Here is a 144179-nt window from a genome sequence, read left to right as displayed (position 1 = left end):
CTCTTTGTGTGTGTCTCATGTCACTCTGGTAAATGTTTTCTGGTAAAATGTCTGGCTTTTAAATGTTGGTTAAGGATCACACTGAGTGTCTGTGTGAAATAAGAAATTATATTTTCACATTTTTCAATAATGTCACCTGTGTCTGCTGACAGTTTGCCTCTCTTAGCTTAAAGGGTACTCTGTGCCTGTGTCTTATGTCACTTTGCACCTGCCCAATCTCTCTCTTTCTGTGTGTCATTTCTCTGTGTGTGTGTGTCTCATGTCACTCTGGTAAATGTTTTCTGGTAAAATGTCTGGCTTTTAAAGTTTGGTCAAGGATCACACTGAGTGTCTGTGTGAAATACGGAATTATATTTTCACATTTTTCAATAATGTCACCTGTGTCTGCTGACAGTCTGCCTCTCTTAGCTTAAAGGGTACTCTGTGCCTGTGTATCATGTCACTTTGTACCTGCCCAATCTCTCTCTTTATGTGTGTCATTTCTCTCTTTGTGTGTGTCTCATGTCACACTGCTAAATGTTTTCTGGTAAAATGTCTGGCTTTTAAAGTTTGGTCAAGGATCACACTGAGTGTCTGTGTGAAATACGGAATTATATGTTCACATTTTTCAATAATGTCACCTGTGTCTGCTGACAGTTTGCCTCTCTTAGCTTAAAGGGTACTCTGTGCCTGTGTATCATGTCACTTTGTACCTGCCCAATCTCTCTCTTTCTGTGTGTCATTTCTCTCTTTGTGTGTGTCTCATGTCACACTGCTAAATGTTTTCTGGTAAAATGTCTGGCTTTTAAATTTTGCTCAAGGATCACACTGAGTGTCTCTGTGCAATAAGGACATTTTCACAGTTTTTCAATAATGTCACCTGTGTCTGCTGACAGTCTGCCTCTCTTAGCTTAAAGGGTACTCTGTGCCTGTGTATCATGTCACTTTGTACCTGCCCAATCTCTCTCTTTCTGTGTGTCATTTCTCTCTTTGTGTGTGTCTCATGTTACTCTGGTAAATGTTGTCTGGTAAAATGTCTGGCTTTTAAATGTTGGTCAAGGATCACACTGAGTGTCCGTGTGAAGTAAGGAATAATATTTTCACATTTTTCAATAATGTCACCTGTGTCTGCTGACAGTTTGCCTCTCTTAGCTTAAAGGGTACTCTGTGCCTGTGTCTCATGACACTTTTTACCTGCCCAATCGCTCTCTTTCTGTGTGTCATTTCTCTCTTTGTGTGTGTCTCATGTCACTCTGGTAAATGATTTATGTTAAAAAGTATGTCTTAAAACTTTTGGTCAAGGATCACTCTGAGTGTCTGTGTGAAATAAGGACATTTTCACATTTTTTAATAATGTCACCTCTGTCTGCTGACAGTTGCCTCTCTTAGCTTAAAGGGTACTCTGTGCCTTTGTCTTATGTCACTTTGCACCTGCCCAATCTCTCTCTTTCTGTGTGTCATTTCTCTGTGTGTGTGTGTCTCATGTCACTCTGGTAAATGTTTTCTGGTTAAATGTCTGGCTTTTAAATTTTGGTCAAGGATCACACTGAGTGTCTGTGTGAAATAAGGAATTATATTTTCACATTTTTCAATAATGTCACCTATGTCTGCTGACAGTTTGCCTCTCTTAGCTTAAAGGGTACTCTGTGCCTGTGCCTCATGTCACTTGTACCTGCCCAATCTCTCTCTTTCAGTGTGTCATTTCTCTCTTTGTGTGTGTCTCATGTCACTCTGGTAAATGTTTTCTGGTAAAATGTCTGGCTTTTAAATTTTGGTCAAGGAGCACACTGAGTGTCTGTGTGAAATAAAGAATTATATTTTCACATTTTTCAATAATGTCACCTGTGTCTGCTGACAGTTGCCTCTCTTAGCTTAAAGGGTACTCTGTGCCTGTGTCTTATGTCACTTTGCACCTGCCCAATCTCTCTCTTTCTGTGTGTCATTTCTCTCTTTGTGTGTGTCTCATGTCACTCTGGTAAATGTTTTCTGGTAAAATGTCTGGCTTTTAAATTTTGGTCAAGGATCACACTGAGTGTCCGTGTGAAGTAAGGAATTATATTTTCACATTTTTCAATAATGTCACCTGTGTCTGCTGACAGTTTGCCTCTCTTAGCTTAAAGGGTACTCTGTGCCTGTGTCTTATATCACTTTGCATCTGCCCATTCTCTCTCTGTCTGTGTGTCATTTCTCTCTTTGTGTGTGTCTCATGTCACTCTGGTAAATGTTTTCTGGTAAAATGTCTGGCTTTTAAATGTTGGTTAAGGATCACACTGAGTGTCTGTGTGAAATAAGGAATTATATTTTCACATTTTTCAATAATGTCACCTGTGTCTGCTGACAGTTTGCCTCTCTTGGCTTAAAGGGTACTCTGTGCCTGTGTCTCATGTCACTTTTTACCTACCCAATTTCTCTCTTTCTGTGTGTCATTTCTCTCTTTGTGTGTGACTCATGTTACTCTGGTAAATGTTTTCTGGTAAAATGTCTGGATTATACATTTTGGTCACGGATCACACTGAGTGTCTGTGTGAAATAAGGAAATGTTCACATTTTTAAATAATGTCACCTGTGTCTGCTGACAGTTGCCTCTCTTAGATTAAAGGGTACTCTGTGCCTTTGTCTTATGTCACTTTGCACCTGCCCAATCTCTCTCTTTCTGTGTGTCATTTCTCTGTGTGTGTGTGTCTCATGTCACTCTGGTAAATGTTTTCTGGTTAAATGTCTGGCTTTTAAATTTTGGTCAAGGATCACACTGAGTGTCTGTGTGAAATAAGGAATTATATTTTCACATTTTTCAATAATGTCACCTATGTCTGCTGACAGTTTGCCTCTCTTAGCTTAAAGGGTACTCTGTGCCTGTGCCTCATGTCACTTGTACCTGCCCAATCTCTCTCTTTCGGTGTGTCATTTCTCTCTTTGTGTGTGTCTCATGTCACTCTGGTAAATGTTTTCTGGTAAAATGTCTGGCTTTTAAATTTTGGTCAAGGAGCACACTGAGTGTCTGTGTGAAATAAAGAATTATATTTTCACATTTTTCAATAATGTCACCTGTGTCTGCTGACAGTTGCCTCTCTTAGCTTAAAGGGTACTCTGTGCCTGTGTCTTATGTCACTTTGCACCTGCCCAATCTCTCTCTTTCTGTGTGTCATTTCTCTCTTTGTGTGTGTCTCATGTCACTCTGGTAAATGTTTTCTGGTAAAATGTCTGGCTTTTAAATTTTGGTCAAGGATCACACTGAGTGTCCGTGTGAAGTAAGGAATTATATTTTCACATTTTTCAATAATGTCACCTGTGTCTGCTGACAGTTTGCCTCTCTTAGCTTAAAGGGTACTCTGTGCCTGTGTCTTATATCACTTTGCATCTGCCCAATCTCTCTCTGACTGTGTTTCATTTCTCTCTTTGTGTGTGTCTCATGTCACTCTGGTAAATGTTTTCTGGTAAAATGTCTGGCTTTTAAATGTTGGTTAAGGATCACACTGAGTGTCTGTGTGAAATAAGAAATTATATTTTCACATATTTCAATACGTCACCTGTGTCTGCTGACAGTTTGCCTCTCTTAGCTTAAAGGGTACTCTGTGCCTGTGTCTTATGTCACTTTGCACCTGCCCAATCTCTCTCTTTCTGTGTGTCATTTCTCTGTGTGTGTGTGTCTCATGTCACTCTGGTAAATGTTTTCTGGTAAAATGTCTGGCTTTTAAAGTTTGGTCAAGGATCACACTGAGTGTCTGTGTGAAATACGGAATTATATTTTCACATTTTTCAATAATGTCACCTGTGTCTGCTGACAGTCTGCCTCTCTTAGCTTAAAGGGTACTCTGTGCCTGTGTATCATGTCACTTTGTACCTGCCCAATCTCTCTCTTTCTGTGTGTCATTTCTCTCTTTGTGTGTGTCTCATGTCACTCTGGTAAATGTTTTCTGGTAAAATGTCTGGCTTTTAAAGTTTGATCAAGGATCACACTGAGTGTCTGTGTGAAATAAGGAATTATATTCTCACAATTTTCAATAATGTCACCTATGTCTGCTGACAGTTTGCCTCTCTTAGCTTAAAGGGTACTCTGTGCCTGTGTCTTATGTCACTTTACACCTGCCCAATCTCTCTCTTTCTGTGTGTCATTTCTCTCTTTGTGTGTGTCTCATGTTACTCTGGTAAATGTTGTCTGGTAAAATGTCTGGCTTTTAAATTTTGGTCAAGGATCACACTGAGTGTCCGTGTGAAATAAGGAATTATATTTTCACATTTTTCAATAATGTCACCTGTGTCTGCTGACAGTTTGCCTCTCTTAGCTTAAAGGGTACTCTGTGCCTGTGTCTCATGACACTTTTTACCTGCCCAATCGCTCTCTTTCTGTGTGTCATTTCTCTCTTTGTGTGTGTCTCATGTCACTCTGGTAAATGATTTATGTTAAAAAGTATGTCTTAAAACTTTTGGTCAAGGATCACTCTGAGTGTCTGTGTGAAATAAGGACATTTTCACATTTTTCAATAATGTCACCTCTGTCTGCTGACAGTTTGCCTCTCTTAGCTTAAAGGGTACTCTGTGCCTGTGTCTCATTTCACTTTGTACCTGCCCAATCTCTCCCTTTCTGTTTGTCATTTCTCTCTTTGTGTGTGTCTCATGTCACTCTTGTAAATGTTTTCTGGTAAAATGTCTGGCTTTTAAATTTTGATCAAGGATCACACAGAGTGTCCGTGTGAAATAAGGAATTATATTTTCACATTTTTCAATAATGTCACCTGTGTCTGCTGACAGTTTGCCTCTCTTGGCTTAAAGGGTACTCTGTGCCTGTGTCTCATGTCACTGTTTACCTACCCAATTTCTCTCTTTCTGTGTGTCATTTCTCTCTTTGTGTGTGTCTCATGTTACTCTGGTAAATGTTTTCTGGTAAAATGTCTGGATTTTACATTTTGGTCACGGATCACACTGAGTGTCTGTGTGAAATAAGGAAATGTTCACATTTTTCAATAATGTCACCTGTGTCTGCTGACAGTTGCCTCTCTTAGCTTAAAGGGTACCCTGTGCCTGTGTCTTATGTCACTTTGCACCTGCCCAATCTCTCTCTTTCTGTGTGTCATTTCTCTCTTTGTGTGTGTCTCATGTCACTCTGGTAAATGTTTTCTGGTAAAATGTCTGGCTTTTAAATTTTGGTCAAGGATCACACTGACTGTCTGTGTGAAATAAGGAATCATATTTTCACATTTTTCAATAATGTCACCTGTGTCTGCTGACAGTTGCCTCTCTTAGCTTAAAGGGTACTCTGTGCCTTTGTCTTATGTCACTTTGCACCTGCCCAATCTCTCTCTTTCTGTGTGTCATTTCTCTGTGTGTGTGTGTGTCTCATGTCACTCTAGTAAATGTTTTCTGGGTAAATGTCTGGCTTTTAAATTGTGGTCAAGGATCACACTGAGTGTCTGTGTGAAATAAGGAATTATATTTTCACATTTTTCAATAATGTCACCTCTGTCTGCTGACAGTTTGCCTCTCTTAGCTTAAAGGGTACTCTGTGCCTGTGCCTCATGTCACTTGTACCTGCCCAATCTCTCTCTTTCTGTGTGTCATTTCTCTCTTTGTGTGTGTCTCATGTCACTCTGGTAAATGTTTTCTGGTAAAATGTCTGGCTTTTAAATTTTGGACAAGGAGCACACTGAGTGTCTGTGTGAAATAAAGAATTATATTTTCACATTTTTCAATAATGTCACCTGTGTCTGCTGACAGTTGCCTCTCTTAGCTTAAAGGGTACTCTGTGCCTGTGTCTTATGTCACTTTGCACCTGCCCAATCTCTCTCTTTCTGTGTGTCATTTCTCTCTTTGTGTGTGTCTCATGTCACTCTGGTAAATGTTTTCTGGTAAAATGTCTGGCTTTTAAATTTTGGTCAAGGATCACACTGAGTGTCCGTGTGAAGTAAGGAATTATATTTTCAAATTTTTCAATAATGTCACCTGTGTCTGCTGACAGTTTGCCTCTCTTAGCTTAAAGGGTACTCTGTGCCTGTGTCTTATATCACTTTGCATCTGCCCAATCTCTCTCTGTCTGTGTGTCATTTCTCTCTTTGTGTGTGTCTCATGTCACTCTGGTAAATGTTTTCTGGTAAAATGTCTGGCTTTTAAATGTTGGTTAAGGATCACACTGAGTGTCTGTGTGAAATAAGAAATTATATTTTCACATTTTTCAATAATGTCACCTGTGTCTGCTGACAGTTTGCCTCTCTTAGCTTAAAGGGTACTCTGTGCCTGTGTCTTATGTCACTTTGCACCTGCCCAATCTCTCTCTTTCTGTGTGTCATTTCTCTGTGTGTGTGTGTCTCATGTCACTCTGGTAAATGTTTTCTGGTAAAATGTCTGGCTTTTAAAGTTTGGTCAAGGATCACACTGAGTGTCTGTGTGAAATACGGAATTATATTTTCACATTTTTCAATAATGTCACCTGTGTCTGCTGACAGTCTGCCTCTCTTAGCTTAAAGGGTACTCTGTGCCTGTGTATCATGTCACTTTGTACCTGCCCAATCTCTCTCTTTCTGTGTGTCATTTCTCTCTTTGTGTGTGTCTCATGTCACACTGCTAAATGTTTTCTGGTAAAATGTCTGGCTTTTAAAGTTTGGTCAAGGATCACACTGAGTGTCTGTGTGAAATACGGAATTATATTTTCACATTTTTCAATAATGTCACCTGTGTCTGCTGACAGTTTGCCTCTCTTAGCTTAAAGGGTACTCTGTGCCTGTGTATCATGTCACTTTGTACCTGCCCAATCTCTCTCTTTCTGTGTGTCATTTCTCTCTTTGTGTGTGTCTCATGTCACACTGCTAAATGTTTTCTGGTAAAATGTCTGGCTTTTAAATTTTGCTCATGGATCACACTGAGTGTCTCTGTGCAATAAGGACATTTTCACAGTTTTTCAATAATGTCACCTGTGTCTGCTGACAGTCTGCCTCTCTTAGCTTAAAGGGTACTCTGTGCCTGTGTATCATGTCACTTTGTACCTGCCCAATCTCTCTCTTTCTGTGTGTCATTTCTCTCTTTGTGTGTGTCTCATGTTACTCTGGTAAATGTTGTCTGGTAAAATGTCTGGCTTTTAAATGTTGGTCAAGGATCACACTGAGTGTCCGTGTGAAGTAAGGAATTATATTTTCACATTTTTCAATAATGTCACCTGTGTCTGCTGACAGTTTGCCTCTCTTAGCTTAAAGGGTACTCTGTGCCTGTGTCTCATGACACTTTTTACCTGCCCAATCGCTCTCTTTCTGTGTGTCATTTCTCTCTTTGTGTGTGTCTCATGTCACTCTGGTAAATGATTTATGTTAAAAAGTATGTCTTAAAACTTTTGGTCAAGGATCACTCTGAGTGTCTGTGTGAAATAAGGACATTTTCACATTTTTTAATAATGTCACCTCTGTCTGCTGACAGTTGCCTCTCTTAGCTTAAAGGGTACTCTGTGCCTTTGTCTTATGTCACTTTGCACCTGCCCAATCTCTCTCTTTCTGTGTGTCATTTCTCTGTGTGTGTGTGTCTCATGTCACTCTGGTAAATGTTTTCTGGTTAAATGTCTGGCTTTTAAATTTTGGTCAAGGATCACACTGAGTGTCTGTGTGAAATAAGGAATTATATTTTCACATTTTTCAATAATGTCACCTATGTCTGCTGACAGTTTGCCTCTCTTAGCTTAAAGGGTACTCTGTGCCTGTGCCTCATGTCACTTGTACCTGCCCAATCTCTCTCTTTCAGTGTGTCATTTCTCTCTTTGTGTGTGTCTCATGTCACTCTGGTAAATGTTTTCTGGTAAAATGTCTGGCTTTTAAATTTTGGTCAAGGAGCACACTGAGTGTCTGTGTGAAATAAAGAATTATATTTTCACATTTTTCAATAATGTCACCTGTGTCTGCTGACAGTTGCCTCTCTTAGCTTAAAGGGTACTCTGTGCCTGTGTCTTATGTCACTTTGCACCTGCCCAATCTCTCTCTTTCTGTGTGTCATTTCTCTCTTTGTGTGTGTCTCATGTCACTCTGGTAAATGTTTTCTGGTAAAATGTCTGGCTTTTAAATTTTGGTCAAGGATCACACTGAGTGTCCGTGTGAAGTAAGGAATTATATTTTCACATTTTTCAATAATGTCACCTGTGTCTGCTGACAGTTTGCCTCTCTTAGCTTAAAGGGTACTCTGTGCCTGTGTCTTATATCACTTTGCATCTGCCCATTCTCTCTCTGTCTGTGTGTCATTTCTCTCTTTGTGTGTGTCTCATGTCACTCTGGTAAATGTTTTCTGGTAAAATGTCTGGCTTTTAAATGTTGGTTAAGGATCACACTGAGTGTCTGTGTGAAATAAGAAATTATATTTTCACATATTTTAATAAGTCACCTGTGTCTGCTGACAGTTTGCCTCTCTTAGCTTAAAGGGTACTCTGTGCCTGTGTCTTATGTCACTTTGCACCTGCCCAATCTCTCTCTTTCTGTGTGTCATTTCTCTGTGTGTGTGTGTCTCATGTCACTCTAGTAAATGTTTTCTGGTTAAATGTCTGGCTTTTAAATTTTGGTCAAGGATCACACTGAGTGTCTGTGTGAAATAAGGAATTATATTTTCACATTTTTCAATAATGTCACCTATGTCTGCTGACAGTTTGCCTCTCTTAGCTTAAAGGGTACTCTGTGCCTGTTCCTCATGTCACTTGTACCTGCCCAATCTCTCTCTTTGTGTGTGTCATTTCTCTCTTTGTGTGTGTCTCATGTCACTCTGGTAAATGTTTTCTGGTAAAATGTCTGGCTTTTAAATTTTGGTCAAGGAGCACACTGAGTGTCTGTGTGAAATAAAGAATTATATTTTCACATTTTTCAATAATGTCACCTGTGTCTGCTGACAGTTGCCTCTCTTAGCTTAAAGGGTACTCTGTGCCTGTGTCTTATGTCACTTTGCACCTGCCCAATCTCTCTCTTTCTGTGTGTCATTTCTCTCTTTGTGTGTGTCTCATGTCACTCTGGTAAATGTTTTCTGGTAAAATGTCTGGCTTTTAAATTTTGGTCAAGGATCACACTGAGTGTCCGTGTGAAGTAAGGAATTATATTTTCACATTTTTCAATAATGTCACCTGTGTCTGCTGACAGTTTGCCTCTCTTAGCTTAAAGGGTACTCTGTGCCTGTGTCTTATGTCACTTTGCACCTGCCCAATCTCTCTCTTTCTGTGTGTCATTTCTCTGTGTGTGTGTGTCTCATGTCACTCTGGTAAATGTTTTCTGGTAAAATGTCTGGCTTTTAAAGTTTGGTCAAGGATCACACTGAGTGTCTGTGTGAAATACGGAATTATATTTTCACATTTTCCAATAATGTCACCTGTGTCTGCTGACAGTCTGCCTCTCTTAGCTTAAAGGGTACTCTGTGCCTGTGTATCATGTCACTTTGTACCTGCCCAATCTCTCTCTTTATGTGTGTCATTTCTCTCTTTGTGTGTGTCTCATGTCACTCTGGTAAATGTTTTCTGGTAAAATGTCTGGCTTTTAAATTTTGCTCAAGGATCACACTGAGTGTCTCTGTGCAATAAGGAATTATATTTTCACATTTTTCAATAATGTCACCTATGTCTGCTGACAGTTTGCCTCTCTTAGCTTAAAGGGTACTCTGTGCCTGTTCCTCATGTCACTTGTACCTGCCCAATCTCTCTCTTTGTGTGTGTCATTTCTCTCTTTGTGTGTGTCTCATGTCACTCTGGTAAATGTTTTCTGGTAAAATGTCTGGCTTTTAAATTTTGGTCAAGGAGCACACTGAGTGTCTGTGTGAAATAAAGAATTATATTTTCACATTTTTCAATAATGTCACCTTTGTCTGCTGACAGTTTGCCTCTCTCAGCTTAAAGGGTACTCTGTGCCTGTGTCTAATGTCACTTTGCACCTGTCCAATCTCTCTCTTTCTGTGTGTCATTTCTCTCTTTGTGTGTGTCTCATGTCACTCAGGTAAATGTTTTCTGGTAAAATGTCTGGCTTTTAAATTTTGGTCAAGGATCACACTGAGTGTCTGTGTGAAATAAGGAATTATATTTTCACATTTTTCAATAATGTCACCTGTGTCTGCTGACAGTTTGCCTCTCTTAGCTTAAAGGGTACTCTGTGCCTGTGTCTTATGTCACTTTGCACCTGCCCAATCTCTCTCTTTCTGTGTGTCATTTCTCTGTGTGTGTGTGTCTCATGTCACTCTGGTAAATGTTTTCTGGTAAAATGTCTGGCTTTTAAAGTTTGGTCAAGGATCACACTGAGTGTCTGTGTGAAATAAGGAATTATATTCTCACAATTTTCAATAATGTCACCTATGTCTGCTGACAGTTTGCCTCTCTTAGCTTAAAGGGTACTCTGTGCCTGTGTCTTATGTCACTTTACACCTGCCCAATTTCTCTCTTTCTGTTTGTCATTTCTCACTTTGTGTGTGTCTCATGTCACTCTGGTAAATGTTTTCTGGTAAAATATCAGGCTTTTAAATTTTGGTCAACGATCCCACTGAGTGTCTTTGTTAATAAGGAATTATATTTTCACATTTTTCAATAATGTCACCTGTGTCTGCTGACAGTTGCCTCTCTTAGCTTAAAGGGTACTCTGTGCCTTTGTCTTATGTCACTTTACACCTGCCCAATCTCTCTCTTTCTGTGTGTCATTTCTCTCTTTGTGTGTGTCTCATGTCACTCTGGTAAATGTTTTCTGGTAAAATGTCTGGCTTTTAAATTTTGGTCAAGGATCACACTGAGTGTCCGTGTGAAGTAAGGAATTATATTTTCACATTTTTCAATAATGTCACCTGTGTCTGCTGACAGTTTGCCTCTCTTAGCTTAAAGGGTACTCTGTGCCTGTGTCTTATATCACTTTGCATCTGCCCATTCTCTCTCTGTCTGTGTGTCATTTCTCTCTTTGTGTGTGTCTCATGTCACTCTGGTAAATGTTTTCTGGTAAAATGTCTGGCTTTTAAATGTTGGTTAAGGATCACACTGAGTGTCTGTGTGAAATAAGAAATTATATTTTCACATATTTTAATAAGTCACCTGTGTCTGCTGACAGTTTGCCTCTCTTAGCTTAAAGGGTACTCTGTGCCTGTGTCTTATGTCACTTTGCACCTGCCCAATCTCTCTCTTTCTGTGTGTCATTTCTCTGTGTGTGTGTGTCTCATGTCACTCTAGTAAATGTTTTCTGGTTAAATGTCTGGCTTTTAAATTTTGGTCAAGGATCACACTGAGTGTCTGTGTGAAATAAGGAATTATATTTTCACATTTTTCAATAATGTCACCTATGTCTGCTGACAGTTTGCCTCTCTTAGCTTAAAGGGTACTCTGTGCCTGTTCCTCATGTCACTTGTACCTGCCCAATCTCTCTCTTTCAGTGTGTCATTTCTCTCTTTGTGTGTGTCTCATGTCACTCTGGTAAATGTTTTCTGGTAAAATGTCTGGCTTTTAAATTTTGGTCAAGGAGCACACTGAGTGTCTGTGTGAAATAAAGAATTATATTTTCACATTTTTCAATAATGTCACCTGTGTCTGCTGACAGTTGCCTCTCTTAGCTTAAAGGGTACTCTGTGCCTGTGTCTTATGTCACTTTGCACCTGCCCAATCTCTCTCTTTCTGTGTGTCATTTCTCTCTTTGTGTGTGTCTCATGTCACTCTGGTAAATGTTTTCTGGTAAAATGTCTGGCTTTTAAATTTTGGTCAAGGATCACACTGAGTGTCCGTGTGAAGTAAGGAATTATATTTTCACATTTTTCAATAATGTCACCTGTGTCTGCTGACAGTTTGCCTCTCTTAGCTTAAAGGGTACTCTGTGCCTGTGTCTTATATCACTTTGCATCTGCCCATTCTCTCTCTGTCTGTGTGTCATTTCTCTCTTTGTGTGTGTCTCATGTCACTCTGGTAAATGTTTTCTGGTAAAATGTCTGGCTTTTAAATGTTGGTTAAGGATCACACTGAGTGTCTGTGTGAAATAAGAAATTATATTTTCACATATTTTAATAAGTCACCTGTGTCTGCTGACAGTTTGCCTCTCTTAGCTTAAAGGGTACTCTGTGCCTGTGTCTTATGTCACTTTGCACCTGCCCAATCTCTCTCTTTCTGTGTGTCATTTCTCTGTGTGTGTGTGTCTCATGTCACTCTAGTAAATGTTTTCTGGTTAAATGTCTGGCTTTTAAATTTTGGTCAAGGATCACACTGAGTGTCTGTGTGAAATAAGGAATTATATTTTCACATTTTTCAATAATGTCACCTATGTCTGCTGACAGTTTGCCTCTCTTAGCTTAAAGGGTACTCTGTGCCTGTTCCTCATGTCACTTGTACCTGCCCAATCTCTCTCTTTGTGTGTGTCATTTCTCTCTTTGTGTGTGTCTCATGTCACTCTGGTAAATGTTTTCTGGTAAAATGTCTGGCTTTTAAATTTTGGTCAAGGAGCACACTGAGTGTCTGTGTGAAATAAAGAATTATATTTTCACATTTTTCAATAATGTCACCTGTGTCTGCTGACAGTTGCCTCTCTTAGCTTAAAGGGTACTCTGTGCCTGTGTCTTATGTCACTTTGCACCTGCCCAATCTCTCTCTTTCTGTGTGTCATTTCTCTCTTTGTGTGTGTCTCATGTCACTCTGGTAAATGTTTTCTGGTAAAATGTCTGGCTTTTAAATTTTGGTCAAGGATCACACTGAGTGTCCGTGTGAAGTAAGGAATTATATTTTCACATTTTTCAATAATGTCACCTGTGTCTGCTGACAGTTTGCCTCTCTTAGCTTAAAGGGTACTCTGTGCCTGTGTCTTATGTCACTTTGCACCTGCCCAATCTCTCTCTTTCTGTGTGTCATTTCTCTGTGTGTGTGTGTCTCATGTCACTCTGGTAAATGTTTTCTGGTAAAATGTCTGGCTTTTAAAGTTTGGTCAAGGATCACACTGAGTGTCTGTGTGAAATACGGAATTATATTTTCACATTTTCCAATAATGTCACCTGTGTCTGCTGACAGTCTGCCTCTCTTAGCTTAAAGGGTACTCTGTGCCTGTGTATCATGTCACTTTGTACCTGCCCAATCTCTCTCTTTATGTGTGTCATTTCTCTCTTTGTGTGTGTCTCATGTCACTCTGGTAAATGTTTTCTGGTAAAATGTCTGGCTTTTAAATTTTGCTCAAGGATCACACTGAGTGTCTCTGTGCAATAAGGACATTTTCACAGTTTTTCAATAATGTCACCTTTGTCTGCTGACAGTTTGCCTCTCTCAGCTTAAAGGGTACTCTGTGCCTGTGTCTAATGTCACTTTGCACCTGTCCAATCTCTCTCTTTCTGTGTGTCATTTCTCTCTTTGTGTGTGTCTCATGTCACTCAGGTAAATGTTTTCTGGTAAAATGTCTGGCTTTTAAATTTTGGTCAAGGATCACACTGAGTGTCTGTGTGAAATAAGGAATTATATTTTCACATTTTTCAATAATGTCACCTGTGTCTGCTGACAGTTTGCCTCTCTTAGCTTAAAGGGTACTCTGTGCCTGTGTCTTATGTCACTTTGCACCTGCCCAATCTCTCTCTTTCTGTGTGTCATTTCTCTGTGTGTGTGTGTCTCATGTCACTCTGGTAAATGTTTTCTGGTAAAATGTCTGGCTTTTAAAGTTTGGTCAAGGATCACACTGAGTGTCTGTGTGAAATAAGGAATTATATTCTCACAATTTTCAATAATGTCACCTATGTCTGCTGACAGTTTGCCTCTCTTAGCTTAAAGGGTACTCTGTGCCTGTGTCTTATGTCACTTTACACCTGCCCAATCTCTCTCTTTCTGTTTGTCATTTCTCACTTTGTGTGTGTCTCATGTCACTCTGGTAAATGTTTTCTGGTAAAATATCAGGCTTTTAAATTTTGGTCAACGATCCCACTGAGTGTCTTTGTTAATAAGGAATTATATTTTCACATTTTTCAATAATGTCACCTGTGTCTGCTGACAGTTGCCTCTCTTAGCTTAAAGGGTACTCTGTGCCTTTGTCTTATGTCACTTTACACCTGCCCAATCTCTCTCTTTCTGTGTGTCATTTCTCTCTTTGTGTGTGTCTCATGTCACTCTGGTAAATGTTTTCTGGTAAAATGTCTGGCTTTTAAATTTTGGTCAAGGATCACACTGAGTGTCCGTGTGAAGTAAGGAATTATATTTTCACATTTTTCAATAATGTCACCTGTGTCTGCTGACAGTTTGCCTCTCTTAGCTTAAAGGGTACTCTGTGCCTGTGTCTTATATCACTTTGCATCTGCCCATTCTCTCTCTGTCTGTGTGTCATTTCTCTCTTTGTGTGTGTCTCATGTCACTCTGGTAAATGTTTTCTGGTAAAATGTCTGGCTTTTAAATGTTGGTTAAGGATCACACTGAGTGTCTGTGTGAAATAAGAAATTATATTTTCACATATTTTAATAAGTCACCTGTGTCTGCTGACAGTTTGCCTCTCTTAGCTTAAAGGGTACTCTGTGCCTGTGTCTTATGTCACTTTGCACCTGCCCAATCTCTCTCTTTCTGTGTGTCATTTCTCTGTGTGTGTGTGTCTCATGTCACTCTAGTAAATGTTTTCTGGTTAAATGTCTGGCTTTTAAATTTTGGTCAAGGATCACACTGAGTGTCTGTGTGAAATAAGGAATTATATTTTCACATTTTTCAATAATGTCACCTATGTCTGCTGACAGTTTGCCTCTCTTAGCTTAAAGGGTACTCTGTGCCTGTTCCTCATGTCACTTGTACCTGCCCAATCTCTCTCTTTGTGTGTGTCATTTCTCTCTTTGTGTGTGTCTCATGTCACTCTGGTAAATGTTTTCTGGTAAAATGTCTGGCTTTTAAATTTTGGTCAAGGAGCACACTGAGTGTCTGTGTGAAATAAAGAATTATATTTTCACATTTTTCAATAACGTCACCTGTGTCTGCTGACAGTTGCCTCTCTTAGCTTAAAGGGTACTCTGTGCCTGTGTCTTATGTCACTTTGCACCTGCCCAATCTCTCTCTTTCTGTGTGTCATTTCTCTCTTTGTGTGTGTCTCATGTCACTCTGGTAAATGTTTTCTGGTAAAATGTCTGGCTTTTAAATTTTGGTCAAGGATCACACTGAGTGTCCGTGTGAAGTAAGGAATTATATTTTCACATTTTTCAATAATGTCACCTGTGTCTGCTGACAGTTTGCCTCTCTTAGCTTAAAGGGTACTCTGTGCCTGTGTCTTATGTCACTTTGCACCTGCCCAATCTCTCTCTTTCTGTGTGTCATTTCTCTGTGTGTGTGTGTCTCATGTCACTCTGGTAAATGTTTTCTGGTAAAATGTCTGGCTTTTAAAGTTTGGTCAAGGATCACACTGAGTGTCTGTGTGAAATACGGAATTATATTTTCACATTTTCCAATAATGTCACCTGTGTCTGCTGACAGTCTGCCTCTCTTAGCTTAAAGGGTACTCTGTGCCTGTGTATCATGTCACTTTGTACCTGCCCAATCTCTCTCTTTATGTGTGTCATTTCTCTCTTTGTGTGTGTCTCATGTCACTCTGGTAAATGTTTTCTGGTAAAATGTCTGGCTTTTAAATTTTGCTCAAGGATCACACTGAGTGTCTCTGTGCAATAAGGACATTTTCACAGTTTTTCAATAATGTCACCTTTGTCTGCTGACAGTTTGCCTCTCTCAGCTTAAAGGGTACTCTGTGCCTGTGTCTAATGTCACTTTGCACCTGTCCAATCTCTCTCTTTCTGTGTGTCATTTCTCTCTTTGTGTGTGTCTCATGTCACTCAGGTAAATGTTTTCTGGTAAAATGTCTGGCTTTTAAATTTTGGTCAAGGATCACACTGAGTGTCTGTGTGAAATAAGGAATTATATTTTCACATTTTTCAATAATGTCACCTGTGTCTGCTGACAGTTTGCCTCTCTTAGCTTAAAGGGTACTCTGTGCCTGTGTCTTATGTCACTTTACACCTGCCCAATCTCTCTCTTTCTGTTTGTCATTTCTCACTTTGTGTGTGTCTCATGTCACTCTGGTAAATGTTTTCTGGTAAAATATCAGGCTTTTAAATTTTGGTCAACGATCCCACTGAGTGTCTTTGTTAATAAGGAATTAAATTTTCACATTTTTCAATAATGTCACCTGTGTCTGCTGACAGTTGCCTCTCTTAGCTTAAAGGGTACTCTGTGCCTTTGTCTTATGTCACTTTACACCTGCCCAATCTCTCTCTTTCTGTGTGTCATTTCTCTCTTTGTGTGTGTCTCATGTTACTCTGGTAAATGTTGTCTGGTAAAATGTCTGGCTTTTAAATTTTGGTCAAGGATCACACTGAGTGTCCGTGTGAAGTAAGGAATTATATTTTCACATTTTTCAATAATGTCACCTGTGTCTGCTGACAGTTTGCCTCTCTTAGCTTAAAGGGTACTCTGTGCCTGTGTCTCATGACACTTTTTACCTGCCCAATCGCTCTCTTTCTGTGTGTCATTTCTCTCTTTGTGTGTGTCTCATGTCACTCTGGTAAATGATTTATGTTAAAAAGTATGTCTTAAAACTTTTTGTCAAGGATCACTCTGAGTGTCTGTGTGAAATAAGGACATTTTCACATTTTTCAATAATGTCACCTCTGTCTGCTGACAGTTGCCTCTCTTAGCTTAAAGGGTACTCTGTGCCTTTGTCTTATGTCACTTTGCACCTGCCCAATCTCTCTCTTTCTGTGTGTCATTTCTCTGTGTGTGTGTGTGTGTCTCATGTCACTCTGGTAAATGTTTTCTGGTTAAATGTCTGGCTTTTAAATTTTGGTCAAGGATCACACTGATTGTCTGTGTGAAATAAGGAATTATATTTTCACATTTTTCAATAATGTCACCTATGTCTGCTGACAGTTTGCCTCTCTTAGCTTAAAGGGTACTCTGTGCCTGTGCCTCATGTCACTTGTACCTGCCCAATCTCTCTCTTTCGGTGTGTCATTTCTCTCTTTGTGTGTGTCTCATGTCACTCTGGTAAATGTTTTCTGGTAAAATGTCTGGCTTTTAAATTTTGGTCAAGGATCACACTGAGTGTCCGTGTGAAGTAAGGAATTATATTTTCACATTTTTCAATAATGTCACCTGTGTCTGCTGACAGTTTGCCTCTCTTAGCTTAAAGGGTACTCTGTGCCTGTGTCTTATATCACTTTGCATCTGCCCAATCTCTCTCTGTCTGTGTGTCATTTCTCTCTTTGTGTGTGTCTCATGTCACTCTGGTAAATGTTTTCTGGTAAAATGTCTGGCTTTTAAATGTTGGTTAAGGATCACACTGAGTGTCTGTGTGAAATAAGAAATTATATTTTCACATATTTCAATAAGTCACCTGTGTCTGCTGACAGTTTGCCTCTCTTAGCTTAAAGGGTACTCTGTGCCTGTGTCTTATGTCACTTTGCACCTGCCCAATCTCTCTCTTTCTGTGTGTCATTTCTCTGTGTGTGTGTGTCTCATGTCACTCTGGTAAATGTTTTCTGGTAAAATGTCTGGCTTTTAAAGTTTGGTCAAGGATCATACTGAGTGTCTGTGTGAAATACAGAATTATATTTTCACATTTTTCAATAATGTCACCTGTGTCTGCTGACAGTCTGCCTCTCTTAGCTTAAAGGGTACTCTGTGCCTGTTTCTTATGTCACTTTACACCTGCCCAATCTCTCTCTTTCTGTGTGTCATTTCTCTCTTTGTGTGTGTCTCATGTTACTCTGGTAAATGTTGTCTGGTAAAATGTCTGGCTTTTAAATTTTGGTCAAGGATCACACTGAGTGTCCGTGTGAAGTAAGGAATTATATTTTCACATTTTTCAATAATGTCACCTGTGTCTGCTGACAGTTTGCCTCTCTTAGCTTAAAGGGTACTCTGTGCCTGTGTCTCATGACACTTTTTACCTGCCCAATCGCTCTCTTTCTGTGTGTCATTTCTCTCTTTGTGTGTGTCTCATGTCACTCTGGTAAATGATTTATGTTAAAAAGTATGTCTTAAAACTTTTGGTCAAGGATCACTCTGAGTGTCTGTGTGAAATAAGGACATTTTCACATTTTTCAATAATGTCACCTCTGTCTGCTGACAGTTTACCTCTCTTAGCTTAAAGGGTACTCTGTGCCTGTGTCTCATGTCACTTTGTACCTGCCCAATCTCTCTCTTTCTGTGTGACATTTCTCTCTTTGTGTGTGTCTCACGTCACTCTGGTAAATGTTTTCTGGTAAAATGTCTGGCTTTTAAATTTTGGTCAAGGATCACACTGAGTGTCTGTGTGAAATAAAGAATTATATTTTCACATTTTTCAATAATGTCACCTTTGTCTGCTGACAGTTTGCCTCTCTTAGCTTAAAGGGTACTCTGTGCCTGTGTCTCATTTCACTTTGTACCTGCCCAATCTCTCCCTTTCTGTTTGTCATTTCTCTCTTTGTGTGTGTCTCATGTCACTCTTGTAAATGTTTTCTGGTAAAATGTCTGGCTTTTAAATTTTGATCAAGGATCACACAGAGTGCCTGTGTGAAATAAGGAATTATATTTTCACATTTTTCAATAATGTCACCTGTGTCTGCTGACAGTTTGCCTCTCTTGGCTTAAAGGGTACTCTGTGCCTGTGTCTCATGTCACTTTTTACCTACCCAATTTCTCTCTTTCTGTGTGTCATTTCTCTCTTTGTGTGTGTCTCATGTTACTCTGGTAAATGGTTTCAGGTAAAATGTCTGGATTTTACATTTTGGTCAAGGATCACACTGAGTGTCTGTGTGAAATAAGAAATTATATTTTCACATTTTTCAATAATGTCACCTGTGTCTGCTGACAGTTTGCCTCTCTTAGCTTAAAGGGTACTCTGTGCCTGTGTCTTATATCACTTTGCATCTGCCCAATCTCTCTCTGTCTGTGTGTCATTTCTCTCTTTGTGTGTGTCTCATGTCACTCTGGTAAATGTTTTCTGGTAAAATGTCTGGCTTTTAAATGTTGGTTAAGGATCACACTGAGTGTCTGTGTGAAATAAGAAATTATATTTTCACATTTTTCAATAATGTCACCTGTGTCTGCTGACAGTTTGCCTCTCTTAGCTTAAAGGGTACTCTGTGCCTGTGTCTTATGTCACTTTGCACCTGCCCAATCTCTCTCTTTCTGTGTGTCATTTCTCTGTGTGTGTGTGTCTCATGTCACTCTGGTAAATGTTTTCTGGTAAAATGTCTGGCTTTTAAAGTTTGGTCAAGGATCACACTGAGTGTCTGTGTGAAATACGGAATTATATTTTCAAATTTTTCAATAATGTCACCTGTGTCTGCTGACAGTCTGCCTCTCTTAGCTTAAAGGGTACTCTGTGCCTGTGTATCATGTCACTTTGTACCTGCCCAATCTCTCTCTTTCTGTGTGTCATTTCTCTCTTTGTGTGTGTCTCATGTCACTCTGGTAAATGTTTTCTGGTAAAATGTCTGGCTTTTAAATTTTGCTCAAGGATCACACTGAGTGGCTGTGTGCAATAAGGACATTTTCACAGTTTTTCAATAATGTCACCTGTGTCTGCTGACAGTTTGCCTCTCTTAGCTTCAAGGGTACTCTGTGCCTGTGTCTAATGTCACTTTGCACCTGTCCAATCTCTCTCTTTCTGTGTGTCATTTCTCTCTTTTTGTGTGTCTCATGTCACTCTGGTAAATGTTTTCTGGTAAAATGTCTGGCTTTTAAAGTTTGGTCAAGGATCACACTGAGTGTCTGTGTGAAATAAGGAATTATATTCTCACAATTTTCAATAATGTCACCTATGTCTGCTGACAGTTTGCCTCTCTTAGCTTAAAGGGTACTCTGTGCCTGTGTCTTATGTCACTTTACACCTGCCCAATCTCTCTCTTTCTGTTTGTCTTTTCTCACTTTGTGTGTGTCTCATGTCACTCTGGTAAATGTTTTCTGGTAAAATGTCAGGCTTTTAAATTTTGGTCAACGATCACACTGAGTGTCTTTGTTAATAAGGAATTATATTTTCACATTTTTCAATAATGTCACCTGTGTCTGCTGACAGTTGCCTCTCTTAGCTTAAAGGGTACTCTGTGCCTTTGTCTTATGTCACTTTACACCTGCCCAATCTCTCTCTTTCTGTGTGTCATTTCTCTCTTTGTGTGTGTCTCATGTTACTCTGGTAAATGTTGTCTGGTAAAATGTCTGGCTTTTAAATTTTGGTCAAGGATCACACTGAGTGTCCGTGTGAAGTAAGGAATTATATTTTCACATTTTTCAATAATGTCACCTGTGTCTGCTGACAGTTTGCCTCTCTTAGCTTAAAGGGTACTCTGTGCCTGTGTCTCATGACACTTTTTACCTGCCCAATCGCTCTCTTTCTGTGTGTCATTTCTCTCTTTGTGTGTGTCTCATGTCACTCTGGTAAATGATTTATGTTAAAAAGTATGTCTTAAAACTTTTGGTCAAGGATCACTCTGAGTGTCTGTGTGAAATAAGGACATTTTCACATTTTTCAATAATGTCACCTCTGTCTGCTGACAGTTGCCTTTCTTAGCTTAAAGGGTACTCTCTGCCTTTGTCTTATGTCACTTTGCACCTGCCCAATCTCTCTCTTTCTGTGTGTCATTTCTCTGTGTGTGTGTGTCTCATGTCACTCTGGTAAATGTTTTCTGGTTAAATGTCTGGCTTTTAAATTTTGGTCAAGGATCACACTGAGTGTCTGTGTGAAATAAGGAATTATATTTTCACATTTTTCAATAATGTCACCTATGTCTGCTGACAGTTTGCCTCTCTTAGCTTAAAGGGTACTCTGTGCCTGTGCCTCATGTCACTTGTACCTGCCCAATCTTTCTTTTTCGGTGTGTCATTTCTCTCTTTGTGTGTGTCTCATGTCACACTGGTAAATGTTTTCTGGTAAAATGTCTGGCTTTTAAATTTTGGTCAAGGAGCACACTGAGTGTCTGTGTGAAATAAAGAATTATATTTTCACATTTTTCAATAATTTCACCTGTGTCTGCTGACAGTTGCCTCTCTTAGCTTAAAGGGTACTCTGTGCCTGTGTCTTATGTCACTTTGCACCTGCCCAATCTCTCTCTTTCTGTGTGTCATTTCTCTCTTTGTGTGTGTCTCATGTCACTCTGGTAAATGTTTTCTGGTAAAATGTCTGGCTTTTAAATTTTGGTCAAGGATCACACTGAGTGTCCGTGTGAAGTAAGGAATTATATTTTCACATTTTTCAATAATGTCACCTGTGTCTGCTGACAGTTTGCCTCTCTTAGCTTAATGGGTACTCTGTGCCTGTGTCTTATATCACTTTGCATCTGCCCAATCTCTCTCTGTCTGTGTGTCATTTCTCTCTTTGTGTGTGTCTCATGTCACTCTGGTAAATGTTTTCTGGTAAAATGTCTGGCTTTTAAATGTTGGTTAAGGATCACACTGAGTGTCTGTGTGAAATAAGAAATTATATTTTCACATATTTCAATAAGTCACCTGTGTCTGCTGACAGTTTGCCTCTCTTAGCTTAAAGGGTACTCTGTGCCTGTGCCTCATGTCACTTGTACCTGCCCAATCTTTCTTTTTCGGTGTGTCATTTCTCTCTTTGTGTGTGTCTCATGTCACACTGGTAAATGTTTTCTGGTAAAATGTCTGGCTTTTAAATTTTGGTCAAGGAGCACACTGAGTGTCTGTGTGAAATAAAGAATTATATTTTCACATTTTTCAATAATGTCACCTGTGTCTGCTGACAGTTGCCTCTCTTAGCTTAAAGGGTACTCTGTGCCTGTGTCTTATGTCACTTTGCACCTGCCCAATCTCTCTCTTTCTGTGTGTCATTTCTCTCTTTGTGTGTGTCTCATGTCACTCTGGTAAATGTTTTCTGGTAAAATGTCTGGCTTTTAAATTTTGGTCAAGGATCACACTGAGTGTCCGTGTGAAGTAAGGAATTATATTTTCACATTTTTCAATAATGTCACCTGTGTCTGCTGACAGTTTGCCTCTCTTAGCTTAATGGGTACTCTGTGCCTGTGTCTTATATCACTTTGCATCTGCCCAATCTCTCTCTGTCTGTGTGTCATTTCTCTCTTTGTGTGTGTCTCATGTCACTCTGGTAAATGTTTTCTGGTAAAATGTCTGGCTTTTAAATGTTGGTTAAGGATCACACTGAGTGTCTGTGTGAAATAAGAAATTATATTTTCACATATTTCAATAAGTCACCTGTGTCTGCTGACAGTTTGCCTCTCTTAGCTTAAAGGGTACTCTGTGCCTGTGTCTTATGTCACTTTGCACCTGCCCAATCTCTCTCTTTCTGTGTGTCATTTCTCTGTGTGTGTGTGTCTCATGTCACTCTAGTAAATGTTTTCTGGTTAAATGTCTGGCTTTTAAATTTTGGTCAAGGATCACACTGAGTGTCTGTGTGAAATAAGGAATTATATTTTCACATTTTTCAATAATGTCACCTATGTCTGCTGACAGTTTGCCTCTCTTAGCTTAAAGGGTACTCTGTGCCTGTGCCTCATGTCACTTGTACCTGCCCAATCTCTCTCTTTGTGTGTGTCATTTCTCTCTTTGTGTGTGTCTCATGTCACTCTGGTAAATGTTTTCTGGTAAAATATCTGGCTTTTAAATTTTGGTCAAGGAGCACACTGAGTGTCTGTGTGAAATAAAGAATTATATTTTCACATTTTTCAATAATGTCACCTGTGTCTGCTGACAGTTGCCTCTCTTAGCTTAAAGGGTACTCTGTGCCTGTGTCTTATGTCACTTTGCACCTGCCCAATCTCTCTCTTTCTGTGTGTCATTTCTCTCTTTGTGTGTGTCTCATGTCACTCTGGTAAATGTTTTCTGGTAAAATGTCTGGCTTTTAAATTTTGGTCAAGGATCACACTGAGTGTCCGTGTGAAGTAAGGAATTATATTTTCACATTTTTCAATAATGTCACCTGTGTCTGCTGACAGTTTGCCTCTCTTAGCTTAAAGGGTACTCTGTGCCTGTGTCTTATATCACTTTGCATCTGCCCAATCTCTCTCTGTCTGTGTGTCATTTCTCTCTTTGTGTGTGTCTCATGTCACTCTGGTAAATGTTTTCTGGTAAAATGTCTGGCTTTTAAATGTTGGTTAAGGATCACACTGAGTGTCTGTGTGAAATACGGAATTATATTTTCACATTTTTCAATAATGTCACCTGTGTCTGCTGACAGTCTGCCTCTCTTAGCTTAAAGGGTACTCTGTGCCTGTGTATCATGTCACTTTGTACCTGCCCAATCTCTCTCTTTCTGTGTGTCATTTCTCTCTTTGTGTGTGTCTCATCTCACTCTGGTAAATGTTTTCTGGTAAAATGTCTGGCTTTTAAATTTTGCTCAAGGATCACACTGAGTGTCTCTGTGCAATAAGGACATTTTCACAGTTTTTCAATAATGTCACCTGTGTCTGCTGACAGTTTGCCTCTCTTAGCTTCAAGGGTACTCTGTGCCTGTGTCTAATGTCACTTTGCACCTGTCCAATCTCTCTCTTTCTGTGTGTCATTTCTCTCTTTTTGTGTGTCTCATGTCACTCTGGTAAATGTTTTCTGGTAAAATGTCTGGCTTTTAAAGTTTGGTCAAGGATCACACTGAGTGTCTGTGTGAAATAAGGAATTATATTCTCACAATTTTCAATAATGTCACCTATGTCTGCTGACAGTTTGCCTCTCTTAGCTTAAAGGGTACTCTGTGCCTGTGTCTTATGTCACTTTACACCTGCCCAATCTCTCTCTTTCTGTTTGTCATTTCTCACTTTGTGTGTGTCTCATGTCACTCTGGTAAATGTTTTCTGGTAAAATATCAGGCTTTTAAATTTTGATCAAGGATCACACAGAGTGCCTGTGTGAAATAAGGAATTATATTTTCACATTTTTCAATAATGTCACCTGTGTCTGCTGACAGTTTGCCTCTCTTGGCTTAAAGGGTACTCTGTGCCTGTGTCTCATGTCACTTTTTACCTACCCAATTTCTCTCTTTCTGTGTGTCATTTCTCTCTTTGTGTGTGTCTCATGTCACTCTGGTAAATGTTTTCTGGTAAAATGTCTGGCTTTTAAATGTTGGTTAAGGATCACACTGAGTGTCTGTGTGAAATAAGAAAATATATTTTCACATATTTCAATAAGTCACCTGTGTCTGCTGACAGTTTGCCTCTCTTAGCTTAAAGGGTACTCTGTGCCTGTGTCTTATGTCACTTTGCACCTGCCCAATCTCTCTCTTTCTGTGTGTCATTTCTCTGTGTGTGTGTGTCTCATGTCACTCTGGTAAATGTTTTCTGGTAAAATGTCTGGCTTTTAAAGTTTGGTCAAGGATCACACTGAGTGTCTGTGTGAAATACGGAATTATATTTTCACATTTTTCAATAATGTCACCTGTGTCTGCTGACAGTCTGCCTCTCTTAGCTTAAAGGGTACTCTGTGCCTGTGTATCATGTCACTTTGTACCTGCCCAATCTCTCTCTTTCTGTGTGTCATTTCTCTCTTTGTGTGTGTCTCATGTCACTCTGGTAAATGTTTTCTGGTAAAATGTCTGGCTTTTAAAGTTTGATCAAGGATCACACTGAGTGTCTGTGTGAAATAAGGAATTATATTCTCACAATTTTCAATAATGTCACCTATGTCTGCTGACAGTTTGCCTCTCTTAGCTTAAAGGGTACTCTGTGCCTGTGTCTTATGTCACTTTACACCTGCCCAATCTCTCTCTTTCTGTGTGTCATTTCTCTCTTTGTGTGTGTCTCATGTTACTCTGGTAAATGTTGTCTGGTAAAATGTCTGGCTTTTAAAATTTGGTCAAGGATCACACTGAGTGTCCGTGTGAAATAAGGAATTATATTTTCACATTTTTCAATAATGTCACCTGTGTCTGCTGACAGTTTGCCTCTCTTAGCTTAAAGGGTACTCTGTGCCTGTGTCTCATGACACTTTTTACCTGCCCAATCGCTCTCTTTCTGTGTGTCATTTCTCTCTTTGTGTGTGTCTCATGTCACTCTGGTAAATGATTTATGTTAAAAAGTATGTCTTAAAACTTTTGGTCAAGGATCACTCTGAGTGTCTGTGTGAAATAAGGACATTTTCACATTTTTCAATAATGTCACCTCTGTCTGCTGACAGTTTGCCTCTCTTAGCTTAAAGGGTACTCTGAGCCTGTGTCTCATGTCACTTTGTACCTGCCCAATCTCTCTCTTTCTGTGTGTCATTTCTCTCTTTGTGTGTGTCTCACGTCACTCTGGTAAATGTTTTCTGGTAAAATGTCTGGCTTTTAAATTTTGGTCAAGGATCACACTGAGTGTCTGTGTGAAATAAAGAATTATATTTTCACATTTTTCAATAATGTCACCTTTGTCTGCTGACAGTTTGCCTGTCTTAGCTTAAAGGGTACTCTGTGCCTGTGTCTCATTTTACTTTGTACCTGCCCAATCTCTCCCTTTCTGTTTGTCATTTCTCTCTTTGTGTGTGTCTCATGTCACTCTTGTAAATGTTTTCTGGTAAAATGTCTGGCTTTTAAATTTTGATCAAGGATCACACAGAGTGCCTGTGTGAAATAAGGAATTATATTTTCACATTTTTCAATAATGTCACCTGTGTCTGCTGACAGTTTGCCTCTCTTGGCTTAAAGGGTACTCTGTGCCTGTGTCTCATGTCACTTTTTACCTACCCAATTTCTCTCTTTCTGTGTGTCATTTCTCTCTTTGTGTGTGTCTCATGTTACTCTGGTAAATGTTTTCTGGTAAAATGTCTGGATTTTACATTTTGGTCACGGATCACACTGAGTGTCTGTGTGAAATAAGGAAATGTTCACATTTTTCAATAATGTCACCTGTGTCTGCTGACAGTTGCCTCTCTTAGCTTAAAGGGTACCCTGTGCCTGTGTCTTATGTCACTTTGCACCTGCCCAATCTCTCTCTTTCTGTGTGTCATTTCTCTCTTTGTGTGTGTCTCATGTCACTCTGGTAAATGTTTTCTGGTAAAATGTCTGGCTTTTAAATTTTGGTCAAGGATCACACTGACTGTCTGTGTGAAATAAGGAATCATATTTTCACATTTTTCAATAATGTCACCTGTGTCTGCTGACAGTTGCCTCTCTTAGCTTAAAGGGTACTCTGTGCCTTTGTCTTATGTCACTTTGCACCTGCCCAATCTCTCTCTTTCTGTGTGTCATTTCTCTGTGTGTGTGTGTCTCATGTCACTCTAGTAAATGTTTTCTTGGTAAATGTCTGGCTTTTAAATTTTGGTCAAGGATCACACTGAGTGTCTGTGTGAAATAAGGAATTATATTTTCACATGTTTCAATAATGTCACCTATGTCTGCTGACAGTTTGCCTCTCTTAGCTTAAAGGGTACTCTGTGCCTGTGCCTCATGTCACTTGTACCTGCCCAATCTCTCTCTTTCTGTGTGTCATTTCTCTCTTTGTGTGTGTCTCATGTCACTCTGGTAAATGTTTTCTGGTAAAATGTCTGGCTTTTAAATTTTGGTCAAGGAGCACACTGAGTGTCTGTGTGAAATAAAGAATTATATTTTCACATTTTTCAATAATGTCACCTGTGTCTGCTGACAGTTGCCTCTCTTAGCTTAAAGGGTACTCTGTGCCTGTGTCTTATGTCACTTTGCACCTGCCCAATCTCTCTCTTTCTGTGTGTCATTTCTCTCTTTGTGTGTGTCTCATGTCACTCTGGTAAATGTTTTCTGGTAAAATGTCTGGCTTTTAAATTTTGGTCAAGGATCACACTGAGTGTCCGTGTGAAGTAAGGAATTATATTTTCACATTTTTCAATAATGTCACCTGTGTCTGCTGACAGTTTGCCTCTCTTAGCTTAAAGGGTACTCTGTGCCTGTGTCTTATATCACTTTGCATCTGCCCAATCTCTCTCTGTCTGTGTGTCATTTCTCTCTTTGTGTGTGTCTCATGTCACTCTGGTAAATGTTTTCTGGTAAAATGTCTGGCTTTTAAATGTTGGTTTAGGATCACACTGAGTGTCTGTGTGAAATAAGAAATTATATTTTCACATTTTTCAATAATGTCACCTGTGTCTGCTGACAGTATGCCTCTCTTAGCTTAAAGGGTACTCTGTGCCTGTGTCTTATGTCACTTTGCACCTGCCCAATCTCTCTCTTTCTGTGTGTCATTTCTCTCTTTGTGTGTGTCTCATCTCACTCTGGTAAATGTTTTCTGGTAAAATGTCTGGCTTTTAAATTTTGCTCAAGGATCACACTGAGTGTCTCTGTGCAATAAGGACATTTTCACAGTTTTTCAATAATGTCACCTGTGTCTGCTGACAGTTTGCCTCTCTTAGCTTCAAGGTACTCTGTGCCTGTGTCTAATGTCACTTTGCACCTGTCCAATCTCTCTCTTTCTGTGTGTCATTTCTCTCTTTTTGTGTGTCTCATGTCACTCTGGTAAATGTTTTCTGGTAAAATGTCTGGCTTTTAAAGTTTGGTCAAGGATCACACTGAGTGTCTGTGTGAAATAAGGAATTATATTCTCACAATTTTCAATAATGTCACCTATGTCTGCTGACAGTTTGCCTCTCTTAGCTTAAAGGGTACTCTGTGCCTGTGTCTTATGTCACTTTACACCTGCCCAATCTCTCTCTTTCTGTTTGTCATTTCTCACTTTGTGTGTGTCTCATGTCACTCTGGTAAATGTTTTCTGGTAAAATATCAGGCTTTTAAATTTTGATCAAGGATCACACAGAGTGCCTGTGTGAAATAAGGAATTATAGTTTCACATTTTTCAATAATGTCACCTGTGTCTGCTGACAGTTTGCCTCTCTTGGCTTAAAGGGTACTCTGTGCCTGTGTCTCATGTCACTTTTTACCTACCCAATTTCTCTCTTTCTGTGTGTCATTTCTCTCTTTGTGTGTGACTCATGTTACTCTGGTAAATGTTTTCTGGTAAAATGTCTGGATTTTACATTTTGGTCACGGATCACACTGAGTGTCTGTGTGAAATAAGGAAATGTTCACATTTTTCAATAATGTCACCTGTGTCTGCTGACAGTTGCCTCTCTTAGCTTAAAGGGTACCCTGTGCCTGTGTCTTATGTCACTTTGCACCTGCCCAATCTCTCTCTTTCTGTGTGTCATTTCTCTCTTTGTGTGTGTCTCATGTCACTCTGGTAAATGTTTTCTGGTAAAATGTCTGGCTTTTAAATTTTGGTCAAGGATCACACTGAGTGTCTGTGTGAAATAAGGAATCATATTTTCACATTTTTCAATAATGTCACCTGTGTCTGCTGACAGTTGCCTCTCTTAGCTTAAAGGGTACTCTGTGCCTTTGTCTTATGTCACTTTGCACCTGCCCAATCTCTCTCTTTCTGTGTGTCATTTCTCTGTGTGTGTGTGTCTCATGTCACTCTGGTAAATGTTTTCTGGTTAAATGTCTGGCTTTTAAATTTTGGTCAAGGATCACACTGAGTGTCTGTGTGAAATAAGGAATTATATTTTCACATTTTTCAATAATGTCACCTATGTCTGCTGACAGTTTGCCTCTCTTAGCTTAAAGGGTACTCTGTGCCTGTGCCTCATGTCACTTGTACCTGCCCAATCTCTCTCTTTCGGTGTGTCATTTCTCTCTTTGTGTGTGTCTCATGCCACTATGGTAAATGTTTTCTGGTAAAATGTCTGGCTTTTAAATTTTGGTCAAGGAGCACACTGAGTGTCTGTGTGAAATAAAGAATTATATTTTCACATTTTTCAATAATGTCACCTGTGTCTGCTGACAGTTGCCTCTCTTAGCTTAAAGGGTACTCTGTGCCTGTGTCTTATGTCACTTTGCACCTGCCCAATCTCTCTCTTTCTGTGTGTCATTTCTCTCTTTGTGTGTGTCTCATGTCACTCTGGTAAATGTTTTCTGGTAAAATGTCTGGCTTTTAAATTTTGGTCAAGGATCACACTGAGTGTCCGTGTGAAGTAAGGAATTATATTTTCACATTTTTCAATAATGTCACCTGTGTCTGCTGACAGTTTGCCTCTCTTAGCTTAAAGGGTACTCTGTGCCTGTGTCTTATATCACTTTGCATCTGCCCAATCTCTCTCTGTCTGTGTGTCATTTCTCTCTTTGTGTGTGTCTCATGTCACTCTGGTAAATGTTTTCTGGTAAAATGTCTGGCTTTTAAATGTTGGTTAAGGATCACACTGAGTGTCTGTGTGAAATAAGAAAATATATTTTCACATATTTCAATAAGTCACCTGTGTCTGCTGACAGTTTGCCTCTCTTAGCTTAAAGGGTACTCTGTGCCTGTGTCTTATGTCACTTTGCACCTGCCCAATCTCTCTCTTTCTGTGTGTCATTTCTCTGTGTGTGTGTGTCTCATGTCACTCTGGTAAATGTTTTCTGGTAAAATGTCTGGCTTTTAAAGTTTGGTCAAGGATCACACTGAGTGTCTGTGTGAAATACGGAATTATATTTTCACATTTTTCAATAATGTCACCTGTGTCTGCTGACAGTCTGCCTCTCTTAGCTTAAAGGGTACTCTGTGCCTGTGTATCATGTCACTTTGTACCTGCCCAATCTCTCTCTTTCTGTGTGTCATTTCTCTCTTTGTGTGTGTCTCATGTCACTCTGGTAAATGTTTTCTGGTAAAATGTCTGGCTTTTAAAGTTTGATCAAGGATCACACTGAGTGTCTGTGTGAAATAAGGAATTATATTCTCACAATTTTCAATAATGTCACCTATGTCTGCTGACAGTTTGCCTCTCTTAGCTTAAAGGGTACTCTGTGCCTGTGTCTTATGTCACTTTACACCTGCCCAATCTCTCTCTTTCTGTGTGTCATTTCTCTCTTTGTGTGTGTCTCATGTTACTCTGGTAAATGTTGTCTGGTAAAATGTCTGGCTTTTAAAATTTGGTCAAGGATCACACTGAGTGTCCGTGTGAAATAAGGAATTATATTTTCACATTTTTCAATAATGTCACCTGTGTCTGCTGACAGTTTGCCTCTCTTAGCTTAAAGGGTACTCTGTGCCTGTGTCTCATGACACTTTTTACCTGCCCAATCGCTCTCTTTCTGTGTGTCATTTCTCTCTTTGTGTGTGTCTCATGTCACTCTGGTAAATGATTTATGTTAAAAAGTATGTCTTAAAACTTTTGGTCAAGGATCACTCTGAGTGTCTGTGTGAAATAAGGACATTTTCACATTTTTCAATAATGTCACCTCTGTCTGCTGACAGTTTGCCTCTCTTAGCTTAAAGGGTACTCTGTGCCTGTGTCTCATGTCACTTTGTACCTGCCCAATCTCTCTCTTTCTGTGTGTCATTTCTCTCTTTGTGTGTGTCTCACGTCACTCTGGTAAATGTTTTCTGGTAAAATGTCTGGCTTTTAAATTTTGGTCAAGGATCACACTGAGTGTCTGTGTGAAATAAAGAATTATATTTTCACATTTTTCAATAATGTCACCTTTGTCTGCTGACAGTTTGCCTGTCTTAGCTTAAAGGGTACTCTGTGCCTGTGTCTCATTTCACTTTGTACCTGCCCAATCTCTCCCTTTCTGTTTGTCATTTCTCTCTTTGTGTGTGTCTCATGTCACTCTTGTAAATGTTTTCTGGTAAAATGTCTGGCTTTTAAATTTTGATCAAGGATCACACAGAGTGCCTGTGTGAAATAAGGAATTATATTTTCACATTTTTCAATAATGTCACCTGTGTCTGCTGACAGTTTGCCTCGCTTGGCTTAAAGGGTACTCTGTGCCTGTGTCTCATGTCACTTTTTACCTACCCAATTTCTCTCTTTCTGTGTGTCATTTCTCTCTTTGTGTGTGTCTCATGTTACTCTGGTAAATGTTTTCTGGTAAAATGTCTGGATTTTACATTTTGGTCACGGATCACACTGAGTGTCTGTGTGAAATAAGGAAATGTTCACATTTTTCAATAATGTCACCTGTGTCTGCTGACAGTTGCCTCTCTTAGCTTAAAGGGTACCCTGTGCCTGTGTCTTATGTCACTTTGCACCTGCCCAATCTCTCTCTTTCTGTGTGTCATTTCTCTCTTTGTGTGTGTCTCATGTCACTCTGGTAAATGTTTTCTGGTAAAATGTCTGGCTTTTAAATTTTGGTCAAGGATCACACTGACTGTCTGTGTGAAATAAGGAATCATATTTTCACATTTTTCAATAATGTCACCTGTGTCTGCTGACAGTTGCCTCTCTTAGCTTAAAGGGTACTCTGTGCCTTTGTCTTATGTCACTTTGCACCTGCCCAATCTCTCTCTTTCTGTGTGTCATTTCTCTGTGTATGTGTGTCTCATGTCACTCTAGTAAATGTTTTCTTGGTAAATGTCTGGCTTTTAAATTTTGGTCAAGGATCACACTGAGTGTCTGTGTGAAATAAGGAATTATATTTTCACATGTTTCAATAATGTCACCTATGTCTGCTGACAGTTTGCCTCTCTTGGCTTAAAGGGTACTCTGTGCCTGTGCCTCATGTCACTTGTACCTGCCCAATCTCTCTCTTTCTGTGTGTCATTTCTCTCTTTGTGTGTGTCTCATGTCACTCTGGTAAATGTTTTCTGGTAAAATGTCTGGCTTTTAAATTTTGGTCAAGGAGCACACTGAGTGTCTGTGTGAAATAAAGAATTATATTTTCACATTTTTCAATAATGTCACCTGTGTCTGCTGACAGTTGCCTCTCTTAGCTTAAAGGGTACTCTGTGCCTGTGTCTTATGTCACTTTGCACCTGCCCAATCTCTCTCTTTCTGTGTGTCATTTCTCTCTTTGTGTGTGTCTCATGTCACTCTGGTAAATGTTTTCTGGTAAAATGTCTGGCTTTTAAATTTTGGTCAAGGATCACACTGAGTGTCCGTGTGAAGTAAGGAATTATATTTTCACATTTTTCAATAATGTCACCTGTGTCTGCTGACAGTTTGCCTCTCTTAGCTTAAAGGGTACTCTGTGCCTGTGTCTTATATCACTTTGCATCTGCCCAATCTCTCTCTGTCTGTGTGTCATTTCTCTCTTTGTGTGTGTCTCATGTCACTCTGGTAAATGTTTTCTGGTAAAATGTCTGGCTTTTAAATGTTGGTTTAGGATCACACTGAGTGTCTGTGTGAAATAAGAAATTATATTTTCACATTTTTCAATAATGTCACCTGTGTCTGCTGACAGTATGCCTCTCTTAGCTTAAAGGGTACTCTGTGCCTGTGTCTTATGTCACTTTGCACCTGCCCAATCTCTCTCTTTCTGTGTGTCATTTCTCTGTGTGTGTGTGTCTCATGTCACTCTGGTAAATGTTTTCTGGTAAAATGTCTGGCTTTTAAAGTTTGGTCAAGGATCACACTGAGTGTCTGTGTGAAATACGGAATTATATTTTCACATTTTTCAATAATGTCACCTGTGTCTGCTGACAGTCTGCCTCTCTTAGCTTAAAGGGTACTCTGTGCCTGTGTATCATGTCACTTTGTACCTGCCCAATCTCTCTCTTCTGTGTGTCATTTCTCTCTTTGTGTGTGTCTCATGTCACACTGCTAAATGTTTTCTGGTAAAATGTCTGGCTTTTAAAGTTTGGTCAAGGATCACACTGAGTGTCTGTGTGAAATACGGAATTATATTTTCACATTTTTCAATAATGTCACCTGTGTCTGCTGACAGTTTGCCTCTCTTAGCTTAAAGGGTACTCTGTGCCTGTGTCTTATGTCACTTTGCACCTGCCCAATCTCTCTCTCTGTGTGTCATTTCTCTCTTTGTGTGTGTCTCTTGTTACTCTGGTAAATGTTTTCTGGTAAAATGTCTGGCTATTAAATTTTGCTCAAGGATCACACTGAGTGTCTCTGTGCAATAAGGACATTTTCACAGTTTTTCAATAATGTCACCTGTGTCTGCTGACAGTCTGCCTCTCTTAGCTTAAAGGGTACTCTGTGCCTGTGTATCATGTCACTTTGTACCTGCCCAATCTCTCTCTTTCTGTGTGTCATTTCTCTCTTTGTGTGTGTCTCATGTTACTCTGGTAAATGTTGTCTGGTAAAATGTCTGGATTTTAAATTTTGGTCAAGGATCACACTGAGTGTCCGTGTGAAGTAAGGAATTATATTTTCACATTTTTCAATAATGTCACCTGTGTCTGCTGACAGTTTGCCTCTCTTAGCTTAAAGGGTACTCTGTGCCTGTGTCTCATGACACTTTTTACCTGCCCAATCGCTCTCTTTCTGTGTGTCATTTCTCTCTTTGTGTGTGTCTCATGTCACTCTGGTAAATGATTTATGTTAAAAAGTATGTCTTAAAACTTTTGGTCAAGGATCACTCTGAGTGTCTGTGTGAAATAAGGACATTTTCACATTTTTCAATAATGTCACCTCTGTCTGCTGACAGTTGCCTCTCTTAGCTTAAAGGGTACTCTGTGCCTTTTGTCTTATGTCACTTTGCACCTGCCCAATCTCTCTCTTTCTGTGTGTCATTTCTCTGTGTGTGTGTGTCTCATGTCACTCTGGTAAATGTTTTCTGGTTAAATGTCTGGCTTTTAAATTTTGGTCAAGGATCACACTGAGTGTCTGTGTGAAATAAGGAATTATATTTTCACATTTTTCAATAATGTCACCTATGTCTGCTGACAGTTTGCCTCTCTTAGCTTAAAGGGTACTCTGTGCCTGTGCCTCATGTCACTTGTACCTGCCCAATCTCTCTCTTTCGGTGTGTCATTTCTCTCTTTGTGTGTGTCTCATGTCACTCTGGTAAATGTTTTCTGGTAAAATGTCTGGCTTTTAAATTTTGGTCAAGGAGCACACTGAGTGTCTGTGTGAAATAAAGAATTATATTTTCACATTTTTCAATAATGTCTCCTGTGTCTGCTGACAGTTGCCTCTCTTAGCTTAAAGGGTACTCTGTGCCTGTGTCTTATGTCACTTTGCACCTGCCCAATCTCTCTCTTTCTGTGTGTCATTTATCTCTTTGTGTGTGTCTCATGTCACTCTGGTAAATGTTTTCTGGTAAAATGTCTGGCTTTTAAATTTTGGTCAAGGATCACACTGAGTGTCCGTGTGAAGTAAGGAATTATATTTTCAAATTTTTCAATAATGTCACCTGTGTCTGCTGACAGTTTGCCTCTCTTAGCTTAAAGGGTACTCTGTGCCTGTGTCTTATATCACTTTGCATCTGCCCAATCTCTCTCTGTCTGTGTGTCATTTCTCTCTTTGTGTGTGTCTCATGTCACTCTGGTAAATGTTTTCTGGTAAAATGTCTGGCTTTTAAATGTTGGTTAAGGATCACACTGAGTGTCTGTGTGAAATAAGAAATTATATTTTCACATATTTCAATAAGTCACCTGTGTCTGCTGACAGTTTGCCTCTCTTAGCTTAAAGGGTACTCTGTGCCTGTGTCTTATGTCACTTTACACCTGCCCAATCTCTCTCTTTCTGTGTGTCATTTCTCTGTGTATGTGTGTCTCATGTCACTCTAGTAAATGTGTTCTGGTTAAATGTCTGGCTTTTAAATTTTGGTCAAGGATCACACTGAGTGTCTGTGTGAAATAAGGAATTATATTTTCACATTTTTCAATAATGTCACCTATGTCTGCTGACAGTTTGCCTCTCTTAGCTTAAAGGGTACTCTGTGCCTGTGCCTCATGTCACTTGTACCTGCCCAATCTCTCTCTTTGTGTGTGTCATTTCTCTCTTTGTGTGTGTCTCATGTCACTCTGGTAAAGGTTTTCTGGTAAAATGTCTGGCTTTTAAATTTTGGTCAAGGAGCACACTGAGTGTCTGTGTGAAATAAAGAATTATATTTTCACATTTTTCAATACTGTCACCTGTGTCTGCTGACAGTTGCCTCTCTTAGCTTAAAGGGTACTCTGTGCCTGTGTCTTATGTCACTTTGCACCTGCCCAATCTCTCTCTTTCTGTGTGTCATTTCTCTCTTTGTGTGTGTCTCATGTCACTCTGGTAAATGTTTTCTGGTAAAATGTCTGGCTTTTAAATTTTGGTCAAGGATCACACTGAGTGTCCGTGTGAAGTAAGGAATTATATTTTCACATTTTTCAATAATGTCACCTGTGTCTGCTGACAGTTTGCCTCTCTTAGCTTAAAGGGTACTCTGTGCCTGTGTCTTATGTCACTTTGCACCTGCCCAATCTCTCTCTTTCTGTGTGTCATTTCTCTGTGTGTGTGTGTCTCATGTCACTCTGGTAAATGTTTTCTGGTAAAATGTCTGGCTTTTAAAGTTTGGTCAAGGATCACACTGAGTGTCTGTGTGAAATACGGAATTATATTTTCACATTTTTCAATAATGTCACCTGTGTCTGCTGACAGTTGCCTCTCTTAGCTTAAAGGGTACTCTGTGCCTGTGTCTAATGTCACTTTGCACCTGTCCAATCTCTCTCTTTCTGTGTGTCATTTCTCTCTTTTTGTGTGTCTCATGTCACTCTGGTAAATGTTTTCTGGTAAAATGTCTGGCTTTTAAAGTTTGGTCAAGGATCACACTGAGTGTCTGTGTGAAATAAGGAATTATATTCTCACAATTTTCAATAATGTCACCTATGTCTGCTGACAGTTTGCCTCTCTTAGCTTAAAGGGTACTCTGTGCCTGTGTCTTATGTCACTTTACACCTGCCCAATCTCTCTCTTTCTGTTTGTCATTTCTCACTTTGTGTGTGTCTCATGTCACTCTGGTAAATGTTTTCTGGTAAAATATCAGGCTTTTAAATTTTGGTCAACGATCACACTGAGTGTCTTTGTTAATAAGGAATTATATTTTCACATTATTCAATAATGTCACCTGTGTCTGCTGACAGTTGCCTCTCTTAGCTTAAAGGGTACTCTGTTCCCTTGTCTTATGTCACTTTACACCTGCCCAATCTCTCTCTTTCTGTGTGTCATTTCTCTCTTTGTGTGTGTCTCATGTTACTCTGGTAAATGTTGTCTGGTAAAATGTCTGGCTTTTAAATTTTGGTCAAGGATCACACTGAGTGTCCGTGTGAAGTAAGGAATTATATTTTCACATTTTTCAATAATGTCACCTATGTCTGCTGACAGTTGCCTCTCTTAGCTTAAAGGGTACTCTGTGCCTGTGTCTAATGTCACTTTGCACCTGTCCAATCTCTCTCTTTCTGTGTGTCATTTCTCTCTTTTTGTGTGTCTCATGTCACTCTGGTAAATGTTTTCTGGTAAAATGTCTGGCTTTTAAAGTTTGGTCAAGGATCACACTGAGTGTCTGTGTGAAATAAGGAATTATATTTTCACATTATTCAATAATGTCACCTGTGTCTGCTGACAGTTGCCTCTCTTAGCTTAAAGGGTACTCTGTTCCCTTGTCTTATGTCACTTTACACCTGCCCAATCTCTCTCTTTCTGTGTGTCATTTCTCTCTTTGTGTGTGTCTCATGTTACTCTGGTAAATGTTGTCTGGTAAAATGTCTGGCTTTTAAATTTTGGTCAAGGATCACACTGAGTGTCCGTGTGAAGTAAGGAATTATATTTTCACATTTTTCAATAATGTCACCTGTGTCTGCTGACAGTTTGCCTCTCTTAGCTTAAAGGGTACTCTGTGCCTGTGTCTCATGACACTTTTTACCTGCCCAATCGCTCTCTTTCTGTGTGTCATTTCTCTCTTTGTGTGTGTCTCATGTCACTCTGGTAAATGATTTATGTTAAAAAGTATGTCTTAAAACTTTTGGTCAAGGATCACTCTGAGTGTCTGTGTGAAATAAGGACATTTTCACATTTTTCAATAATGTCACCTCTGTCTGCTGACAGTTGCCTCTCTTAGCTTAAAGGGTACTCTGTGCCTTTGTCTTATGTCACTTTGCACCTGCCCAATCTCTCTCTTTCTGTGTGTCATTTCTCTGTGTGTGTGTGTCTCATGTCACTCTGGTAAATGTTTTCTGGTTAAATGTCTGGCTTTTAAATTTTGGTCAAGGATCACACTGAGTGTCTGTGTGAAATAAGGAATTATATTTTCACATTTTTCAATAATGTCACCTATGTCTGCTGACAGTTTGCCTCTCTTAGCTTAAAGGGTACTATGTGCCTGTGCCTCATGTCACTTGTACCTGCCCAATCTCTCTCTTTCGGTGTGTCATTTCTCTCTTTGTGTGTGTCTCATGTCACTCTGGTAAATGTTTTCTGGTAAAATGTCTGGCTTTTAAATTTTGGTCAAGGAGCACACTGAGTGTCTGTGTGAAATAAAGAATTATATTTTCACATTTTTCAATAATGTCACCTGTGTCTGCTGACAGTTGCCTCTCTTAGCTTAAAGGGTACTCTGTGCCTGTGTCTTATGTCACTTTGCACCTGCCCAATCTCTCTCTTTCTGTGTGTCATTTCTCTCTTTGTGTGTGTCTCATGTCACTCTGGTAAATGTTTTCTGGTAAAATGTCTGGCTTTTAAATTTTGGTCAAGGATCACACTGAGTGTCCGTGTGAAGTAAGGAATTATATTTTCACATTTTTCAATAATGTCACCTGTGTCTGCTGACAGTTTGCCTCTCTTAGCTTAAAGGGTACTCTGTGCCTGTGTCTTATATCACTTTGCATCTGCCCAATCTCTCTCTGTCTGTGTGTCATTTCTCTCTTTGTGTGTGTCTCATGTCACTCTGGTAAATGTTTTCTGGTAAAATGTCTGGCTTTTAAATGTTGGTTAAGGATCACACTGAGTGTCTGTGTGAAATAAGAAATTATATTTTCACATATTTCAATAAGTCACCTGTGTCTGCTGACAGTTTGCCTCTCTTAGCTTAAAGGGTACTCTTTGCCTGTGTCTTATGTCACTTTGCACCTGCCCAATCTCTCTCTTTCTGTGTGTCATTTCTCTGTGTGTGTGTGTCTCATGTCACTCTGGTAAATGTTTTCTGGTAAAATGTCTGGCTTTTAAAGTTTGGTCAAGGATCATACTGAGTGTCTGTGTGAAATACGGAATTATATTTTCACATTTTTCAATAATGTCACCTGTGTCTGCTGACAGTCTGCCTCTCTTAGCTTAAAGGGTACTCTGTGCCTGTGTATCATGTCACTTTGTACCTGCCCAATCTCTCTCTTTCTGTGTGTCATTTCTCTCTTTGTGTGTGTCTCATGTCACTCTGGTAATTGTTTTCTGGTAAAATGTCTGGCTTTTAAAGTTTGGTCAAGGATCACACTGAGTGTCTGTGTGAAATAAGGAATTATATTCTCACAATTTTCAATAATGTCACCTATGTCTGCTGACAGTTTGCCTCTCTTAGCTTAAAGGGTACTCTGTGCCTGTGTCTTATGTCACTTTACACCTGCCCAATCTCTCTCTTTCTGTGTGTCATTTCTCTCTTTGTGTGTGTCTCATGTTACTCTGGTAAATGTTGTCTGGTAAAATGTCTGGCTTTTAAATTTTGGTCAAGGATCACACTGAGTGTCCGTGTGAAGTAAGGAATTATATTTTCACATTTTTCAATAATGTCACCTGTGTCTGCTGACAGTTTGCCTCTCTTAGCTTAAAGGGTACTCTGTGCCTGTGTCTCATGACACTTTTTACCTGCCCAATCGCTCTCTTTCTGTGTGTCATTTCTCTCTTTGTGTGTGTCTCATGTCACTCTGGTAAATGATTTATGTTAAAAAGTATGTCTTAAAACTTTTGGTCAAGGATCACTCTGAGTGTCTGTGTGAAATAAGGAAATGTTCACATTTTTCAATAATGTCACCTGTGTCTGCTGACAGTTGCCTCTCTTAGCTTAAAGGGTACCCTGTGCCTGTGTCTTATGTCACTTTGCACCTGCCCAATCTTTCTCTTTCTGTGTGTCATTTCTCTCTTTGTGTGTGTCTCATGTCACTCTGGTAAATGTTTTCTGGTAAAATGTCTGGCTTTTAAATTTTGGTCAAGGATCACACTGACTGTCTGTGTGAAATAAGGAATCATATTTTCACATTTTTCAATAATGTCACCTATGTCTGCTGACAGTTTGCCTCTCTTAGCTTAAAGGGTACTCTGTGCCTGTGCCTCATGTCACTTGTACCTGCCCAATCTCTCTCTTTCGGTGTGTCATTTCTCTCTTTATGTGTGTCTCATGTCACTCTGGTAAATGTTTTCTGGTAAAATGTCTGGCTTTTAAATTTTGCTCAAGGATCACACTGAGTGTCTGTGTGAAATAAGGAATCATATTTTCAAATTTTTCAATAATGTCACCTGTGTCTGCTGACAGTTGCCTCTCTTAGCTTAAAGGGTACTCTGTGCCTGTGTCTAATGTCACTTTGAACCTGTCCAATCTCTCTCTTTCTGTGTGTCATTTCTCTCTTTTTGTGTATCTCATGTCACTCTGGTAAATGTTTTCTGGTAAAATGTCTGGCTTTTAAAGTTTGGTCAAGGATCACACTGAGTGTCTGTGTGAAATAAGGAATTATATTCTCACAATTTTCAATAATGTCACCTATGTCTGCTGACAGTTTGCCTCTCTTAGCTTAAAGGGTACTCTGTGCCTGTGTCTTATGTCACTTTACACCTGCCCAATCTCTCTCTTTCTGTTTGTCATTTCTCACTTTGTGTGTGTCTCATGTCACTCTGGTAAATGTTTTCTGGTAAAATGTCAGGCTTTTAAATTTTGGTCAACGATCACACTGAGTGTCTTTGTTAATAAGGAATTATATTTTCACATTTTTCAATAATGTCACCTGTGTCTGCTGACAGTTGCCTCTCTTAGCTTAAAGGGTACTCTGTGCCTTTGTCTTATGTCACTTTACACCTGCCCAATCTCTCTCTTTCTGTGTGTCATTTCTCTCTTTGTGTGTGTCTCATGTTACTCTGGTAAATGTTGTCTGGTAAAATGTCTGGCTTTTAAATTTTGGTCAAGGATCACACTGAGTGTCCGTGTGAAGTAAGGAATTATATTTTCACATTTTTCAATAATGTCACCTGTGTCTGCTGACAGTTTGCCTCTCTTAGCTTTAAGGGTACTCTGTGCCTGTGTCTCATGACACTTTTTACCTGCCCAATCGCTCTCTTTCTGTGTGTCATTTCTCACTTTGTGTGTGTCTCATGTCACTCTGGTAAATGATTTATGTTAAAAAGTATGTCTTAAAACTTTTGGTCAAGGATCACTCTGAGTGTCTGTGTGAAATAAGGACATTTTCACATTTTTCAATAATGTCACCTCTGTCTGCTGACAGTTTGCCTCTCTTAGCTTAAAGGGTACTCTGTGCCTGTGTCTCATGTCACTTTGTACCTGCCCAATCTCTCTCTTTCTGTGTGTCATTTCTCTCTTTGTGTGTGTCTCACGTCACTCTGGTAAATGTTTTCTGGTAAAATGTCTGGCTTTTAAATTTTGGTCAAGGATCACACTGAGTGTCTGTGTGAAATAAAGAATTATATTTTCACATTTTTCAATAATGTCACCTTTGTCTGCTGACAGTTTGCCTCTCTTAGCTTAAAGGGTACTCTGTGCCTGTGTCTCATTTCACTTTGTACCTGCCCAATCTCTCCCTTTCTGTTTGTCATTTCTCTCTTTGTGTGTGTCTCATGTCACTCTTGTAAATGTTTTCTGGTAAAATGTCTGGCTTTTAAATGTTGATCAAGGATCACACAGAGTGCCTGTGTGAAATAAGGAATTATATTTTCACATTTTTCAATAATGTCACCTGTGTCTGCTGACAGTTTGCCTCTCTTGGCTTAAAGGGTACTCTGTGCCTGTGTCTCATGTCACTTTTTACCTACCCAATTTCTCTCTTTCTGTGTGTCATTTCTCTCTTTGTGTGTGTCTCATGTTACTCTGGTAAATGTTTTCTGGTAAAATGTCTGGATTTTACATTTTGGTCACGGATCACACTGAGTGTCTGTGTGAAATAAGGAAATGTTCACATTTTTCAATAATTTCACCTGTGTCTGCTGAAAGTTGCCTCTCTTAGCTTAAAGGGTACCCTGTGCCTGTGTCTTATGTCACTTTGCACCTGCCCAATCTCTCTCTTTCTGTGTGTCATTTCTCTCTTTGTGTGTGTCTCATGTCACTCTGGTAAATGTTTTCTGGTAAAATGTCTGGCTTTTAAATTTTGGTCAAGGATCACACTGAGGTTCTGTGTGAAATAAGGAATCATATTTTCACATTGTTCAATAATGTCACCTGTGTCTGCTGACAGTTGCCTCTCTTAGCTTAAAGGGTACTCTGTGCCTGTGTCTTATGTCACTTTGCACCTGCCCAATCTCTCTCTTTCTGTGTGTCATTTCTCTCTTTGTGTGTGTCTCATGTCACTCTGGTAAATGTTTTCTGGTAAAATGTCTGGCTTTTAAATTTTGGTCAAGGATCACACTGAGTGTCCGTGTGAAGTAAGGAATTATATTTTCACATTTTTCAATAATGTCACCTTTGTCTGCTGACAGTTTGCCTCTCTTAGCTTAAAGGGTACTCTGTGCCTGTGTCTCATTTCACTTTGTACCTGCCCAATCTCTCCCTTTCTGTTTGTCATTTCTCTCTTTGTGTGTGTCTCATGTCACTCTTGTAAATGTTTTCTGGTAAAATGTCTGGCTTTTAAATGTTGATCAAGGATCACACAGAGTGCCTGTGTGAAATAAGGAATTATATTTTCACATTTTTCAATAATGTCACCTGTGTCTGCTGACAGTTTGCCTCTCTTGGCTTAAAGGGTACTCTGTGCCTGTGTCTCATGTCACTTTTTACCTACCCAATTTCTCTCTTTCTGTGTGTCATTTCTCTCTTTGTGTGTGTCTCATGTTACTCTGGTAAATGTTTTCTGGTAAAATGTCTGGATTTTACATTTTGGTCACGGATCACACTGAGTGTCAGTGTGAAATAAGGAAATGTTCACATTTTTCAATAATTTCACCTGTGTCTGCTGAAAGTTGCCTCTCTTAGCTTAAAGGGTACCCTGTGCCTGTGTCTTATGTCACTTTGCACCTGCCCAATCTCTCTCTTTCTGTGTGTCATTTCTCTCTTTGTGTGTGTCTCATGTCACTCTGGTAAATGTTTTCTGGTAAAATGTCTGGCTTTTAAATTTTGGTCAAGGATCACACTGAGTGTCTGTGTGAAATAAGGAATCATATTTTCACATTGTTCAATAATGTCACCTGTGTCTGCTGACAGTTGCCTCTCTTAGCTTAAAGGGTACTCTGTGCCTGTGTCTTATGTCACTTTGCACCTGCCCAATCTCTCTCTTTCTGTGTGTCATTTCTCTCTTTGTGTGTGTCTCATGTCACTCTGGTAAATGTTTTCTGGTAAAATGTCTGGCTTTTAAATTTTGGTCAAGGATCACACTGAGTGTCCGTGTGAAGTAAGGAATTATATTTTCACATTTTTCAATAATGTCACCTGTGTCTGCTGACAGTTTGCCTCTCTTAGCTTAAAGGGTACTCTGTGCCTGTGTCTTATATCACTTTGCATCTGCCCAATCTCTCTCTGTCTGTGTGTCATTTCTCTCTTTGTGTGTGTCTCATGTCACTCTGGTAAATGTTTTCTGGTAAAATGTCTGGCTTTTAAATGTTGGTTAAGGATCACACTGAGTGTCTGTGTGAAATAAGAAATTATATTTTCACATTTTTCAATAATGTCACCTGTGTCTGCTGACAGTTTGCCTCTCTTAGCTTAAAGGGTACTCTGTGCCTGTGTATCATGTCACTTTGTACCTGCCCAATCTCTCTCTTTCTGTGTGTCATTTCTCTGTGTGTGTGTGTCTCATGTCACTCTGGTAAATGTTTTCTGGTAAAATGTCTGGCTTTTAAATGTTGGTTAAGGATCACACTGAGTGTCTGTGTGAAATAAGAAATTATATTTTCACATTTTTCAATAATGTCACCTATGTCTGCTGACAGTTTGCCTCTCTTAGCTTAAAGGGTACTCTGTGACTGTGTCTTATGTCACTTTGCACCTGCCCAATCTCTCTCTTTCTGTGTGTCATTTCTCTGTGTGTGTGTGTCTCATGTCACTCTGGTAAATGTTTTCTGGTAAAATGTCTGGCTTTTAAAGTTTGGTCAAGGATCACACTGAGTGTCTGTGTGAAATACGGAATTATATTTTCACATTTTTCAATAATGTCACCTGTGTCTGCTGACAGTCTGCCTCTCTTAGCTTAAAGGGTACTCTGTGCCTGTGTATTTTGTCACTTTGTACCTGCCCAATCTCTCTCTTTCTGTGTGTCATTTCTCTCTTTGTGTGTGTCTCATGTCACTCTGGTAAATGTTTTCTGGTAAAATGTCTGGCTTTTAAATTTTGCTCAAGGATCACACTGAGTGTCTCTGTGCAATAAGGACATTTTCACAGTTTTTCAATAATGTCACCTGTGTCTGCTGACAGTTTGCCTCTCTTAGCTTCAAGGGTACTCTGTGCCTGTGTCTAATGTCACTTTGCACCTGTCCAATCTCTCTCTTTCTGTGTGTCATTTCTCTCTTTTTGTGTGTCTCATGTCACTCTGGTAAATGTTTTCTGGTAAAATGTCTGGCTTTTAAAGTTTGGTCAAGGATCACACTGAGTGTCTGTGTGAAATAAGGAATTATATTCTCACAATTTTCAATAATGTCACCTATGTCTGCTGACAGTTTGCCTCTCTTAGCTTAAAGGGTACTCTGTGCCTGTGTCTTATGTCACTTTACACCTGCCCAATCTCTCTCTTTCTGTTTGTCATTTCTCACTTTGTGTGTGTCTCATGTCACTCTGGTAAATGTTTTCTGGTAAAATTTCAGGCTTTTAAATTTTGGTCAACGATCACACTGAGTGTCTTTGTTAATAAGGAATTATATTTTCACATTTTTCAATAATGTCACCTGTGTCTGCTGACAGTTGCCTCTCTTAGCTTAAAGGGTACTCTGTGCCTTTGTCTTATGTCACTTTACACCTGCCCAATCTCTCTCTTTCTGTGTGTCATTTCTCTCTTTGTGTGTGTCTCATGTTACTCTGGTAAATGTTGTCTGGTAAAATGTCTGGCTTTTAAATTTTGGTCAAGGATCACACTGAGTGTCCGTGTGAAGTAAGGAATTATATTTTCACATTTTTCAATAATGTCACCTGTGTCTGCTGACAGTTTGCCTCTCTTAGCTTAAAGGGTACTCTGTGCCTGTGTCTCATGACACTTTTTACCTGCCCAATCGCTCTCTTTCTGTGTGTCATTCCTCTCTTTGTGTGTGTCTCATGTCACTCTGGTAAATGATTTATGTTAAAAAGTATGTCTTAAAACTTTTGGTCAAGGATCACTCTGAGTGTCTGTGTGAAATAAGGACATTTTCACATTTTTCAATAATGTCACCTCTGTCTGCTGACAGTTTGCCTCTCTTAGCTTAAAGGGTACTCTGTGCCTGTGTCTCATGTCACTTTGTACCTGCCCAATCTCTCTCTTTCTGTGTGTCATTTCTCTCTTTGTGTGTGTCTCATGTCACTCTGGTAAATGTTTTCTGGTAAAATGTCTGGCTTTTAAATTTTGGTCAAGGATCACACTGAGGTTCTGTGTGAAATAAGGAATCATATTTTCACATTGTTCAATAATGTCACCTGTGTCTGCTGACAGTTGCCTCTCTTAGCTTAAAGGGTACTCTGTGCCTGTGTCTTATGTCACTTTGCACCTGCCCAATCTCTCTCTTTCTGTGTGTCATTTCTCTCTTTGTGTGTGTCTCATGTCACTCTGGTAAATGTTTTCTGGTAAAATGTCTGGCTTTTAAATTTTGGTCAAGGATCACACTGAGTGTCCGTGTGAAGTAAGGAATTATATTTTCACATTTTTCAATAATGTCACCTTTGTCTGCTGACAGTTTGCCTCTCTTAGCTTAAAGGGTACTCTGTGCCTGTGTCTCATTTCACTTTGTACCTGCCCAATCTCTCCCTTTCTGTTTGTCATTTCTCTCTTTGTGTGTGTCTCATGTCACTCTTGTAAATGTTTTCTGGTAAAATGTCTGGCTTTTAAATGTTGATCAAGGATCACACAGAGTGCCTGTGTGAAATAAGGAATTATATTTTCACATTTTTCAATAATGTCACCTGTGTCTGCTGACAGTTTGCCTCTCTTGGCTTAAAGGGTACTCTGTGCCTGTGTCTCATGTCACTTTTTACCTACCCAATTTCTCTCTTTCTGTGTGTCATTTCTCTCTTTGTGTGTGTCTCATGTTACTCTGGTAAATGTTTTCTGGTAAAATGTCTGGATTTTACATTTTGGTCACGGATCACACTGAGTGTCAGTGTGAAATAAGGAAATGTTCACATTTTTCAATAATTTCACCTGTGTCTGCTGAAAGTTGCCTCTCTTAGCTTAAAGGGTACCCTGTGCCTGTGTCTTATGTCACTTTGCACCTGCCCAATCTCTCTCTTTCTGTGTGTCATTTCTCTCTTTGTGTGTGTCTCATGTCACTCTGGTAAATGTTTTCTGGTAAAATGTCTGGCTTTTAAATTTTGGTCAAGGATCACACTGAGTGTCTGTGTGAAATAAGGAATCATATTTTCACATTGTTCAATAATGTCACTTGTGTCTGCTGACAGTTGCCTCTCTTAGCTTAAAGGGTACTCTGTGCCTGTGTCTTATGTCACTTTGCACCTGCCCAATCTCTCTCTTTCTGTGTGTCATTTCTCTCTTTGTGTGTGTCTCATGTCACTCTGGTAAATGTTTTCTGGTAAAATGTCTGGCTTTTAAATTTTGGTCAAGGATCACACTGAGTGTCCGTGTGAAGTAAGGAATTATATTTTCACATTTTTCAATAATGTCACCTGTGTCTGCTGACAGTTTGCCTCTCTTAGCTTAAAGGGTACTCTGTGCCTGTGTCTTATATCACTTTGCATCTGCCCAATCTCTCTCTGTCTGTGTGTCATTTCTCTCTTTGTGTGTGTCTCATGTCACTCTGGTAAATGTTTTCTGGTAAAATGTCTGGCTTTTAAATGTTGGTTAAGGATCACACTGAGTGTCTGTGTGAAATAAGGAATCATATTTTCACATTGTTCAATAATGTCACCTGTGTCTGCTGACAGTTGCCTCTCTTAGCTTAAAGGGTACTCTGTGCCTGTGTCTTATGTCACTTTGCACCTGCCCAATCTCTCTCTTTCTGTGTGTCATTTCTCTCTTTGTGTGTGTCTCATGTCACTCTGGTAAATGTTTTCTGGTAAAATGTCTGGCTTTTAAATTTTGGTCAAGGATCACACTGAGTGTCCGTGTGAAGTAAGGAATTATATTTTCACATTTTTCAATAATGTCACCTTTGTCTGCTGACAGTTTGCCTCTCTTAGCTTAAAGGGTACTCTGTGCCTGTGTCTCATTTCACTTTGTACCTGCCCAATCTCTCCCTTTCTGTTTGTCATTTCTCTCTTTGTGTGTGTCTCATGTCACTCTTGTAAATGTTTTCTGGTAAAATGTCTGGCTTTTAAATGTTGATCAAGGATCACACAGAGTGCCTGTGTGAAATAAGGAATTATATTTTCACATTTTTCAATAATGTCACCTGTGTCTGCTGACAGTTTGCCTCTCTTGGCTTAAAGGGTACTCTGTGCCTGTGTCTCATGTCACTTTTTACCTACCCAATTTCTCTCTTTCTGTGTGTCATTTCTCTCTTTGTGTGTGTCTCATGTTACTCTGGTAAATGTTTTCTGGTAAAATGTCTGGATTTTACATTTTGGTCACGGATCACACTGAGTGTCAGTGTGAAATAAGGAAATGTTCACATTTTTCAATAATTTCACCTGTGTCTGCTGAAAGTTGCCTCTCTTAGCTTAAAGGGTACCCTGTGCCTGTGTCTTATGTCACTTTGCACCTGCCCAATCTCTCTCTTTCTGTGTGTCATTTCTCTCTTTGTGTGTGTCTCATGTCACTCTGGTAAATGTTTTCTGGTAAAATGTCTGGCTTTTAAATTTTGGTCAAGGATCACACTGAGTGTCTGTGTGAAATAAGGAATCATATTTTCACATTGTTCAATAATGTCACTTGTGTCTGCTGACAGTTGCCTCTCTTAGCTTAAAGGGTACTCTGTGCCTGTGTCTTATGTCACTTTGCACCTGCCCAATCTCTCTCTTTCTGTGTGTCATTTCTCTCTTTGTGTGTGTCTCATGTCACTCTGGTAAATGTTTTCTGGTAAAATGTCTGGCTTTTAAATTTTGGTCAAGGATCACACTGAGTGTCCGTGTGAAGTAAGGAATTATATTTTCACATTTTTCAATAATGTCACCTGTGTCTGCTGACAGTTTGCCTCTCTTAGCTTAAAGGGTACTCTGTGCCTGTGTCTTATATCACTTTGCATCTGCCCAATCTCTCTCTGTCTGTGTGTCATTTCTCTCTTTGTGTGTGTCTCATGTCACTCTGGTAAATGTTTTCTGGTAAAATGTCTGGCTTTTAAATGTTGGTTAAGGATCACACTGAGTGTCTGTGTGAAATAAGAAATTATATTTTCACATTTTTCAATAATGTCACCTGTGTCTGCTGACAGTTTGCCTCTCTTAGCTTAAAGGGTACTCTGTGCCTGTGTATCATGTCACTTTGTACCTGCCCAATCTCTCTCTTTCTGTGTGTCATTTCTCTGTGTGTGTGTGTCTCATGTCACTCTGGTAAATGTTTTCTGGTAAAATGTCTGGCTTTTAAATGTTGGTTAAGGATCACACTGAGTGTCTGTGTGAAATAAGAAATTATATTTTCACATTTTTCAATAATGTCACCTATGTCTGCTGACAGTTTGCCTCTCTTAGCTTAAAGGGTACTCTGTGACTGTGTCTTATGTCACTTTGCACCTGCCCAATCTCTCTCTTTCTGTGTGTCATTTCTCTGTGTGTGTGTGTCTCATGTCACTCTGGTAAATGTTTTCTGGTAAAATGTCTGGCTTTTAAAGTTTGGTCAAGGATCACACTGAGTGTCTGTGTGAAATACGGAATTATATTTTCACATTTTTCAATAATGTCACCTGTGTATGCTGACAGTCTGCCTCTCTTAGCTTAAAGGGTACTCTGTGCCTGTGTATTTTGTCACTTTGTACCTGCCCAATCTCTCTCTTTCTGTGTGTCATTTCTCTCTTTGTGTGTGTCTCATGTCACTCTGGTAAATGTTTTCTGGTAAAATGTCTGGCTTTTAAATTTTGCTCAAGGATCACACTGAGTGTCTCTGTGCAATAAGGACATTTTCACAGTTTTTCAATAATGTCACCTGTGTCTGCTGACAGTTTGCCTCTCTTAGCTTCAAGGGTACTCTGTGCCTGTGTCTAATGTCACTTTGCACCTGTCCAATCTCTCTCTTTCTGTGTGTCATTTCTCTCTTTTTGTGTGTCTCATGTCACTCTGGTAAATGTTTTCTGGTAAAATGTCTGGCTTTTAAAGTTTGGTCAAGGATCACACTGAGTGTCTGTGTGAAATAAGGAATTATATTCTCACAATTTTCAATAATGTCACCTATGTCTGCTGACAGTTTGCCTCTCTTAGCTTAAAGGGTACTCTGTGCCTGTGTCTTATGTCACTTTACACCTGCCCAATCTCTCTCTTTCTGTTTGTCATTTCTCACTTTGTGTGTGTCTCATGTCACTCTGGTAAATGTTTTCTGGTAAAATTTCAGGCTTTTAAATTTTGGTCAACGATCACACTGAGTGTCTTTGTTAATAAGGAATTATATTTTCACATTTTTCAATAATGTCACCTGTGTCTGCTGACAGTTGCCTCTCTTAGCTTAAAGGGTACTCTGTGCCTTTGTCTTATGTCACTTTACACCTGCCCAATCTCTCTCTTTCTGTGTGTCATTTCTCTCTTTGTGTGTGTCTCATGTTACTCTGGTAAATGCTGTCTGGTAAAATGTCTGGCTTTTAAATTTTGGTCAAGGATCACTCTGAGTGTCTGTGTGAAATAAGGACATTTTCACATTTTTCAATAATGTCACCTCTGTCTGCTGACAGTTTGCCTCTCTTAGCTTAAAGGGTACTCTGTGCCTGTGTCTCATGTCACTTTGTACCTGCCCAATCTCTCTCTTTCTGTGTGTCATTTCTCTCTTTGTGTGTGTCTCACGTCACTCTGGTAAATGTTTTCTGGTAAAATGTCTGGGTTTTAAATTTTGGTCAAGGATCACACTGAGTGTCTGTGTGAAATAAAGAATTATATTTTCACATTTTTCAATAATGTCACCTTTGTCTGCTGACAGTTTGCCTCTCTTAGCTTAAAGGGTACTCTGTGCCTGTGTCTCATTTCTCTTTGTACCTGCCCAATCTCTCCCTTTCTGTTTGTCATTTCTCTCTTTGTGTGTGTCTCATGTCACTCTTGTAAATGTTTTCTGGTAAAATGTCTGGCTTTTAAATTTTGATCAAGGATCACACAGAGTGCCTGTGTGAAATAAGGAATTATATTTTTACATTTTTCAATAATGTCACCTGTGTCTGCTGACAGTTTGCCTCTCTTGGCTTAAAGGGTACTCTGTGCCTGTGTCTCATGTCACTTTTTACCTACCCAATTTCTCTCTTTCTGTGTGTCATTTCTCTCTTTGTGTGTCTCTCATGTTACTCTGGTAAATGTTTTCTGGTAAAATGTCTGGATTTTACATTTTGGTCACGGATCACACTGAGTGTCTGTGTGAAATAAGGAAATGTTCACATTTTTCAATAATGTCACCTGTGTCTGCTGACAGTTGCCTCTCTTAGCTTAAAGGGTACCCTGTGCCTGTGTCTTATGTCACTTTGCACCTGCCCAATCTCTCTCTTTCTGTGTGTCATTTCTCTCTTTGTGTGTGTCTCATGTCACTCTGGTAAATGTTTTCTGGTAAAATGTCTGGCTTTTAAATTTTGGTCAAGGATCACACTGAGTGTCTGTGTGAAATAAGGAATCATATTTTCACATTTTTCAATAATGTCACCTGTGTCTGCTGACAGTTGCCTCTCTTAGCTTAAAGGGTACTCTGTGCCTTTGTCTTATGTCACTTTGCACCTGCCCAATCTCTCTCTTTCTGTGTGTCATTTCTCTGTGTGTGTGTGTCTCATGTCACTCTGGTAAATGTTTTCTGGTTAAATGTCTGGCTTTTAAATTTTGGTCAAGGATCACACTGAGTGTCTGTGTGAAATAAGGAATTATATTTTCACATTTTTCAATAATGTCACCTATGTCTGCTGACAGTTTGCCTCTCTTAGCTTAAAGGGTACTCTGTGCCTGTGCCTCGTGTCACTTGTACCTGCCCAATCTCTCTCTTTCGGTGTGTCATTTCTCTCTTTGTGTGTGTCTCATGTCACTCTGGTAAATGTTTTCTGGTAAAATGTCTGGCTTTTAAATTTTGGTCAAGGAGCACACTGAGTGTCTGTGTGAAATAAAGAATTATATTTTCACATTTTTCAATAATGTCACCTGTGTCTGCTGACAGTTGCCTCTCTTAGCTTAAAGGGTACTCTGTGCCTGTGTCTTATGTCACTTTGCACCTGCCCAATCTCTCTCTTTCTGTGTGTCATTTCTCTCTTTGTGTGTGTCTCATGTCACTCTGGTAAATGTTTTCTGGTAAAATGTCTGGCTTTTAAATTTTGGTCAAGGATCACACTGAGTGTCCGTGTGAAGTAAGGAATTATATTTTCACATTTTTCAATAATGTCACCTGTGTTTGCTGACAGTTTGCCTCTCTTAGCTTAAAGGGTACTCTGTGCCTGTGTCTTATATCACTTTGCACCTGCCCAATCTCTCTCTTTCTGTGTGTCATTTCTCTGTGTGTGTGTGTCTCATGTCACTCTGGTAAATGTTTTCTGGTAAAATGTCTGGCTTTTAAAGTTTGGTCAAGGATCACACTGAGTGTCTGTGTGAAATACGGAATTATATTTTCACATTTTTCAATAATGTCACCTGTGTCTGCTGACAGTCTGCCTCTCTTAGCTTAAAGGGTACTCTGTGCCTGTGTATCATGTCACTTTGCACCTGTCCAATCTCTCTCTTTCTGTGTGTCATTTCTCTCTTTTTGTGTGTCTCATGTCACTCTGGTAAATGTTTTCTGGTAAAATGTCTGGCTTTTAAAGTTTGGTCAAGGATCACACTGAGTGTCTGTGTGAAATAAGGAATTATATTCTCACAATTTTCAATAATGTCACCTATTTCTGCTGACAGTTTGCCTCTCTTAGCTTAAAGGGTACTCTGTGCCTGTGTCTTATGTCACTTTACACCTGCCCAATCTCTCTCTTTCTGTTTGTCATTTCTCTCTTTGTGTGTGTCTCATGTTACTCTGGTAAATGTTGTCTGGTAAAATGTCTGGCTTTTAAATTTTGGTCAAGGATCACACTGAGTGTCCGTGTGAAGTAAGGAATTATATTTTCACATTTTTCAATAATGTCACCTGTGTCTGCTGACAGTTTGCCTCTCTTAGCTTGAAGGGTACTCTGTGCCTGTGTCTCATGACACTTTTTACCTGCCCAATCGCTCTCTTTCTGTGTGTCATTTCTCTCTTTGTGTGTGTCTCATGTCACTCTGGTAAATGATTTATGTTAAAAAGTATGTCTTAAAACTTTTGGTCAAGGATCACTCTGAGTGTCTGTGTGAAATAAGGACATTTTCACATTTTTCAATAATGTCACCTCTGTCTGCTGACAGTTTGCCTCTCTTAGCTTAAAGGGTACTCTGTGCCTGTGTCTCATGTCACTTTGTACCTGCCCAATCTCTCTCTTTCTGTGTGTCATTTCTCTCTTTGTGTGTGTCTCACGTCACTCTGGTAAATGTTTTCTGGTAAAATGTCTGGGTTTTAAATTTTGGTCAAGGATCACACTGAGTGTCTGTGTGAAATAAAGAATTATATTTTCACATTTTTCAATAATGTCACCTTTGTCTGCTGACAGTTTGCCTCTCTTAGCTTAAAGGGTACTCTGTGCCTGTGTCTCATTTCACTTTGTACCTGCCCAATCTCTCCCTTTCTGTTTGTCATTTCTCTCTTTGTGTGTGTCTCATGTCACTCTTGTAAATGTTTTCTGGTAAAATGTCTGGCTTTTAAATTTTGATCAAGGATCACACAGAGTGCCTGTGTGAAATAAGGAATTATATTTTCACATTTTTCAATAATGTCACCTGTGTCTGCTGACAGTTTGCCTCTCTTGGCTTAAAGGGTACTCTGTGCCTGTGTCTCATGTCACTTTTTACCTACCCAATTTCTCTCTTTCTGTGTGTCATTTCTCTCTTTGTGTGTGTCTCATGTTACTCTGGTAAATGTTTTCTGGTAAAATGTCTGGATTTTACATTTTGGTCACGGATCACACTGAGTGTCTGTGTGAAATAAGGAAATGTTCACATTTTTCAATAATGTCACCTGTGTCTGCTGACAGTTGCCTCTCTTAGCTTAAAGGGTACCCTGTGCCTGTGTCTTATGTCACTTTGCACCTGCCCAATCTCTCTCTTTCTGTGTGTCATTTCTCTCTTTGTGTGTGTCTCATGTCACTCTGGTAAATGTTTTCTGGTAAAATGTCTGGCTTTTAAATTTTGGTCAAGGATCACACTGAGTGTCTCTGTGAAATAAGGAATCATATTTTCACATTTTTCAATAATGTCACCTGTGTCTGCTGACAGTTGCCTCTCTTAGCTTAAAGGGTACTCTGTGCCTTTGTCTTATGTCACTTTGCACCTGCCCAATCTCTCTCTTTCTGTGTGTCATTTCTCTGTGTGTGTGTGTCTCATGTCACTCTGGTAAATGTTTTCTGGTTAAATGTCTGGCTTTTAAATTTTGGTCAAGGATCACACTGAGTGTCTGTGTGAAATAAGGAATTATATTTTCACATTTTTCAATAATGTCACCTATGTCTGCTGACAGTTTGCCTCTCTTAGCTTAAAGGGTACTCTGTGCCTGTGCCTCGTGTCACTTGTACCTGCCCAATCTCTCTCTTTCGGTGTGTCATTTCTCTCTTTGTGTGTGTCTCATGTCACTCTGGTAAATGTTTTCTGGTAAAATGTCTGGCTTTTAAATTTTGGTCAAGGATCACACTGAGTGTCCGTGTGAAGTAAGGAATTATATTTTCACATTTTTCAATAATGTCACCTGTGTCTGCTGACAGTTTGCCTCTCTTAGCTTAAAGGGTACTCTGTGCCTGTGTCTTATATCACTTTGCACCTGCCCAATCTCTCTCTTTCTGTGTGTCATTTCTCTGTGTGTGTGTGTCTCATGTCACTCTGGTAAATGTTTTCTGGTAAAATGTCTGGCTTTTAAAGTTTGGTCAAGGATCACACTGAGTGTCTGTGTGAAATACGGAATTATATTTTCACATTTTTCAATAATGTCACCTGTGTCTGCTGACAGTTGCCTCTCTTAGCTTAAAGGGTACTCTGTGCCTGTGTCTTATGTCACTTTGCACCTGCCCAATCTCTCTCTTTCTGTGTGTCATTTCTCTCTTTGTGTGTGTCTCATGTCACTCTGGTAAATGTTTTCTGGTAAAATGTCTGGCTTTTAAATTTTGGTCAAGGATCACACTGAGTGTCCGTGTGAAGTAAGGAATTATATTTTCACATTTTTCAATAATGTCACCTTTGTCTGCTGACAGTTTGCCTCTCTTAGCTTAAAGGGTACTCTGTGCCTGTGTCTCATTTCACTTTGTACCTGCCCAATCTCTCCCTTTCTGTTTGTCATTTCTCTCTTTGTGTGTGTCTCATGTCACTCTTGTAAATGTTTTCTGGTAAAATGTCTGGCTTTTAAATGTTGATCAAGGATCACACAGAGTGCCTGTGTGAAATAAGGAATTATATTTTCACATTTTTCAATAATGTCACCTGTGTCTGCTGACAGTTTGCCTCTCTTGGCTTAAAGGGTACTCTGTGCCTGTGTCTCATGTCACTTTTTACCTACCCAATTTCTCTCTTTCTGTGTGTCATTTCTCTCTTTGTGTGTGTCTCATGTTACTCTGGTAAATGTTTTCTGGTAAAATGTCTGGATTTTACATTTTGGTCACGGATCACACTGAGTGTCAGTGTGAAATAAGGAAATGTTCACATTTTTCAATAATTTCACCTGTGTCTGCTGAAAGTTGCCTCTCTTAGCTTAAAGGGTACCCTGTGCCTGTGTCTTATGTCACTTTGCACCTGCCCAATCTCTCTCTTTCTGTGTGTCATTTCTCTCTTTGTGTGTGTCTCATGTCACTCTGGTAAATGTTTTCTGGTAAAATGTCTGGCTTTTAAATTTTGGTCAAGGATCACACTGAGTGTCTGTGTGAAATAAGGAATCATATTTTCACATTGTTCAATAATGTCACCTGTGTCTGCTGACAGTTGCCTCTCTTAGCTTAAAGGGTACTCTGTGCCTGTGTCTTATGTCACTTTGCACCTACCCAATCTCTCTCTTTCTGTGTGTCATTTCTCTCTTTGTGTGTGTCTCATGTCACTCTGGTAAATGTTTTCTGGTAAAATGTCTGGCTTTTAAATTTTGGTCAAGGATCACACTGAGTGTCCGTGTGAAGTAAGGAATTATATTTTCACATTTTTCAATAATGTCACCTGTGTCTGCTGACAGTTTGCCTCTCTTAGCTTAAAGGGTACTCTGTGCCTGTGTCTTATATCACTTTGCATCTGCCCAATCTCTCTCTGTCTGTGTGTCATTTCTCTCTTTGTGTGTGTCTCATGTCACTCTGGTAAATGTTTTCTGGTAAAATGTCTGGCTTTTAAATGTTGGTTAAGGATCACACTGAGTGTCTGTGTGAAATAAGAAATTATATTTTCACATTTTTCAATAATGTCACCTGTGTCTGCTGACAGTTTGCCTCTCTTAGCTTAAAGGGTACTCTGTGCCTGTGTATCATGTCACTTTGTACCTGCCCAATCTCTCTCTTTCTGTGTGTCATTTCTCTGTGTGTGTGTGTCTCATGTCACTCTGGTAAATGTTTTCTGGTAAAATGTCTGGCTTTTAAATGTTGGTTAAGGATCACACTGAGTGTCTGTGTGAAATAAGAAATTATATTTTCACATTTTTCAATAATGTCACCTATGTCTGCTGACAGTTTGCCTCTCTTAGCTTAAAGGGTACTCTGTGACTGTGTCTTATGTCACTTTGCACCTGCCCAATCTCTCTCTTTCTGTGTGTCATTTCTCTGTGTGTGTGTGTCTCATGTCACTCTGGTAAATGTTTTCTGGTAAAATGTCTGGCTTTTAAAGTTTGGTCAAGGATCACACTGAGTGTCTGTGTGAAATACGGAATTATATTTTCACATTTTTCAATAATGTCACCTGTGTCTGCTGACAGTCTGCCTCTCTTAGCTTAAAGGGTACTCTGTGCCTGTGTATTTTGTCACTTTGTACCTGCCCAATCTCTCTCTTTCTGTGTGTCATTTCTCTCTTTGTGTGTGTCTCATGTCACTCTGGTAAATGTTTTCTGGTAAAATGTCTGGCTTTTAAATTTTGCTCAAGGATCACACTGAGTGTCTCTGTGCAATAAGGACATTTTCACAGTTTTTCAATAATGTCACCTGTGTCTGCTGACAGTTTGCCTCTCTTAGCTTCAAGGGTACTCTGTGCCTGTGTCTAATGTCACTTTGCACCTGTCCAATCTCTCTCTTTCTGTGTGTCATTTCTCTCTTTTTGTGTGTCTCATGTCACTCTGGTAAATGTTTTCTGGTAAAATGTCTGGCTTTTAAAGTTTGGTCAAGGATCACACTGAGTGTCTGTGTGAAATAAGGAATTATATTCTCACAATTTTCAATAATGTCACCTATGTCTGCTGACAGTTTGCCTCTCTTAGCTTAAAGGGTACTCTGTGCCTGTGTCTTATGTCACTTTACACCTGCCCAATCTCTCTCTTTCTGTTTGTCATTTCTCACTTTGTGTGTGTCTCATGTCACTCTGGTAAATGTTTTCTGGTAAAATTTCAGGCTTTTAAATTTTGGTCAACGATCACACTGAGTGTCTTTGTTAATAAGGAATTATATTTTCACATTTTTCAATAATGTCACCTGTGTCTGCTGACAGTTGCCTCTCTTAGCTTAAAGGGTACTCTATGCCTTTGTCTTATGTCACTTTACACCTGCCCAATCTCTCTCTTTCTGTGTGTCATTTCTCTCTTTGTGTGTGTCTCATGTTACTCTGGTAAATGTTGTCTGGTAAAATGTCTGGCTTTTAAATTTTGGTCAAGGATCACACTGAGTGTCCGTGTGAAGTAAGGAATTATATTTTCACATTTTTCAATAATGTCACCTGTGTCTGCTGACAGTTTGCCTCTCTTAGCTTAAAGGGTACTCTGTGCCTGTGTCTCATGACACTTTTTACCTGCCCAATCGCTCTCTTTCTGTGTGTCATTCCTCTCTTTGTGTGTGTCTCATGTCACTCTGGTAAATGATTTATGTTAAAAAGTATGTCTTAAAACTTTTGGTCAAGGATCACTCTGAGTGTCTGTGTGAAATAAGGACATTTTCACATTTTTCAATAATGTCACCTCTGTCTGCTGACAGTTTGCCTCTCTTAGCTTAAAGGGTACTCTGTGCCTGTGTCTCATGTCACTTTGTACCTGCCCAATCTCTCTCTTTCTGTGTGTCATTTCTCTCTTTGTGTGTGTCTCACGTCACTCTGGTAAATGTTTTCTGGTAAAATGTCTGGGTTTTAAATTTTGGTCAAGGATCACACTGAGTGTCTGTGTGAAATAAAGAATTATATTTTCACATTTTTCAATAATGTCACCTTTGTCTGCTGACAGTTTGCCTCTCTTAGCTTAAAGGGTACTCTGTGCCTGTGTCTCATTTCTCTTTGTACCTGCCCAATCTCTCCCTTTCTGTTTGTCATTTCTCTCTTTGTGTGTGTCTCATGTCACTCTTGTAAATGTTTTCTGGTAAAATGTCTGGCTTTTAAATTTTGATCAAGGATCACACAGAGTGCCTGTGTGAAATAAGGAATTATATCTTCACATTTTTCAATAATGTCACCTGTGTCTGCTGACAGTTTGCCTCTCTTGGCTTAAAGGGTACTCTGTGCCTGTGTCTCATGTCACTTTTTACCTACCCAATTTCTCTCTTTCTGTGTGTCATTTCTCTCTTTGTGTGTCTCTCATGTTACTCTGGTAAATGTTTTCTGGTAAAATGTCTGGATTTTACATTTTGGTCACGGATCACACTGAGTGTCTGTGTGAAATAAGGAAATGTTCACATTTTTCAATAATGTCACCTGTGTCTGCTGACAGTTGCCTCTCTTAGCTTAAAGGGTACCCTGTGCCTGTGTCTTATGTCACTTTGCACCTGCCCAATCTCTCTCTTTCTGTGTGTCATTTCTCTCTTTGTGTGTGTCTCATGTCACTCTGGTAAATGTTTTCTGGTAAAATGTCTGGCTTTTAAATTTTGGTCAAGGATCACACTGAGTGTCTGTGTGAAATAAGGAATCATATTTTCACATTTTTCAATAATGTCACCTGTGTCTGCTGACAGTTGCCTCTCTTAGCTTAAAGGGTACTCTGTGCCTTTGTCTTATGTCACTTTGCACCTGCCCAATCTCTCTCTTTCTGTGTGTCATTTCTCTGTGTGTGTGTGTCTCATGTCACTCTGGTAAATGTTTTCTGGTTAAATGTCTGGCTTTTAAATTTTGGTCAAGGATCACACTGAGTGTCTGTGTGAAATAAGGAATTATATTTTCACATTTTTCAATAATGTCACCTATGTCTGCTGACAGTTTGCCTCTCTTAGCTTAAAGGGTACTCTGTGCCTGTGCCTCGTGTCACTTGTACCTGCCCAATCTCTCTCTTTCGGTGTGTCATTTCTCTCTTTGTGTGTGTCTCATGTCACTCTGGTAAATGTTTTCTGGTAAAATGTCTGGCTTTTAAATTTTGGTCAAGGAGCACACTGAGTGTCTGTGTGAAATAAAGAATTATATTTTCACATTTTTCAATAATGTCACCTGTGTCTGCTGACAGTTGCCTCTCTTAGCTTAAAGGGTACTCTGTGCCTGTGTCTTATGTCACTTTGCACCTGCCCAATCTCTCTCTTTCTGTGTGTCATTTCTCTCTTTGTGTGTGTCTCATGTCACTCTGGTAAATGTTTTCTGGTAAAATGTCTGGCTTTTAAATTTTGGTCAAGGATCACACTGAGTGTCCGTGTGAAGTAAGGAATTATATTTTCACATTTTTCAATAATGTCACCTGTGTTTGCTGACAGTTTGCCTCTCTTAGCTTAAAGGGTACTCTGTGCCTGTGTCTTATATCACTTTGCACCTGCCCAATCTCTCTCTTTCTGTGTGTCATTTCTCTGTGTGTGTGTGTCTCATGTCACTCTGGTAAATGTTTTCTGGTAAAATGTCTGGCTTTTAAAGTTTGGTCAAGGATCACACTGAGTGTCTGTGTGAAATACGGAATTATATTTTCACATTTTTCAATAATGTCACCTGTGTCTGCTGACAGTCTGCCTCTCTTAGCTTAAAGGGTACTCTGTGCCTGTGTATCATGTCACTTTGCACCTGTCCAATCTCTCTCTTTCTGTGTGTCATTTCTCTCTTTTTGTGTGTCTCATGTCACTCTGGTAAATGTTTTCTGGTAAAATGTCTGGCTTTTAAAGTTTGGTCAAGGATCACACTGAGTGTCTGTGTGAAATAAGGAATTATATTCTCACAATTTTCAATAATGTCACCTATTTCTGCTGACAGTTTGCCTCTCTTAGCTTAAAGGGTACTCTGTGCCTGTGTCTTATGTCACTTTACACCTGCCCAATCTCTCTCTTTCTGTTTGTCATTTCTCTCTTTGTGTGTGTCTCATGTTACTCTGGTAAATGTTGTCTGGTAAAATGTCTGGCTTTTAAATTTTGGTCAAGGATCACACTGAGTGTCCGTGTGAAGTAATGAATTATATTTTCACATTTTTCAATAATGTCACCTGTGTCTGCTGACAGTTTGCCTCTCTTAGCTTAAAGGGTACTCTGTGCCTGTGTCTCATGACACTTTTTACCTGCCCAATCGCTCTCTTTCTGTGTGTCATTTCTCTCTTTGTGTGTGTCTCATGTCACTCTGGTAAATGATTTATGTTAAAAAGTATGTCTTAAAACTTTTGGTCAAGGATCACTCTGAGTGTCTGTGTGAAATAAGGACATTTTCACATTTTTCAATAATGTCACCTCTGTCTGCTGACAGTTTGCCTCTCTTAGCTTAAAGGGTACTCTGTGCCTGTGTCTCATGTCACTTTGTACCTGCCCAATCTCTCTCTTTCTGTGTGTCATTTCTCTCTTTGTGTGTGTCTCACGTCACTCTGGTAAATGTTTTCTGGTAAAATGTCTGGGTTTTAAATTTTGGTCAAGGATCACACTGAGTGTCTGTGTGAAATAAAGAATTATATTTTCACATTTTTCAATAATGTCACCTTTGTCTGCTGACAGTTTGCCTCTCTTAGCTTAAAGGGTACTCTGTGCCTGTGTCTCATTTCACTTTGTACCTGCCCAATCTCTCCCTTTCTGTTTGTCATTTCTCTCTTTGTGTGTGTCTCATGTCACTCTTGTAAATGTTTTCTGGTAAAATGTCTGGCTTTTAAATTTTGATCAAGGATCACACAGAGTGCCTGTGTGAAATAAGGAATTATATTTTCACATTTTTCAATAATGTCACCTGTGTCTGCTGACAGTTTGCCTCTCTTGGCTTAAAGGGTACTCTGTGCCTGTGTCTCATGTCACTTTTTACCTACCCAATTTCTCTCTTTCTGTGTGTCATTTCTCTCTTTGTGTGTGTCTCATGTTACTCTGGTAAATGTTTTCTGGTAAAATGTCTGGATTTTACATTTTGGTCACGGATCACACTGAGTGTCTGTGTGAAATAAGGAAATGTTCACATTTTTCAATAATGTCACCTGTGTCTGCTGACAGTTGCCTCTCTTAGCTTAAAGGGTACCCTGTGCCTGTGTCTTATGTCACTTTGCACCTGCCCAATCTCTCTCTTTCTGTGTGTCATTTCTCTCTTTGTGTGTGTCTCATGTCACTCTGGTAAATGTTTTCTGGTAAAATGTCTGGCTTTTAAATTTTGGTCAAGGATCACACTGAGTGTCTCTGTGAAATAAGGAATCATATTTTCACATTTTTCAATAATGTCACCTGTGTCTGCTGACAGTTGCCTCTCTTAGCTTAAAGGGTACTCTGTGCCTTTGTCTTATGTCACTTTGCACCTGCCCAATCTCTCTCTTTCTGTGTGTCATTTCTCTGTGTGTGTGTGTCTCATGTCACTCTGGTAAATGTTTTCTGGTTAAATGTCTGGCTTTTAAATTTTGGTCAAGGATCACACTGAGTGTCTGTGTGAAATAAGGAATTATATTTTCACATTTTTCAATAATGTCACCTATGTCTGCTGACAGTTTGCCTCTCTTAGCTTAAAGGGTACTCTGTGCCTGTGCCTCGTGTCACTTGTACCTGCCCAATCTCTCTCTTTCGGTGTGTCATTTCTCTCTTTGTGTGTGTCTCATGTCACTCTGGTAAATGTTTTCTGGTAAAATGTCTGGCTTTTAAATTTTGGTCAAGGAGCACACTGAGTGTCTGTGTGAAATAAAGAATTATATTTTCACATTTTTCAATAATGTCACCTGTGTCTGCTGACAGTTGCCTCTCTTAGCTTAAAGGGTACTCTGTGCCTGTGTCTTATGTCACTTTGCACCTGCCCAATCTCTCTCTTTCTGTGTGTCATTTCTCTCTTTGTGTGTGTCTCATGTCACTCTGGTAAATGTTTTCTGGTAAAATGTCTGGCTTTTAAATTTTGGTCAAGGATCACACTGAGTGTCCGTGTGAAGTAAGGAATTATATTTTCACATTTTTCAATAATGTCACCTGTGTCTGCTGACAGTTTGCCTCTCTTAGCTTAAAGGGTACTCTGTGCCTGTGTCTTATATCACTTTGCACCTGCCCAATCTCTCTCTTTCTGTGTGTCATTTCTCTGTGTGTGTGTGTCTCATGTCACTCTGGTAAATGTTTTCTGGTAAAATGTCTGGCTTTTAAAGTTTGGTCAAGGATCACACTGAGTGTCTGTGTGAAATACGGAATTATATTTTCACATTTTTCAATAATGTCACCTGTGTCTGCTGACAGTCTGCCTCTCTTAGCTTAAAGGGTACTCTGTGCCTGTGTATCATGTCACTTTGTACCTGCCCAATCTCTCTATTTCTGTGTGTCATTTCTCTCTTTGTGTGTGTCTCAGGTCACTCTGGTAAATGTTTTCTGGTAAAATGTCTGGCTTTTAAATTTGGTCAACGATCACACTGAGTGTCTTTGTTAATAAGGAATTATATTTTCACATTTTTCAATAATGTCACCTGTGTCTGCTGACAGTTTGCCTCTTTTAGCTTCAAGGGTACTCTGTGCCTGTGTCTAATGTCACTTTGCACCTGTCCAATCTCTCTCTTTCTGTGTGTCATTTCTCTCTTTTTGTGTGTCTCATGTCACTCTGGTAAATGTTTTCTGGTAAAATGTCTGGCTTTTAAAGTTTGGTCAAGGATCACACTGAGTGTCTGTGTGAAATAAGGAATTATATTCTCACAATTTTCAATAATGTCACCTATGTCTGCTGACAGTTTGCCTCTCTTAGCTTAAAGGGTACTCTGTGCCTGTGTCTTATGTCACTTTACACCTGCCCAATCTCTCTCTTTCTGTTTGTCATTTCTCACTTTGTGTGTGTCTCATGTCACTCTGGTAAATGTTTTCTGGTAAAATGTCAGGCTTTTAAATTTTGGTCAACGATCACACTGAGTGTCTTTGTTAATAAGGAATTATATTTTCACATTTTTCAATAATGTCACCTGTGTCTGCTGACAGTTTGCCTCTCTTAGCTTAAAGGGTACTCTGTGCCTGTGTCTCATTTCACTTTGTACCTGCCCAATCTCTCTCTCTTTCTGTTTGTCATTTCTCTCTTTGTGTGTGTCTCATGTCACTCTGGTAAATGTTTTCTGGTAAAATGTCTGGCTTTTAAATTTTGCTCAAGGATCACACTGAGTGTCTGTGTGAAATAAGGACATTTTCACAGTTTTTCAATAATGTCACCTGTGTCTGCTGACAGTTTGCCTCTCTTAGCTTCAAGGGTACTCTGTGTCTGTGTCTAATGTCACTTTGCACCTGTCCAATCTCTCTCTTTCTGTGTGTCATTTCTCTCTTTTTGTGTGTCTCATGTCACTCTGGTAAATGTTTTCTGGTAAAATGTCTGGCTTTTAAAGTTTGGTCAAGGATCACACTGAGTGTCTGTGTGAAATAAGGAATTATATTCTCACAATTTTCAATAATGTCACCTATGTCTGCTGACAGATTGCCTCTCTTAGCTTAAAGGGTACTCTGTGCCTGTGTCTTATGTCACTTTACACCTGCCCAATCTCTCTCTTTCTGTTTGTCATTTCTCACTTTGTGTGTGTCTCATGTCACTTTGTACCTGCCCAATCTCTCTCTTTCTGTGTGTCATTTCTCTCTTTGTGTGTGTCTCATGTCACTCTGGTAAATGTTTTCTGGTAAAATGTCAGGCTTTTAAATTTTGTCAAGGATCACACTGAGTGTCCGAGTGAAGTAAGGAATTATATTTTCACATTTTTCAATAATGTCACCTGTGTCTGCTGACAGTTTGCCTCTCTTAGATTAAAGGGTACTCTGTGCCTGTGTCTCATGTCACTTTTTACCTGCCCAATTTCTCTCTTTCTGTGTGTCATTTCTCTCTTTGTGTGTGTCTCATGTCACTCTGGTAAATGTTTTCTGGTAAAATGTCTGGCTTTTAAATTTTGCTCAAGGATCACACTGAGTGTCTGTGTGAAATAAGGAATCATATTTTCAAATTTTTCAATAATGTCACCTGTGTCTGCTGACAGTTGCCTCTCTTAGCTTAAAGGGTACTCTGTGCCTGTGTCTAATGTCACTTTGAACCTGTCCAATCTCTCTTTCTGTGTGTCATTTCTCTCTTTTTGTGTATCTCATGTCACTCTGGTAAATGTGTTCTGGTAAAATGTCTGGCTTTTAAAGTTTGGTCAAGGATCACACTGAGTGTCTGTGTGAAATAAGGAATTATATTCTCACAATTTTCAATAATGTCACCTATGTCTGCTGACAGTTTGCCTCTCTTAGCTTAAAGGGTACTCTGTGCCTGTGTCTTATGTCACTTTACACCTGCCCAATCTCTCTCTTTCTGTTTGTCATTTCTCACTTTGTGTGTGTCTCATGTCACTCTGGTAAATGTTTTCTGGTAAAATGTCAGGCTTTTAAATTTTGGTCAACGATCACACTGAGTGTCTTTGTTAATAAGGAATTATATTTTCACATTTTTCAATAATGTCACCTGTGTCTGCTGACAGTTGCCTCTCTTAGCTTAAAGGGTACTCTGTGCCTTTGTCTTATGTCACTTTACACCTGCCCAATCTCTCTCTTTCTGTGTGTCATTTCTCTCTTTGTGTGTGTCTCATGTTACTCTGGTAAATGTTGTCTGGTAAAATGTCTGGCTTTTAAATTTTGGTCAAGGATCACACTGAGTGTCCGTGTGAAGTAAGGAATTATATTTTCACATTTTTCAATAATGTCACCTGTGTCTGCTGACAGTTTGCCTCTCTTAGCTTTAAGGGTACTCTGTGCCTGTGTCTCATGACACTTTTTACCTGCCCAATCGCTCTCTTTCTGTGTGTCATTTCTCACTTTGTGTGTGTCTCATGTCACTCTGGTAAATGATTTATGTTAAAAAGTATGTCTTAAAACTTTTGGTCAAGGATCACTCTGAGTGTCTGTGTGAAATAAGGACATTTTCACATTTTTCAATAATGTCACCTCTGTCTGCTGACAGTTTGCCTCTCTTAGCTTAAAGGGTACTCTGTGCCTGTGTCTCATGTCACTTTGTACCTGCCCAATCTCTCTCTTTCTGTGTGTCATTTCTCTCTTTGTGTGTGTCTCACGTCACTCTGGTAAATGTTTTCTGGTAAAATGTCTGGCTTTTAAATTTTGGTCAAGGATCACACTGAGTGTCTGTGTGAAATAAAGAATTATATTTTCACATTTTTCAATAATGTCACCTTTGTCTGCTGACAGTTTGCCTCTCTTAGCTTAAAGGGTACTCTGTGCCTGTGTCTCATTTCACTTTGTACCTGCCCAATCTCTCCCTTTCTGTTTGTCATTTCTCTCTTTGTGTGTGTCTCATGTCACTCTTGTAAATGTTTTCTGGTAAAATGTCTGGCTTTTAAATGTTGATCAAGGATCACACAGAGTGCCTGTGTGAAATAAGGAATTATATTTTCACATTTTTCAATAATGTCACCTGTGTCTGCTGACAGTTTGCCTCTCTTGGCTTAAAGGGTACTCTGTGCCTGTGTCTCATGTCACTTTTTACCTACCCAATTTCTCTCTTTCTGTGTGTCATTTCTCTCTTTGTGTGTGTCTCATGTTACTCTGGTAAATGTTTTCTGGTAAAATGTCTGGATTTTACATTTTGGTCACGGATCACACTGAGTGTCTGTGTGAAATAAGGAAATGTTCAAATTTTTCAATAATTTCACCTGTGTCTGCTGAAAGTTGCCTCTCTTAGCTTAAAGGGTACCCTGTGCCTGTGTCTTATGTCACTTTGCACCTGCCCAATCTCTCTCTTTCTGTGTGTCATTTCTCTCTTTGTGTGTGTCTCATGTCACTCTGGTAAATGTTTTCTGGTAAAATGTCTGGCTTTTAAATTTTGGTCAAGGATCACACTGAGTGTCTGTGTGAAATAAGGAATCATATTTTCACATTGTTCAATAATGTCACCTGTGTCTGCTGACAGTTGCCTCTCTTAGCTTAAAGGGTACTCTGTGCCTGTGTCTTATGTCACTTTGCACCTGCCCAATCTCTCTCTTTCTGTGTGTCATTTCTCTCTTTGTGTGTGTCTCATGTCACTCTGGTAAATGTTTTCTGGTAAAATGTCTGGCTTTTAAATTTTGGTCAAGGATCACACTGAGTGTCCGTGTGAAGTAAGGAATTATATTTTCACATTTTTCAATAATGTCACCTGTGTCTGCTGACAGTTTGCCTCTCTTAGCTTAAAGGGTACTCTGTGCCTGTGTCTTATATCACTTTGCATCTGCCCAATCTCTCTCTGTCTGTGTGTCATTTCTCTCTTTGTGTGTGTCTCATGTCACTCTGGTAAATGTTTTCTGGTAAAATGTCTGGCTTTTAAATGTTGGTTAAGGATCACACTGAGTGTCTGTGTGAAATAAGAAATTATATTTTCACATTTTTCAATAATGTCACCTGTGTCTGCTGACAGTTTGCCTCTCTTAGCTTAAAGGGTACTCTGTGCCTGTGTATCATGTCACTTTGTACCTGCCCAATCTCTCTCTTTCTGTGTGTCATTTCTCTGTGTGTGTGTGTCTCATGTCACTCTGGTAAATGTTTTCTGGTAAAATGTCTGGCTTTTAAATGTTGTTTAAGGATCACACTGAGTGTCTGTGTGAAATAAGAAATTATATTTTCACATTTTTCAATAATGTCACCTATGTCTGCTGACAGTTTGCCTCTCTTAGCTTAAAGGGTACTCTGTGACTGTGTCTTATGTCACTTTGCACCTGCCCAATCTCTCTCTTTCTGTGTGTCATTTCTCTGTGTGTGTGTGTCTCATGTCACTCTGGTAAATGTTTTCTGGTAAAATGTCTGGCTTTTAAAGTTTGGTCAAGGATCACACTGAGTGTCTGTGTGAAATACGGAATTATATTTTCACATTTTTCAATAATGTCACCTGTGTCTGCTGACAGTCTGCCTCTCTTAGCTTAAAGGGTACTCTGTGCCTGTGTATTTTGTCACTTTGTACCTGCCCAATCTCTCTCTTTCTGTGTGTCATTTCTCTCTTTGTGTGTGTCTCATGTCACTCTGGTAAATGTTTTCTGGTAAAATGTCTGGCTTTCAAATTTTGCTCAAGGATCACACTGAGTGTCTCTGTGCAATAAGGACATTTTCACAGTTTTTCAATAATGTCACCTGTGTCTGCTGACAGTTTGCCTCTCTTAGCTTCAAGGGTACTCTGTGCCTGTGTCTAATGTCACTTTGCACCTGTCCAATCTCTCTCTTTCTGTGTGTCATTTCTCTCTTTTTGTGTGTCTCATGTCACTCTGGTAAATGTTTTCTGGTAAAATGTCTGGCTTTTAAAGTTTGGTCAAGGATCACACTGAGTGTCTGTGTGAAATAAGGAATTATATTCTCACAATTTTCAATAATGTCACCTATGTCTGCTGACAGTTTGCCTCTCTTAGCTTAAAGGGTACTCTGTGCCTGTGTCTTATGTCACTTTACACCTGCCCAATCTCTCTCTTTCTGTTTGTCATTTCTCACTTTGTGTGTGTCTCATGTCACTCTGGTAAATGTTTTCTGGTAAAATTTCAGGCTTTTAAATTTTGGTCAACGATCACACTGAGTGTCTTTGTTAATAAGGAATTATATTTTCACATTTTTCAATAATGTCACCTGTGTCTGCTGACAGTTGCCTCTCTTAGCTTAAAGGGTACTCTGTGCCTTATGTCACTTTACACCTGCCCAATCTCTCTCTTTCTGTGTGTCATTTCTCTCTTTGTGTGTGTCTCATGTTACTCTGGTAAATGTTGTCTGGTAAAATGTCTGGCTTTTAAATTTTGGTCAAGGATCACACTGAGTGTCCGTGTGAAGTAAGGAATTATATTTTCACATTTTTCAATAATGTCACCTGTGTCTGCTGACAGTTTGCCTCTCTTAGCTTAAAGGGTACTCTGTGCCTGTGTCTCATGACACTTTTTACCTGCCCAATCGCTCTCTTTCTGTGTGTCATTTCTCTCTTTGTGTGTGTCTCATGTCACTCTGGTAAATGATTTATGTTAAAAAGTATGTCTTAAAACTTTTGGTCAAGGATCACTCTGAGTGTCTGTGTGAAATAAGGACATTTTCACATTTTTCAATAATGTCACCTCTGTCTGCTGACAGTTTGCCTCTCTTAGCTTAAAGGGTACTCTGTGCCTGTGTCTCATGTCACTTTGTACCTGCCCAATCTCTCTCTTTCTGTGTGTCATTTCTCTCTTTGTGTGTGTCTCACGTCACTCTGGTAAATGTTTTCTGGTAAAATGTCAGGGTTTTAAATTTTGGTCAAGGATCACACTGAGTGTCTGTGTGAAATAAAGAATTATATTTTCACATTTTTCAATAATGTCACCTTTGTCTGCTGACAGTTTGCCTCTCTTAGCTTAAAGGGTACTCTGTGCCTGTGTCTCATTTCACTTTGTACCTGCCCAATCTCTCCCTTTCTGTTTGTCATTTCTCTCTTTGTGTGTGTCTCATGTCACTCTTGTAAATGTTTTCTGGTAAAATGTCTGGCTTTTAAATTTTGATCAAGGATCACACAGAGTGCCTGTGTGAAATAAGGAATTATATTTTCACATTTTTCAATAATGTCACCTGTGTCTGCTGACAGTTTGCCTCTCTTGGCTTAAAGGGTACTCTGTGCCTGTGTCTCATGTCACTTTTTACCTACCCAATTTCTCTCTTTCTGTGTGTCATTTCTCTCTTTGTGTGTCTCTCATGTTACTCTGGTAAATGTTTTCTGGTAAAATGTCTGGATTTTACATTTTGGTCACGGATCACACTGAGTGTCTGTGTGAAATAAGGAAATGTTCACATTTTTCAATAATGTCACCTGTGTCTGCTGACAGTTGCCTCTCTTAGCTTAAAGGGTACCCTGTGCCTGTGTCTTATGTCACTTTGCACCTGCCCAATCTCTCTCTTTCTGTGTGTCATTTCTCTCTTTGTGTGTGTCTCATGTCACTCTGGTAAATGTTTTCTGGTAAAATGTCTGGCTTTTAAATTTTGGTCAAGGATCACACTGAGTGTCTGTGTGAAATAAGGAATCATATTTTCACATTTTTCAATAATGTCACCTGTGTCTGCTGACAGTTGCCTCTCTTAGCTTAAAGGGTACTCTGTGCCTTTGTCTTATGTCACTTTGCACCTGCCCAATCTCTCTCTTTCTGTGTGTCATTTCTCTGTGTGTGTGTGTCTCATGTCACTCTGGTAAATGTTTTCTGGTTAAATGTCTGGCTTTTAAATTTTGGTCAAGGATCACACTGAGTGTCTGTGTGAAATAAGGAATTATATTTTCACATTTTTCAATAATGTCACCTATGTCTGCTGACAGTTTGCCTCTCTTAGCTTAAAGGGTACTCTGTGCCTGTGCCTCGTGTCACTTGTACCTGCCCAATCTCTCTCTTTCGGTGTGTCATTTCTCTCTTTGTGTGTGTCTCATGTCACTCTGGTAAATGTTTTCTGGTAAAATGTCTGGCTTTTAAATTTTGGTCAAGGAGCACACTGAGTGTCTGTGTGAAATAAAGAATTATATTTTCACATTTTTCAATAATGTCACCTGTGTCTGCTGACAGTTGCCTCTCTTAGCTTAAAGGGTACTCTGTGCCTGTGTCTTATGTCACTTTGCACCTGCCCAATCTCTCTCTTTCTGTGTGTCATTTCTCTCTTTGTGTGTGTCTCATGTCACTCTGGTAAATGTTTTCTGGTAAAATGTCTGGCTTTTAAATTTTGGTCAAGGATCACACTGAGTGTCCGTGTGAAGTAAGGAATTATATTTTCACATTTTTCAATAATGTCACCTGTGTTTGCTGACAGTTTGCCTCTCTTAGCTTAAAGGGTACTCTGTGCCTGTGTCTTATATCACTTTGCACCTGCCCAATCTCTCTCTTTCTGTGTGTCATTTCTCTGTGTGTGTGTGTCTCATGTCACTCTGGTAAATGTTTTCTGGTAAAATGTCTGGCTTTTAAAGTTTGGTCAAGGATCACACTGAGTGTCTGTGTGAAATACGGAATTATATTTTCACATTTTTCAATAATGTCACCTGTGTCTGCTGACAGTCTGCCTCTCTTAGCTTAAAGGGTACTCTGTGCCTGTGTATCATGTCACTTTGCACCTGTCCAATCTCTCTCTTTCTGTGTGTCATTTCTCTCTTTTTGTGTGTCTCATGTCACTCTGGTAAATGTTTTCTGGTAAAATGTCTGGCTTTTAAAGTTTGGTCAAGGATCACACTGAGTGTCTGTGTGAAATAAGGAATTATATTCTCACAATTTTCAATAATGTCACCTATTTCTGCTGACAGTTTGCCTCTCTTAGCTTAAAGGGTACTCTGTGCCTGTGTCTTATGTCACTTTACACCTGCCCAATCTCTCTCTTTCTGTTTGTCATTTCTCTCTTTGTGTGTGTCTCATGTTACTCTGGTAAATGTTGTCTGGTAAAATGTCTGGCTTTTAAATTTTGGTCAAGGATCACACTGAGTGTCCGTGTGAAGTAAGGAATTATATTTTCACATTTTTCAATAATGTCACCTGTGTCTGCTGACAGTTTGCCTCTCTTAGCTTAAAGGGTACTCTGTGCCTGTGTCTCATGACACTTTTTACCTGCCCAATCGCTCTCTTTCTGTGTGTCATTTCTCTCTTTGTGTGTGTCTCATGTCACTCTGGTAAATGATTTATGTTAAAAAGTATGTCTTAAAACTTTTGGTCAAGGATCACTCTGAGTGTCTGTGTGAAATAAGGACATTTTCACATTTTTCAATAATGTCACCTCTGTCTGCTGACAGTTTGCCTCTCTCAGCTTAAAGGGTACTCTGTGCCTGTGTCTCATGTCACTTTGTACCTGCCCAATCTCTCTCTTTCTGTGTGTCATTTCTCTCTTTGTGTGTGTCTCACGTCACTCTGGTAAATGTTTTCTGGTAAAATGTCTGGGTTTTAAATTTTGGTCAAGGATCACACTGAGTGTCTGTGTGAAATAAAGAATTATATTTTCACATTTTTCAATAATGTCACCTTTGTCTGCTGACAGTTTGCCTCTCTTAGCTTAAAGGGTACTCTGTGCCTGTGTCTCATTTCACTTTGTACCTGCCCAATCTCTCCCTTTCTGTTTGTCATTTCTCTCTTTGTGTGTGTCTCATGTCGCTCTTGTAAATGTTTTCTGGTAAAATGTCTGGCTTTTAAATTTTGATCAAGGATCACACAGAGTGCCTGTGTGAAATAAGGAATTATATTTTCACATTTTTCAATAATGTCACCTGTGTCTGCTGACAGTTTGCCTCTCTTGGCTTAAAGGGTACCCTGTGCCTGTGTCTCATGTCACTTTTTACCTACCCAATTTCTCTCTTTCTGTGTGTCATTTCTCTCTTTGTGTGTGTCTCATGTTACTCTGGTAAATGTTTTCTGGTAAAATGTCTGGATTTTACATTTTGGTCACGGATCACACTGAGTGTCTGTGTGAAATAAGGAAATGTTCACATTTTTCAATAATGTCACCTGTGTCTGCTGACAGTTGCCTCTCTTAGCTTAAAGGGTACCCTGTGCCTGTGTCTTATGTCACTTTGCACCTGCCCAATCTCTCTCTTTCTGTGTGTCATTTCTCTCTTTGTGTGTGTCTCATGTCACTCTGGTAAATGTTTTCTGGTAAAATGTCTGGCTTTTAAATTTTGGTCAAGGATCACACTGAGTGTCTCTGTGAAATAAGGAATCATATTTTCACATTTTTCAATAATGTCACCTGTGTCTGCTGACAGTTGCCTCTCTTAGCTTAAAGGGTACTCTGTGCCTTTGTCTTATGTCACTTTGCACCTGCCCAATCTCTCTCTTTCTGTGTGTCATTTCTCTGTGTGTGTGTGTCTCATGTCACTCTGGTAAATGTTTTCTGGTTAAATGTCTGGCTTTTAAATTTTGGTCAAGGATCACACTGAGTGTCTGTGTGAAATAAGGAATTATATTTTCACATTTTTCAATAATGTCACCTATGTCTGCTGACAGTTTGCCTCTCTTAGCTTAAAGGGTACTCTGTGCCTGTGCCTCGTGTCACTTGTACCTGCCCAATCTCTCTCTTTCGGTGTGTCATTTCTCTCTATGTGTGTGTCTCATGTCACTCTGGTAAATGTTTTCTGGTAAAATGTCTGGCTTTTAAATTTTGGTCAAGGAGCACACTGAGTGTCTGTGTGAAATAAAGAATTATATTTTCACATTTTTCAATAATGTCACCTGTGTCTGCTGACAGTTGCCTCTCTTAGCTTAAAGGGTACTCTGTGCCTGTGTCTTATGTCACTTTGCACCTGCCCAATCTCTCTCTTTCTGTGTGTCATTTCTCTCTTTGTGTGTGTCTCATGTCACTCTGGTAAATGTTTTCTGGTAAAATGTCTGGCTTTTAAATTTTGGTCAAGGATCACACTGAGTGTCCGTGTGAAGTAAGGAATTATATTTTCACATTTTTCAATAATGTCACCTGTGTCTGCTGACAGTTTGCCTCTCTTAGCTTAAAGGGTACTCTGTGCCTGTGTCTTATATCACTTTGCACCTGCCCAATCTCTCTCTTTCTGTGTGTCATTTCTCTGTGTGTGTGTGTCTCATGTCACTCTGGTAAATGTTTTCTGGTAAAATGTCTGGCTTTTAAAGTTTGGTCAAGGATCACACTGAGTGTCTGTGTGAAATACGGAATTATATTTTCACATTTTTCAATAATGTCACCTGTGTCTGCTGACAGTCTGCCTCTCTTAGCTTAAAGGGTACTCTGTGCCTGTGTATCATGTCACTTTGTACCTGCCCAATCTCTCTATTTCTGTGTGTCATTTCTCTCTTTGTGTGTGTCTCATGTCACTCTGGTAAATGTTTTCTGGTAAAATGTCTGGCTTTTAAATTTTGGTCAACGATCACACTGAGTGTCTTTGTTAATAAGGAATTATATTTTCACATTTTTCAATAATGTCACCTGTGTCTGCTGACAGTTTGCCTCTTTTAGCTTCAAGGGTACTCTGTGCCTGTGTCTAATGTCACTTTGCACCTGTCCAATCTCTCTCTTTCTGTGTGTCATTTCTCTCTTTTTGTGTGTCTCATGTCACTCTGGTAAATGTTTTCTGGTAAAATGTCTGGCTTTTAAAGTTTGGTCAAGGATCACACTGAGTGTCTGTGTGAAATAAGGAATTATATTCTCACAATTTTCAATAATGTCACCTATGTCTGCTGACAGTTTGCCTCTCTTAGCTTAAAGGGTACTCTGTGCCTGTGTCTTATGTCACTTTACACCTGCCCAATCTCTCTCTTTCTGTTTGTCATTTCTCACTTTGTGTGTGTCTCATGTCACTCTGGTAAATGTTTTCTGGTAAAATGTCAGGCTTTTAAATTTTGGTCAACGATCACACTGAGTGTCTTTGTTAATAAGGAATTATATTTTCACATTTTTCAATAATGTCACCTGTGTCTGCTGACAGTTTGCCTCTCTTAGCTTAAAGGGTACTCTGTGCCTGTGTCTCATTTCACTTTGTACCTGCCCAATCTCTCTCTCTTTCTGTTTGTCATTTCTCTCTTTGTGTGTGTCTCATGTCACTCTGGTAAATGTTTTCTGGTAAAATGTCTGGCTTTTAAATTTTGCTCAAGGATCACACTGAGTGTCTGTGTGAAATAAGGACATTTTCACAGTTTTTCAATAATGTCACCTGTGTCTGCTGACAGTTTGCCTCTCTTAGCTTCAAGGGTACTCTGTGTCTGTGTCTAATGTCACTTTGCACCTGTCCAATCTCTCTCTTTCTGTGTGTCATTTCTCTCTTTTTGTGTGTCTCATGTCACTCTGGTAAATGTTTTCTGGTAAAATGTCTGGCTTTTAAAGTTTGGTCAAGGATCACACTGAGTGTCTGTGTGAAATAAGGAATTATATTCTCACAATTTTCAATAATGTCACCTATGTCTGCTGACAGTTTGCCTCTCTTAGCTTAAAGGGTACTCTGTGCCTGTGTCTTATGTCACTTTACACCTGCCCAATCTCTCTCTTTCTGTTTGTCATTTCTCACTTTGTGTGTGTCTCATGTCACTTTGTACCTGCCCAATCTCTCTCTTTCTGTGTGTCATTTCTCTCTTTGTGTGTGTCTCATGTCACTCTGGTAAATGTTTTCTGGTAAAATGTCAGGCTTTTAAATTTTGGTCAAGGATCACACTGAGTGTCCGTGTGAAGTAAGGAATTATATTTTCACATTTTTCAATAATGTCACCTGTGTCTGCTGACAGTTTGCCTCTCTTAGCTTAAAGGGTACTCTGTGCCTGTGTCTCATGTCACTTTTTACCTGCCCAATTTCTCTCTTTCTGTGTGTCATTTCTCTCTTTGTGTGTGTCTCATGTTACTCTGGTAAATGTTGTCTGGTAAAATGTCTGGCTTTTAAATTTTGGTCAAGGATCACACTGAGTGTCCGTGTGAAGTAAGGAATTATATTTTCACATTTTTCAATAATGTCACCTGTGTCTGCTGACAGTCTGCCTCTCTTAGCTTAAAGGGTACTCTGTGCCTGTGTCTCATGTCACTTTTTACCTGCCCAATCTCTCTCTTTCTGTGTCATTTCTCTCTTTGTGTGTGTCTCATGTTACTCTGGTAAATGTTTTCTGGTAAAATGTGTGGATTTTACATTTTGGTCACGGATCACACTGAGTGTCTGTGTGAAATAAGGAAATGTTCACATCTTTCAATAATGTCACCTGTGTCTGCTGACAGTTGCCTCTCTTGGCTTAAAGGGTACCCTGTGCCTGTGTCTTATGTCACTTTGCACCTGCCCAATCTCTCTCTTTCTGTGTGTCATTTCTCTCTTTGTGTGTGTCTCGTGTCACTCTGGTAAATGTTTTCTGGTAAAATGTCTGGCTTTTAAATTTTGGTCAAGGATCACACTGAGTGTCTGTGTGAAATAAGGAATTATATTTTCACATTTTTCAATAATGTCACCTGTGTCTGCTGACAGTTGCCTCTCTTAGCTTAAAGGGTACTCTGTGCCTTTGTCTTATGTCACTTTACACCTGCCCAATCTCTCTCTTTCTGTGTGTCATTTCTCTCTTTGTGTGTGTCTCATGTTACTCTGGTAAATGTTGTCTGGTAAAATGTCTGGCTTTTAAATTTTGGTCAAGGATCACACTGAGTGTCCGTGTGAAGTAAAGAATTATATTTTCACATTTTTCAATAATGTCACCTGTGTCTGCTGACAGTTTGCCTCTCTTAGCTTAAAGGGTACTCTGTGCCTGTGTCTCATGACACTTTTTACCTGCCCAATCGCTCTCTTTCTGTGTGTCATTTCTCTCTTTGTGTGTGTGTCATGTCACTCTGGTAAATGATTTATGTTAAAAAGTATGTCTTAAAACTTTTGGTCAAGGATCACTCTGAGTGTCTGTGTGAAATAAGGACATTTTCACATTTTTCAATAATGTCACCTCTGTCTGCTGACAGTTTGCCTCTCTTAGCTTAAAGGGTACTCTGTGCCTGTGTCTCATTTCACTTTGTACCTGCCCAATCTCTCCCTTTCTGTTTGTCATTTCTCTCTTTGTGTGTGTCTCATGTCACTCTTGTACATGTTTTCTGGTAAAATGTCTGGCTTTTAAATTTTGATCAAGGATCACACAGAGTGCCTGTGTGAAATAAGGAATTATATTTTCACATTTTTCAATAATGTCACCTGTGTCTGCTGACAGTTTGCCTCTCTTAGCTTAAAGGGTACTCTGTGCCTGTGTCTCATTTCACTTTGTACCTGCCCAATCTCTCCCTTTCTGTTTGTCATTTCTCTCTTTGTGTGTGTCTCATGTCACTCTTGTACATGTTTTCTGGTAAAATGTCTGGCTTTTAAATTTTGATCAAGGATCACACAGAGTGCCTGTGTGAAATAAGGAATTATATTTTCACATTTTTCAATAATGTCACCTGTGTCTGCTGACAGTTTGCCTCTCTTGGCTTAAAGGGTACTCTGTGCCTGTGTCTCATGTCACTTTTTACCTACCCAATCTCTCTCTTTCTGTGTGTCATTTCTCTCTTTGTGTGTGTCTCATGTTACTCTGGTAAATGTTTTCTGGTAAAATGTCTGGATTTTACATTTTGGTCACGGATCACACTGAGTGTCTGTGTGAAATAAGGAAATGTTCACATTTTTCAATAATGTCACCTGTGTCTGCTGACAGTTGCCTCTCTTAGCTTAAAGGGTACCCTGTGCCTGTGTCTTATGTCACTTTGCACCTGCCCAATCTCTCTCTTTCTGTGTGTCATTTCTCTCTTTGTGTGTGACTCATGTCACTCTGGTAAATGTTTTCTGGTAAAATGTCTTGGTTTTAAATTTTGGTCAAGGATCACACTGAGTGTCTGTGTGAAATAAGGAATCATATTTTCACATTTTTCAATAATGTCACCTGTGTCTGCTGACAGTTGCCTCTCTTAGCTTAAAGGGTACTCTGTGCCTTTGTCTTATGTCACTTTGCACCTGCCCAATCTCTCTCTTTCTGTGTGTCATTTCTCTCTGTGTGTGTGTCTCATGTCACTCTGGTAAATGTTTTCTGGTTAAATGTCTGGCTTTTAAATTTTGGTCAAGGATCACACTGAGTGTCTGTGTGAAATAAGGAATTATATTTTCACATTTTTCAATAATGTCACCTATGTCTGCTGACAGTTTGCCTCTCTTAGCTTAAAGGGTACTCTGTGCCTGTGCCTCATGTCACTTGTACCTGCCCAATCTCTCTCTTTCGGTGTGTCATTTCTCTCTTTGTGTGTGTCTCATGCCACTCTGGTAAATGTTTTCTGGTAAAATGTCTGGCTTTTAAATTTTGGTCAAGGATCACACTGAGTGTCTGTGTGAAATAAAGAATTATATTTTCACATTTTTCAATAATGTCACCTGTGTCTGGTGACAGTTGCCTCTCTTAGCTTAAAGGGTACTCTGTGCCTGTGTCTTATGTCACTTTGCATCTGCCCAATCTCTCTCTTTCTGTTTGTCATTTCTCTCTTTGTGTGTGTCTCATGTCACTCTTGTACATGTTTTCTGGTAAAATGTCTGGCTTTTAAATTTTGATCAAGGATCACACAGAGTGCCTGTGTGAAATAAGGAATTATATTTTCACATTTTTCAATAATGTCACCTGTGTCTGCTGACAGTTTGCCTCTCTTAGCTTAAAGGGTACTCTGTGCCTGTGTCTCATTTCACTTTGTACCTGCCCAATCTCTCCCTTTCTGTTTGTCATTTCTCTCTTTGTGTGTGTCTCATGTCACTCTTGTACATGTTTTCTGGTAAAATGTCTGGCTTTTAAATTTTGATCAAGGATCACACAGAGTGCCTGTGTGAAATAAGGAATTATATTTTCACATTTTTCAATAATGTCACCTGTGTCTGCTGACAGTTTGCCTCTCTTGGCTTAAAGGGTACTCTGTGCCTGTGTCTCATGTCACTTTTTACCTACCCAATCTCTCTCTTTCTGTGTGTCATTTCTCTCTTTGTGTGTGTCTCATGTTACTCTGGTAAATGTTTTCTGGTAAAATGTCTGGATTTTACATTTTGGTCACGGATCACACTGAGTGTCTGTGTGAAATAAGGAAATGTTCACATTTTTCAATAATGTCACCTGTGTCTGCTGACAGTTGCCTCTCTTAGCTTAAAGGGTACCCTGTGCCTGTGTCTTATGTCACTTTGCACCTGCCCAATCTCTCTCTTTCTGTGTGTCATTTCTCTCTTTGTGTGTGACTCATGTCACTCTGGTAAATGTTTTCTGGTAAAATGTCTTGGTTTTAAATTTTGGTCAAGGATCACACTGAGTGTCTGTGTGAAATAAGGAATCATATTTTCACATTTTTCAATAATGTCACCTGTGTCTGCTGACAGTTGCCTCTCTTAGCTTAAAGGGTACTCTGTGCCTTTGTCTTATGTCACTTTGCACCTGCCCAATCTCTCTCTTTCTGTGTGTCATTTCTCTCTGTGTGTGTGTCTCATGTCACTCTGGTAAATGTTTTCTGGTTAAATGTCTGGCTTTTAAATTTTGGTCAAGGATCACACTGAGTGTCTGTGTGAAATAAGGAATTATATTTTCACATTTTTCAATAATGTCACCTATGTCTGCTGACAGTTTGCCTCTCTTAGCTTAAAGGGTACTCTGTGCCTGTGCCTCATGTCACTTGTACCTGCCCAATCTCTCTCTTTCGGTGTGTCATTTCTCTCTTTGTGTGTGTCTCATGCCACTCTGGTAAATGTTTTCTGGTAAAATGTCTGGCTTTTAAATTTTGGTCAAGGATCACACTGAGTGTCTGTGTGAAATAAAGAATTATATTTTCACATTTTTCAATAATGTCACCTGTGTCTGCTGACAGTTGCCTCTCTTAGCTTAAAGGGTACTCTGTGCCTGTGTCTTATGTCACTTTGCATCTGCCCAATCTCTCTCTTTCTGTGTGTCATTTCTCTCTTTGTGTGTGTCTCATGTCACTCTGGTAAATGTTTTCTGGTAAAATGTCTGGCTTTTATATTTTTGTCAAGGATCACACTGAGTGTCCGTGTGAAGTAAGGAATTATATTTTCACATTTTTCAATAATGTCACCTGTGTCTGCTGACAGTTTGCCTCTCTTAGCTTAAAGGGTACTCTGTGCCTGTGTCTCATGACACTTTTTACCTGCCCAATCGCTCTCTTTCTGTGTGTCATTTCTCTCTTTGTGTGTGTCTCATGTCACTCTGGTAAATGATTTATGTTTAAAAGTATGTCTTAAAACTTTTGGTCAAGGATCACTCTGAGTGTCTGTGTGAAATAAGGACATTTTCACATTTTTCAATAATGTCACCTCTGTCTGCTGACAGTTTGCCTCTCTTAGCTGAAAGGGTACTCTGTGCCTGTGTCTCATGTCACTTTGTACCTGCCCAATCTCTCTCTTTCTGTGTGTCATTTCTCTCTTTGTGTGTGTCTCACGTCACTCTGGTAAATGTTTTCTGGTAAAATGTCTGGGTTTTAAATTTTGGTCAAGGATCACACTGAGTGTCTGTGTGAAATAAAGAATTATATTTTCACATTTTTCAATAATGTCACCTTTGTCTGCTTACAGTTTGCCTCTCTTAGCTTAAAGGGTACTCTGTGCCTGTGTCTCATTTCACTTTGTACCTGCCCAATCTCTCCCTTTCTGTTTGTCATTTCTCTCTTTGTGTGTGTCTCATGTCACTCTTGTAAATGTTTTCTGGTAAAATGTCTGGCTTTTAAATTTTGATCAAGGATCACACAGAGTGCCTGTGTGAAATAAGGAATTATATTTTCACATTTTTCAATAATGTCACCTGTGTCTGCTGACAGTTTGCCTCTCTTGGCTTAAAGGGTACTCTGTGCCTGTGTCTCATGTCACTTTTTATCTACCCAATTTCTCTCTTTCTGTGTGTCATTTCTCTCTTTGTGTGTGTCTCATGTTACTCTGGTAAATGTTTTCTGGTAAAATGTCTGGATTTTACATTTTGGTCACGGATCACACTGAGTGTCTGTGTGAAATAAGGAAATGTTCACATTTTTCAATAATGTCACCTGTGTCTGCTGACAGTTGCCTCTCTTAGCTTAAAGGGTACCCTGTGCCTGTGTCTTATGTCACTTTGAACCTGCCCAATCTCTCTCTTTCTGTGTGTCATTTCTCTCTTTGTGTGTGTCTCATGTCACTCTGGTAAATGTTTTCTGGTAAAATGTCTGGCTTTTAAATTTTGGTCAAGGATCACACTGAGTGTCTGTGTGAAATAAGGAATCATATTTTCACATTTTTCAATAATGTCACCTGTGTCTGCTGACAGTTGCCTCTCTTAGCTTAAAGGGTACTCTGTGCCTTTGTCTTATGTCACTTTGCACCTGCCCAATCTCTCTCTTTCTGTGTGTCATTTCTCTGTGTGTGTGTGTCTCATGTCACTCTGGTAAATGTTTTCTGGTTAAATGTCTGGCTTTTAAATTTTGGTCAAGGATCACACTGAGTGTCTGTGTGAAATAAGGAATTATATTTTCACATTTTTCAATAATGTCACCTATGTCTGCTGACAGTTTGCCTCTCTTAGCTTAAAGGGTACTCTGTGCCTGTGCCTCACGTCACTTGTACCTGCCCAATCTCTCTCTTTCGGTGTGTCATTTCTCTCTTTGTGTGTGTCTCATGTCACACTGGTAAATGTTTTCTGGTAAAATGTCTGGCTTTTAAATTTTGGTCAAGGAGCACACTGAGTGTCTGTGTGAAATAAAGAATTATATTTTCACATTTTTCAATAATGTCACCTGTGTCTGCTGACAGTTGCCTCTCTTAGCTTAAAGGGTACTCTGTGCCTGTGTCTTATGTCACTTTGCACCTGCCCAATCTCTCTCTTTCTGTGTGTCATTTCTCTCTTTGTGTGTGTCTCATGTCACTCTGGTAAATGTTTTCTGGTAAAATGTCTGGCTTTTAAATTTTGGTCAAGGATCACACTGAGTGTCCGTGTGAAGTAAGGAATTATATTTTCACATTTTTCAATAATGTCACCTGTGTCTGCTGACAGTTTGCCTCTCTTAGCTTAAAGGGTACTCTGTGCCTGTGTCTTATATCACTTTGCACCTGCCCAATCTCTCTCTTTCTGTGTGTCATTTCTCTGTGTGTGTATTTCATGTCACTCTGGTAAATGTTTTCTGGTAAAATGTCTGGCTTTTAAAGTTTGGTCAAGGATCACACTGAGTGTCTGTGTGAAATACGGAATTATATTTTCACATTTTTCAATAATGTCACCTGTGTCTGCTGACAGTCTGCCTCTCTTAGCTTAAAGGGTACTCTGTGCCTGTGTATCATGTCACTTTGTACCTGCCCAATCTCTCTCTTTCTGTGTGTCATTTCTCTCTCTGTGTGTGACTCATGTCACTCTGGTAAATGTTTTCTGGTAAAATGTCTGGCTTTTAAATTTTGCTCAAGGATCACACTGAGTGTCTCTGTGCAATAAGGACATTTTCACAGTTTTTCAATAATGTCACCTGTGTCTGCTGACAGTTTGCCTCTCTTAGCTTCAAGGGTACTCTGTGCCTGTGTCTAATGTCACTTTGCACCTGTCCAATCTCTCTCTTTCTGTGTGTCATTTCTCTCTTTTTGTGTGTCTCATGTCACTCTGGTAAATGTTTTCTGGTAAAATGTCTGGCTTTTAAAGTTTGGTCAAGGATCACACTGAGTGTCTGTGTGAAATAAGGAATTATATTCTCACAATTTTCAATAATGTCACCTATGTCTGCTGACAGTTTGCCTCTCTTAGCTTAAAGGGGACTCTGTGCCTGTGTCTTATGTCACTTTACACCTGCCCCATCTCTCTCTTTCTGTTTGTCATTTCTCACTTTGTGTGTGTCTCATGTCACTCTGGTAAATGTTTTCTGGTAAAATGTCTGGCTTTTAAAGTTTGGTCAAGGATCACACTGAGTGTCTGTGTGAAATAAGGAATTATATTCTCACAATTTTCAATAATGTCACCTGCGTCTGCTGACAGTTTGCCTCTCTTAGCTTAAAGGGTACTCTGTGCCTGTGTCTCATTTCACTTTGTATCTGCCCCATCTCTCTCTTTCTGTTTGTCATTTCTCACTTTGTGTGTGTCTCATGTCACTCTTGTAAATGTTTTCTGGTAAAATGTCAGGCTTTTAAATTTTGGTCAACGATCACACTGAGTGTCTTTGTTAATAAGGAATTATATTTTCACATTTTTCAATAATGTCACCTGTGTCTGCTGACAGTTTGCCTCTCTTAGCTTAAAGGGTACTCTGTGCCTGTGTCTCATTTCACTTTGTACCTGCCCAATCTCTCTCTCTTTCTGTTTGTCATTTCTCTCTTTGTGTGTGTCTCATGTCACTCTGGTAAATGTTTTCTGGTAAAATGTCTGGCTTTTAAAGTTTGGTCAAGGATCACACTGAGTGTCTGTGTGAAATAAGGAATTATATTCTCACAATTTTCAATAATGTCACCTATGTCTGCTGACAGTTTGCCTCTCTTAGCTTAAAGGGTACCCTGTGCCTGTGTCTTATGTCACTTTGAACCTGCCCAATCTCTCTCTTTCTGTGTGTCATTTCTCTCTTTGTGTGTGTCTCATGTCACTCTGGTAAATGTTTTCTGGTAAAATGTCTGGCTTTTAAATTTTGGTCAAGGATCACACTGAGTGTCTGTGTGAAATAAGGAATCATATTTTCACATTTTTCAATAATGTCACCTGTGTCTGCTGACAGTTGCCTCTCTTAGCTTAAAGGGTACTCTGTGCCTTTGTCTTATGTCACTTTGCACCTGCCCAATCTCTCTCTTTCTGTGTGTCATTTCTCTGTGTGTGTGTGTCTCATGTCACACTGGTAAATGTTTTCTGGTAAAATGTCTGGCTTTTAAATTTTGGTCAAGGAGCACACTGAGTGTCTGTGTGAAATAAAGAATTATATTTTCACATTTTTCAATAATGTCACCTGTGTCTGCTGACAGTTGCCTCTCTTAGCTTAAAGGGTACTCTGTGCCTGTGTCTTATGTCACTTTGCACCTGCCCAATCTCTCTCTTTCTGTGTGTCATTTCTCTCTTTGTGTGTGTCTCATGTCACTCTGGTAAATGTTTTCTGGTAAAATGTCTGGCTTTTAAATTTTGGTCAAGGATCACACTGAGTGTCCGTGTGAAGTAAGGAATTATATTTTCACATTTTTCAATAATGTCACCTGTGTCTGCTGACAGTTTGCCTCTCTTAGCTTAAAGGGTACTCTGTGCCTGTGTCTTATATCACTTTGCACCTGCCCAATCTCTCTCTTTCTGTGTGTCATTTCTCTGTGTGTGTATTTCATGTCACTCTGGTAAATGTTTTCTGGTAAAATGTCTGGCTTTTAAAGTTTGGTCAAGGATCACACTGAGTGTCTGTGTGAAATACGGAATTATATTTTCACATTTTTCAATAATGTCACCTGTGTCTGCTGACAGTCTGCCTCTCTTAGCTTAAAGGGTACTCTGTGCCTGTGTATCATGTCACTTTGTACCTGCCCAATCTCTCTCTTTCTGTGTGTCATTTCTCTCTCTGTGTGTGACTCATGTCACTCTGGTAAATGTTTTCTGGTAAAATGTCTGGCTTTTAAATTTTGCTCAAGGATCACACTGAGTGTCTCTGTGCAATAAGGACATTTTCACAGTTTTTCAATAATGTCACCTGTGTCTGCTGACAGTTTGCCTCTCTTAGCTTCAAGGGTACTCTGTGCCTGTGTCTAATGTCACTTTGCACCTGTCCAATCTCTCTCTTTCTGTGTGTCATTTCTCTCTTTTTGTGTGTCTCATGTCACTCTGGTAAATGTTTTCTGGTAAAATGTCTGGCTTTTAAAGTTTGGTCAAGGATCACACTGAGTGTCTGTGTGAAATAAGGAATTATATTCTCACAATTTTCAATAATGTCACCTATGTCTGCTGACAGTTTGCCTCTCTTAGCTTAAAGGGGACTCTGTGCCTGTGTCTTATGTCACTTTACACCTGCCCCATCTCTCTCTTTCTGTTTGTCATTTCTCACTTTGTGTGTGTCTCATGTCACTCTGGTAAATGTTTTCTGGTAAAATGTCTGGCTTTTAAAGTTTAGTCAAGGATCACACTGAGTGTCTGTGTGAAATAAGGAATTATATTCTCACAATTTTCAATAATGTCACCTATGTCTGCTGACAGTTTGCCTCTCTTAGCTTAAAGGGGACTCTGTGCCTGTGTCTTATGTCACTTTACACCTGCCCCATCTCTCTCTTTCTGTGTGTCATTTCTCACTTTGTGTGTGTCTCATGTCACTCTGGTAAATGTTTTCTGGTAAAATGTCTGGCTTTTAAAGTTTGGTCAAGGATCACACTGAGTGTCTGTGTGAAATAAGGAATTATATTCTCACAATTTTCAATAATGTCACCTGCGTCTGCTGACAGTTTGCCTCTCTTAGCTTAAAGGGTACTCTGTGCCTGTGTCTCATTTCACTTTGTATCTGCCCCATCTCTCTCTTTCTGTTTGTCATTTCTCACTTTGTGTGTGTCTCATGTCACTCTTGTAAATGTTTTCTGGTAAAATGTCAGGCTTTTAAATTTTGGTCAACGATCACACTGAGTGTCTTTGTTAATAAGGAATTATATTTTCACATTTTTCAATAATGTCACCTGTGTCTGCTGACAGTTTGCCTCTCTTAGCTTAAAGGGTACTCTGTGCCTGTGTCTCATTTCACTTTGTACCTGCCCAATCTCTCTCTCTTTCTGTTTGTCATTTCTCTCTTTGTGTGTGTCTCATGTCACTCTGGTAAATGTTTTCTGGTAAAATGTCTGGCTTTTAAAGTTTGGTCAAGGATCACACTGAGTGTCTGTGTGAAATAAGGAATTATATTCTCACAATTTTCAATAATGTCACCTATGTCTGCTGACAGTTTGCCTCTCTTAGCTTAAAGGGTACTCTGTGCCTGTGTCTTATGTCACTTTACACCTGCCCAATCTCTCTCTTTCTGTTTGTCATTTATCACTTTGTGTGTGTCTCATGTCACTCTGGTAAATGTTTTCTGGTAAAATGTCAGGCTTTTAAATTTTGGTCAACGATCACACTGAGTGTCTTTGTTAATAAGGAATTATATTTTCACATTTTTCAATAATGTCACCTGTGTCTGCTGACAGTTTGCCTCTCTTAGCTTAAAGGGTACTCTGTGCCTGTGTCTCATGTCACTTTTTACCTGCCCAATCTCTCTCTTTCTGTGTGTCATTTCTCTCTTTGTGTGTGTCTCATGTTACTCTGGTAAATGTTGTCTGGTAAAATGTCTGGCTTTTAAATTTTGGTCAAGGATCACACTGAGTGTCCGTGTGAAGTAAGGAATTATATTTTCACATTTTTCAATAATGTCACCTGTGTCTGCTGACAGTCTGCCTCTCTTAGCTTAAAGGGTACTCTGTGCCTGTGTCTCATGTCACTTTTTACCTGCCCAATCTCTCTCTTTCTGTGTCATTTCTCTCTTTGTGTGTGTCTCATGTTACTCTGGTAAATGTTTTCTGGTAAAATGTCTGGATTTTACATTTTGGTCACGGATCACACTGAGTGTCTGTGTGAAATAAGGAAATGTTCACATTTTTCAATAATGTCACCTGTGTCTGCTGACAGTTGCCTCTCTTGGCTTAAAGGGTACCCTGTGCCTGTGTCTTATGTCACTTTGCACCTGCCCAATCTCTCTCTTTCTGTGTCATTTCTCTCTTTGTGTGTGTCTCATGTTACTCTGGTAAATGTTTTCTGGTAAAATGTCTGGATTTTACATTTTGGTCACGGATCACACTGAGTGTCTGTGTGAAATAAGGAAATGTTCACATTTTTCAATAATGTCACCTGTGTCTGCTGACAGTTGCCTCTCTTAGCTTAAAGGGTACTCTGTGCCTTTGTCTTATGTCACTTTACACCTGCCCAATCTCTCTCTTTCTGTGTGTCATTTCTCTTTTTGTGTGTGTCTCATGTTACTCTGGTAAATGTTGTCTGGTAAAATGTCTGGCTTTTAAATTTTGGTCAAGGATCACACTGAGTGTCCGTGTGAAGTAAGGAATTATATTTTCACGTTTTTCAATAATGTCACCTGTGTCTGCTGACAGTTTGCCTCTCTTAGCTTAAAGGGTACTCTGTGCCTGTGTCCCATGACACTTTTTACCTGCCCAATCTCTCTCTTTCGGTGTGTCATTTCTCTCTTTGTGTGTGTCTCATGTCACTCTGGTAAATGATTTATGGTAAAATGTCTGGCTTTTAAATGTTGGTCAAGGATCACACTGAGTGTCTGTGTGAAATAAGGACATTTTCACATTTTTCAATAATGTCACCTCTGTCTGCTGACAGTTTGCCTCTCTTAGCTTAAAGGGTACTCTGTGCCTGTGTCTCATTTCACTTTGTACCTGCCCAATCTCTCCCTTTCTGTTTGTCATTTCTCTCTTTGTGTGTGTCTCATGTCACTCTTGTACATGTTTTCTGGTAAAATGTCTGGCTTTTAAATTTTGATCAAGGATCACACAGAGTGCCTGTGTAAATAAGGAATTATATTTTCACCTTTTTCAATAATGTCACCTGTGTCTGCTGACAGTTTGCCTCTCTTAGCTTAAAGGGTACTCTGTGCCTGTGTCTCATTTCACTTTGTACCTGCCCAATCTCTCCCTTTCTGTTTGTCATTTCTCTCTTTGTGTGTGTCTCATGTCACTCTGGTAAATGTTTTCTGGTAAAATGTCTGGCTTTTAAATTTTGGTCAACGATCACACTGAGTGTCTTTGTTAATAAGGAATTATATTTTCACATTTTTCAATAATGTCACCTGTGTCTGCTGACAGTTTGCCTCTTTTAGCTTCAAGGGTACTCTGTGCCTGTGTCTAATGTCACTTTGCACCTGTCCAATCTCTCTCTTTCTGTGTGTCATTTCTCTCTTTTTGTGTGTCTCATGTCACTCTGGTAAATGTTTTCTGGTAAAATGTCTGGCTTTTAAAGTTTGGTCAAGGATCACACTGAGTGTCTGTGTGAAATAAGGAATTATATTTTCACAATTTTCAATAATGTCACCTATGTCTGCTGACAGTTTGCCTCTCTTAGCTTAAAGGGTACTCTGTGCCTGTGTCTTATGTCACTTTACACCTGCCCAATCTCTCTCTTTCTGTTTGTCATTTCTCACTTTGTGTGTGTCTCATGTCACTCTGGTAAATGTTTTCTGGTAAAATGTCAGGCTTTTAAATTTTGGTCAACGATCACACTGAGTGTCTTTGTTAATAAGGAATTATATTTTCACATTTTTCAATAATGTCACCTGTGTCTGCTGACAGTTTGCCTCTCTTAGCTTAAAGGGTACTCTGTGCCTGTGTCTCATTTCACTTTGTACCTGCCCAATCTCTCTCTCTTTCTGTTTGTCATTTCTCTCTTTGTGTGTGTCTCATGTCACTCTGGTAAATGTGTTCTGGTAAAATGTCTGGCTTTTAAATTTTGCTCAAGGATCACACTGAGTGTCTGTGTGAAATAAGGACATTTTCACAGTTTTTCAATAATGTCACCTGTGTCTGCTGACAGTTTGCCTCTCTTAGCTTCAAGGGTACTCTGTGTCTGTGTCTAATGTCACTTTGCACCTGTCCAATCTCTCTCTTTCTGTGTGTCATTTCTCTCTTTTTGTGTGTCTCATGTCACTCTGGTAAATGTTTTCTGGTAAAATGTCTGGCTTTTAAAGTTTGGTCAAGGATCACACTGAGTGTCTGTGTGAAATAAGGAATTATATTCTCACAATTTTCAATAATGTCACCTATGTCTGCTGACAGTTTGCCTCTCTTAGCTTAAAGGGTACTCTGTGCCTGTGTCTTATGTCACTTTACACCTGCCCAATCTCTCTCTTTCTGTTTGTCATTTCTCACTTTGTGTGTGTCTCATGTCACTTTGTACCTGCCCAATCTCTCTCTTTCTGTGTGTCATTTCTCTCTTTGTGTGTGTCTCATGTCACTCTGGTAAATGTTTTCTGGTAAAATGTCTGGCTTTTAAATTTTGCTCAAGGATCACACTGAGTGTCTGTGTGAAATAAGGACATTTTCACAGTTTTTCAATAATGTCACCTGTGTCTGCTGACAGTTTGCCTCTCTTAGCTTCAAGGGTACTCTGTGTCTGTGTCTAATGTCACTTTGCACCTGTCCAATCTCTCTCTTTCTGTGTGTCATTTCTCTCTTTTTGTGTGTCTCATGTCACTCTGGTAAATGTTTTCTGGTAAAATGTCTGGCTTTTAAAGTTTGGTCAAGGATCACACTGAGTGTCTGTGTGAAATAAGGAATTATATTCTCACAATTTTCAATAATGTCACCTATGTCTGCTGACAGTTTGCCTCTCTTAGCTTAAAGGGTACTCTGTGCCTGTGTCTTATGTCACTTTACACCTGCCCAATCTCTCTCTTTCTGTTTGTCGTTTCTGACTTTGTGTGTGTCTCATGTCACTTTGTACCTGCCCAATCTCTCTCTTTCTGTGTGTCATTTCTCTCTTTGTGTGTGTCTCATGTCACTCTGGTAAATGTTTTCTGGTAAAATGTCAGGCTTTTAAATTTTGGTCAAGGATCACACTGAGTGTCCGTGTGAAGTAAGGAATTATATTTTCACATTTTTCAATAATGTCACCTGTGTCTGCTGACAGTTTGCCTCTCTTAGCTTAAAGGGTACTCTGTGCCTGTGTCTCATGTCACTTTTTACCTGCCCAATTTCTCTCTTTCTGTGTGTCATTTCTCTCTTTGTGTGTGTCTCATGTTACTCTGGTAAATGTTGTCTGGTAAAATGTCTGGCTTTTAAATTTTGGTCAAGGATCACACTGAGTGTCCGTGTGAAGTAAGGAATTATATTTTCACATTTTTCAATAATGTCACCTGTGTCTGCTGACAGTCTGCCTCTCTTAGCTTAAAGGGTACTCTGTGCCTGTGTCTCATGTCACTTTTTACCTGCCCAATCTCTCTCTTTCTGTGTCATTTCTCTCTTTGTGTGTGTCTCATGTTACTCTGGTAAATGTTTTCTGGTAAAATGTCTGGCTTTTAAATTTTGCTCAAGGATCACACTGAGTGTCTGTGTGAAATAAGGACATTTTCACAGTTTTTCAATAATGTCACCTGTGTCTGCTGACAGTTTGCCTCTCTTAGCTTCAAGGGTACTCTGTGTCTGTGTCTAATGTCACTTTGCACCTGTCCAATCTCTCTCTTTCTGTGTGTCATTTCTCTCTTTTTGTGTGTCTCATGTCACTCTGGTAAATGTTTTCTGGTAAAATGTCTGGCTTTAAAAGTTTGGTCAAGGATCACACTGAGTGTCTGTGTGAAATAAGGAATTATATTCTCACAATTTTCAATAATGTCACCTATGTCTGCTGACAGTTTGCCTCTCTTAGCTTAAAGGGTACTCTGTGCCTGTGTCTTATGTCACTTTACACCTGCCCAATCTCTCTCTTTCTGTTTGTCATTTCTCACTTTGTGTGTGTCTCATGTCACTTTGTACCTGCCCAATCTCTCTCTTTCTGTGTGTCATTTCTCTCTTTGTGTGTGTCTCATGTCACTCTGGTAAATGTTTTCTGGTAAAATGTCAGGCTTTTAAATTTTGGTCAAGGATCACACTGAGTGTCCGTGTGAAGTAAGGAATTATATTTTCACATTTTTCAATAATGTCACCTGTGTCTGCTGACAGTTTGCCTCTCTTAGCTTAAAGGGTACTCTGTGCCTGTGTCTCATGTCACTTTTTACCTGCCCAATTTCTCTCTTTCTGTGTGTCATTTCTCTCTTTGTGTGTGTCTCATGTTACTCTGGTAAATGTTTTCTGGTAAAATGTCTGGATTTTACATTTTGGTCACGGATCACACTGAGTGTCTGTGTGAAATAAGGAAATGTTCACATTTTTCAATAATGTCACCTGTGTCTGCTGACAGTTGCCTCTCTTAGCTTAAAGGGTACTCTGTGCCTTTGTCTTATGTCACTTTACACCTGCCCAATCTCTCTCTTTCTGTGTGTCATTTCTCTTTTTGTGTGTGTCTCATGTTACTCTGGTAAATGTTGTCTGGTAAAATGTCTGGCTTTTAAATTTTGGTCAAGGATCACACTGAGTGTCCGTGTGAAGTAAGGAATTATATTTTCACGTTTTTCAATAATGTCACCTGTGTCTGCTGACAGTTTGCCTCTCTTAGCTTAAAGGGTACTCTGTGCCTGTGTCCCATGACACTTTTTACCTGCCCAATCTCTCTCTTTCGGTGTGTCATTTCTCTCTTTGTGTGTGTCTCATGTCACTCTGGTAAATGATTTATGGTAAAATGTCTGGCTTTTAAATGTTGGTCAAGGATCACACTGAGTGTCTGTGTGAAATAAGGACATTTTCACATTTTTCAATAATGTCACCTCTGTCTGCTGACAGTTTGCCTCTCTTAGCTTAAAGGGTACTCTGTGCCTGTGTCTCATTTCACTTTGTACCTGCCCAATCTCTCCCTTTCTGTTTGTCATTTCTCTCTTTGTGTGTGTCTCATGTCACTCTTGTACATGTTTTCTGGTAAAATGTCTGGCTTTTAAATTTTGATCAAGGATCACACAGAGTGCCTGTGTAAATAAGGAATTATATTTTCACATTTTTCAATAATGTCACCTGTGTCTGCTGACAGTTTGCCTCTCTTAGCTTAAAGGGTACTCTGTGCCTGTGTCTCATTTCACTTTGTACCTGCCCAATCTCTCCCTTTCTGTTTGTCATTTCTCTCTTTGTGTGTGTCTCATGTCACTCTGGTAAATGTTTTCTGGTAAAATGTCTGGCTTTTAAATTTTGGTCAACGATCACACTGAGTGTCTTTGTTAATAAGGAATTATATTTTCACATTTTTCAATAATGTCACCTGTGTCTGCTGACAGTTTGCCTCTTTTAGCTTCAAGGGTACTCTGTGCCTGTGTCTAATGTCACTTTGCACCTGTCCAATCTCTCTCTTTCTGTGTGTCATTTCTCTCTTTTTGTGTGTCTCATGTCACTCTGGTAAATGTTTTCTGGTAAAATGTCTGGCTTTTAAAGTTTGGTCAAGGATCACACTGAGTGTCTGTGTGAAATAAGGAATTATATTCTCACAATTTTCAATAATGTCACCTATGTCTGCTGACAGTTTGCCTCTCTTAGCTTAAAGGGTACTCTGTGCCTGTGTCTTATGTCACTTTACACCTGCCCAATCTCTCTCTTTCTGTTTGTCATTTCTCACTTTGTGTGTGTCTCATGTCACTCTGGTAAATGTTTTCTGGTAAAATGTCAGGCTTTTAAATTTTGGTCAACGATCACACTGAGTGTCTTTGTTAATAAGGAATTATATTTTCACATTTTTCAATAATGTCACCTGTGTCTGCTGACAGTTTGCCTCTCTTAGCTTAAAGGGTACTCTGTGCCTGTGTCTCATTTCACTTTGTACCTGCCCAATCTCTCTCTCTTTCTGTTTGTCATTTCTCTCTTTGTGTGTGTCTCATGTCACTCTGGTAAATGTTTTCTGGTAAAATGTCTGGCTTTTAAATTTTGCTCAAGGATCACACTGAGTGTCTGTGTGAAATAAGGACATTTTCACAGTTTTTCAATAATGTCACCTGTGTCTGCTGACAGTTTGCCTCTCTTAGCTTCAAGGGTACTCTGTGTCTGTGTCTAATGTCACTTTGCACCTGTCCAATCTCTCTCTTTCTGTGTGTCATTTCTCTCTTTTTGTGTGTCTCATGTCACTCTGGTAAATGTTTTCTGGTAAAATGTCTGGCTTTTAAAGTTTGGTCAAGGATCACACTGAGTGTCTGTGTGAAATAAGGAATTATATTCTCACAATTTTCAATAATGTCACCTATGTCTGCTGACAGTTTGCCTCTCTTAGCTTAAAGGGTACTCTGTGCCTGTGTCTTATGTCACTTTACACCTGCCCAATCTCTCTCTTTCTGTTTGTCATTTCTCACTTTGTGTGTGTCTCATGTCACTTTGTACCTGCCCAATCTCTCTCTTTCTGTGTGTCATTTCTCTCTTTGTGTGTGTCTCATGTCACTCTGGTAAATGTTTTCTGGTAAAATGTCAGGCTTTTAAATTTTGGTCAAGGATCACACTGAGTGTCCGTGTGAAGTAAGGAATTATATTTTCACATTTTTCAATAATGTCACCTGTGTCTGCTGACAGTTTGCCTCTCTTAGCTTAAAGGGTACTCTGTGCCTGTGTCTCATGTCACTTTTTACCTGCCCAATTTCTCTCTTTCTGTGTGTCATTTCTCTCTTTGTGTGTGTCTCATGTTACTCTGGTAAATGTTGTCTGGTAAAATGTCTGGCTTTTAAATTTTGGTCAAGGATCACACTGAGTGTCCGTGTGAAGTAAGGAATTATATTTTCACATTTTTCAATAATGTCACCTGTGTCTGCTGACAGTCTGCCTCTCTTAGCTTAAAGGGTACTCTGTGCCTGTGTCTCATGTCACTTTTTACCTGCCCAATCTCTCTCTTTCTGTGTCATTTCTCTCTTTGTGTGTGTCTCATGTTACTCTGGTAAATGTTTTCTGGTAAAATGTCTGGCTTTTAAATTTTGCTCAAGGATCACACTGAGTGTCTGTGTGAAATAAGGACATTTTCACAGTTTTTCAATAATGTCACCTGTGTCTGCTGACAGTTTGCCTCTCTTAGCTTCAAGGGTACTCTGTGTCTGTGTCTAATGTCACTTTGCACCTGTCCAATCTCTCTCTTTCTGTGTGTCATTTCTCTCTTTTTGTGTGTCTCATGTCACTCTGGTAAATGTTTTCTGGTAAAATGTCTGGCTTTTAAAGTTTGGTCAAGGATCACACTGAGTGTCTGTGTGAAATAAGGAATTATATTCTCACAATTTTCAATAATGTCACCTATGTCTGCTGACAGTTTGCCTCTCTTAGCTTAAAGGGTACTCTGTGCCTGTGTCTTATGTCACTTTACACCTGCCCAATCTCTCTCTTTCTGTTTGTCATTTCTCACTTTGTGTGTGTCTCATGTCACTTTGTACCTGCCCAATCTCTCTCTTTCTGTGTGTCATTTCTCTCTTTGTGTGTGTCTCATGTCACTCTGGTAAATGTTTTCTGGTAAAATGTCAGGCTTTTAAATTTTGGTCAAGGATCACACTGAGTGTCCGTGTGAAGTAAGGAATTATATTTTCACATTTTTCAATAATGTCACCTGTGTCTGCTGACAGTTTGCCTCTCTTAGCTTAAAGGGTACTCTGTGCCTGTGTCTCATGTCACTTTTTACCTGCCCAATTTCTCTCTTTCTGTGTGTCATTTCTCTCTTTGTGTGTGTCTCATGTTACTCTGGTAAATGTTGTCTGGTAAAATGTCTGGCTTTTAAATTTTGGTCAAGGATCACACTGAGTGTCCGTGTGAAGTAAGGAATTATATTTTCACATTTTTCAATAATGTCACCTGTGTCTGCTGACAGTCTGCCTCTCTTAGCTTAAAGGGTACTCTGTGCCTGTGTCTCATGTCACTTTTTACCTGCCCAATCTCTCTCTTTCTGTGTCATTTCTCTCTTTGTGTGTGTCTCATGTTACTCTGGTAAATGTTTTCTGGTAAAATGTCTGGATTTTACATTTTGGTCACGGATCACACTGAGGGTCTGTGTGAAATAAGGAAATGTTCACATTTTTCAATAATGTCACCTGTGTCTGCTGACAATTGCCTCTCTTGGCTTAAAGGGTACCCTGTGCCTGTGTCTTATGTCACTTTGCACCTGCCCAATCTCTCTCTTTCTGTGTGTCATTTCTCTCTTTGTGTGTGTCTCATGTCACTCTGGTAAATGTTTTCTGGTAAAATGTCTGGCTTTTAAATTTTGGTCAAGGATCACACTGAGTGTCTGTGTGAAATAAGGAATTATATTTTCACATTTTTCAATAATGTCACCTGTGTCTGCTGACAGTTGCCTCTCTTAGCTTAAAGGGTACTCTGTGCCTTTGTCTTATGTCACTTTACACCTGCCCAATCTCTCTCTTTCTGTGTGTCATTTCTCTCTTTGTGTGTGTCTCATGTTACTCTGGTAAATGTTGTCTGGTAAAATGTCTGGCTTTTAAATTTTGGTCAAGGATCACACTGAGTGTCCGTGTGAAGTAAAGAATTATATTTTCACATTTTTCAATAATGTCACCTGTGTCTGCTGACAGTTTGCCTCTCTTAGCTTAAAGGGTACTCTGTGCCTGTGTCTCATGACACTTTTTACCTGCCCAATCGCTCTCTTTCTGTGTGTCATTTCTCTCTTTGTGTGTGTGTCATGTCACTCTGGTAAATGATTTATGTTAAAAAGTATGTCTTAAAACTTTTGGTCAAGGATCACTCTGAGTGTCTGTGTGAAATAAGGACATTTTCACATTTTTCAATAATGTCACCTCTGTCTGCTGACAGTTTGCCTCTCTTAGCTTAAAGGGTACTCTGTGCCTGTGTCTCATTTCACTTTGTACCTGCCCAATCTCTCCCTTTCTGTTTGTCATTTCTCTCTTTGTGTGTGTCTCATGTCACTCTTGTACATGTTTTCTGGTAAAATGTCTGGCTTTTAAATTTTGATCAAGGATCACACAGAGTGCCTGTGTGAAATAAGGAATTATATTTTCACATTTTTCAATAATGTCACCTGTGTCTGCTGACAGTTTGCCTCTCTTAGCTTAAAGGGTACTCTGTGCCTGTGTCTCATTTCACTTTGTACCTGCCCAATCTCTCCCTTTCTGTTTGTCATTTCTCTCTTTGTGTGTGTCTCATGTCACTCTTGTACATGTTTTCTGGTAAAATGTCTGGCTTTTAAATTTTGATCAAGGATCACACAGAGTGCCTGTGTGAAATAAGGAATTATATTTTCACATTTTTCAATAATGTCACCTGTGTCTGCTGACAGTTTGCCTCTCTTGGCTTAAAGGGTACTCTGTGCCTGTGTCTCATGTCACTTTTTACCTACCCAATCTCTCTCTTTCTGTGTGTCATTTCTCTCTTTGTGTGTGTCTCATGTTACTCTGGTAAATGTTTTCTGGTAAAATGTCTGGATTTTACATTTTGGTCACGGATCACACTGAGTGTCTGTGTGAAATAAGGAAATGTTCACATTTTTCAATAATGTCACCTGTGTCTGCTGACAGTTGCCTCTCTTAGCTTAAAGGGTACCCTGTGCCTGTGTCTTATGTCACTTTGCACCTGCCCAATCTCTCTCTTTCTGTGTGTCATTTCTCTCTTTGTGTGTGACTCATGTCACTCTGGTAAATGTTTTCTGGTAAAATGTCTTGGTTTTAAATTTTGGTCAAGGATCACACTGAGTGTCTGTGTGAAATAAGGAATCATATTTTCACATTTTTCAATAATGTCACCTGTGTCTGCTGACAGTTGCCTCTCTTAGCTTAAAGGGTACTCTGTGCCTTTGTCTTATGTCACTTTGCACCTGCCCAATCTCTCTCTTTCTGTGTGTCATTTCTCTCTGTGTGTGTGTCTCATGTCACTCTGGTAAATGTTTTCTGGTTAAATGTCTGGCTTTTAAATTTTGGTCAAGGATCACACTGAGTGTCTGTGTGAAATAAGGAATTATATTTTCACATTTTTCAATAATGTCACCTATGTCTGCTGACAGTTTGCCTCTCTTAGCTTAAAGGGTACTCTGTGCCTGTGCCTCATGTCACTTGTACCTGCCCAATCTCTCTCTTTCGGTGTGTCATTTCTCTCTTTGTGTGTGTCTCATGCCACTCTGGTAAATGTTTTCTGGTAAAATGTCTGGCTTTTAAATTTTGGTCAAGGATCACACTGAGTGTCTGTGTGAAATAAAGAATTATATTTTCACATTTTTCAATAATGTCACCTGTGTCTGGTGACAGTTGCCTCTCTTAGCTTAAAGGGTACTCTGTGCCTGTGTCTTATGTCACTTTGCATCTGCCCAATCTCTCTCTTTCTGTTTGTCATTTCTCTCTTTGTGTGTGTCTCATGTCACTCTTGTACATGTTTTCTGGTAAAATGTCTGGCTTTTAAATTTTGATCAAGGATCACACAGAGTGCCTGTGTGAAATAAGGAATTATATTTTCACATTTTTCAATAATGTCACCTGTGTCTGCTGACAGTTTGCCTCTCTTAGCTTAAAGGGTACTCTGTGCCTGTGTCTCATTTCACTTTGTACCTGCCCAATCTCTCCCTTTCTGTTTGTCATTTCTCTCTTTGTGTGTGTCTCATGTCACTCTTGTACATGTTTTCTGGTAAAATGTCTGGCTTTTAAATTTTGATCAAGGATCACACAGAGTGCCTGTGTGAAATAAGGAATTATATTTTCACATTTTTCAATAATGTCACCTGTGTCTGCTGACAGTTTGCCTCTCTTGGCTTAAAGGGTACTCTGTGCCTGTGTCTCATGTCACTTTTTACCTACCCAATCTCTCTCTTTCTGTGTGTCATTTCTCTCTTTGTGTGTGTCTCATGTTACTCTGGTAAATGTTTTCTGGTAAAATGTCTGGATTTTACATTTTGGTCACGGATCACACTGAGTGTCTGTGTGAAATAAGGAAATGTTCACATTTTTCAATAATGTCACCTGTGTCTGCTGACAGTTGCCTCTCTTAGCTTAAAGGGTACCCTGTGCCTGTGTCTTATGTCACTTTGCACCTGCCCAATCTCTCTCTTTCTGTGTGTCATTTCTCTCTTTGTGTGTGACTCATGTCACTCTGGTAAATGTTTTCTGGTAAAATGTCTTGGTTTTAAATTTTGGTCAAGGATCACACTGAGTGTCTGTGTGAAATAAGGAATCATATTTTCACATTTTTCAATAATGTCACCTGTGTCTGCTGACAGTTGCCTCTCTTAGCTTAAAGGGTACTCTGTGCCTTTGTCTTATGTCACTTTGCACCTGCCCAATCTCTCTCTTTCTGTGTGTCATTTCTCTCTGTGTGTGTGTCTCATGTCACTCTGGTAAATGTTTTCTGGTTAAATGTCTGGCTTTTAAATTTTGGTCAAGGATCACACTGAGTGTCTGTGTGAAATAAGGAATTATATTTTCACATTTTTCAATAATGTCACCTATGTCTGCTGACAGTTTGCCTCTCTTAGCTTAAAGGGTACTCTGTGCCTGTGCCTCATGTCACTTGTACCTACCCAATCTCTCTCTTTCGGTGTGTCATTTCTCTCTTTGTGTGTGTCTCATGCCACTCTGGTAAATGTTTTCTGGTAAAATGTCTGGCTTTTAAATTTTGGTCAAGGATCACACTGAGTGTCTGTGTGAAATAAAGAATTATATTTTCACATTTTTCAATAATGTCACCTGTGTCTGCTGACAGTTGCCTCTCTTAGCTTAAAGGGTACTCTGTGCCTGTGTCTTATGTCACTTTGCATCTGCCCAATCTCTCTCTTTCTGTGTGTCATTTCTCTCTTTGTGTGTGTCTCATGTCACTCTGGTAAATGTTTTCTGGTAAAATGTCTGGCTTTTATATTTTTGTCAAGGATCACACTGAGTGTCCGTGTGAAGTAAGGAATTATATTTTCACATTTTTCAATAATGTCACCTGTGTCTGCTGACAGTTTGCCTCTCTTAGCTTAAAGGGTACTCTGTGCCTGTGTCTCATGACACTTTTTACCTGCCCAATCGCTCTCTTTCTGTGTGTCATTTCTCTCTTTGTGTGTGTCTCATGTCACTCTGGTAAATGATTTATGTTTAAAAGTATGTCTTAAAACTTTTGGTCAAGGATCACTCTGAGTGTCTGTGTGAAATAAGGACATTTTCACATTTTTCAATAATGTCACCTCTGTCTGCTGACAGTTTGCCTCTCTTAGCTGAAAGGGTACTCTGTGCCTGTGTCTCATGTCACTTTGTACCTGCCCAATCTCTCTCTTTCTGTGTGTCATTTCTCTCTTTGTGTGTGTCTCACGTCACTCTGGTAAATGTTTTCTGGTAAAATGTCTGGGTTTTAAATTTTGGTCAAGGATCACACTGAGTGTCTGTGTGAAATAAAGAATTATATTTTCACATTTTTCAATAATGTCACCTTTGTCTGCTTACAGTTTGCCTCTCTTAGCTTAAAGGGTACTCTGTGCCTGTGTCTCATTTCACTTTGTACCTGCCCAATCTCTCCCTTTCTGTTTGTCATTTCTCTCTTTGTGTGTGTCTCATGTCACTCTTGTAAATGTTTTCTGGTAAAATGTCTGGCTTTTAAATTTTGATCAAGGATCACACAGAGTGCCTGTGTGAAATAAGGAATTATATTTTCACATTTTTCAATAATGTCACCTGTGTCTGCTGACAGTTTGCCTCTCTTGGCTTAAAGGGTACTCTGTGCCTGTGTCTCATGTCACTTTTTATCTACCCAATTTCTCTCTTTCTGTGTGTCATTTCTCTCTTTGTGTGTGTCTCATGTTACTCTGGTAAATGTTTTCTGGTAAAATGTCTGGATTTTACATTTTGGTCACGGATCACACTGAGTGTCTGTGTGAAATAAGGAAATGTTCACATTTTTCAATAATGTCACCTGTGTCTGCTGACAGTTGCCTCTCTTAGCTTAAAGGGTACCCTGTGCCTGTGTCTTATGTCACTTTGAACCTGCCCAATCTCTCTCTTTCTGTGTGTCATTTCTCTCTTTGTGTGTGTCTCATGTCACTCTGGTAAATGTTTTCTGGTAAAATGTCTGGCTTTTAAATTTTGGTCAAGGATCACACTGAGTGTCTGTGTGAAATAAGGAATCATATTTTCACATTTTTCAATAATGTCACCTGTGTCTGCTGACAGTTGCCTCTCTTAGCTTAAAGGGTACTCTGTGCCTTTGTCTTATGTCACTTTGCACCTGCCCAATCTCTCTCTTTCTGTGTGTCATTTCTCTGTGTGTGTGTGTCTCATGTCACTCTGGTAAATGTTTTCTGGTTAAATGTCTGGCTTTTAAATTTTGGTCAAGGATCACACTGAGTGTCTGTGTGAAATAAGGAATTATATTTTCACATTTTTCAATAATGTCACCTATGTCTGCTGACAGTTTGCCTCTCTTAGCTTAAAGGGTACTCTGTGCCTGTGCCTCACGTCACTTGTACCTGCCCAATCTCTCTCTTTCGGTGTGTCATTTCTCTCTTTGTGTGTGTCTCATGTCACACTGGTAAATGTTTTCTGGTAAAATGTCTGGCTTTTAAATTTTGGTCAAGGAGCACACTGAGTGTCTGTGTGAAATAAAGAATTATATTTTCACATTTTTCAATAATGTCACCTGTGTCTGCTGACAGTTGCCTCTCTTAGCTTAAAGGGTACTCTGTGCCTGTGTCTTATGTCACTTTGCACCTGCCCAATCTCTCTCTTTCTGTGTGTCATTTCTCTCTTTGTGTGTGTCTCATGTCACTCTGGTAAATGTTTTCTGGTAAAATGTCTGGCTTTTAAATTTTGGTCAAGGATCACACTGAGTGTCCGTGTGAAGTAAGGAATTATATTTTCACATTTTTCAATAATGTCACCTGTGTCTGCTGACAGTTTGCCTCTCTTAGCTTAAAGGGTACTCTGTGCCTGTGTCTTATATCACTTTGCACCTGCCCAATCTCTCTCTTTCTGTGTGTCATTTCTCTGTGTGTGTATTTCATGTCACTCTGGTAAATGTTTTCTGGTAAAATGTCTGGCTTTTAAAGTTTGGTCAAGGATCACACTGAGTGTCTGTGTGAAATACGGAATTATATTTTCACATTTTTCAATAATGTCACCTGTGTCTGCTGACAGTCTGCCTCTCTTAGCTTAAAGGGTACTCTGTGCCTGTGTATCATGTCACTTTGTACCTGCCCAATCTCTCTCTTTCTGTGTGTCATTTCTCTCTCTGTGTGTGACTCATGTCACTCTGGTAAATGTTTTCTGGTAAAATGTCTGGCTTTTAAATTTTGCTCAAGGATCACACTGAGTGTCTCTGTGCAATAAGGACATTTTCACAGTTTTTCAATAATGTCACCTGTGTCTGCTGACAGTTTGCCTCTCTTAGCTTCAAGGGTACTCTGTGCCTGTGTCTAATGTCACTTTGCACCTGTCCAATCTCTCTCTTTCTGTGTGTCATTTCTCTCTTTTTGTGTGTCTCATGTCACTCTGGTAAATGTTTTCTGGTAAAATGTCTGGCTTTTAAAGTTTGGTCAAGGATCACACTGAGTGTCTGTGTGAAATAAGGAATTATATTCTCACAATTTTCAATAATGTCACCTATGTCTGCTGACAGTTTGCCTCTCTTAGCTTAAAGGGGACTCTGTGCCTGTGTCTTATGTCACTTTACACCTGCCCCATCTCTCTCTTTCTGTTTGTCATTTCTCACTTTGTGTGTGTCTCATGTCACTCTGGTAAATGTTTTCTGGTAAAATGTCAGGCTTTTAAATTTTGGTCAACGATCACACTGAGTGTCTTTGTTAATAAGGAATTATATTTTCACATTTTTCAATAATGTCACCTGTGTCTGCTGACAGTTTGCCTCTCTTAGCTTAAAGGGTACTCTGTGCCTGTGTCTCATTTCACTTTGTACCTGCCCAATCTCTCTCTCTTTCTGTTTGTCATTTCTCTCTTTGTGTGTGTCTCATGTCACTCTGGTAAATGTTTTCTGGTAAAATGTCTGGCTTTTAAAGTTTGGTCAAGGATCACACTGAGTGTCTGTGTGAAATAAGGAATTATATTCTCACAATTTTCAATAATGTCACCTATGTCTGCTGACAGTTTGCCTCTCTTAGCTTAAAGGGTACCCTGTGCCTGTGTCTTATGTCACTTTGAACCTGCCCAATCTCTCTCTTTCTGTGTGTCATTTCTCTCTTTGTGTGTGTCTCATGTCACTCTGGTAAATGTTTTCTGGTAAAATGTCTGGCTTTTAAATTTTGGTCAAGGATCACACTGAGTGTCTGTGTGAAATAAGGAATCATATTTTCACATTTTTCAATAATGTCACCTGTGTCTGCTGACAGTTGCCTCTCTTAGCTTAAAGGGTACTCTGTGCCTTTGTCTTATGTCACTTTGCACCTGCCCAATCTCTCTCTTTCTGTGTGTCATTTCTCTGTGTGTGTGTGTCTCATGTCACACTGGTAAATGTTTTCTGGTAAAATGTCTGGCTTTTAAATTTTGGTCAAGGAGCACACTGAGTGTCTGTGTGAAATAAAGAATTATATTTTCACATTTTTCAATAATGTCACCTGTGTCTGCTGACAGTTGCCTCTCTTAGCTTAAAGGGTACTCTGTGCCTGTGTCTTATGTCACTTTGCACCTGCCCAATCTCTCTCTTTCTGTGTGTCATTTCTCTCTTTGTGTGTGTCTCATGTCACTCTGGTAAATGTTTTCTGGTAAAATGTCTGGCTTTTAAATTTTGGTCAAGGATCACACTGAGTGTCCGTGTGAAGTAAGGAATTATATTTTCACATTTTTCAATAATGTCACCTGTGTCTGCTGACAGTTTGCCTCTCTTAGCTTAAAGGGTACTCTGTGCCTGTGTCTTATATCACTTTGCACCTGCCCAATCTCTCTCTTTCTGTGTGTCATTTCTCTGTGTGTGTATTTCATGTCACTCTGGTAAATGTTTTCTGGTAAAATGTCTGGCTTTTAAAGTTTGGTCAAGGATCACACTGAGTGTCTGTGTGAAATACGGAATTATATTTTCACATTTTTCAATAATGTCACCTGTGTCTGCTGACAGTCTGCCTCTCTTAGCTTAAAGGGTACTCTGTGCCTGTGTATCATGTCACTTTGTACCTGCCCAATCTCTCTCTTTCTGTGTGTCATTTCTCTCTCTGTGTGTGACTCATGTCACTCTGGTAAATGTTTTCTGGTAAAATGTCTGGCTTTTAAATTTTGCTCAAGGATCACACTGAGTGTCTCTGTGCAATAAGGACATTTTCACAGTTTTTCAATAATGTCACCTGTGTCTGCTGACAGTTTGCCTCTCTTAGCTTCAAGGGTACTCTGTGCCTGTGTCTAATGTCACTTTGCACCTGTCCAATCTCTCTCTTTCTGTGTGTCATTTCTCTCTTTTTGTGTGTCTCATGTCACTCTGGTAAATGTTTTCTGGTAAAATGTCTGGCTTTTAAAGTTTGGTCAAGGATCACACTGAGTGTCTGTGTGAAATAAGGAATTATATTCTCACAATTTTCAATAATGTCACCTATGTCTGCTGACAGTTTGCCTCTCTTAGCTTAAAGGGGACTCTGTGCCTGTGTCTTATGTCACTTTACACCTGCCCCATCTCTCTCTTTCTGTTTGTCATTTCTCACTTTGTGTGTGTCTCATGTCACTCTGGTAAATGTTTTCTGGTAAAATGTCTGGCTTTTAAAGTTTAGTCAAGGATCACACTGAGTGTCTGTGTGAAATAAGGAATTATATTCTCACAATTTTCAATAATGTCACCTATGTCTGCTGACAGTTTGCCTCTCTTAGCTTAAAGGGGACTCTGTGCCTGTGTCTTATGTCACTTTACACCTGCCCCATCTCTCTCTTTCTGTTTGTCATTTCTCACTTTGTGTGTGTCTCATGTCACTCTGGTAAATGTTTTCTGGTAAAATGTCTGGCTTTTAAAGTTTGGTCAAGGATCACACTGAGTGTCTGTGTGAAATAAGGAATTATATTCTCACAATTTTCAATAATGTCACCTGCGTCTGCTGACAGTTTGCCTCTCTTAGCTTAAAGGGTACTCTGTGCCTGTGTCTCATTTCACTTTGTATCTGCCCCATCTCTCTCTTTCTGTTTGTCATTTCTCACTTTGTGTGTGTCTCATGTCACTCTTGTAAATGTTTTCTGGTAAAATGTCAGGCTTTTAAATTTTGGTCAACGATCACACTGAGTGTCTTTGTTAATAAGGAATTATATTTTCACATTTTTCAATAATGTCACCTGTGTCTGCTGACAGTTTGCCTCTCTTAGCTTAAAGGGTACTCTGTGCCTGTGTCTCATTTCACTTTGTACCTGCCCAATCTCTCTCTCTTTCTGTTTGTCATTTCTCTCTTTGTGTGTGTCTCATGTCACTCTGGTAAATGTTTTCTGGTAAAATGTCTGGCTTTTAAAGTTTGGTCAAGGATCACACTGAGTGTCTGTGTGAAATAAGGAATTATATTCTCACAATTTTCAATAATGTCACCTATGTCTGCTGACAGTTTGCCTCTCTTAGCTTAAAGGGTACTCTGTGCCTGTGTCTTATGTCACTTTACACCTGCCCAATCTCTCTCTTTCTGTTTGTCATTTATCACTTTGTGTGTGTCTCATGTCACTCTGGTAAATGTTTTCTGGTAAAATGTCAGGCTTTTAAATTTTGGTCAACGATCACACTGAGTGTCTTTGTTAATAAGGAATTATATTTTCACATTTTTCAATAATGTCACCTGTGTCTGCTGACAGTTTGCCTCTCTTAGCTTAAAGGGTACTCTGTGCCTGTGTCTCATGTCACTTTTTACCTGCCCAATCTCTCTCTTTCTGTGTGTCATTTCTCTCTTTGTGTGTGTCTCATGTTACTCTGGTAAATGTTGTCTGGTAAAATGTCTGGCTTTTAAATTTTGGTCAAGGATCACACTGAGTGTCCGTGTGAAGTAAGGAATTATATTTTCAAATTTTTCAATAATGTCACCTGTGTCTGCTGACAGTCTGCCTCTCTTAGCTTAAAGGGTACTCTGTGCCTGTGTCTCATGTCACTTTTTACCTGCCCAATCTCTCTCTTTCTGTGTCATTTCTCTCTTTGTGTGTGTCTCATGTTACTCTGGTAAATGTTTTCTGGTAAAATGTCTGGATTTTACATTTTGGTCACGGATCACACTGAGTGTCTGTGTGAAATAAGGAAATGTTCACATTTTTCAATAATGTCACCTGTGTCTGCTGACAGTTGCCTCTCTTGGCTTAAAGGGTACCCTGTGCCTGTGTCTTATGTCACTTTGCACCTGCCCAATCTCTCTCTTTCTGTGTCATTTCTCTCTTTGTGTGTGTCTCATGTTACTCTGGTAAATGTTTTCTGGTAAAATGTCTGGATTTTACATTTTGGTCACGGATCACACTGAGTGTCTGTGTGAAATAAGGAAATGTTCACATTTTTCAATAATGTCACCTGTGTCTGCTGACAGTTGCCTCTCTTAGCTTAAAGGGTACTCTGTGCCTTTGTCTTATGTCACTTTACACCTGCCCAATCTCTCTCTTTCTGTGTGTCATTTCTCTTTTTGTGTGTGTCTCATGTTACTCTGGTAAATGTTGTCTGGTAAAATGTCTGGCTTTTAAATTTTGGTCAAGGATCACACTGAGTGTCCGTGTGAAGTAAGGAATTATATTTTCACGTTTTTCAATAATGTCACCTGTGTCTGCTGACAGTTTGCCTCTCTTAGCTTAAAGGGTACTCTGTGCCTGTGTCCCATGACACTTTTTACCTGCCCAATCTCTCTCTTTCGGTGTGTCATTTCTCTCTTTGTGTGTGTCTCATGTCACTCTGGTAAATGATTTATGGTAAAATGTCTGGCTTTTAAATGTTGGTCAAGGATCACACTGAGTGTCTGTGTGAAATAAGGACATTTTCACATTTTTCAATAATGTCACCTCTGTCTGCTGACAGTTTGCCTCTCTTAGCTTAAAGGGTACTCTGTGCCTGTGTCTCATTTCACTTTGTACCTGCCCAATCTCTCCCTTTCTGTTTGTCATTTCTCTCTTTGTGTGTGTCTCATGTCACTCTTGTACATGTTTTCTGGTAAAATGTCTGGCTTTTAAATTTTGATCAAGGATCACACAGAGTGCCTGTGTAAATAAGGAATTATATTTTCACCTTTTTCAATAATGTCACCTGTGTCTGCTGACAGTTTGCCTCTCTTAGCTTAAAGGGTACTCTGTGCCTGTGTCTCATTTCACTTTGTACCTGCCCAATCTCTCCCTTTCTGTTTGTCATTTCTCTCTTTGTGTGTGTCTCATGTCACTCTGGTAAATGTTTTCTGGTAAAATGTCTGGCTTTTAAATTTTGGTCAACGATCACACTGAGTGTCTTTGTTAATAAGGAATTATATTTTCACATTTTTCAATAATGTCACCTGTGTCTGCTGACAGTTTGCCTCTTTTAGCTTCAAGGGTACTCTGTGCCTGTGTCTAATGTCACTTTGCACCTGTCCAATCTCTCTCTTTCTGTGTGTCATTTCTCTCTTTTTGTGTGTCTCATGTCACTCTGGTAAATGTTTTCTGGTAAAATGTCTGGCTTTTAAAGTTTGGTCAAGGATCACACTGAGTGTCTGTGTGAAATAAGGAATTATATTTTCACAATTTTCAATAATGTCACCTATGTCTGCTGACAGTTTGCCTCTCTTAGCTTAAAGGGTACTCTGTGCCTGTGTCTTATGTCACTTTACACCTGCCCAATCTCTCTCTTTCTGTTTGTCATTTCTCACTTTGTGTGTGTCTCATGTCACTCTGGTAAATGTTTTCTGGTAAAATGTCAGGCTTTTAAATTTTGGTCAACGATCACACTGAGTGTCTTTGTTAATAAGGAATTATATTTTCACATTTTTCAATAATGTCACCTGTGTCTGCTGACAGTTTGCCTCTCTTAGCTTAAAGGGTACTCTGTGCCTGTGTCTCATTTCACTTTGTACCTGCCCAATCTCTCTCTCTTTCTGTTTGTCATTTCTCTCTTTGTGTGTGTCTCATGTCACTCTGGTAAATGTGTTCTGGTAAAATGTCTGGCTTTTAAATTTTGCTCAAGGATCACACTGAGTGTCTGTGTGAAATAAGGACATTTTCACAGTTTTTCAATAATGTCACCTGTGTCTGCTGACAGTTTGCCTCTCTTAGCTTCAAGGGTACTCTGTGTCTGTGTCTAATGTCACTTTGCACCTGTCCAATCTCTCTCTTTCTGTGTGTCATTTCTCTCTTTTTGTGTGTCTCATGTCACTCTGGTAAATGTTTTCTGGTAAAATGTCTGGCTTTTAAAGTTTGGTCAAGGATCACACTGAGTGTCTGTGTGAAATAAGGAATTATATTCTCACAATTTTCAATAATGTCACCTATGTCTGCTGACAGTTTGCCTCTCTTAGCTTAAAGGGTACTCTGTGCCTGTGTCTTATGTCACTTTACACCTGCCCAATCTCTCTCTTTCTGTTTGTCATTTCTCACTTTGTGTGTGTCTCATGTCACTTTGTACCTGCCCAATCTCTCTCTTTCTGTGTGTCATTTCTCTCTTTGTGTGTGTCTCATGTCACTCTGGTAAATGTTTTCTGGTAAAATGTCTGGCTTTTAAATTTTGCTCAAGGATCACACTGAGTGTCTGTGTGAAATAAGGACATTTTCACAGTTTTTCAATAATGTCACCTGTGTCTGCTGACAGTTTGCCTCTCTTAGCTTCAAGGGTACTCTGTGTCTGTGTCTAATGTCACTTTGCACCTGTCCAATCTCTCTCTTTCTGTGTGTCATTTCTCTCTTTTTGTGTGTCTCATGTCACTCTGGTAAATGTTTTCTGGTAAAATGTCTGGCTTTTAAAGTTTGGTCAAGGATCACACTGAGTGTCTGTGTGAAATAAGGAATTATATTCTCACAATTTTCAATAATGTCACCTATGTCTGCTGACAGTTTACCTCTCTTAGCTTAAAGGGTACTCTGTGCCTGTGTCTTATGTCACTTTACACCTGCCCAATCTCTCTCTTTCTGTTTGTCGTTTCTCACTTTGTGTGTGTCTCATGTCACTTTGTACCTGCCCAATCTCTCTCTTTCTGTGTGTCATTTCTCTCTTTGTGTGTGTCTCATGTCACTCTGGTAAATGTTTTCTGGTAAAATGTCAGGCTTTTAAATTTTGGTCAAGGATCACACTGAGTGTCCGTGTGAAGTAAGGAATTATATTTTCACATTTTTCAATAATGTCACCTGTGTCTGCTGACAGTTTGCCTCTCTTAGCTTAAAGGGTACTCTGTGCCTGTGTCTCATGTCACTTTTTACCTGCCCAATTTCTCTCTTTCTGTGTGTCATTTCTCTCTTTGTGTGTGTCTCATGTTACTCTGGTAAATGTTGTCTGGTAAAATGTCTGGCTTTTAAATTTTGGTCAAGGATCACACTGAGTGTCCGTGTGAAGTAAGGAATTATATTTTCACATTTTTCAATAATGTCACCTGTGTCTGCTGACAGTCTGCCTCTCTTAGCTTAAAGGGTACTCTGTGCCTGTGTCTCATGTCACTTTTTACCTGCCCAATCTCTCTCTTTCTGTGTCATTTCTCTCTTTGTGTGTGTCTCATGTTACTCTGGTAAATGTTTTCTGGTAAAATGTCTGGCTTTTAAATTTTGCTCAAGGATCACACTGAGTGTCTGTGTGAAATAAGGACATTTTCACAGTTTTTCAATAATGTCACCTGTGTCTGCTGACAGTTTGCCTCTCTTAGCTTCAAGGGTACTCTGTGTCTGTGTCTAATGTCACTTTGCACCTGTCCAATCTCTCTCTTTCTGTGTGTCATTTCTCTCTTTTTGTGTGTCTCATGTCACTCTGGTAAATGTTTTCTGGTAAAATGTCTGGCTTTAAAAGTTTGGTCAAGGATCACACTGAGTGTCTGTGTGAAATAAGGAATTATATTCTCACAATTTTCAATAATGTCACCTATGTCTGCTGACAGTTTGCCTCTCTTAGCTTAAAGGGTACTCTGTGCCTGTGTCTTATGTCACTTTACACCTGCCCAATCTCTCTCTTTCTGTTTGTCATTTCTCACTTTGTGTGTGTCTCATGTCACTTTGTACCTGCCCAATCTCTCTCTTTCTGTGTGTCATTTCTCTCTTTGTGTGTGTCTCATGTCACTCTGGTAAATGTTTTCTGGTAAAATGTCAGGCTTTTAAATTTTGGTCAAGGATCACACTGAGTGTCCGTGTGAAGTAAGGAATTATATTTTCACATTTTTCAATAATGTCACCTGTGTCTGCTGACAGTTTGCCTCTCTTAGCTTAAAGGGTACTCTGTGCCTGTGTCTCATGTCACTTTTTACCTGCCCAATTTCTCTCTTTCTGTGTGTCATTTCTCTCTTTGTGTGTGTCTCATGTTACTCTGGTAAATGTTTTCTGGTAAAATGTCTGGATTTTACATTTTGGTCACGGATCACACTGAGTGTCTGTGTGAAATAAGGAAATGTTCACATTTTTCAATAATGTCACCTGTGTCTGCTGACAGTTGCCTCTCTTAGCTTAAAGGGTACTCTGTGCCTTTGTCTTATGTCACTTTACACCTGCCCAATCTCTCTCTTTCTGTGTGTCATTTCTCTTTTTGTGTGTGTCTCATGTTACTCTGGTAAATGTTGTCTGGTAAAATGTCTGGCTTTTAAATTTTGGTCAAGGATCACACTGAGTGTCCGTGTGAAGTAAGGAATTATATTTTCACGTTTTTCAATAATGTCACCTGTGTCTGCTGACAGTTTGCCTCTCTTAGCTTAAAGGGTACTCTGTGCCTGTGTCCCATGACACTTTTTACCTGCCCAATCTCTCTCTTTCGGTGTGTCATTTCTCTCTTTGTGTGTGTCTCATGTCACTCTGGTAAATGATTTATGGTAAAATGTCTGGCTTTTAAATGTTGGTCAAGGATCACACTGAGTGTCTGTGTGAAATAAGGACATTTTCACATTTTTCAATAATGTCACCTCTGTCTGCTGACAGTTTGCCTCTCTTAGCTTAAAGGGTACTCTGTGCCTGTGTCTCATTTCACTTTGTACCTGCCCAATCTCTCCCTTTCTGTTTGTCATTTCTCTCTTTGTGTGTGTCTCATGTCACTCTTGTACATGTTTTCTGGTAAAATGTCTGGCTTTTAAATTTTGATCAAGGATCACACAGAGTGCCTGTGTAAATAAGGAATTATATTTTCACATTTTTCAATAATGTCACCTGTGTCTGCTGACAGTTTGCCTCTCTTAGCTTAAAGGGTACTCTGTGCCTGTGTCTCATTTCACTTTGTACCTGCCCAATCTCTCCCTTTCTGTTTGTCATTTCTCTCTTTGTGTGTGTCTCATGTCACTCTGGTAAATGTTTTCTGGTAAAATGTCTGGCTTTTAAATTTTGGTCAACGATCACACTGAGTGTCTTTGTTAATAAGGAATTATATTTTCACATTTTTCAATAATGTCACCTGTGTCTGCTGACAGTTTGCCTCTTTTAGCTTCAAGGGTACTCTGTGCCTGTGTCTAATGTCACTTTGCACCTGTCCAATCTCTCTCTTTCTGTGTGTCATTTCTCTCTTTTTGTGTGTCTCATGTCACTCTGGTAAATGTTTTCTGGTAAAATGTCTGGCTTTTAAAGTTTGGTCAAGGATCACACTGAGTGTCTGTGTGAAATAAGGAATTATATTCTCACAATTTTCAATAATGTCACCTATGTCTGCTGACAGTTTGCCTCTCTTAGCTTAAAGGGTACTCTGTGCCTGTGTCTTATGTCACTTTACACCTGCCCAATCTCTCTCTTTCTGTTTGTCATTTCTCACTTTGTGTGTGTCTCATGTCACTCTGGTAAATGTTTTCTGGTAAAATGTCAGGCTTTTAAATTTTGGTCAACGATCACACTGAGTGTCTTTGTTAATAAGGAATTATATTTTCACATTTTTCAATAATGTCACCTGTGTCTGCTGACAGTTTGCCTCTCTTAGCTTAAAGGGTACTCTGTGCCTGTGTCTCATTTCACTTTGTACCTGCCCAATCTCTCTCTCTTTCTGTTTGTCATTTCTCTCTTTGTGTGTGTCTCATGTCACTCTGGTAAATGTTTTCTGGTAAAATGTCTGGCTTTTAAATTTTGCTCAAGGATCACACTGAGTGTCTGTGTGAAATAAGGACATTTTCACAGTTTTTCAATAATGTCACCTGTGTCTGCTGACAGTTTGCCTCTCTTAGCTTCAAGGGTACTCTGTGTCTGTGTCTAATGTCACTTTGCACCTGTCCAATCTCTCTCTTTCTGTGTGTCATTTCTCTCTTTTTGTGTGTCTCATGTCACTCTGGTAAATGTTTTCTGGTAAAATGTCTGGCTTTTAAAGTTTGGTCAAGGATCACACTGAGTGTCTGTGTGAAATAAGGAATTATATTCTCACAATTTTCAATAATGTCACCTATGTCTGCTGACAGTTTGCCTCTCTTAGCTTAAAGGGTACTCTGTGCCTGTGTCTTATGTCACTTTACACCTGCCCAATCTCTCTCTTTCTGTTTGTCATTTCTCACTTTGTGTGTGTCTCATGTCACTTTGTACCTGCCCAATCTCTCTCTTTCTGTGTGTCATTTCTCTCTTTGTGTGTGTCTCATGTCACTCTGGTAAATGTTTTCTGGTAAAATGTCAGGCTTTTAAATTTTGGTCAAGGATCACACTGAGTGTCCGTGTGAAGTAAGGAATTATATTTTCACATTTTTCAATAATGTCACCTGTGTCTGCTGACAGTTTGCCTCTCTTAGCTTAAAGGGTACTCTGTGCCTGTGTCTCATGTCACTTTTTACCTGCCCAATTTCTCTCTTTCTGTGTGTCATTTCTCTCTTTGTGTGTGTCTCATGTTACTCTGGTAAATGTTGTCTGGTAAAATGTCTGGCTTTTAAATTTTGGTCAAGGATCACACTGAGTGTCCGTGTGAAGTAAGGAATTATATTTTCACATTTTTCAATAATGTCACCTGTGTCTGCTGACAGTCTGCCTCTCTTAGCTTAAAGGGTACTCTGTGCCTGTGTCTCATGTCACTTTTTACCTGCCCAATCTCTCTCTTTCTGTGTCATTTCTCTCTTTGTGTGTGTCTCATGTTACTCTGGTAAATGTTTTCTGGTAAAATGTCTGGCTTTTAAATTTTGCTCAAGGATCACACTGAGTGTCTGTGTGAAATAAGGACATTTTCACAGTTTTTCAATAATGTCACCTGTGTCTGCTGACAGTTTGCCTCTCTTAGCTTCAAGGGTACTCTGTGTCTGTGTCTAATGTCACTTTGCACCTGTCCAATCTCTCTCTTTCTGTGTGTCATTTCTCTCTTTTTGTGTGTCTCATGTCACTCTGGTAAATGTTTTCTGGTAAAATGTCTGGCTTTTAAAGTTTGGTCAAGGATCACACTGAGTGTCTGTGTGAAATAAGGAATTATATTCTCACAATTTTCAATAATGTCACCTATGTCTGCTGACAGTTTGCCTCTCTTAGCTTAAAGGGTACTCTGTGCCTGTGTCTTATGTCACTTTACACCTGCCCAATCTCTCTCTTTCTGTTTGTCATTTCTCACTTTGTGTGTGTCTCATGTCACTTTGTACCTGCCCAATCTCTCTCTTTCTGTGTGTCATTTCTCTCTTTGTGTGTGTCTCATGTCACTCTGGTAAATGTTTTCTGGTAAAATGTCAGGCTTTTAAATTTTGGTCAAGGATCACACTGAGTGTCCGTGTGAAGTAAGGAATTATATTTTCACATTTTTCAATAATGTCACCTGTGTCTGCTGACAGTTTGCCTCTCTTAGCTTAAAGGGTACTCTGTGCCTGTGTCTCATGTCACTTTTTACCTGCCCAATTTCTCTCTTTCTGTGTGTCATTTCTCTCTTTGTGTGTGTCTCATGTTACTCTGGTAAATGTTGTCTGGTAAAATGTCTGGCTTTTAAATTTTGGTCAAGGATCACACTGAGTGTCCGTGTGAAGTAAGGAATTATATTTTCACATTTTTCAATAATGTCACCTGTGTCTGCTGACAGTCTGCCTCTCTTAGCTTAAAGGGTACTCTGTGCCTGTGTCTCATGTCACTTTTTACCTGCCCAATCTCTCTCTTTCTGTGTCATTTCTCTCTTTGTGTGTGTCTCATGTTACTCTGGTAAATGTTTTCTGGTAAAATGTCTGGATTTTACATTTTGGTCACGGATCACACTGAGGGTCTGTGTGAAATAAGGAAATGTTCACATTTTTCAATAATGTCACCTGTGTCTGCTGACAGTTGCCTCTCTTGGCTTAAAGGGTACCCTGTGCCTGTGTCTTATGTCACTTTGCACCTGCCCAATCTCTCTCTTTCTGTGTGTCATTTCTCTCTTTGTGTGTGTCTCATGTCACTCTGGTAAATGTTTTCTGGTAAAATGTCTGGCTTTTAAATTTTGGTCAAGGATCACACTGAGTGTCTGTGTGAAATAAGGAATTATATTTTCACATTTTTCAATAATGTCACCTGTGTCTGCTGACAGTTGCCTCTCTTAGCTTAAAGGGTACTCTGTGCCTTTGTCTTATGTCACTTTACACCTGCCCAATCTCTCTCTTTCTGTGTGTCATTTCTCTCTTTGTGTGTGTCTCATGTTACTCTGGTAAATGTTGTCTGGTAAAATGTCTGGCTTTTAAATTTTGGTCAAGGATCACACTGAGTGTCCGTGTGAAGTAAAGAATTATATTTTCACATTTTTCAATAATGTCACCTGTGTCTGCTGACAGTTTGCCTCTCTTAGCTTAAAGGGTACTCTGTGCCTGTGTCTCATGACACTTTTTACCTGCCCAATCGCTCTCTTTCTGTGTGTCATTTCTCTCTTTGTGTGTGTGTCATGTCACTCTGGTAAATGATTTATGTTAAAAAGTATGTCTTAAAACTTTTGGTCAAGGATCACTCTGAGTGTCTGTGTGAAATAAGGACATTTTCACATTTTTCAATAATGTCACCTCTGTCTGCTGACAGTTTGCCTCTCTTAGCTTAAAGGGTACTCTGTGCCTGTGTCTCATTTCACTTTGTACCTGCCCAATCTCTCCCTTTCTGTTTGTCATTTCTCTCTTTGTGTGTGTCTCATGTCACTCTTGTACATGTTTTCTGGTAAAATGTCTGGCTTTTAAATTTTGATCAAGGATCACACAGAGTGCCTGTGTGAAATAAGGAATTATATTTTCACATTTTTCAATAATGTCACCTGTGTCTGCTGACAGTTTGCCTCTCTTAGCTTAAAGGGTACTCTGTGCCTGTGTCTCATTTCACTTTGTACCTGCCCAATCTCTCCCTTTCTGTTTGTCATTTCTCTCTTTGTGTGTGTCTCATGTCACTCTTGTACATGTTTTCTGGTAAAATGTCTGGCTTTTAAATTTTGATCAAGGATCACACAGAGTGCCTGTGTGAAATAAGGAATTATATTTTCACATTTTTCAATAATGTCACCTGTGTCTGCTGACAGTTTGCCTCTCTTGGCTTAAAGGGTACTCTGTGCCTGTGTCTCATGTCACTTTTTACCTACCCAATCTCTCTCTTTCTGTGTGTCATTTCTCTCTTTGTGTGTGTCTCATGTTACTCTGGTAAATGTTTTCTGGTAAAATGTCTGGATTTTACATTTTGGTCACGGATCACACTGAGTGTCTGTGTGAAATAAGGAAATGTTCACATTTTTCAATAATGTCACCTGTGTCTGCTGACAGTTGCCTCTCTTAGCTTAAAGGGTACCCTGTGCCTGTGTCTTATGTCACTTTGCACCTGCCCAATCTCTCTCTTTCTGTGTGTCATTTCTCTCTTTGTGTGTGACTCATGTCACTCTGGTAAATGTTTTCTGGTAAAATGTCTTGGTTTTAAATTTTGGTCAAGGATCACACTGAGTGTCTGTGTGAAATAAGGAATCATATTTTCACATTTTTCAATAATGTCACCTGTGTCTGCTGACAGTTGCCTCTCTTAGCTTAAAGGGTACTCTGTGCCTTTGTCTTATGTCACTTTGCACCTGCCCAATCTCTCTCTTTCTGTGTGTCATTTCTCTCTGTGTGTGTGTCTCATGTCACTCTGGTAAATGTTTTCTGGTTAAATGTCTGGCTTTTAAATTTTGGTCAAGGATCACACTGAGTGTCTGTGTGAAATAAGGAATTATATTTTCACATTTTTCAATAATGTCACCTATGTCTGCTGACAGTTTGCCTCTCTTAGCTTGAAGGGTACTCTGTGCCTGTGCCTCATGTCACTTGTACCTGCCCAATCTCTCTCTTTCGGTGTGTCATTTCTCTCTTTGTGTGTGTCTCATGCCACTCTGGTAAATGTTTTCTGGTAAAATGTCTGGCTTTTAAATTTTGGTCAAGGATCACACTGAGTGTCTGTGTGAAATAAAGAATTATATTTTCACATTTTTCAATAATGTCACCTGTGTCTGGTGACAGTTGCCTCTCTTAGCTTAAAGGGTACTCTGTGCCTGTGTCTTATGTCACTTTGCATCTGCCCAATCTCTCTCTTTCTGTTTGTCATTTCTCTCTTTGTGTGTGTCTCATGTCACTCTTGTACATGTTTTCTGGTAAAATGTCTGGCTTTTAAATTTTGATCAAGGATCACACAGAGTGCCTGTGTGAAATAAGGAATTATATTTTCACATTTTTCAATAATGTCACCTGTGTCTGCTGACAGTTTGCCTCTCTTAGCTTAAAGGGTACTCTGTGCCTGTGTCTCATGACACTTTTTACCTGCCCAATCGCTCTCTTTCTGTGTGTCATTTCTCTCTTTGTGTGTGTCTCATGTTACTCTGGTAAATGTTTTCTGGTAAAATGTCTGGATTTTACATTTTGGTCACGGATCACACTGAGTGTCTGTGTGAAATAAGGAAATGTTCACATTTTTCAATAATGTCACCTGTGTCTGCTGACAGTTGCCTCTCTTAGCTTAAAGGGTACCCTGTGCCTGTGTCTTATGTCACTTTGCACCTGCCCAATCTCTCTCTTTCTGTGTGTCATTTCTCTCTTTGTGTGTGACTCATGTCACTCTGGTAAATGTTTTCTGGTAAAATGTCTTGGTTTTAAATTTTGGTCAAGGATCACACTGAGTGTCTGTGTGAAATAAGGAATCATATTTTCACATTTTTCAATAATGTCACCTGTGTCTGCTGACAGTTGCCTCTCTTAGCTTAAAGGGTACTCTGTGCCTTTGTCTTATGTCACTTTGCACCTGCCCAATCTCTCTCTTTCTGTGTGTCATTTCTCTCTGTGTGTGTGTCTCATGTCACTCTGGTAAATGTTTTCTGGTTAAATGTCTGGCTTTTAAATTTTGGTCAAGGATCACACTGAGTGTCTGTGTGAAATAAGGAATTATATTTTCACATTTTTCAATAATGTCACCTATGTCTGCTGACAGTTTGCCTCTCTTAGCTTAAAGGGTACTCTGTGCCTGTGCCTCATGTCACTTGTACCTGCCCAATCTCTCTCTTTCGGTGTGTCATTTCTCTCTTTGTGTGTGTCTCATGCCACTCTGGTAAATGTTTTCTGGTAAAATGTCTGGCTTTTAAATTTTGGTCAAGGATCACACTGAGTGTCTGTGTGAAATAAAGAATTATATTTTCACATTTTTCAATAATGTCACCTGTGTCTGGTGACAGTTGCCTCTCTTAGCTTAAAGGGTACTCTGTGCCTGTGTCTTATGTCACTTTGCATCTGCCCAATCTCTCTCTTTCTGTTTGTCATTTCTCTCTTTGTGTGTGTCTCATGTCACTCTTGTACATGTTTTCTGGTAAAATGTCTGGCTTTTAAATTTTGATCAAGGATCACACAGAGTGCCTGTGTGAAATAAGGAATTATATTTTCACATTTTTCAATAATGTCACCTGTGTCTGCTGACAGTTTGCCTCTCTTAGCTTAAAGGGTACTCTGTGCCTGTGTCTCATTTCACTTTGTACCTGCCCAATCTCTCCCTTTCTGTTTGTCATTTCTCTCTTTGTGTGTGTCTCATGTCACTCTTGTACATGTTTTCTGGTAAAATGTCTGGCTTTTAAATTTTGATCAAGGATCACACAGAGTGCCTGTGTGAAATAAGGAATTATATTTTCACATTTTTCAATAATGTCACCTGTGTCTGCTGACAGTTTGCCTCTCTTGGCTTAAAGGGTACTCTGTGCCTGTGTCTCATGTCACTTTTTACCTACCCAATCTCTCTCTTTCTGTGTGTCATTTCTCTCTTTGTGTGTGTCTCATGTTACTCTGGTAAATGTTTTCTGGTAAAATGTCTGGATTTTACATTTTGGTCACGGATCACACTGAGTGTCTGTGTGAAATAAGGAAATGTTCACATTTTTCAATAATGTCACCTGTGTCTGCTGACAGTTGCCTCTCTTAGCTTAAAGGGTACCCTGGGCCTGTGTCTTATGTCACTTTGCACCTGCCCAATCTCTCTCTTTCTGTGTGTCATTTCTCTCTTTGTGTGTGACTCATGTCACTCTGGTAAATGTTTTCTGGTAAAATGTCTTGGTTTTAAATTTTGGTCAAGGATCACACTGAGTGTCTGTGTGAAATAAGGAATCATATTTTCACATTTTTCAATAATGTCACCTGTGTCTGCTGACAGTTGCCTCTCTTAGCTTAAAGGGTACTCTGTGCCTTTGTCTTATGTCACTTTGCACCTGCCCAATCTCTCTCTTTCGGTGTGTCATTTCTCTCTTTGTGTGTGTCTCATGCCACTCTGGTAAATGTTTTCTGGTAAAATGTCTGGCTTTTAAATTTTGGTCAAGGATCACACTGAGTGTCTGTGTGAAATAAAGAATTATATTTTCACATTTTTCAATAATGTCACCTGTGTCTGCTGACAGTTGCCTCTCTTAGCTTAAAGGGTACTCTGTGCCTGTGTCTTATGTCACTTTGCATCTGCCCAATCTCTCTCTTTCTGTGTGTCATTTCTCTCTTTGTGTGTGTCTCATGTCACTCTGGTAAATGTTTTCTGGTAAAATGTCTGGCTTTTATATTTTTGTCAAGGATCACACTGAGTGTCCGTGTGAAGTAAGGAATTATATTTTCACATTTTTCAATAATGTCACCTGTGTCTGCTGACAGTTTGCCTCTCTTAGCTTAAAGGGTACTCTGTGCCTGTGTCTCATGACACTTTTTACCTGCCCAATCGCTCTCTTTCTGTGTGTCATTTCTCTCTTTGTGTGTGTCTCATGTCACTCTGGTAAATGATTTATGTTTAAAAGTATGTCTTAAAACTTTTGGTCAAGGATCACTCTGAGTGTCTGTGTGAAATAAGGACATTTTCACATTTTTCAATAATGTCACCTCTGTCTGCTGACAGTTTGCCTCTCTTAGCTGAAAGGGTACTCTGTGCCTGTGTCTCATGTCACTTTGTACCTGCCCAATCTCTCTCTTTCTGTGTGCCATTTCTCTCTTTGTGTGTGTCTCACGTCACTCTGGTAAATGTTTTCTGGTAAAATGTCTGGGTTTTAAATTTTGGTCAAGGATCACACTGAGTGTCTGTGTGAAATAAAGAATTATATTTTCACATTTTTCAATAATGTCACCTTTGTCTGCTGACAGTTTGCCTCTCTTAGCTTAAAGGGTACTCTGTGCCTGTGTCTCATTTCACTTTGTACCTGCCCAATCTCTCCCTTTCTGTTTGTCATTTCTCTCTTTGTGTGTGTCTCATGTCACTCTTGTAAATGTTTTCTGGTAAAATGTCTGGCTTTTAAATTTTGATCAAGGATCACACAGAGTGCCTGTGTGAAATAAGGAATTATATTTTCACATTTTTCAATAATGTCACCTGTGTCTGCTGACAGTTTGCCTCTCTTGGCTTAAAGGGTACTCTGTGCCTGTGTCTCATGTCACTTTTTATCTACCCAATTTCTCTCTTTCTGTGTGTCATTTCTCTCTTTGTGTGTGTCTCATGTTACTCTGGTAAATGTTTTCTGGTAAAATGTCTGGATTTTACATTTTGGTCACGGATCACACTGAGTGTCTGTGTGAAATAAGGAAATGTTCACATTTTTCAATAATGTCACCTGTGTCTGCTGACAGTTGCCTCTCTTAGCTTAAAGGGTACCCTGTGCCTGTGTCTTATGTCACTTTGAACCTGCCCAATCTCTCTCTTTCTGTGTGTCATTTCTCTCTTTGTGTGTGTCTCATGTCACTCTGGTAAATGTTTTCTGGTAAAATGTCTGGCTTTTAAATTTTGGTCAAGGATCACACTGAGTGTCTGTGTGAAATAAGGAATCATATTTTCACATTTTTCAATAATGTCACCTGTGTCTGCTGACAGTTGCCTCTCTTAGCTTAAAGGGTACTCTGTGCCTTTGTCTTATGTCACTTTGCACCTGCCCAATCTCTCTCTTTCTGTGTGTCATTTCTCTGTGTGTGTGTGTCTCATGTCACTCTGGTAAATGTTTTCTGGTTAAATGTCTGGCTTTTAAATTTTGGTCAAGGATCACACTGAGTGTCTGTGTGAAATAAGGAATTATATTTTCAAATTTTTCAATAATGTCACCTATGTCTGCTGACAGTTTGCCTCTCTTAGCTTAAAGGGTACTCTGTGCCTGTGCCTCACGTCACTTGTACCTGCCCAATCTCTCTCTTTCGGTGTGTCATTTCTCTCTTTGTGTGTGTCTCATGTCACACTGGTAAATGTTTTCTGGTGAAATGTCTGGCTTTTAAATTTTGGTCAAGGAGCACACTGAGTGTCTGTGTGAAATAAAGAATTATATTTTCACATTTTACAATAATGTCACCTGTGTCTGCTGACAGTTGCCTCTCTTAGCTTAAAGGGTACTCTGTGCCTGTGTCTTATGTCACTTTGCACCTGCCCAATCTCTCTCTTTCTGTGTGTCATTTCTCTCTTTGTGTGTGTCTCATGTCACTCTGGTAAATGTTTTCTGGTAAAATGTCTGGCTTTTAAATTTTGGTCAAGGATCACACTGAGTGTCCGTGTGAAGTAAGGAATTATATTTTCACATTTTTCAATAATGTCACCTGTGTCTGCTGACAGTTTGCCTCTCTTAGCTTAAAGGGTACTCTGTGCCTGTGTCTTATATCACTTTGCACCTGCCCAATCTCTCTCTTTCTGTGTGTCATTTCTCTGTGTGTGTATTTCATGTCACTCTGGTAAATGTTTTCTGGTAAAATGTCTGGCTTTTAAAGTTTGGTCAAGGATCACACTGAGTGTCTCTGTGAAATACGGAATTATATTTTCACATTTTTCAATAATGTCACCTGTGTCTGCTGACAGTCTGCCTCTCTTAGCTTAAAGGGTACTCTGTGCCTGTGTATCATGTCACTTTGTACCTGCCCAATCTCTCTCTTTCTGTGTGTCATTTCTCTCTCTGTGTGTGACTCATGTCACTCTGGTAAATGTTTTCTGGTAAAATGTCTGGCTTTTAAATTTTGCTCAAGGATCACACTGAGTGTCTCTGTGCAATAAGGACATTTTCACAGTTTTTCAATAATGTCACCTGTGTCTGCTGACAGTTTGCCTCTCTTAGCTTCAAGGGTACTCTGTGCCTGTGTCTAATGTCACTTTGCACCTGTCCAATCTCTCTCTTTCTGTGTGTCATTTCTCTCTTTTTGTGTGTCTCATGTCACTCTGGTAAATGTTTTCTGGTAAAATGTCTGGCTTTTAAAGTTTGGTCAAGGATCACACTGAGTGTCTGTGTGAAATAAGGAATTATATTCTCACAATTTTCAATAATGTCACCTATGTCTGCTGACAGTTTGCCTCTCTTAGCTTAAAGGGGACTCTGTGCCTGTGTCTTATGTCACTTTACACCTGCCCCATCTCTCTCTTTCGGTGTGTCATTTCTCACTTTGTGTGTGTCTCATGTCACTCTGGTAAATGATTTCTGGTAAAATGTCTGGCTTTTAAAGTTTGGTCAAGGATCACACTGAGTGTCTGTGTGAAATAAGGAATTATATTCTCACAATTTTCAATAATGTCACCTATGTCTGCTGACAGTTTGCCTCTCTTAGCTTAAAGGGGACTCTGTGCCTGTGTCTTATGTCACTTTACACCTGCCCCATCTCTCTCTTTCTGTTTGTCATTTCTCACTTTGTGTGTGTCTCATGTCACTCTGGTAAATGTTTTCTGGTAAAATGTCTGGCTTTTAAAGTTTGGTCAAGGATCACACTGAGTGTCTGTGTGAAATAAGGAATTATATTCTCACAATTTTCAATAATGTCACCTGCGTCTGCTGACAGTTTGCCTCTCTTAGCTTAAAGGGTACTCTGTGCCTGTGTCTCATTTCACTTTGTACCTGCCCCATCTCTCTCTTTCTGTTTGTCATTTCTCACTTTGTGTGTGTCTCATGTCACTCTTGTAAATGTTTTCTGGTAAAATGTCAGGCTTTTAAATTTTGGTCAACGATCACACTGAGTGTCTTTGTTAATAAGGAATTATATTTTCACATTTTTCAATAATGTCACCTGTGTCTGCTGACAGTTTGCCTCTCTTAGCTTAAAGGGTACTCTGTGCCTGTGTCTCATTTCACTTTGTACCTGCCCAATCTCTCTCTCTTTCTGTTTGCCATTTCTCTCTTTGTGTGTGTCTCATGTCACTCTGGTAAATGTTTTCTGGTAAAATGTCTGGCTTTTAAAGTTTGGTCAAGGATCACACTGAGTGTCTGTGTGAAATAAGGAATTATATTCTCACAATTTTCAATAATGTCACCTATGTCTGCTGACAGTTTGCCTCTCTTAGCTTAAAGGGTACTCTGTGCCTGTGTCTTATGTCACTTTACACCTGCCCAATCTCTCTCTTTCTGTTTGTCATTTATCACTTTGTGTGTGTCTCATGTCACTCTGGTAAATGTTTTCTGGTAAAATGTCAGGCTTTTAAATTTTGGTCAACGATCACACTGAGTGTCTTTGTTAATACGGAATTATATTTTCACATTTTTCAATAATGTCACCTGTGTCTGCTGACAGTTTGCCTCTCTTAGCTTAAAGGGTACTCTGTGCCTGTGTCTCATGTCACTTTTTACCTGCCCAATCTCTCTCTTTCTGTGTGTCATTTCTCTCTTTGTGTGTGTCTCATGTTACTCTGGTAAATGTTGTCTGGTAAAATGTCTGGCTTTTAAATTTTGGTCAAGGATCACACTGAGTGTCCGTGTGAAGTAAGGAATTATATTTTCACATTTTTCAATAATGTCACCTGTGTCTGCTGACAGTCTGCCTCTCTTAGCTTAAAGGGTACTCTGTGCCTGTGTCTCATGTCACTTTTTACCTGCCCAATCTCTCTCTTTCTGTGTCATTTCTCTCTTTGTGTGTGTCTCATGTTACTCTGGTAAATGTTTTCTGGTAAAATGTCTGGATTTTACATTTTGGTCACGGATCACACTGAGTGTCTGTGTGAAATAAGGAAATGTTCACATTTTTCAATAATGTCACCTGTGTCTGCTGACAGTTGCCTCTCTTGGCTTAAAGGGTACCCTGTGCCTGTGTCTTATGTCACTTTGCACCTGCCCAATCTCTCTCTTTCTGTGTGTCATTTCTCTCTTTGTGTGCGTCTCATGTCACTCTGGTAAATGTTTTCTGGTAAAATGTCTGGCTTTTAAATTTTGGTCAAGGATCACACTGAGTGTCTGTGTGAAATAAGGAATTATATTTTCACATTTTTCAATAATGTCACCTGTGTCTGCTGACAGTTGCCTCTCTTAGCTTAAAGGGTACTCTGTGCCTTTGTCTTATGTCACTTTACACCTGCCCAATCTCTCTCTTTCTGTGTGTCATTTCTCTTTTTGTGTGTGTCTCATGTTACTCTGGTAAATGTTGTCTGGTAAAATGTCTGGCTTTTAAATTTTGGTCAAGGATCACACTGAGTGTCCGTGTGAAGTAAGGAATTATATTTTCACGTTTTTCAATAATGTCACCTGTGTCTGCTGACAGTTTGCCTCTCTTAGCTTAAAGGGTACTCTGTGCCTGTGTCTCATGACACTTTTTACCTGCCCAATCTCTCTCTTTCGGTGTGTCATTTCTCTCTTTGTGTGTGTCTCATGTCACTCTGGTAAATGATTTATGGTAAAATGTCTGGCTTTTAAATGTTGGTCAAGGATCACACTGAGTGTCTGTGTGAAATAAGGACATTTTCACATTTTTCAATAATGTCACCTCTGTCTGCTGACAGTTTGCCTCTCTTAGCTTAAAGGGTACTCTGTGCCTGTGTCTCATTTCACTTTGTACCTGCCCAATCTCTCCCTTTCTGTTTGTCATTTCTCTCTTTGTGTGTGTCTCATGTCACTCTTGTACATGTTTTCTGGTAAAATGTCTGGCTTTTAAATTTTGATCAAGGATCACACAGAGTGCCTGTGTAAATAAGGAATTATATTTTCACATTTTTCAATAATGTCACCTGTGTCTGCTGACAGTTTGCCTCTCTTAGCTTAAAGGGTACTCTGTGCCTGTGTCTCATTTCACTTTGTACCTGCCCAATCTCTCCCTTTCTGTTTGTCATTTCTCTCTTTGTGTGTGTCTCATGTCACTCTTGTACATGTTTTCTGGTAAAATGTCTGGCTTTTAAATTTTGATCAAGGATCACACAGAGTGCCTGTGTGAAATAAGGAATTATATTTTCACATTTTTCAATAATGTCACCTGTGTCTGCTGACAGTTTGCCTCTCTTGGCTTAAAGGGTACTCTGTGCCTGTGTCTCATGTCACTTTTTACCTACCCAATCTCTCTCTTTCTGTGTGTCATTTCTCTCTTTGTGTGTGTCTCATGTTACTCTGGTAAATGTTTTCTGGTAAAATGTCTGGATTTTACATTTTGGTCACGGATCACACTGAGTGTCTGTGTGAAATAAGGAAATGTTCACATTTTTCAATAATGTCACCTGTGTCTGCTGACAGTTGCCTCTCTTAGCTTAAAGGGTACCCTGTGCCTGTGTCTTATGTCACTTTGCACCTGCCCAATCTCTCTCTTTCTGTGTGTCATTTCTCTCTTTGTGTGTGACTCATGTCACTCTGGTAAATGTTTTCTGGTAAAATGTCTTGGTTTTAAATGTTGGTCAAGGATCACACTGAGTGTCTGTGTGAAATAAGGAATCAAATTTTCACATTTTTCAATAATGTCACCTGTGTCTGCTGACAGTTGCCTCTCTTTGCTTAAAGGGTACTCTGTCCCTTTGTCTTATGTCACTTTGCACCTGCCCAATCTCTCTCTTTCTGTGTGTCATTTCTCTCTGTGTGTGTGTCTCATGTCACTCTGGTAAATGTTTTCTGGTTAAATGTCTGGCTTTTACATTTTGGTCAAGGATCACACTGAGTGTCTGTGTGAAATAAGGAATTATATTTTCACATTTTTCAATAATGTCACCTATGTCTGCTGACAGTTTGCCTCTCTTAGCTTAAAGGGTACTCTGTGCCTGTGCCTCATGTCACTTGTACCTGCCCAATCTCTCTCTTTCGGTGTGTCATTTCTCTCTTTGTGTGTGTCTCATGCCACTCTGGTAAATGTTTTCTGGTAAAATGTCTGGCTTTTAAATTTTGGTCAAGGATCACACTGAGTGTCTGTGTGAAATAAAGAATTATATTTTCACATTTTTCAATAATGTCACCTGTGTCTGCTGACAGTTGCCTCTCTTAGCTTAAAGGGTACTCTGTGCCTGTGTCTTATGTCACTTTGCACCTGCCCAATCTCTCTCTTTCTGTGTGTCATTTCTCTCTTTGTGTGTGTGTCATGTCACTCTGGTAAATGTTTTCTGGTAAAATGTCTGGCTTTTAAATTTTGGTCAAGGATCACACTGAGTGTCCGTGTGAAGTAAGGAATTATATTTTCACATTTTTCAATAATGTCACCTGTGTCTGCTGACAGTTTGCCTCTCTTAGCTTAAAGGGTACTCTGTGCCTGTGTCTTATATCACTTTGCATCTGCCCAATCTCTCTCTGTCTGTGTGTCATTTCTCTCTTTGTGTGTGTCTCATGTCACTCTGGTAAATGTTTTCTGGTAAAATGTCTGGCTTTTAAATGTTGGTTAAGGATCACACTGAGTGACTGTGTGAAATAAGAAATAATATTTTCACATTTTTCAATAATGTCACCTGTGTCTGCTGACAGTTTGCCTCTCTTAGCTTAAAGGGTACTCTGTGCCTGTGTCTTATGTCACTTTGCACCTGCCCAATCTCTCTCTTTCTGTGTGTCATTTCTCTGTGTGTGTGTGTGTCTCATGTCACTCTGGTAAATGTTTTCTGGTAAAATGTCTGGCTTTTAAAGTTTGGTCAAGTATCACACTGAGTGTCTGTGTGAAATACGGAATTATATTTTCACATTTTTCAATAATGTCACCTGTGTCTGCTGACAGTCTGCCTCTCTTAGCTTAAAGGGTACTCTGTGCCTGTGTATCATGTCACTTTGTACCTGCCCAATCTCTCTCTTTCTGTTTGTCATTTCTCTCTTTGTGTGTGTCTAATGTCACTCTGGTAAATGTTTTCTGGTAAAATGTCTGGCTTTTAAATTTTGCTCAAGGATCACACTGAGTGTCTCTGTGCAATAAGGACATTTTCACATTTTTCAATAATGTCACCTGTGTCTGCTGACAGTCTGCCTCTCTTAGCTTAAAGGGTACTCTGTGCCTGTGTATCATGTCACTTTGTACCTGCCCAATCTCTCTCTTTCTGTGTGTCATTTCTCTCTTTGTGTGTGTCTCATGTTACTCTGGTGAATGTTTTCTGGTAAAATGTCTGGATTTTACATTTTGGTCACGGATCACACTGAGTGTCTGTGTTAAATAAGGAAATGTTCACATTTTTCAATAATGTCACCTGTGTCTGCTGACAGTTGCCTCTCTTAGCTTAAAGGGTACCCTGTGCCTGTGTCTTATGTCACTTTGCACCTGCCCAATCTCTCTCTTTCTGTGTGTCATTTCTCTCTTTGTGTGTGTCTCATGTCACTCTGGTAAATGTTTTCTGGTTAAATGTCTGGCTTTTAAATTTTGGTCAAGGATCACACTGAGTGTCTGTGTGAAATAAGGAATTATATTTTCACATTTTTCAATAATGTCACCTATGTCTGCTGACAGTTTGCCTCTCTTAGCTTAAAGGGTACTCTGTGCCTGTGCCTCATGTCACTTGTACCTGCCCAATCTTTCTCTTTCGGTGTGTCATTTCTCTCTTTGTGTGTGTCTCATGTCACTCTGGTAAATGTTTTCTGGTAAAATGTCTGGCTTTTAAATTTTGGTCAAGGATCACACTGAGTGTCTGTGTGAAATAAAGAATTATATTTTCAAATTTTTCAATAATGTCACCTGTGTCTGCTGACAGTTGCCTCTCTTAGCTTAAAGGGTACTCTGTGCCTGTGTCTTATGTCACTTTGCACCTGCCCAATCTCTCTCTTTCTGTGTGTCATTTCTCTCTTTGTGTGTGTCTCATGTCACTCTGGTAAATGTTTTCTGGTAAAATGTCTGGCTTTTAAATTTTGGTCAAGGATCACACTGAGTGTCCGTGTGAAGTAAGGAATTATATTTTCACATTTTTCAATAATTTCACCTGTGTCTGCTGACAGTTGCCTCTCTTAGCTTAAAGGGTACTCTGTGCCTGTGTCTTATATCACTTTGCATCTGCCCAATCTCTCTCTGTCTGTGTGTCATTTCTCTCTTTGTGTGTGTCTCATGTCACTCTGGTAAATGTTTTCTGATAAAATGTCTGGCTTTTAAATGTTGGTTAAGGATCACACTGAGTGTCTGTGTGAAATAAGGAATTATATTTTCAAATTTTTCAATAATGTCACCTGTGTCTGCTGACAGTTTGCCTCTCTTAGCTTAAAGGGTACTCTGTGCCTGTGTCTTATGTCACTTTGCACCTGCCCAATCTCTCTCTTTCTGTGTGTCATTTCTCTGTGTGTGTGTGTCTCATGTCACTCTGGTAAATGTTTTCTGGTAAAATGTCTGGCTTTTAACGTTTGGTCAAGGATCACACTGAGTGTCTGTGTGAAATACGGAATTATATTTTCACATTTTTCAATAATGTCACCTGTGTCTGCTGACAGTCTGCCTCTCTTAGCTTAAAGGGTACTCTGTGCCTGTGTATCATGTCACTTTGTACCTGCCCAATCTCTCTCTTTCTGTGTGTCATTTCTCTCTTTATGTGTGTCTCATGTCACTCTGGTAAATGTTTTCTGGTAAAATGTCTGGCTTTTAAATTTTGCTCAAGGATCACACTGAGTGTCTCTGTGCAATAAGGACATTTTCACAGTTTTTCAATAATGTCACCTGTGTCTGCTGACAGTTTGCCTCTCTTAGCTTCAAGGGTACTCTGTGCCTGTGTCTAATGTCACTTTGCACCTGTCCAATCACTCTCTTTCTGTGTGTCATTTCTCTCTTTTTGTGTGTCTCATGTTACTCTGGTAAATGTTTTCTGGTAAAATGTCTGGCTTTTAAAGTTTGGTCAAGGATCACACTGAGTGTCTGTGTGAAATAAGGAATTATATTCTCACAATTTTCAATAATGTCACCTATGTCTGCTGACAGTTTGCCTCTCTTAGCTTAAAGGGTACTCTGTGCCTGTGTATCATGTCACTTTGTACCTGTCCAATCTTTCTCTTTCTGTGTGTCATTTCTCTCTTTGTGTGTGTCTCATGTCACTCTGGTAAATGTTTTCTGGTAAAATGTCAGGCTTTTAAATTTTGGTCAACGATCACACTGAGTGTCTTTGTTAAATAAGGAATTATATTTTCACATTTTTCAATAATGTCACCTGTGTCTGCTGACAGTTTGCCTCTCTTAGCTTAAAGGGTACTCTGTGCCTGTGTCTCATGTCACTTTTTACCTGCCCAATCTCTCTCTTTCTGTGTGTCATTTCTCTCTTTGTGTGTGTCTCATGTTACTCTGGTAAATGTTGTCTGGTAAAATGTCTGGCTTTTAAATTTTGGTCAAGCATCACACTGAGTGTCCGTGTGAAGTAAGGAATTATATTTTCACTTTTTTCAATAATGTCACCTGTGTCTGCTGACAGTTTGCCTCTCTTAGCTTATAGGGTACTCTGTGCCTGTGTCTCATGACACTTTGCACCTGCCCAATCGCTCTCTTTCTGTGTGTCATTTCTCTCTTTGTGTGTGTCTCATGTCACTCTGGTAAATGATTTATGTTAAAAAGTATGTCTTAAAACTTTTGGTCAAGGATCACTCTGAGTGTCTGTGTGAAATAAGGACATTTTCACATTTTTCAATAATGTCACCTGTGTCTGCTGACAGTTTGCCTCTCTTAGCTTAAAGGGTACTCTGTGCCTGTGTCTTATATCACTTTGCACCTGCCCAATCTCTCTCTGTCTGTGTGTCATTTCTCTCTTTGTGTGTGTCTCATGTCACTCTGGTAAATGTTTTCTGGTAAAATGTCTGGCTTTTAAATGTTGGTTAAGGATCACACTGAGTGTCTGTGTGAAATAAGAAATTATATTTTCACATTTTTCAATAATGTCACCTGTGTCTGCTGACAGTTTTCCTCTCTTAGCTTAAAGGGTACTCTGTGCCTGTGTCTTATGTCACTTTGCACCTGCCCAATCTCTCTCTTTCTGTGTGTCATTTCTCTCTGTGTGTGTGTCTCATGTCACTCTGGTAAATGTTTTCTGGTAAAATGTCTGGCTTTTAAATTTTGCTCAAGGATCACACTGAGTGTCTCTGTGCAATAAGGACATTTTCACAGTTTTTCAATAATGTCACCTGTGTCTGCTGACAGTTTGCCTCTCTTAGCTTAAAGGGTACTCTGTGCCTGTGTCTAATGTCACTTTGCACCTGTCCAATCTCTCTCTTTCTGTGTGTCATTTCTCTCTTTTTGTGTGTCTCATGTCACTCTGGTAAATGTGTTCTGGTAAAATGTCTGGCTTTTAAAGTTTGGTCAAGTATCACACTGAGTGTCTGTGTGAAATAAAGAATTATATTTTCACATTTTTCAATAATGTCACCTTTGTCTGCTGACAGTTTGCCTCTCTTAGCTTAAAGGGTACTCTGTGCCTGTGTCTCATTTCACTTTGTACCTGCCCAATCTCTCCCTTTCTGTTTGTCATTTCTCTCTTTGTGTGTGTCTCATGTCACTCTTGTAAATGTTTTCTGGTAAAATGTCTGGCTTTTAAATTTTGATCAAGGATCACACAGAGTGCCTGTGTGAAATAAGGAATTATATTTTCACATTTTTCAATAATGTCACCTGTGTCTGCTGACAGTTTGCCTCTCTTGGCTTAAAGGGTACTCTGTGCCTGTGTCTCATGTCACTTTTTACCTACCCAATCTCTCTCTTTCTGTGTGTCATTTCTCTCTTTGTGTGTGTCTCATGTTACTCTGGTAAATGTTTTCTGGTAAAATGTCTGGATTTTACATTTTGGTCACGGATCACACTGAGTGTCTGTGTGAAATAAGGAAATGTTCACATTTTTCAATAATGTCACCTGTGTCTGCTGACAGTTGCCTCTTTTAGCTTAAAGGGTACCCTGTGCCTGTGTCTTATGTCACTTTGCACCTGCCCAATCTCTCTCTTTCTGTGTGTCATTTCTCTCTTTGTGTGTGTCTCATGTCACTCTGGTAAATGTTTTCTGGTTAAATGTCTGGCTTTTAAATTTTGGTCAAGGATCACACTGAGTGTCTGTGTGAAATAAGGAATTATATTTTCACATTTTTCAATAATGTCACCTGTGTCTGCTGACAGATGCCTCTCTTAGCTTAAAGGGTACTCTGTGCCTGTGTCTTATGTCACTTTGCACCTGCCCAATCTCTCTCTTTCTGTGTGTCATTTCTCTCTTTGTGTGTTTCTCATGTCACTCTGGTAAATGTTTTCTGGTAAAATGTCTGGCTTTTAAATTTTGCTCAAGGATCACACTGAGTGTCCGTGTGAAGTAAGGAATTATATTTTCACATTTTTCAATAATGTCACCTGTGTCTGCTGACAGTTTGCCTCTCTTAGCTTAAAGGGTACTCTGTGCCTGTGTCTTATATCACTTTGCACCTGCCCAATCTCTCTCTTTCTGTGTGTCATTTCTCTCTTTGTGTGTGTCTCATGTCACTCTGGTAAATGTTTTCTGGTAAAATGTCTGGCTTTTAAATTTTGGTCAAGGATCACACTGAGTGTCTCTGTGCAATAAGGACATTTTCACAGTTTTTCAATAATGTCACCTGTGTCTGCTGACAGTTTGCCTCTCTTAGCTTCAAGGGTACTCTGTGCCTGTGTCTAATGTCACTTTGCACCTGTCCAATCCCTCTCTTTCTGTGTGTCATTTCTCTCTTTTTGTGTGTCTCATGTTACTCTGGTAAATGTTTTCTGGTAAAATGTCTGGCTTTTAAAGTTTGGTCAAGGATCACACTGAGTGTCTGTGTGAAATAAGGAATTATATTCTCACAATTTTCAATAATGTCACCTATGTCTGCTGACAGTTTGCCTCTCTTAGCTTAAAGGGTACTCTGTGCCTGTGTATCATGTCACTTTGTACCTGTCCAATCTTTCTCTTTCTGTGTGTCATTTCTCTCTTTGTGTGTGTCTCATGTCTCTCTGGTAAATGTTTTCTGGTAAAATGTCAGGCTTTTAAATTTTGGTCAACGATCACACTGAGTGTCTTTGTTAAATAAGGAATTATATTTTCACGTTTTTCAATAATGTCACCTGTGTCTGCTGACAGTTTGCCTCTCTTAGCTTAAAGGGTACTCTGTGCCTGTGTCTCATGTCACTTTTTACCTGCCCAATCTCTCTCTTTCTGTGTGTCATTTCTCTCTTTGTGTGTGTCTCATGTTACTCTGGTAAATGTTGTCTGGTAAAATGTCTGGCTTTTAAATTTTGGTCAAGGATCACACTGAGTGTCCGTGTGAAGTAAGGAATTATATGTTCACATTTTTCAATAATGTCACCTGTGTCTGCTGACAGTTTGCCTCTCTTAGCTTAAAGGGTACTCTGTGCCTGTGTCTCATGACACTTTGCACCTGCCCAATCGCTCTCTTTCTGTGTGTCATTTCTCTCTTTGTGTGTGTCTCATGTCACTCTGGTAAATGATTTATGTTAAAAAGTATGTCTTAAAACTTTTGGTCAAGGATCACTCTGAGTGTCTGTGTGAAATAAGGACATTTTCACATTTTTCAATAATGTCACCTGTGTCTGCTGACAGTTTGCCTCTCTTAGCTTAAAGGGTACTCTGTGCCTGTGTCTTATATCACTTTGCATCTGCCCAATCTCTCTCTGTCTGTGTGTCATTTCTCTCTTTGTGTGTGTCTCATGTCACTCTGGTAAATGTTTTCTGGTAAAATGTCTGGCTTTTAAATGTTGGTTAAGGATCACACTGAGTGTCTGTGTGAAATAAGAAATTATATTTTCACATTTTTCAATAATGTCACCTGTGTCTGCTGACAGTTTTCCTCTCTTAGCTTAAAGGGTACTCTGTGCCTGTGTCTTATGTCACTTTGCACCTGCCCAATCTCTCTCTTTCTGTGTGTCATTTCTCTGTGTGTGTGTGTCTCATGTCACTCTGGTAAATGTTTTCTGGTAAAATGTCTGGCTTTTAAATTTTGCTCAAAGATCACACTGAGTGTCTCTGTGCAATAAGGACATTTTCACAGTTTTTCAATAATGTCACCTGTGTCTGCTGACAGTTTGCCTCTCTTAGCTTAAAGGGTACTCTGTGCCTGTGTCTAATGTCACTTTGCACCTGTCCAATCTCTCTCTTTCTGTGTGTCATTTCTCTCTTTTTGTGTGTCTCATGTCACTCTGGTAAATGTTTTCTGGTAAAATGTCTGGCTTTTAAAGTTTGGTCAAGGATCACACTGAGTGTCTGTGTGAAATAAAGAATTATATTTTCACATTTTTCAATAATGTCACCTTTGTCTGCTGACAGTTTGCCTCTCTTAGCTTAAAGGGTACTCTGTGCCTGTGTCTCATTTCACTTTGTACCTGCCCAATCTCTCCCTTTCTGTTTGTCATTTCTCTCTTTGTGTGTGTCTCATGTCACTCTTGTAAATGTTTTCTGGTAAAATGTCTGGCTTTTAAATTTTGATCAAGGATCACACAGAGTGCCTGTGTGAAATAAGGAATTATATTTTCACATTTTTCAATAATGTCACCTGTGTCTGCTGACAGTTTGCCTCTCTTGGCTTAAAGGGTACTCTGTGCCTGTGTCTCATGTCACTTTTTACCTACCCAATCTCTCTCTTTCTGTGTGTCATTTCTCTCTTTGTGTGTGTCTCATGTTACTCTGGTAAATGTTTTCTGGTAAAATGTCTGGATTTTACATTTTGGTCACGGATCACACTGAGTGTCTGTGTGAAATAAGGAAATGTTCACATTTTTCAATAATGTCACCTGTGTCTGCTGACAGTTGCCTCTTTTAGCTTAAAGGGTACCCTGTGCCTGTGTCTTATGTCACTTTGCACCTGCCCAATCTCTCTCTTTCTGTGTGTCATTTCTCTCTTTGTGTGTGTCTCATGTCACTCTGGTAAATGTTTTCTGGTTAAATGTCTGGCTTTTAAATTTTGGTCAAGGATCACACTGAGTGTCTGTGTGAAATAAGGAATTATATTTTCACATTTTTCAATAATGTCACCTGTGTCTGCTGACAGTTGCCTCTCTTAGCTTAAAGGGTACTCTGTGCCTGTGTCTTATGTCACTTTGCACCTGCCCAATCTCTCTCTTTCTGTGTGTCATTTCTCTCTTTGTGTGTGTCTCATGTCACTCTGGTAAATGTTTTCTGGTAAAATGTCTGGCTTTTAAATTTTGGTCAAGGATCACACTGAGTGTCCGTGTGAAGTAAGGAATTATATTTTCACATTTTTCAATAATGTCACCTGTGTCTGCTGACAGTTTGCCTCTCTTAGCTTAAAGGGTACTCTGTGCCTGTGTCTTATATCACTTTGCATCTGCCCAATCTCTCTCTGTCTGTGTGTCATTTCTCTCTTTGTGTGTGTCTCATGTCACTCTGGTAAATGTTTTCTGGTAAAATGTCTGGCTTTTAAATGTTGGTTAAGGATCACACTGAGTGTCTGTGTGAAATAAGAAATTATATTTTCACATTTTTCAATAATGTCACCTGTGTCTGCTGACACTCTGCCTCTCTTAGCTTAAAGGGTACTCTGTGCATGTGTCTCATGTCACTTTGTACATGCCCAATCTCTCTCTTTCTGTGTGTCATTTCTCTCTCTGTGTGTGACTCAGGTCACTCTAGTAAATGTTTTCTGGTAAAATGTCTGGTTTTTAAATTTTGTCAAGGATCACACTGAGTGTCTGTGTGAAATAAGGAATTATATTTATACATTTTTCAATAATGTCACCTGTGTCTGCTGACAGTTTGCCTCTCTTAGCTTAAAGGGTACTCTGTGCCTGTGTCTCATGTCACTTTGCACCTGCCCAATCTCTCTCTTTCTGTGTGTCATTTCTCTCTTTGTGTGTGTCTCATGTCACTCTGGTGAATGTTTTCTGGTAAAATGTCGGGCTTTTAAATGTTGGTCAAGGATCACACTGAGTGTCTGTGTGAAATAAGGAATTATATTTTCACATTTTTCAATAATGTCACCTGTGTCTGCTGACAGTTTGCCTCTCTTGGCTTAAAGGGTACTCTGTGCCTGTGTCTCATGTCACTTTTTACCTACCCAATCTCTCTCTTTCTGTGTGTCATTTCTCTCTTTGTGTGTGTCTCATGTTACTCTGGTAAATGTTTTCTGGTAAAATGTCTGGATTTTACATTTTGGTCACGGATCACACTGAGTGTCTGTGTGAAATAAGGAAATGTTCACATTTTTCAATAATGTCACCTGTGTCTGCTGACAGTTGCCTCTTTTAGCTTAAAGGGTACCCTGTGCCTGTGTCTTATGTCACTTTGCACCTGCCCAATCTCTCTCTTTCTGTGTGTCATTTCTCTCTTTGTGTGTGTCTCATGTCACTCTGGTAAATGTTTTCTGGTTAAATGTCTGGCTTTTAAATTTTGGTCAAGGATCACACTGAGTGTCTGTGTGAAATAAGGAATTATATTTTCACATTTTTCAATAATGTCACCTATGTCTGCTGACAGTTTGCCTCTCTTAGCTTAAAGGGTACTCTGTGCCTGTGCCTCATGTCACTTGTCCCTGCCCAATCTTTCTCTTTCAGTGTGTCATTTCTCTCTTTGTGTGTGTCTCATGTCACTCTGGTAAATGTTTTCTGGTAAAATGTCTGGCTTTTAAATTTTGGTCAAGGATCACACTGAGTGTCTGTGTGAAATAAAGAATTATATTTTCACATTTTTCAATAATGTCACCTGTGTCTGCTGACAGTTGCCTCTCTTAGCTTAAAGAGTACTCTGTGCCTGTGTCTTATGTCACTTTGCACCTGCCCAATCTCTCTCTTTCTGTGTGTCATTTCTCTCTTTGTGTGTGTCTCATGTCACTCTGGTAAATGTTTTCTGGTAAAATGTCTGGCTTTTAAATTTTGGTCAAGGATCACACTGAGTGTCTGTGTGAAATAAGGAATTATATTTTCACATTTTTCAATAATGTCACCTGTGTCTGCTGACAGTTTGCCTCTCTTAGCTTAAAGGGTACTATGTGCCTGTGTCTTATATCACTTTGCACCTGCCCAATCTCTCTCTTTCTGTGTGTCATTTCTCTCTTTGTGTGTGTCTCATGTCACTCTGGTAAATGTTTTCTGGTAAAATGTCTGGCTTTTAAATTTTGGTCAAGGATCACACTGAGTGTCTGTGTGAAATAAGGAATTATATTTTCACATTTTTCAATAATGTCACCTGTGTCTGCTGACAGTTTGCCTCTCTTAGCTTAAAGGGTACTCTGTGCCTGTGCCTCATGTCACTTGTACCTGCCCAATCTCTCTCTTTCTGTGTGTCATTTCTCTCTTTGTGTGTGTCTCATGTCACTCTGGTAAATGTTTTCTGGTAAAATGTCTGGCTTTTAAATTTTGGTCAAGGATCACACTGAGTGTCTGTGTGAAATAAAGAATTATATTTTCACATTTTTCAATAATGTCACCTGTGTCTGCTGACAGTTTGCCTCTCTTAGCTTAAAGGGTACTCTGTGCCTGTGTCTTATATCACTTTGCATCTGCCCAATCTCTCTCTGTCTGTGTGTCATTTCTCTCTTTGTGTGTGTCTCATGTCACTCTGGTAAATGTTTTCTGGTAAAATGTCTGGCTTTTAAATGTTGGTTAAGGATCACACTGAGTGTCTGTGTGAAATAAGAAATTATATTTTCGCATTTTTCAATAATGTCACCTGTGTCTGCTGACACTCTGCCTCTCTTAGCTTAAAGGGTACTCTGTGCATGTGTCTCATGTCACTTTGTACATGCCCAATCTCTCTCTTTCTGTGTGTCATTTCTCTCTCTGTGTGTGACTCAGGTCACTCTAGTAAATGTTTTCTGGTAAAATGTCTGGTTTTTAAATTTTGTCAAGGATCACACTGAGTGTCTGTGTGAAATAAGGAATTATATTCATACATTTTTCAATAATGTCACCTGTGTCTTCTGACAGTTTGCCTCTCTTAGCTTAAAGGGTACTCTGTGCCTGTGTCTCATGTCACTTTGCACCTGCCCAATCTCTCTCTTTCTGTGTGTCATTTCTCTCTTTGTGTGTGTCTCATGTCACTCTGGTGAATGTTTTCTGGTAAAATGTCGGGCTTTTAAATGTTGGTCAAGGATCACACTGAGTGTCTGTGTGAAATAAGGAATTATATTTTCACATTTTTCAATAATGTCACCTGTGTCTGCTGACAGTTTGCCTCTCTTAGCTTAAAGGGTACTCTGTGCCTGTGTCTCATGTCACTTTGTACCTGCCCAATCTCTCTCTTTCTGTGTGTCATTTCTCTCTTTGTGTGTGTCTAATGTCACTCTGGTAAATGTTTTCTGGTAAAATGTCTGGCTTTTAAATTTTCGTCAAGGATCACAGTGAGTGTCTGTGTGAAATAAGGAAATTTTCACATTTTTCAATAATGTCACCTGTGTCTGCTGACAGTTTGCCTCTCTTAGCTTAAAGGGTACTATGTGCCTGTGTCTTATGTCACTTTGCACCTGCCCAATCTCTCTCTTTCTGTGTGTCATTTCTCTCTATGTGTGTGTCTCATGTCACTCTGGTAAATGTTTTCTGGTAAAATGTCTGGCTTTTAAAGTTTGGTCAAGGATCACACTGAGTGTCTGTGTGATACAAGAAATTATATTTTCACATTTTTCAATAATGTCACCTGTGTCTGCTGACAGTCTGACTCTCTTAGCTTAAATGGTACTCTGTGCCTGTGTATCATGTCACTTTGTACCTGCCCAATCTCTCTCTTTCTGTGTGTCATTTCTCTCTTTTTGTGTGTCTCATGTCACTCTGGTAAATGTTTTCTGGTAAAATGTCTGGCTTTTAAATTTTGCTCGAGGATCACACTGAGTTTCTGTGTGAAATAAGGAAATGTTCACAATTTTTCAATAATGTCACCTGTGTCTGCTGACAGTTTGCCTCTCCTAGGTTAATGGGTACTCTGTGCCTGTGTCTTATGTCTCTTTGCACCTGCCCAATCTCTCTCTTTCTGTGTGTCATTTCTCTCTATGTGTGTGTCTCATGTCACTCTGGTAAATGTTTTCTGGTAAAATGTCTGGCTTTTAAAGTTTGGTCAAGGATCACACTGAGTGTCTGTGTGATACAAGGAATTATATTTTCACATTTTTCAATAATGTCACCTGTGTCTGCTGACAGTCTGCCTCTCTTAGCTTAAAGGGTACTCTGTGCCTGTGTATCATGTCACTTTGTACCTGCCCAATCTCTCTGTTTCTGTGTGTCATTTCTCTCTTTGTGTGTGTCTCATGTCACTCTGGTAAATGTTCTCTGGTAAAATGTCTGGCTTTTAAATTTTGCTCAAGGATCACACTGAGTGTCTGTGTGAAAAAAGGAAATTTCCACAATTTTTCAATAATGTCACCTGTGTCTGCTGACAGTTTGCCTCTCTTAGCTTAAAGGGTACTCTGTGCCTGTGTCTCATGTCACTTTGCACCTGCCCAATCTCTCTCTTTCTGTGTGTCATTTCTCTCTTTGTGTGTGTCTCATGTCACTCTGGTAAATGTTTTCTGGTAAAATGTCTGGCTTTTAAATTTTGGTCAAGGATCACACTGAGTGTCTGTGTGAAATAAAGAATTATATTTTCACATTTTTCAATAATGTCACCTTTGTCTGCTGACAGTTTGCCTCTCTTAGCTTAAAGGGTACTCTGTGCCTGTGTCTCATTTCACTTTGTACCTGCCCAATCTCTCCCTTTCTGTTTGTCATTTCTCTCTTTGTGTGTGTCTCATGTCACTCTTGTAAATGTTTTCTGGTAAAATGTCTGGCTTTTAAATTTTGGTCAAGGATCACACAGAGTGCCTGTGTGAAATAAGGAATTATATTTTCACAATTTTCAATAATGTCACCTGTGTCTGCTGACCGTTTGCCTCTCTTGGCTTAAAGGGTACTCTGTGCCTGTGTCTCATGTCACTTTTTACCTGCCCAATCTCTCTCTTTCTGTGTGTCATTTCTCTCTTTGTGTGTGTCTCATGTTACTCTGGTAAATGTTTTCTTTTAAAATGTCTGTTTTTTACATTTTGGTCAAGGATCACACTGAGTGTCTGTGTGAAATAAGGAAATGTTAACATTTTTCAATAATGTCACCTGTGTCTGCTGACAGTTGCCTCTCTTAGCTTAAAGGGCACCCTGTGCCTGTGTCTTATGTCACTTTGCACCTGCCCAATCTCTCTCTTTCTGTGTGTCATTTCTCTCTGTGTGTGTGTCTCATGTCACTCTGGTAAATGTTTTCTGGTTAAATGTCTGGCTTTTAAATTTTGGTCAAGGATCACACTGAGTGTCTGTGAGAAATAATGAATTATATTTTCACATTTTTCAATAATGTCACCTGTGTCTGCTGAGAGTTTGCCTCTCTTAGCTTAAAGGGTACGCTGTGCCTGTGCCTCATGTCACTTGTACCTGCCCAATCTCTCTCTTTCTGTGTGTCATTTCTCTCTTTGTGTGTGTCTCATGTCACTCTGGTAAATCTTTTCTGGTAAAATGTCTGGCTTTTAAATTTTGGTCAAGGATCACACTGAGTGACTGTGTGAAATAAAGAATTATATTTTCACATTTTTCAATAATGTCACCTGTGTCTGCTGACACTCTGCCTCTCTTAGCTTAAAGGGTACTCTGTGCCTGTGTCTCATGTCACTTTTTACCTGCCCAATCACTCTCTTTCTGTGTGTCATTTCTCTCTCTGTGTGTGACTCAGGTCACTCTAGTAAATGTTTTCTGGTAAAATGTCTGGTTTTTAAATTTTGTCAAGGATCACACTGAGTGTCTGTGTGAAATAAGGAATTATATTCATACATTTTTCAATAATGTCACCTGTGTCTGCTGACAGTTTGCCTCTCTTAGCTTAAAGGGTACTCTGTGCCTGTGTCTCATGTCACTTTGCACCTGCCCAATCTCTCTCTTTCTGTGTGTCATTTCTCTCTTTGTGTGTGTCTCATGTCACTCTGGTGAATGTTTTCTGGTAAAATGTCTGGCTTTTAAATTTTGGTCAAGGATCAGACTGAGTGTCTGTGTGAAATAAGGAATTATATTCTCACATTTTTCAATAATGTCACCTGTGTCTGCTGACAGTTTGCCTCTCTTAGCTTAAAGGGTACTATGTGCCTGTGTCTTATGTCACTTTGCACCTGCCCAATCTCTCTCTTTCTGTGTGTCATTTCTCTCTATGTGTGTGTCTCATGTCACTCTGGTAAATGTGTTCTGGTAAAATGTCTGGCTTTTAAAGTTTGGTCAAGGATCACACTGAGTGTCTGTGTGATACAAGAAATTATATTTTCACATTTTTCAATAATGTCACCTGTGTCTGCTGACAGTCTGACTCTCTTAGCTTAAATGAAACTCTGTGCCTGTGTATCATGTCACTTTGTACCTGCCCAATCTCTCTCTTTCTGTGTGTCATTTCTCTCTTTGTGTGTGTCTCATGTCACTCTGGTAAATGTTTTCTGGTAAAATGTCTGGCTTTTAAATTTTGCTCGAGGATCACACTGAGTTTCTGTGTGAAATAAGGAAATGTTCACAATTTTTCAATAATGTCACCTGTGTCTGCTGACAGTTTGCCTCTCCTAGGTTAATGGGTACTCTGTGCCTGTGTCTTATGTCTCTTTGCACCTGCCCAATCTCTCTCTTTCTGTGTGTCATTTCTCTCTATGTGTGTGTCTCATGTCACTCTGGTAAATGTTTTCTGGTAAAATGTCTGGCTTTTAAAGTTTGGTCAAGGATCACACTGAGTGTCTGTGTGATACAAGGAATTATATTTTCACATTTTTCAATAATGTCACCTGTGTCTGCTGACAGTCTGCCTCTCTTAGCTTAAAGGGTACTCTGTGCCTTTGTATCATGTCACTTCGTACCTGCCCAATCTCTCTGTTTCTGTGTGTGATTTCTCTCTTTGTGTGTGTCTCATGTCACTCTGGTAAATGTTTTCTTTTAAAATGTCTGGTTTTTACATTTTGGTCAAGGATCACACTGAGTGTCTGTGTGAAATAAGGAAATGTTCACATTTTTCAATAATGTCACCTGTGTCTGCTGACAGTTGCCTCTCTTAGCTTAAAGGGTACCCTGTGCCTGTGTCTTATGTCACTTTGCACCTGCCCAATCTCTCTCTTTCTGTGTGTCATTTCTCTCTTTGTGTGTGTCTCATGTCACTCTGGTAAATGTTTTCTGGTAAAATGTCTGGCTTTTAAATTTTGGTCAAGGATCACACTGAGTGTCTGTGTGAAATAAGGAATTATATTTTCACATTTTTCAATAATGTCACCTGTGTCTGCTGACAGTTGCCTCTCTTAGCTTAAAGGGTACTCTGTGCCTGTGTCTTATGTCACTTTGCACCTGCCCAATCTCTCTCTTTCTGTGTGTCATTTCTCTCTGTGTGTGTGTCTCATGTCACTCTGGTAAATGTTTTCTGGTTAAATGTCTGGCTTTTAAATTTTGGTCAAGGATCACACTGAGTGTCTGTGAAAAATAATGAATTATATTTTCAAATTTTTCAATAATGTCACCTGTGTCTGCTGACAGTTTGCCTCTCTTAGCTTAAAGGGTACGCTGGTCCTGTGCCTCATGTCACTTGTACCTGCCCAATCTCTCTCTTTCTGTGTGTCATTTCTCTCTTTGTGTGTGTCTCATGTCACTCTGGTAAATGTTTTCTGGTAAAATGTCTGGCTTTTAAATTTTGGTCAAGGATCACACTGAGTGTCTGTGTGAAATAAAGAATTATATTTTCACATTTTTCAATAATGTCACCTGTGTCTGCTGACAGTTTGCCTCTCTTAGCTTAAAGGGTACTCTGTGCCTGTGTCTTATATCACTTTGCATCTGCCCAATCTCTCTCTGTCTGTGTGTCATTTCTCTCTTTGTGTGTGTGTCATGTCACTCGGCTAAATGTTTTCTGGTAAAATGTCTGGCTTTTAAATGTTGGTTAAGGATCACACTGAGTGTCTGTGTGAAATAAGGAATTATATTTTCACATTTTTCAATAATGTCACCTGTGTCTGCTGACACTCTGCCTCTCTTAGCTTAAAGGGTACTCTGTGCCTGTGTCTCATGTCACTTTGTACCTGCCCAATCTCTCTCTTTCTGTGTGTCATTTCTCTCTCTGTGTGTGACTCAGGTCACTCTAGTAAATGTTTTCTGGTAAAATGTCTGGTTTTTAAATTTTGTCAAGGATCACACTGAGTGTCTGTGTGAAATAAGGAATTATATTCATACATTTTTCAATAATGTCACCTGTGTCTGCTGACAGTTTGCCTCTCTTAGCTTAAAGGGTACTCTGTGCCTGTGTCTCATGTCACTTTGCACCTGCCCAATCTCTCTCTTTCTGTGTGTCATTTCTCTCTTTGTGTGTGTCTCATGTCACTCTGGTGAATGTTTTCTGGTAAAATGTCTGGCTTTTAAATTTTGGTCAAGGATCAGACTGAGTGTCTGTGTGAAATAAGGAATTATATTCTCACATTTTTCAATAATGTCACCTGTGTCTGCTGACAGTTTGCCTCTCTTAGCTTAAAGGGTACTATGTGCCTGTGTCTTATGTCACTTGGCACCTGCCCAATCTCTCTCTTTCTGTGTGTCATTTCTCTCTATGTGTGTGTCTCATGTCACTCTGGTAAATGTGTTCTGGTAAAATGTCTGGCTTTTAAAGTTTGGTCAAGGATCACACTGAGTGTCTGTGTGATACAAGAAATTATATTTTCACATTTTTCAATAATGTCACCTGTGTCTGCTGACAGTCTGACTCTCTTAGCTTAAATGGTACTCTGTGCCTGTGTATCATGTCACTTTGTACCTGCCCAATCTCTCTCTTTCTGTGTGTCATTTCTCTCTTTGTGTGTGTCTCATGTCACTCTGGTAAATGTTTTCTGGTAAAATGTCTGGCTTTTAAATTTTGCTCGAGGATCACACTGAGTTTCTGTGTGAAATAAGGAAATGTTCACAATTTTTCAATAATGTCACCTGTGTCTGCTGACAGTTTGCCTCTCCTAGGTTAATGGGTACTCTGTGCCTGTGTCTTATGTCTCTTTGCACCTGCCCAATCTCTCTCTTTCTGTGTGTCATTTCTCTCTATGTGTGTGTCTCATGTCACTCTGGTAAATGTTTTCTGGTAAAATGTCTGGCTTTTAAAGTTTGGTCAAGGATCACACTGAGTGTCTGTGTGATACAAGGAATTATATTTTCACATTTTTCAATAATGTCACCTGTGTCTGCTGACAGTCTGCCTCTCTTAGCTTAAAGGGTACTCTGTGCCTGTGTATCATGTCACTTCGTACCTGCCCAATCTCTCTGTTTCTGTGTGTCATTTCTCTCTTTGTGTGTGTCTCATGTCACTCTGGTAAATGTTTTCTTTTAAAATGTCTGGTTTTTACATTTTGGTCAAGGATCACACTGAGTGTCTGTGTGAAATAAGGAAATGTTCACATTTTTCAATAATGTCACCTGTGTCTGCTGACAGTTGCCTCTCTTAGCTTAAAGGGTACCCTGTGCCTGTGTCTTATGTCACTTTGCACCTGCCCAATCTCTCTCTTTCTGTGTGTCATTTCTCTCTTTGTGTGTGTCTCATGTCACTCTGGTAAATGTTTTCTGGTAAAATGTCTGGCTTTTAAATTTTGGTCAAGGATCACACTGAGTGTCTGTGTGAAATAAGGAATTATATTTTCACATTTTTCAATAATGTCACCTGTGTCTGCTGACAGTTGCCTCTCTTAGCTTAAAGGGTACTCTGTGCCTGTGTCTTATGTCACTTTGCACCTGCCCAATCTCTCTCTTTCTGTGTGTCATTTCTCTCTGTGTGTGTGTCTCATGTCACTCTGGTAAATGTTTTCTGGTTAAATGTCTGGCTTTTAAATTTTGGTCAAGGATCACACTGAGTGTCTGTGAGAAATAATGAATTATATTTTCAAATTTTTCAATAATGTCACCTGTGTCTGCTGACAGTTTGCCTCTCTTAGCTTAAAGGGTACGCTGTGCCTGTGCCTCATGTCACTTGTACCTGCCCAATCTCTCTCTTTCTGTGTGTCATTTCTCTCTTTGTGTGTGTCTCATGTCACTCTGGTAAATGTTTTCTGGTAAAATGTATGGCTTTTAAATTTTGGTCAAGGATCACACTGAGTGTCTGTGTGAAATAAAGAATTATATTTTCACATTTTTCAATAATGTCACCTGTGTCTGCTGACAGTTTGCCTCTCTTAGCTTAAAGGGTACTCTGTGCCTGTGTCTTATATCACTTTGCATCTGCCCAATCTCTCTCTGTCTGTGTGTCATTTCTCTCTTTGTGTGTGTGTCATGTCACTCGGCTAAATGTTTTCTGGTAAAATGTCTGGCTTTTAAATGTTGGTTAAGGATCACACTGAGTGTCTGTGTGAAATAAGAAATTATATTTTCACATTTTTCAATAATGTCACCTGTGTCTGCTGACACTCTGCCTCTCTTAGCTTAAAGGGTACTCTGTGCCTGTGTCTCATGTCACTTTGTACCTGCCCAATCTCTCTCTTTCTGTGTGTCATTTCTCTCTCTGTGTGTGACTCAGGTCACTCTAGTAAATGTTTTCTGGTAAAATGTCTGGTTTTTAAATTTTGTCAAGGATCACACTGAGTGTCTGTGTGAAATAAGGAATTATATTCATACATTTTTCAATAATGTCACCTGTGTCTGCTGACAGTTTGCCTCTTTTAGCTTAAAGGGTACTCTGTGCCTGTGTCTCATGTCACTTTGCACCTGCCCAATCTCTCTCTTTCTGTGTGTCATTTCTCTCTTTGTGTGTGTCTCATGTCACTCTGGTGAATGTTTTCTGGTAAAATGTCTGGCTTTTAAATTTTGGTCAAGGATCAGACTGAGTGTCTGTTTGAAATAAGGAATTATATTCTCACATTTTTCAATAATGTCACCTGTGTCTGCTGACAGTTTGCCTCTCTTAGCTTAAAGGGTACTATGTGCCTGTGTCTTATGTCACTTTGCACCTGCCCAATCTCTCTCTTTCTGTGTGTCATTTCTCTCTTTGTGTGTGTCTCATGTCACTCTGGTAAATGTTTTCTGGTAAAATGTCTGGCTTTTAAATTTTGCTCGAGGATCACACTGAGTTTCTGTGTGAAATAAGGAAATGTTCACAATTTTTCAATAATGTCACCTGTGTCTGCTGACAGTTTGCCTCTCCTAGGTTAATGGGTACTCTGTGCCTGTGTCTTATGTCTCTTTGCACCTGCCCAATCTCTCTCTTTCTGTGTGTCATTTCTCTCTATGTGTGTGTCTCATGTCACTCTGGTAAATGTTTTCTGGTAAAATGTCTGGCTTTTAAAGTTTGGTCAAGGATCACACTGAGTGTCTGTGTGATACAAGGAATTATATTTTCACATTTTTCAATAATGTCACCTGTGTCTGCTGACAGTCTGCCTCTCTTAGCTTAAAGGGTACTCTGTGCCTGTGTATCATGTCACTTCGTACCTGCCCAATCTCTCTGTTTCTGTGTGTCATTTCTCTCTTTGTGTGTGTCTCATGTCACTCTGGTAAATGTTTTCTTTTAAAATGTCTGTTTTTTACATTTTGGTCAAGGATCACACTGAGTGTCTGTGTGAAATAAGGAAATGTTCACATTTTTCAATAATGTCACCTGTGTCTGCTGACAGTTGCCTCTCTTAGCTTAAAGGGTACCCTGTGCCTGTGTCTTATGTCACTTTGCACCTGCCCAATCTCTCTCTTTCTGTGTGTCATTTCTCTCTTTGTGTGTGTCTCATGTCACTCTGGTAAATGTTTTCTGGTAAAATGTCTGGCTTTTAAATTTTGGTCAAGGATCACACTGAGTGTCTGTGTGAAATAAGGAATTATATTTTCACATTTTTCAATAATGTCACCTGTGTCTGCTGACAGTTGCCTCTCTTAGCTTAAAGGGTACTCTGTGCCTGTGTCTTATGTCACTTTGCACCTGCCCAATCTCTCTCTTTCTGTGTGTCATTTCTCTCTGTGTGTGTGTCTCGTGTCACTCTGGTAAATGTTTTCTGGTTAAATGTCTGGCTTTTAAATTTTGGTCAAGGATCACACTGAGTGTCTGTGAGAAATAATGAATTATATTTTCAAATTTTTCAATAATGTCACCTGTGTCTGCTGACAGTTTGCCTCTCTTAGCTTAAAGGGTACGCTGTGCCTGTGCCTCATGTCACTTGTACCTGCCCAATCTCTCTCTTTCTGTGTGTCATTTCTCTCTTTGTGTGTGTCTCATGTCACTCTGGTAAATGTTTTCTGGTAAAATGTCTGGCTTTTAAATTTTGGTCAAGGATCACACTGAGTGTCTGTGTGAAATAAAGAATTATATTTTCACATTTTTCAATAATGTCACCTGTGTCTGCTGACAGTTTGCCTCTCTTAGCTTAAAGGGTACTCTGTGCCTGTGTCTTATATCACTTTGCATCTGCCCAATCTCTCTCTGTCTGTGTGTCATTTCTCTCTTTGTGTGTGTGTCATGTCACTCGGCTAAATGTTTTCTGGTAAAATGTCTGGCTTTTAAATGTTGGTTAAGGATCACACTGAGTGTCTGTGTGAAATAAGAAATTATATTTTCACATTTTTCAATAATGTCACCTGTGTCTGCTGACACTCTGCCTCTCTTAGCTTAAAGGGTACTCTGTGCCTGTGTCTCATGTCACTTTGTACCTGCCCAATCTCTCTCTTTCTGTGTGTCATTTCTCTCTCTGTGTGTGACTCAGGTCACTCTAGTAAATGTTTTCTGGTAAAATGTCTGGTTTTTAAATTTTGTCAAGGATCACACTGAGTGTCTGTGTGAAATAAGGAATTATATTCATACATTTTTCAATAATGTCACCTGTGTCTGCTGACAGTTTGCCTCTCTTAGCTTAAAGGGTACTCTGTGCCTGTGTCTCATGTCACTTTGCACCTGCCCAATCTCTCTCTTTCTGTGTGTCATTTCTCTCTTTGTGTGTGTCTCATGTCACTCTGGTGAATGTTTTCTGGTAAAATGTCTGGCTTTTAAATTTTGGTCAAGGATCAGACTGAGTGTCTGTGTGAAATAAGGAATTATATTCTCACATTTTTCAATAATGTCACCTGTGTCTGCTGACAGTTTGCCTCTCTTAGCTTAAAGGGTACTATGTGCCTGTGTCTTATGTCACTTTGCACCTGCCCAATCTCTCTCTTTCTGTGTGTCATTTCTCTCTATGTGTGTGTCTCATGTCACTCTGGTAAATGTTTTCTGGTAAAATGTCTGGCTTTTAAAGTTTGGTCAAGGATCACACTGAGTGTCTGTGTGATACAAGAAATTATATTTTCACATGTTTCAATAATGTCACCTGTGTCTGCTGACAGTCTGACTCTCTTAGCTTAAATGGTACTCTGTGCCTGTGTATCATGTCACTTTGTACCTGCCCAATCTCTCTCTTTCTGTGTGTCATTTCTCTCTTTGTGTGTGTCTCATGTCACTCTGGTAAATGTTTTCTGGTAAAATGTCTGGCTTTTAAATTTTGCTCGAGGATCACACTGAGTTTCTGTGTGAAATAAGGAAATGTTCACAATTTTTCAATAATGTCACCTGTGTCTGCTGACAGTTTGCCTCTCCTAGGTTAATGGGTACTCTGTGCCTGTGTCTTATGTCTCTTTGCACCTGCCCAATCTCTCTCTTTCTGTGTGTCATTTCTCTCTATGTGTGTGTCTCATGTCACTCTGGTAAATGTTTTCTGGTAAAATGTCTGGCTTTTAAAGTTTGGTCAAGGATCACACTGAGTGTCTGTGTGATACAAGGAATTATATTTTCACATTTTTCAATAATGTCACCTGTGTCTGCTGACAGTCTGCCTCTCTTAGCTTAAAGGGTACTCTGTGCCTGTGTATCATGTCACTTCGTACCTGCCCAATCTCTCTGTTTCTGTGTGTCATTTCTCTCTTTGTGTGTGTCTCATGTCACTCTGGTAAATGTTTTCTTTTAAAATGTCTGGTTTTTACATTTTGGTCAAGGATCACACTGAGTGTCTGTGTGAAATAAGGAAATGTTCACATTTTTCAATAATGTCACCTGTGTCTGCTGACAGTTGCCTCTCTTAGCTTAAAGGGTACCCTGTGCCTGTGTCTTATGTCACTTTGCACCTGCCCAATCTCTCTCTTTCTGTGTGTCATTTCTCTCTTTGTGTGTGTCTCATGTCACTCTGGTAAATGTTTTCTGGTAAAATGTCTGGCTTTTAAATTTTGGTCAAGGATCACACTGAGTGTCTGTGTGAAATAAGGAATTATATTTTCACATTTTTCAATAATGTCACCTGTGTCTGCTGACAGTTGCCTCTCTTAGCTTAAAGGGTACTCTGTGCCTGTGTCTTATGTCACTTTGCACCTGCCCAATCTCTCTCTTTCTGTGTGTCATTTCTCTCTGTGTGTGTGTCTCATGTCACTCTGGTAAATGTTTTCTGGTTAAATGTCTGGCTTTTAAATTTTGGTCAAGGATCACACTGAGTGTCTGTGAGAAATAATGAATTATATTTTCACATTTTTCAATAATGTCACCTGTGTCTGCTGACAGTTTGCCTCTCTTAGCTTAAAGGGTACGCTGTGCCTGTGCCTCATGTCACTTGTACCTGCCCAATCTCTCTCTTTCTGTGTGTCATTTCTCTCTTTGTGTGTGTCTCATGTCACTCTGGTAAATCTTTTCTGGTAAAATGTCTGGCTTTTAAATTTTGGTCAAGGATCACACTGAGTGTCTGTGTGAAATAAAGAATTATATTTTCACATTTTTCAATAATGTCACCTGTGTCTGCTGACACTCTGCCTCTCTTAGCTTAAAGGGTACTCTGTGCCTGTGTCTCATGTCACTTTGTACCTGCCCAATCACTCTCTTTCTGTGTGTCATTTCTCTCTCTGTGTGTGACTCAGGTCACTCTAGTAAATGTTTTCTGGTAAAATGTCTGGTTTTTAAATTTTGTCAAGGATCACACTGAGTGTCTGTGTGAAATAAGGAATTATATTCATACATTTTTCAATAATGTCACCTGTGTCTGCTGACAGTTTGCCTCTCTTAGCTTAAAGGGTACTCTGTGCCTGTGTCTCATGTCACTTTGCACCTGCCCAATCTCTCTCTTTCTGTGTGTCATTTCTCTCTTTGTGTGTGTCTCATGTCACTCTGGTGAATGTTTTCTGGTAAAATGTCTGGCTTTTAAATTTTGGTCAAGGATCAGACTGAGTGTCTGTGTGAAATAAGGAATTATATTCTCACATTTTTCAATAATGTCACCTGTGTCTGCTGACAGTTTGCCTCTCTTAGCTTAAAGGGTACTATGTGCCTGTGTCTTATGTCACTTTGCACCTGCCCAATCTCTCTCTTTCTGTGTGTCATTTCTCTCTATGTGTGTGTCTCATGTCACTCTGGTAAATGTGTTCTGGTAAAATGTCTGGCTTTTAAAGTTTGGTCAAGGATCACACTGAGTGTCTGTGTGATACAAGAAATTATATTTTCACAT

The sequence above is a fragment of the Lissotriton helveticus genome, chromosome 6, assembly GCF_964261635.1.
Source record: "Lissotriton helveticus chromosome 6, aLisHel1.1, whole genome shotgun sequence".
NCBI classification, from domain to species: domain Eukaryota; kingdom Metazoa; phylum Chordata; class Amphibia; order Caudata; family Salamandridae; genus Lissotriton; species Lissotriton helveticus.
The sequence above is the reverse complement of the archived record's forward strand: the minus strand, read 5'-3'. Positions refer to the sequence as shown.